This window comes from Sitophilus oryzae, unplaced genomic scaffold (genome assembly GCF_002938485.1).
Source record: "Sitophilus oryzae breed Bouriz unplaced genomic scaffold, Soryzae_2.0 scaffold_1500_pilon_pilon, whole genome shotgun sequence".
NCBI lineage: Eukaryota > Metazoa > Arthropoda > Insecta > Coleoptera > Curculionidae > Sitophilus > Sitophilus oryzae.
The window spans coordinates 2,552,259-2,696,437 of record NW_022146171.1 but is presented as its reverse complement, the minus strand read 5'-3'; the positions used below and the strand labels follow the sequence as shown (position 1 = coordinate 2,696,437).

Genomic DNA, 144,179 nt, shown 5'->3' with positions numbered 1-144,179 from the left:
ACCCATCTTTCCTGCCACTTGTCGAGTAGGTCCCCTCTCGCGATTTGCTTCTGTACACCATTGTAAATTTCCTTCCTTTCCTCTATTAATAGGTCTATGGGTGGGACGTCTGTTATTACGCCCACTGCCTCTGTAGATATTGTTCTGTAGGCACTTGCAATTCTGACGGAAGTCTTTGGATCCCCGCGAGTTTTTTTGTTCTGCTTTTATTACTCGTTACGGTGTGCCAGAATGGAGCCGCATAGAGTATTTGAGAGTGTATTACGCTACCTAATATTTTTCTTTTGTAAGATCTTGGTCACCCAATGTTTGGCATGATGTAAGACAAGGCTGTTAATGTTTTTCCAGATTTCTGTATAGTTCGATTTATGTGTTCCGTAAATTTTAATTTAGGGTCCAGCCATACTCCTAGGTATTTGATAGCTTTTGATGGAATAATATCCACGCTCTCTATAGAAAAGCATATTGGCTTCACCTTTCGTTTTCCTGTAAATATTATTGCTTCTGTTTTCTGTGGTGCAAGTTTAAGCAATTTACTTTCCATCCAGTTGGAAATTCTTTGAAGGTCGCCATTTGCTTTGTTCATGAGAATTTTTTCATCCTTCTCCACTACTGTCATGGCTATATCATCGGCAAAACCAATTAAAGATATTCCGACCGGCATTTCCATTCTGAGGAGGCTATCATATAAGATATTCCACAATGTGGGTCCAAGTATGGAACCTTGGGGTACACCACTACTCAAGGGTATTTCTTTGGTCTCACCTTCCGCTTCTATAATAAGTTTCCTATTCCTAAGGTATCATGCTAGAAAAGATATTAGGCCCTCGTCTATTTACAGAAAAATCCTGTGCCTCCTCCACTATTTTGTGTACTTCTACTAAGGCATCCGTTGGCTGTTTCCGTTCGCTAAAGCCAAATTGTCTTTCTGAGAAATCCCCGATGCGAGCCAATTCTTTCTTAAGCCGGTTTAACATCATATGTTCTAGAAGTTTTCGACATCCAGTAAACAGATCGGTCTGTATGAGGATGGATCTTCTATCGTTTTTTCATTTTTTCTTAACAGAACTAGTTTAGCACGTTTCCATTTTTTCGGAAATTCCTTATTAGTAGCGAAATGATTATAGACGGTTAAAAGAAATTCTGGTTTGATTTGAGCTATTTCTTTTATTATTTCTGCCGGAATATTTTCTGGGCCAGGAACTTTCTTATTTTTTATCTTGTTCGCTGCCATTTGAACTTCTTCTAGGGTAAAGAGGTCAAAGTTTACCACTTTATCAACATTAAAGTGTACCTACTGGTTAGTGAGTTGGAAATGGATAACTAACTATATTTTCTACTACAGTTATAGGTAGATTTGGTCTAGGGGGATAGCACCTCAACCTTTTTATAGCTATTCTATAACCATCTCCGAATATATTTGAATTTGAATATATTGAAACAACCTGTGTATTAAATAATAGATGTAGATTAAATTTGAAGGAACGAAAATACAGAAAAAATCCAGTAGTTCTCATAATTTAAGCAAAAAAATTATATAAATTTACAAAGAAAAACACCTCGGCTATTTTGCATTTCTTTGTTGTTTTGAAACTGGAACAGGTTGTACCTATAGTGACCATAGAGTTAAAAATTATGACTGTACTGTTGTACCTGTTATTAAAAAATCGCGTTCCGGCCATGACTAATTACCACTAATCAGTATATTAAAAATGTTGAGAATATTACCATTTATTTGTGCGGTTTTTCTTTGATCTAGGAATTCACAATTATCGTCTTTATTAAAACCGACCCGAAATTTTAAAGGTGTTCTTTAAACACGTTCGTTTACCACTCAATCGGATCCTTTTCGATTTTCTCAGAACAAACGGACACATAGAAGACACAAACAAATACAAAACGAGATTCTCGAAAATAAAAAAAAAGATTGAGAAAGAGAGACGGCGAGATAACGAAATGGGCAAAAGGAACAGTGGCGGACGCAAAAGGGGATGCCAGAATTTAAAAAGGTGGTATTAGGAATGAATGTTTAACTATAGTTGTACTTAAAATATTCCTTAACCCTCAACTGGCGTGGTGAATTTTTGTAACGCTTATGGCGTGCGCTAAATTTCTTTTCAGTTAAAAATACATGATGAAGAGATTTTATAAAAAGCTTGTTATTTTAACACTGTTTAAAATATAATCAAACTTGTGAACAAACAATTTCATTAATTTTCAACAAATTAATAAGAACGGACACAAAAATAAAGTAAAACGCATTTTTTAGGAATTTTTGACAACAGAAATATAACTTGGCTAAGAAACCCATAGAAATTAAAAATATATATATTTTATGATTTTACCGTATTATTAAAAGTACAAACAATTGAAATGTGAAGCTACAGTAATAAACATAAATTATTTTCAACAAAACTGCAAACCTTGAATGTACATAACTTTTTCAAAAATACAGTTCATGCTAATATAGGATCTGCATTTGCCGCACGGCGGATCGTGCACATTTGATTCATGAGATTTTTGTTTTTTTGTCATTTCTTCATTGACATATGGTTGCCATATACCACATCTCTCTTTTCTAGTATTGATTATTCAATTTTCTCTCTTCTATAAGTAAGAGATTCAGAATCGGAGTTATGGTTACTTTTCGGAAAAAAATCAATGTCTCGATGATTTTCATTTCACTTAAACCTCTTTAAGTTCAACAAACCACTCAGTTAATGCATCCTCAAAATTAGCCCCCGCTGGTAGGAACAATAATTGATAAAATCAAAAATCAAGTGCGCCTTTAACAGTTGCATATTGGTACGCTAACTTAAAGATAAATGGCGCGGCGAGGCCTAATTCTTAAACGTAAACATTTTACAGATGTTTAAATAGTACTCGGGGTCCCCTGGACTAGACCTGTTCGGTGTTGAGACTTGAACACCGGTGTTAGGTATTGATGACCACCGGTGTTTCAGTCGGTGTACACCGAGACCAGTGTTTATCTAAACATCGGTGTTCATTTCAGCACCGGTGTTTATCTCGACACCGATGTTCATCTACAACATCGCGGTGTTTATCTCGACACCGGTCTTTATCTCGACACCGGCGTTTATCTCGACACCGGTGTTTATCTCGACACCGGTGTTTATCTCAACATAGATGTTTATCTCAACACCGGTATCGCGATGAAGACCGGTGTCGAGATCAACACCGGTGTCGGTGTCGATGGTGCCGTTTGTTTTTTTTTAGTTTTTTTTAATGTAATATTTTTTAGTTTATTTTACAGCTACGAATTTTTGTTCTCTATGTTTTCTATTTGTTTTGATTAAACAATTTTTTAATTTATAGTTGTTTATCTGACGCTTCCACTTTATTTTAGTCATTAGTCTGGCAAAAAAATATATTTAAATTTGAAAGCTTTAAGTTGATGTCGGTGCGCTTTAATAAATGATAAAAATAAGCACCGATACGACATTATTATTATCAGGTTTATTTTGAACTTATTAATTAACATTATTTCTTTTTAACATCGGTGTCGTAGTCAAAACCGGTATCGAGATGAACACCGGTGTCCAGACCAACACCGGTGTCGAGCTGAACACTGGTGTTGTAGATGAATACCGGTATCGAAATGAACATCGGTGTCGGTATCAACATCAGTGTCGGTGTCAAGACATTTCCCCGCCAACTAGACGCCGTTTTTTTTCGATCATACGGTAGTATTTACATTGTTCTTTTGAGAACTTTCCAATCTATACTTCATTCATTTATCTACGAAATACATCAAAACACTTTACTTCTAATACTAGACGCCCTTTTCGCTAACGCTTCATGAGTAGATTATTAAAACTAAACTCACTTTTAACACAGAATCACGCGCCGCCGCCACTGGAATGGAAGAAGAAGAATATAAAATTGAGCGGTCTAGCAACTAATTTAGTAAAAATGCCGACCGTAATAACAAGGTAGGTTTCGCCGGGACTCCGAGTGTCATTTACGGCAAAACGAGGCGTTTTTGGGGCCCCGCTAACGACTTCCAGGGCGGGGTGCGACCAATTCCATTTCTTTCTGGTTTTCACGGCCGGACACGTCAACATCTCGTACGTCCCCGATGGAATGATGGATGCGACATCATGTCCCAACGACCAGCAAATGACAGGCAGGCCTTTTTAAATACCTACCATACGGTCAAATACCTATTTTGTAATTAGTATAAGCTTTTGAATAGGACTGAAACTAAAAAGGAGTCAAATATTAAAAAACATAGAATGTAAAAAAATGTCAAGTCTCGCGCCCAACGCAATTCTTCCACTACAAAAAGTTGCGAGATCTCATGTAAAATCAAATCAGGTGTTTTATTTAGTTTCAATGGAAACACTTACTCAACAATTTTGTTATAAATTGTTAGTATCAATATTAGACATCTTTATTTCTGTAATAATTATATCGACACCATAATTATAAAAGAACAATCTACCATTTCGATTACTCAGTAAATCTAAACACTGCACTAAAGAATAAAGTTTTTTAATTAGTAGATTATCATATCGTGCAATTGCCTAGTCATTATAATTATTACAGAAATAAAGATATCTAATATTGTAACTAACAATTTAAACAAAATGGTTGATTAGGTGCTTTCATGGAAACTAAATAAAACTTCTGATTTGGTTTTACATGAGATCTCATAACATTTTTTAGTGGAATAACAACACTTTGCGAGACTTGTTTTTTTACATTCTATGTTTTTTTTTTGTAGGTCATCCTCGTATTTTTTTCTCGGGTACTATATCTTTCAAAATAATAAATTTGAATAGCGATAATTCATAAACTTTGAATTGTTGTCGTCACATTAATAGGCAAATAAAATTAGACAATATCAAATCGATTAATTCTAGCTCTCTAACTTCGACCGGATAGTCAATTTTCGGTAGAGGCTAGACGTCTAATTTGTAATGCATAAGATATTTTGAGATTTTTCATTTTTTCCTTCCGTTGTAAGTTAATAGCTACCTAAAATTCAAAATTTGAGGTTTGTGGGTCTTCTAGAAGTACCTTAGAAATTTAAGGACGGTGAATGAGTTACTGTCGAAATTAAAGAAGTTTGACAATAATTCATAAACATTGAATTATGGTTGTTACACTGATATTGTTACACTCAAATTGATTAAATTTAGTTTTCTAACTTTTTATCGACTGGAAAGTCAGTTACCGGTAGCAACTAGACAACTAACTGTTAATCTATTAGGAGATTTTTCATCTTTACTTACCATTAAAAGCTTAAAGCTACCTAAAATTTAAAGTTTGTGGGACATCTAGAAATACCTTAGAATTTTGATGATCTAGTGAGTCGATGTCGAAATTCAAGAAATGCGATTGACAAGCGATTCATAAACTAGGTATGAACTATGAGGCATAGTTACTAGATATATTGGCAATCTACTTATTATTGACAAAGCACTTAAGACACCCCAAATCTCATTCAAATCAAAAAATCGGGTCTTAAAATATCTCAAAAAATTGTTTATTTAATTCAATTATTCAATTATTTTCTTTTAAATTATGTAATTCAATTATTTTCTTTCGGATATATTCGCTTTTGAAGAAGACATTAAATTTTTATCGCAATTTTTACATTAGAACCATGCCTTTGCTTTTGATGCTAGTCAATAGACTTATAAAATAGTGTTTATGGTTTATGTATTGTGTATATTATCCAGGGGCGGCTCGTAGCACTGGAAGATGGTGAGGCACATTAGAAGAGAATTTTTATTAGTATGTATATAGGGTGACCATTAGTACGAGGAAGTCCAATATCTTCGTAGTTGACAAATATATGAAAAAAACTTCTATATAAAAAAAGTGCATATCCTAAAAAAATATTTTCTGTAAAATTGCAATCGCATTACCATTTTTCTGTACAGAATTGGGTTCAGCATAAAATTCGGCATACTTCACACTATTGATTTATTTGAAGCACTATATATGCGGGATTTCCATGATAATTCATATTTGAAAAATTTCATTTTTTAAAAAGTGGTAAAAACCTGGAGTGAATTTAACTTATTGATATATTATTGCTTAAGTATGTATATAGCGAGGTATGTAGGACAAAAGAAGAAATCCGAGAAAAATTCACATTATTTTATACAGGGATTTTTTTATGGCACGGTCAACATTGCAATATTATAATGCTATATCTCAATTTTTTTAAATGCAATACACACTGTATATTATTTTTAGTATTTTAGATACCTCCAGATTTAAAAAGCGCAGATTTTTGTATTTAAATATTTTTAAATTTTTAGCAGTTGCCTTAAGCCTTATGTAATATAATTCGCAGTATTATACCGTATGATCGAATAAAACGGCGTCAGCGATGGCTATGAAATGAAGATCGCTGTCATTTTATATGTAAAATTATATGGGAAATATCATCGATCGTCATTTTCAAGCCAACTGGACGCCGTTTTTTTTTCGATCATGCGGTACCTATTACATAGGGCTATTGCAACAGTAAATTTTTATCAAAACGACCTCAGGATATTTTGTCTTATATATTTTACTCTGTATGGTAAAATTTTGTTTTTCTACCAATACTATAAAAATAAAACAAAATGAAATCTCTGTAACAGGTTGCTTTACTTTTTGACTATACGAGTACACAATTTATCTAGAAATGATTCGTATTCGAAAAACTTTACCTGGGGAAGTTCTCTGATGATGCATGGTCCCTCTAAATCATCATATCAATCAACAAGTCACTGCCCACTTTTTAGGTATTTACTTAATACGTTGTAATCAGTAAGATGAGTAATTAAACATGCAATTCGCATTAAAAAACGTATATATTAATCAATTAGAGACAAAACAGTGCAATAACCGGCAGAGTTAATTCAAACTAATACAAATTCCCAAATAATGCAATTCTGCATTTTCAGCCTGTCGCCAGCTGTCGCCTAAAATCTCTCGGGCTGATCGCCGGGAACTGATCGGGAAGTGATACATATATTTTAACGAAAGGCTTTTAAGGTTTAAATTTACATTTGAGGCTCGCCTCAATACGGTCTTTTTACGCGCTACTACTCCATACATTTTATCTCTCTTCAACTAAAGGTTTTGCCTATGCTTTTTCTTTTCATTCTATAGATTTAAGATTCCAGTGAACGCTGTCGCTCCGTCAATGCGATATACCACAATACGTTAGACAAGGAAAGGCGAGAGGCAAACCTCTGCACATATACTTCTTAAAGAACAAATGAGATGGATATATATATCGTCGAGTTTGTCGCATATAGGAAAGGAAGCGCGTTTAAAGGAATACCATCGACGTAATTTATTGTAGAATGACGGATAAAAAATACAATTATTATTGATGCAAATAGGGAAAAAATATAAAATTGTGATTAAAGATGTATCGATTAATACGTGTAATTCTTCAAATGTATTGGTGAGGCACTGCCTCATCTGCCTCATAGGACAAGCCGCCCCTGATATTATCTGCTGGACAATTACTCTAGCAGATATGGTTTTAAGTCCAAAAGTTAATCTCTCCCATGATCAATTAAAGCAGAAATAGCCGATACTTCAAAACTTAAAACCATCTCTACTAGAGTAAACGTCAATATAGTCTATCTAACGACAAGATCCTTGACAGTGATAGATGTGTCTGTCATTTTAATTTCAAAGTAGTTTATTTTATTTTACAAAGAAATAAGTTGGTACAACTGGAACGCATAGCAGAAAATATATTTAAAATTTGACTGATAAGTGATTACTTCCAGGGGCGGGAAAGTGAAATAGCAAAAGCGGTTCCACCGTTTCCACGGAAATTTCAAATAAAATAGTTCCAGCCTCAGGCGCTAGGTGGTAGTGCAATTATTTTTTAGGTTAAGAAGTTGCTACTAGTTATTGCCAGATGGCGTTAAATCAGAATTTTTTTGTAGTTTCCATAGTTTCCAAAGGCCATTGTCATACTATTGTCAAATTCTCAAAAAGTATTGTCGTTGTCATAGCGGCAATCATAATATTATCAAAACGTTTTTCAAACTATAATTTGTTATAGGTATGTGTTTTAATTAGACAATTCCTTTTGTTTGTGGCCCTAAAAATATAATGTAAGTCTTTTATTTTTGCCATCATTTAAGTACCTATTTATATTTACTCAATTTACAAAACTTTGGGCGTATTAAGTTGGTCTTGTTTTATTATAATGAACGATGTTTAAATATTTGACTTATAAATAAAAACTTTAAATCATAAATAATGTTTACACATGTTCGGCTTTATTTTTGTTTAATTGTATAAATTATACTGTTAAATCTTATTTTTTCACATCACAACGATACTTGTTATTAGTATTGTTGAATTTGTGTAAAAAATAAGATAATAATAATAATAATCAAATTTAATTATTTTAGAGTAAAATTCAATAAATACGCTCATTTAAAAAGCCCGCGCTTCGATCCATTTAAAACAAGCCCTACTCAATAAATGGCGCCACTTCTGTGGGACCATTTTTCAGTATGGCAGAGTCCATTCTTTTTCTAGCTAGGTATATTCTTTGATTACTTCAAAATATTGTGAGAAAAAACTGTATAAAACTAAAAAAATGTAATCGAGTTATTTTATGTAAAAAAAACGGTATGTTTTAATACAAAACACCACTTACCAAAAATGCGAGAAACTTCCCGCATTTATTATTATATTTATCAATATAAAATATAACTTACGTACAAATACAAATTTGTAATATTCCACAGGAATAAATAAAACAAACTATTTTATTAATAATAACACCAAATTCTATACCTTAAAGGTTGATTAATTAACTTTAATCTTAATTTTTTTAAACCGTACCTTTTGACATTTTTCTGCAGTACTAAAATCCATTATTTATCTATCGTGTGATGTCGATATTTTGCAGCTACTCCAGTAGTATAGGTAGGTATGTTTAGTACGATCCTTGTAGCATATACGAGATGCACTTATCTAGAACGAGATAGTATACAAACTTTATTGATGGTACCTAACTTTATTAGTGTATAAGACTTTCTGCCTGTAGAAGCGAGTATTAACTATAAACTGTACTCTGGATCTACAGTTAATTTTCCCTCGATTTTTCCTCCACTTGACTTCAAAAGACACAAAACACACGTAATAACACGAATCAAAATGCATCATCTTCCAAAACGCACATATTTGACATAAGTTGACACAAAATTATAACCTATAATTTGGCAAGACTTTGACAAGTCTCAAAAATTAAAGGCGAGTTCATACATCGGCGTCCGTTTGTCGTGCATCGTTCCGTCAAACTAATAAAATTGAAATATGTCTGTCATTTTTGGAATAAACCAATAAAACTGGTTAAAAACAGCAAGAGACGACGCATGACGGATTTATATTTAAACCCATCCATAGTTAACTTAAAAAATATTAGAAACTTTTTTTAGTAAAATAAATAGATTGGTATGGAACGTCATCTGCATTTTTTCTGTCATCGTCTGTCGAAATCTTACCTGAGAAAAAAAACAGAGTAATAAACAAAAATAATATAAATTTTCAATGACAGTGACATTACAAAAACAATAAACATAAAAATGTGTTGAGGACGCAAAATAAGTGCTAAAAAACTGTAAATCGTTACTGTATTATTCAAAAGCGAATAACTCCAATAAAAATAAAGGTATTGAGCTGAATCACAAAGCAAACTAACGCGAAAAGACGTACCTAGATGGTAAAATGAGTTTTAAGTTCCTTGCTTTGTTAACATATTCCACAGGGTGTTTCAAACTTACACCAAAATATCATCATTTTGTTTCATCATCACATGACATTTTGTTCTCACTCGTATAATTGACAGATGGTAACTTTCATTTTTAATTTAAATTATACTAAAAAAGTTCAATAATTTAGCTACAAATTGCTTAAAAAATCATCAAAATCGGACCACTAGAACAAAATATATTAAACTTTAAAACACACCAAAATTTTTAAGATGCCTTTTTTGGTGCGTGAGTGTGTTACATTGTATTTTTGGAATAAAAATATAATGACAAAGGCATTTAGTTTAAAAATATAATAGCACAGATAGAAGCATTCTAGTTTAAAACCTATAACTTTAGTGTAAAAATGTATATTTATTTTTCACGCATATCTTTCAAAATTGCACTACGTAAAATCTCAATAACGAACTTTGAAATGAGCTTTTTCGGGACACTGGTTCACCCTATAGAAGTTTAAAGCGAGGTAATTTGAAAATAATATTTGATGGTAAGAACATTTAATTTTTTCGGTTTAATAAATATTTCATAAGTGTTTCAAAATTCTGTCCAGTTATAATAATAATATTAGCTTCGCAGCATTTTCAGGCATATAACTGTACGAGCATAAAACTCACGCAGATTTAATATTGCACCCAGGGCATATAGGTGTATCTTTAGCCAAGCGAAGAGTGTGTAATTTCGAACACCGTCTTTTTTTAGTTAAAGAGTTAATATAGGTTTCGAACCATAAATCATTGTAGGTCTTCAGGAAAATTATACAATACGTTTAAAAGTATATGCTGAATATGTATAAGAATATTCTTAAAATTTTGCTGTATACAGAATTTCAACGAGCTACAGCTGTGGTGGTAAAATGCTTGCTTTTAAAGTAGAAAGGTATTAAGACATTAAAAATATTTTTGTACGTTTAATTATATTTATTATTTCTATTTATTTATTTTTATTATTTTTATACTTAGGTACCTTTGTGGCGAATATCACTTATGGTAAATGCCCAATTACCGTCACTGTCCTAATTCTCGTCATATTCCCATATTTTTTAAAAAATTAAGAAACTTAGAGAAAAAATTGCTAGAGTCCTTTCACAGTCCTTTACAAAGATGCAACCGGGAGGGCATTGAAAATGATGAATAAAAACGTAAAAATATGATTAGTGTTAATATGAGTGTATTACATACATATGTTTAAATAACGAACTTAACAAAAAACAACAGATTTAAAGATTCACTGAAAAAGTAGTAATGTTAAAACTAAATAAAACATTATCAATAATAATTATGCGATCGCACCTATCTGTAAAACAAGCAAGCAAAAAAAAAGAATTCTTACGGAAAGTTACACTTTACGATATAATTTTTTAACTGTTAAAGGCAAACCCCATTTAAACACAAAACTTTTTAATACCTACTACTGTATCTAAAAGACTTTTTTTTAAATTACTAAATTTCTTAGCCACGCTCTTGGCTGTTGTGCGTCACGTCACAGATTAACAGGCCCATATTTGCACCACAAGGCGATGCTGCAGACCACTAGGTAGACCGGTCGTAGAAATTTATGTTATACAACTTGTAGTCAATCTACACAAATATTATCAAAACCTTTTTTTCTTTTAAAATGTGTTCAGATTTTGTAAAAAGTATAAGTCAAAATCCCAAAACTTAAATTTGATATGAGTTTCTTAGTTTTTAACTAATATAGTGGCGAATTACAAAAATTCCTTTTCAATGAAAATTAATGAGTTAAATAAAATAATTTAATAAATTACTAACTTTTTCTCGCGACTACGTTCGCGTTACACCTCGAATCGTTCATGCATTGATTTAAATGATTTTTTACTTCTTTATAGAGAGCTAGTGAGCATAGATGTTTTTTATTTTTCATCTTTTTTTATTTATTAAGAGCACTAATACTCTCTTTATAAGTTATTTTTTATTCTTTGAAGGATAATTGAGGAAGATATATTTCGTTATGATGCCACTAAATAAACCCTTGTATAAAATTTTATACTGTCTGGTTTATAATGTTATAATATTGCATTTTCGTACAGCAAACTTTCATTTCCTATTCTACTCCCTAAGGGTATAAATTTCATAAATTCGCTTTACATTTGTGCCAATTTTTATGTGTATAATCCAGAGGTCACCAAGTTTTATATAAATTTTTACTAACTTTACCCATTTGGTTGATGAATTTCAAAAATTTCTTCTAATTCTTTTTGTAGGATTTCATTCTTCTAGACCAAATAGTAAGGAATTTTCATACAACAAACTGTTCCGAGATAATTTTACTCTCTAAGAGGATGAATTTCCTAAAATCGCTTTGTGTAGCTAATTCACTAATGTCGTTTAAACGAACCTTTGTGCTAATATTTATGTATCTAAAGCTGGCGGCATGAACTCACTCTAAAATATCTAAAAACGTAATATATAATCTAACTGACACACCACTGACAATGACAAATAATTTATTTCTGGAGGTATTGTGTGTAGGTGTTTTTCAGGTATGTTTTAGTATTTAGTCGTTTTACACAAAGAAATAGCCATTAAGCACTATAAAAATACTTCATAACAAATCTACACATATATACCTTTCATTTAAAAAAAGAATCATCAAGATTGGTAAAGCGGTTTCGGCGGGATGGATGCAACAAAAAAACCCTTTGAGCTTTTATATATGTATGGATTAATTATTTTTCCAACATATTTTACTTTGCAAATTTTTATAAATATTCAGACTCGCCAATATCGTACTCCACCGTGTCCAGCCTGTTTAGCCAAACGTAGGCCGATTCCTCTTCGGCGGCGTCGTGACCCTGGCCGAAGGAAGAGTCTTGAAGACGCTCATCCGCGCATAGGAATAAGTTGACTGCGTAGCGTATTGCGTATTAATCGATTCTGAAACTTTCTATCTCGTGTATAACATGTTACGCAAGTTTATTATTTTAATCTCGATTTTAATAGATAAATGTGTGAAATGCCACCTGAATATCTTCCGCCATGACATGTTTTTACTTTTTTGTTATGGTAAAGTGATTTGTATAAACTTTATTCAATAACGTATATTTTCCTCCATTTGTGATTTTTTAATTTTAAGCGAAAATTAAGTATAACATTTTAGGAAAAAGAAACACTGTAATATTTAAAAGAATAAGAAGAAATTAGTCTTATTTTGAAAGGAAAATATAGAAAAAACTCTTTCTATAGAAAAAGTCTTTATACTAACCAGAATCCGGTGACATATACGCGGTCTCACCGGAAACATTACTTATTACTTCGCATAACTTGAAGAATATCTACTTTTAATAATGAACACTTCAGAAATACACCAGTAAAAACATTTATTATTTGAGATTAAAACTCGAATTAAATTATAAATATTAGTTACCTATGTTGTTATAGCTTTTATAGGCCTGTTTAACGACTTAATAAGTTACCTAGCGAAAAAATCTGTGCGCGTACCTACCACTATTGTTACAGGTTAATTCGTTAAAGAAATATGTTACACAAGTTAAAAACGCTAAAATTTTAATGGTATTACTTGTGCATTATTGGCCTTATAATGTAATTTGTTGGAATTATATCTTCTTTAAATATAATTAGACTTTTTAACGACTTTTAAGTTACCTAGGAAAAAATCTGTGCACGTACCTACCAGTATTGTTACAGGTTAATTCGTGAAACAAATGTGTTACATATTATTCGTGGTATTAGTGGTATTATATTGGAATCAGCTTGGCATTAGTGGGGCATTATATGAGAAATTTTGGTATTTAATTTGTATTTTTGGCATTACTTTGGCATTAGTATACAGACATTTGTCAGCGGTTTACTCCTTGTAGATAATCAAAAAGTTTTTTGATAAAATTTGCTTTTTATGTCAGATCATTTCTATGAAAAATTACATTAGATTTTTATTAAAGACGCTGGGTAATTAAAACATTGACTAATAAAGCTTGTCCACTTTAAATAAGGGGTCACGAAATATCCTCCTTGGAGTGTTTGGGTTAAGGGGTGTATAATAAATTAATCGTTGTTTTATAATAAAAACCATAAAACATTTATTTGTGAGTAAAATAATGCAATGGTTGGATATCTCTCCTTTATAATTAGGTGACTAAAAATACACTAAAATAATTAGAAAAAAAATCTTGTACTTATTTAGTAATTACGTCAATATTAATTAATTGACTTTCTAGTCTATTTTATTTTATGTACAAATATATTATTAAATTTTAAGCATTAAGTAATAAAACACTTTGTGCCCTCTTATATCGTAAGAGGTTACGAAATATACTCCTGGTTACACCCCTTACAGAAAACAGTGTAAGGGGTGTAAATAAATTGTATAATCACTGTTTTTTATAATAAAAACTATAAAACATTTCTTATTTGTGAGATTAAAAAAACAAAACAATGCATTGGTTAAAATAAGTACATTCAGTACATATGTATGTGTTATAACATAATACAGCCATTACTATTATCACAGAATATCTAGCTACGCAACAGAAAAATACTCGAAATGAAAGAGCTAAAATTGCACAAATAGAATACTAGATGGCGCGACGATATCATAATCAGAATATAATTAGAAATTTTGAACTTTCGGTTTTGGATCGACGGCTCGTCGACGGCCTTATAGCTCGGCTAAATATGCACAGTTGCCAGATTCAAAAAGACTTGAATTGGCATCCCTTTCTTTTTACTGTGTATAATGCAGTATGTGTTTCTTTCTATTCTTCTTTTCTTGTCAGATACACTTATATTAATTATTCCTTTGGCTATTAAAATAGTTTTAAGTATATATATTATTACAAAACATATACATTTTTAATATACACTACCTTATAATGTTAACTAAGAAAATACCTTTAATTGCCTTTAAAACTAATAATATACAGGGCGATTGATAGTGATATTTATTAATGCTGGAACGTTAGTAATGAAATATAAGTTTAATAATAATGGAAATAATTTATTAAAATGCAGTACAAAAAATGTTAACTGACTAAAAATTACTATAATAACAAATTTCTTCCGTTTGTCACGTTATTTATATAGACCTAGGTAGATTTTAAAAAGTGACACAGGTACAATTAATAATATATTAGTTCGGCATAAAAGTTGCTGTCACGACATCGAACAATAAATTAAAATTCGTAAAATAAATTAAAATTATTAATTAAACAAATCTTTATAAAGAAACGCAAGTATACCAAATTTGGGCCCAATCCAACTCCAGGAAATGATATCATAATAGTGTACTATATTATGGTACCACTCGATATACTTTAAGGTACCATAATATTGCAATGTCACCGAAGATCCGTATTATACCAAATTTAAGAACAATCGAACGCCATGAAATGGTATCGTAATATGGTACTATATTAAGGTACCACTTTATATACATCATAGTTCAATCATATTACAATGTAACCGAAGATGCGTAGTATACCAAGTATGAGCCCAATCGAACGCCAGGAAATGGTATCGTAATATGGTACTATATTAAGGTACCACTTTATATGCATCATAGTACCATCATATTACAATGTCACCGAAAATGCGTAGTATCCCAAGTTTAAGCCCAATCGAACGCCATGTACGTAATATAGTACTATATTATGGTACCAGTTGATATGCTTCCATGGTACCATAATAATGCAATGTCATCAGAAATACGCAAGTATATATCAAATATGAGCTCAATCGAACGCCAGGAAATGGTATTGAAATATGGTACTATATTAAGGTACCACTTTATATGCATCATAGTACCATCATATTACAATGTAACCGAAGATACGTAGTATAACAAGTTTAAGTCCAATCGAACGCCAGGAAATGGTATCGTAATATTGTACTATATTATGGTACCTCTTATTATGCTCCATGGTACCATAATATTACAATATCACCGAAGATAAGTAGTATCCCAAATTTAAGCCCAATCGAACGCTATGTACATAATATGGTACTATATTATGGTACCAGATGATATGCATCATAGTACCATCATATTACAATGTCACCGAAAATACGTAGTAGGTATACCAAGTTTAAGCCCTATTGCCGCCATGTACCTAATATTGCTATGTCATCAAATATGGTACTATAGAAGGTACCACTTTATATGCTCCATGGTACCATGGTATTACAATGTCACTGAAGATATAGTATACCAAGTTTAAGCCCAATCGAACGCCATGTATCGTAATATAGTACTATATTATGGTATCACTTGATATGCTCCTGAAAAAACGGCGTCCAGTTGGCTGGAAAAAGAACGATCGCTGACATTTCCCATATAAATTTACATATAAAATGACAGTGATATTCATTTCATAGCTATCGCTAACGCCGTTTTTCCGATTATACAATATGAACTTGGTATGAACACAATCGAACGTCAGGAAGTGGTATCATAATAGTAGAACAATACTTATTATATTTTCGCCGAATTACAATGAAAATTCAGGATTCAATTATACAATCAAACGTCAGGAAGTGATTGTAATTTAGCTCATAAGATCTATTTTAATATGTTTAAATGATGTAGCAAATTTGAAGGTAGGCTTTATCAGGAAGTATTACGATATGAATTACACAATGGCAACACTGCACAAAATTCTTTTAAATTTTGTTTGTAGAAAACTGTTTTCTTTTAAATTTATTGCCCTCTATTATGTAGTAGCGAAACTACCACATCAAAATATCTGATTTGGAGACAGACTTTTAAAGCCTGTCTCCTTTTGCTACCTACAGTTTTATACATGTAACGAGACTTCTGTTGCGTAGCTTGATATTCTGTGCTATTATACTATTATTATTAAAATAATATGTGTGTAACATATTTCTTTAACGAATTAACCTGTAACAGACATTTATATGCCCAGTATATTTTTGTTTAACAAACCAATCAGAAAAAATCCAAAACCTACCGTTATAGGAGGTATAAGATGATTAAACTTATATAATGACAACTACTTATCGGATAACAAATTAATTAATTACTACTGTCAGCTAGTTCAGCTACTGTCTAGGTAGAATATACCTAGAGTACCTACACCTACCTATGATGTAGGTAGATTAAAGCTTATTTTGACGTTACCTCTCACTTTGGTGTCACAAGCTGAATTTTTCAGGGATGGAAGTACAGTACATGATATGGGGACCCTTATTCCGAAAGTAGTACAAAATTAGACCGGGTAAAAGGGCACTATCATCAAAAATCGATATATTAATACCACCGTATAGAGAAAACAAATACTTATTTTTGATCCAGTACACAATAAAGTCTTCGTAGGGAGTAATTTTTATAATAATTTACGAAAAAACATTTCCATTAGCGCTTATGACCAAAAAAACTTTTAAACATGAATAATCATTTCAATCATGCGAAAATTTGGTTTAAAAATAGATTTTTTTAATATAACTTTCATTTAACGAAAAACGAAAGCCTAAATGAAAAAAGAAACAATTTAAAAGTTTCGTTTATGCCTTGACAAGGTATCAAAGCAAACCCCATATTTTTTGCTTTTAAACTAATAAAGATATATCAATAAACAATTAGCGATGTAATGGTTTTTGCGCGCGCTGGCCGACTGCCGCCGCTGCGCCGAGATTTCCTATACCCTTGTATATATGACGTCATGGTGTGGCAAATGTAGCATTTTAATTCGATTTGGGCTCCCTTATATAGGATAACAGAAACATTTTCAATGTTAAAAATTGTTTTATATATCTGGAAACATTGCAACATATCTTTTTTTAAATAGCGCACTTCATTTACGTGGAATAACGACTATTTTAGTTGGAAGTTAGACGTTGACGAGAATCCACACATTTCTTATAAGCTAAGCAGAGCAACAGTTCCTGATTTTCTTTCACAATAACGTAATTTAGTATACTAAGGTTCAAATATAATTAATAACTAGTGTAAAAGGTTTTTTATCATATTATGTATTCATATAAAAAAATATGATTTTTCTATAATATTAATAAAAAAATGGGTGACGGTTTTTGGGACACGTCGCAACGGAACGTGCCGTATTATCGTCACCATTGACGAAGATTGGGTCATTATAGGCAGAGATATTTTATTCAGTATAAAATTCATTTTTCTGTAATTCAATAATTTTTTTCTATAAATGGCAGTATGAAGATGCTCTATTTGATGTGCCCAATTTTCGTCACCTACTTTTATCATTAATTCTACCTTAAATTATCAATTAAAAATGGATGACGAGAACTGGATGTCTGCGACGGAATTTAGGCCATTAGACATATAAGCCATATTAATATAGGCTCCCTGTAAAATACCTGTGATTTTAAAACTGCGAAATATTAAGGTGCGTATTCATTATCCGCACGAACGAACGAACGAACGAACGAACGAATGAAAGTGCGGTATATTTAGACGGGGACCGAACGCATGCGGCCGTTCGTTCGGTCGTGCGCTCGACCATCCGCTTCGAGTCCGTACATCAAAGGCGTTCGCCTGCGTGCGCTTTCAGATTTAAGGTGCGTATTCATTATCCGAACGAACGACCGAACGAACGAACGAACGAACGAACGAATGAAAGTGCGGTATATTTAGACGGGGACCGAACGCATGCGGCCGTTCGTTCGTTCGTGCGCTCGACCATCCGCTTCGAGTCGGTACATCAAAGGCGTTTAGACGTCATGGTACAAAGAATACAAGGTATGATCGATAGCGGCTCCAATTTCGTTCAGTTCGCGCCCACCACCTGTGACGTCACTAGGAAAATAATGAATAAATAAAAAATAAAGAAAGTTGACAGGAGATCTGCATTTTTGAGGTTATGGTTAAGAATTGTTTATTTTTAAGACTTTTTAGTTCGTTTAATTTAATAATTACTAAAACCAGCAGTTCCAAAAATATATTTAAAATAATAATTATCTATTAACATGGATTTGGACGATAATAGGTAAAAATACTAAATTTATTTCTATATTCGGTATAAAATTGTTAATTAGGTTTTAGTTTGCGATGTTTATGGTAAATAATTTTCATTTTTATTGCCTCTGAATTCACATGAGAACAGAGATGAGGATATCTATGGAAAAGTAACCACAAGAGGAATTGTTACATCATTTAAAAAATGTTGGGAAGTTTATTGTTTCCCATCGAAAAGTAGAAAATGCCAATGCAGATGAACGTATTGTAATTGTGATAGAAGTAATTCCAAGGGTGAAGTTTATTATAATTAGTGGAAGTAATACCAAGGGTGAAGTTTATTATAATTAGTGACCTGTGCTTCTTTTTATGTAGATGTTTCTGGTTTTGAGAATAAATCGGTTGAACCACACCCAAAATTTAAAGGAAGTATTTGCATACCCAGAATATGCCCATCAAAGGGTTATATAGCTCAAATTTCCTTTAATGGTAGGCAATTATTCAATGCAAATTAACTTTTTAAGCGACTGAAATATTAAATAGTTTACAATATGGTATATCACTAAAAATATAATATATAAATCACTATAAATATATTACTTTTAGGTACAATTAGGGCCCGATACATTTCAAAAAGTAGAATATTATTTTATATTAAATGAGGTATTGTACTAACAATCAATTTATATTAATAACGGAGATTAAAAAATAACAGAATAAATAGTTCTTTTTCTTATACTACAAAAATAAACTATAGAATACAACAGTATTTAAAAAAAAAAAAAAAAGTGATGTTCCGGCCGAGATTCGAACTCCGGTCTCTCGATTCCTAGCCCGACTCCTTATGCACTGCTCCATAGTAACTTGCTTAGCGATAATTCAATGACGGTATATAAACAAAAAAAAAACAGGTTTATAACAATATCTTGACGATTTGAACTGGCGCGCGAATGAAGAAATGCGTGCGGTCTTCTCGTGCGGTCCTATCGTGCGGTCCCCGTCCATACCACTAGCGTACGTTCGTTCGTTCGTTCGTTCGTTCGTGCGGATAATGAATACGCACCTTTAGAGTTCGGAAGATATTTTGGACTATATTAAAAGTGATACAACAACTAAAAAAAAATAAAAGAGGTGTTTATGATACACTAATTTCTCAAGTTAAAAGTTTATTTACTAATTAAAAAGCATTTATTTACTAATATGATGTTACCGTTTTTTTTTTCTTTTTTTTATAAAAATGTTTAATACATTGTATTCACTAACTATAATTATTAGTAATAGTTACTAGTATTACTAGTAATAATTATTACTGCACTGTTTTTTTTTGAGCTGATATCGGAGATATTCTTAATTAATATTTTATTTTGTATGGTTATTTTTTTAATTATTTAATTGTATATATTTTATTTTTTGCAATGTGTCGCAGTTCCTAAATAAACTTTTCTAAAAAACAATGTTTTTTGTGTGAAATAACACATATAAAGATATGACAAAATTTGGGACAAGTTGGTGACGATATACAGGGTGCTACAAATTCGAGGTACGAGCACTGGTATCTCGGAAACCGTAATAGATACGAAAATGGTTAAATTGGGGCAAAGTTGCGCCTAGGGCTGTTCATCAAGATGTCATCAAAAAAGTTTTTAAAAATTCAAGGATTGCTGAGTTTTTTTGGAAAAAACGGATTTTTTTGAAAACTAATTTTATTTTTTCCTGTCGTTACTTTTTAGAAAATCAAAAAACTAATTACACATTCTCATAGCCACTTTATTAGGGTTATCTGATAGTATTTTTAGATTTTCAGATTAGCTGATAATTTGTGAGAAACAGAGGCCAATTTAATTTTTTTAAATACGGACCTGCATTTTTTATTTCAGGTTTTGTAAGAACTCGGTCTCCTGAGTACAATGATATGCCACACTTTATACTTTTTTTTTGTTTTGGGTACCTTAACAGCAACAAAACTATTTAATTATAATTTAAAAAAATTTCAAGTCCGACTCTGTTTTTTAAATTATTTAATCTGATTATATTCATCGCAACAATATTGATCAATGCTAATTAACATTGAATAAGGAAAATTGAGCCAATTGAGAGATTCAAATAAATAATATCCAGATCAGCAATTTAAAGATATTATTTTTAACTTTTCTTATGGTGAATTTGAAATTCCCAGTGTACGATCTAATAATTTGCATAATATTAATCTCAGTTATTATGAATAAATTAACCTTCTACAAACTAGTTTCAAATGCTTTACATAGTCTACATGTTCGAAAGGGTTACCACCCTCCCTATTGCACAAATTTATTTTTCGTTCAATTTTATTTATAGCTTTTGAATAGATCTTCTTATACTTTCGAATGCATTTTGTACTCTTTATTGTAACTGCCGAGATGTGTTGATTTTACTTTTTTGTAAAATTTCGACCTGTCAAATTACTTGACGTCATCAGACGGTCCAGGTACCTCGCTGGCCATTATACTGCTCTACCATTTCCAATCCATATTCCGGTGAAATGATTTGATTGTTTATATTACATTTTATTTATATTATTTTTTATTATTTTATTGCATTTGATTTTCCGTATCCAACCTACGTCACTGTTATGTTTGAAAGCTTATCAATATTATAACGATGAATATATTAAATTTAAAAAAAAATAGAGCCGGGCTTGAAATTACTTTAAATATTGTATCCAAATATCCAAAACAAAAAAAAATATTAAGTGTGGCATATCATTGTACTCAGGAGACCGAGTTCTTTCAAAATCTGAAATAAAAAATGCAGGTCCGTATTTAAAAAAATTAAGTTGGGCTCTGTATCTCAGAAATTATCAGCTGATTTAAAAATCTAAAAATACTATCAGATAGCCCTAATAAAATGGCTATGAGAATGTGCAATTAGTTTTTTGATTTTCTAAAAAGTATCGACAGGAAAAAATAAAATTGATTTTCAAAAATATCTGTTTTTTCCAAAAAACTCAGCAATCGTTTGGTTGGTTTTTAAAACTTTTTGATGGCATCTTGGTAAACATCCCAAAGCGCAACTTTGCCCCAATTTAACCATGTTCGAATCTATTACGGTTACCGAGTTACTAATGTTCGTACCTCGAATTTGTAGCACCCTGTATAGGTAGAGAGGTGAGGATATTAAGGACAATTGTAGTTTTTTTAGTTTTTCTTGAAAATAAACGAAAATATCGGTCAAGTTATTAAAGTTTTATTTCAATTTTAAATAAAAACATCCCTTAGTATCATATTTAATTTGTAACTTGTAAGACCTATAGTAATAATTCAGGTTTTAAAGCTAACTGAACTGAGATATTCCCTTAATGTGACGCACAGTGGTGTGAAACTGATAATATAACGAAAAAACCCTATATTTCCTAAACTGTTAATCCAATCGCATTGGGACGGATTTTATTCGATTCAGCTTAATAAAATACACTAAATAACATGGTTTAATAAATTTATTTAAAAGTAAACTGAGCACCAACTGAAACGTAATGTGAAAATTTTTGCATCAAGTTGAACTTCTTGTATTTTCTGAACTATTGATGGCGTTTTGAATTGCTAGCCAGATTCTGAAACGCTTTTTTATCGAATTATTGGCCAATACCCATAATACAGACCAAAGAAAAATGCGTGCATTTTTTAGAAAATTTTAAGTGACCTCCATTTTGTGGAGAGATGGAGGATTTCCATTATTTGTGGGTATTTTAAAAGAGCTGTTTTATACCTCGGGACGTTTATGAGTTTTTTAAGAGAGCGATACCTCGCTCTCCATTGCGATGTTTTCCTTTTTTTATGATTTTCGATAAGGTTTTAATTCTAATAAATTTATCTCATTATGAAATTAATATATTGTATTTTTGAGTTGCGTATTTTTGAGTTGCGTATACGTTATGCGTATTAACTAATGATTATACTAAATGATTATACTGTATCGTTAATGAAAAAGTGTTAAATGCTTCTTTTGTTATGCCATGATACATAATAAAACCTGTTCATATAATTTAAATATACCAGCTAGATAAATGTTTAACGCCCTGTATAACTGTATATATATATATATATATATATATATATATATATATATATATATATATATATATATATATATATATATATATATATATATATATATATATATATATATATATATATATATATATATATATATATATATATATATATATATATATATATATATATATATATATATATATATATATATATATATATATATATGGTTTGCTTTTAATTATTATTTTAATTATTAATTATAATTAATATATATATTATATTATATATATAATAATAATATTAATTTATTAATTTAATTATACATACATTAAAATGCATAATGCTTAAAAATACGATATCTTCATTTCACAATGAGATAAAATTATTAGTATTGAAACTCTACCGACAATCATAAGAATATCGAAAACATCGCAATGGAGAGCGATAGCCAAAAAAACTCATAAACGTCCCGAGGTATAAAACACCTCCTTCAAACTACCCACAAAAAATGGATCTCCTCCATCCCTCCACAAAATGAGGCTCACTTAAAATTTTGTTAAAAATGCGCGCCTTATTGTTTTACCCTGTATTATGGGTCCTGACCAATAATTGAAAAAAACTGCAAACGGTTCGATAGTCGATAAAACAATGTTTTAGAATCTGGCTGGCAAATTCAAAATTCCTTCAAAAGTTTAAAAAATACAAGAAGTTAAACTTAATGCAAAAATTTGCACTTTACGCTTCAATTGATGCTCAGTTTAGTTACACTGTGGTTCAAATTATTATAATTTATAACATTTAAATCTTATACAATATAATGATATTTATATAATTTTAAGTGGCAAAAAAAGTAAATTATTTTAAATGAATTCATCGGCATCCGCAAAAATGAAGAATGTAGTTTTAATTTTTTTCCACACCGTTTATCTTTTTTTTTAAATTTTAAACAAACGTGGCCGAATGTGGCTATAAAATTTATAGAATCACTACTTTAATAGTTGCTTTTTTCAGTCAAGTTAATCCGAGACCAAAGCTCGGTAAAGCTTTTTTGTTCTAGTCTGATTAAAGTAAGAAGCAAAGTAATTTTATTAGAAATAGATTCAAACTAAACTGCATCAAAGGCACGGTATATTTTGGCAAAATGATTTTTACTTTTAATACCCATGGATAAACGAAACAGTTCCTGGGTAACACCGATTTTTAGGAATTAAAAGAAGGGCTGTAAAATATTACTTGTTTGTGCTTTATTTTTGCGCGTTTCGATTATTAAGAAAATTGTCAAAAAGGAGGTGTTGTAAATTTAAAACTAGTAATTAAATTAAAAAAGTAATATAATTATATTGTCTTTGAACTAACTCGATGTAAGATAGGATAATTTAAACCCGATTTAACACCCCCTTTTTTGTTTTTTTTTCCATTGCCGAAACCACTGTGTGACGGTAACTGGGACAGTTACCATAACTGCCATAAGTATGTTACATTTAGAAAATTTAAAAAGTTTTCTATATTCCTCTTCTCTCGGTTTTGCTTCTCTTAGGCATTTTTTGTTGGTTAGGCAAACTTGTTTGGGAGTAGAAAGTCACTGACAATCTGTGGGGCCAAATTCTGTAACTATAAAACGCTCAGCGCTTGTAGACAGTTCAGCGTATATGACGTTAATTTTCTAGCTTAGCGCGCACTTAACTACCGATTTGGGTATTTTCATCTGACGCGCTTAGCGTCTTAACGCATTGCGCTAAGCGATTTGAAAACGGCTACCTTAAAGAATCGTTTTGCTTGTCGAACTGTCAGTAAAAATAGATTTTTTGCGTTCTCTTGCTCTCTAGTTAAACTATTTCTTCTTCTATAAATTCCTCAATAAATAATTGATAATTTACGACTTGGCAGCTATAAATATTGCTCAAAACATCGAAAATGCTGAGAAGGGTCTTCAACATTTTCCTCGTATAATAAGAATAATGCCATAGAAAAATAGGTTGACACTCAACAATATTTGTGTTAAAAGAAATTTATGTAACATTGACATTTTCATCGTTTTATCCACATTTGACTATTAGTAAACTATTAGATACCTGAGTAAGTGCGATGCTACCAATAAGTGCTCAACGCGTATCCAGAAAACGATTCGCACGGCAACGAGAATACCAAAATACAAACTGACAGCTTTGAAAGTTAAGGCTTTACATAAATTAACATGACAACTGAATTACAAAGCCAACTAAAATTTCTACACTTTGCTGGTGTTTTGTCAGAGAAAAAAAATAGCCATTTTCAAAAAATATAATTTCATCGTTTTCAATTCGGTATAATTTTCAAGATATTCATGAGCTCGAAAAAATTGGAGAAATAATTTAACCACTTGTAGTATTCTTAGTGAAAACTCCTGATTTTGCCATAGGTAATTATTGGTTAGGTTCTTATTAATACGTAGTTTTAAGTAAGAATAATCTTCGGATTGTCACGGAAATTTTAACAGGACACTGTTTCCTCAACGAACACCTGAGTAGATTGAAGGTGACAAAAAACGGCGAATGGGAAAATGGGGAAACACCAGAACACCTCATCACTGAGTGCGCCGAGACGACTACCTTTCGTGTCAGTGAAGTACGACTGATATTGGAGATGGAGAACACTAACCTCTGTAAAACCGTCTCAGATACTGGCTTTTCTCGAAGCCTTGAGACTGTATTATTAGTTATAACTAGCCCAAGAAAGGGGGACACAATAGATCTGTAAGGTTGCAGTGATTATCCCATCTCCTAAAACTTCTACTCATTCACAGTCCAGTAAAATTGCAATAGATAATATTTGCATTTTACTACAATCCAATGTTGGATTGTTAAATATTGGGATGAGGATTTTTCCATATGAGGATAAACTGAAAAGGCTTGGTCTAACAACACTTTGTGAACGATCTCATCGAGACTTTCAAGATCACAAAGGGCTACTGAACATGAACATCTCCCATAACAGTGAAACGCACAGCCTTAGAGGATATAACAGAAAACTGGACATAGAAGGCTGTAATAAGCTCTTACAGAGGGACTTCATTACAAATAGAGTAGTTTTATAGATGGAACAGGCTCCAGTATGATGTAGTAAATGCTATAGATGTCAATATAATTAAGAATAGGCTTGAATTGTGAAAATGAAGATCTGGAACAATCTTTTTATTCACTACAGTGATTATGTGTATAATCACAGTGTTGTTCTTAATTTTAATTCAAATTTATAATTTTGCGAATTGAATGTAGGTCGTGCAACATTTTTTTTCAACTGTGAAAGATAAATATGTGATTATGAGACTATTAATAGTCTCATCGGGTTCTGCCCGCCTACTGTTGATGTTTGTTTAGACTTTAAATTATATACCCCAGTCAAATTAGTTAAAAAAGGCCCATCGGTGGAAAAAATTCCAACAGTTTTCAAAATGGTTTTAAACGATTCCTCTAGACTTGCGCTAATATGTGTCAAAAGTCCCCGAAGATAGACGATGAGCTCGAGGAGTGGGGAGGAGTTAAATGTCAATTTTTTCACTCTTTTTTGCTTATATCTCGGAAACTATGACATCTACCGAAAAACACTCTATATATAAAAATAAAGCTGACAAAATTCTCTATAAAAGTGATTCTATACATTTTTGTTTCCGGACTGTAATAGTTTCCGAACTATGCCCTTCATAAATTTGGATACTAAATCAAATGGCATATTCCAAATCCGTACAATCACATTTCTTTTTATTGCACGTTTTCCGTTCAAATAGTGTTGAATATGTACGATGTCACAATTTTTTAAGTATTAAGTATAACTTTTAGTATATGCTGTGATTTTATAAATTTTAGACGTGATGGGTTCACATAAATCACACCTTGACTGCGCAAGTTATTTGTTAACATGGATAATGTTTTCTGTTAATTTATTTTGTTTCAAATTTTTGTGTAATTAAAAGAATTAAAACCGACATTATGTACATAATATATTAAAGAAACAAAATAAATAATAATACAATTATAAAATAACAGTGAATTATTATGTTTCTGAATTAATTTTTGTGCCAGAAATAAGAAATACCTTCATAAAATTATTCAATTCAAAAGTTTTATAATGAAAATTAAAGTACCTTATCTTTAATAACATAGATTTTTTGTAATTTAAATTTCATAATATATTATACGATATTGTACAAAATTGCTACTAATGCCTCAAATGTTTCGTGCTACTTTAACATTAGAAAAATCTACTGTAGGCGGGGATAGAAATCTTCAACTCTGAGCAATCATGAAATAAACCATAATTCTTGATTTTTGTATACTTTCTACAATATTTGCAGCTGCGCTAAATGCTGTGGTATACTTTTTAACCATAAAGCAGGCATGCATTAATCTTTAACTTATTAAGTCGTGTGTCTACTAGTGCTCTCCAATGGAAGAAAAAAAGTCACGATGCAAAGAAGACTTGAAAGATAACATAAGGACCCCTTAATATTACCATTATTAATATGAAAGGTTAAATTTAGACTTTAATTGGATTTTAAATGCGAAAATACAATATGAGAACTAGTGTTAATTTTGTCAACCCTGTAACTCTTAAAAGGTTAAACCTATGAATAAAATGCATTCAACCAATTTTGTAGAGAATTTTGTCAGCTTTATTTGTACAGGTTGGCGCCTCTCATACGCCGCGGAAGCTCCAAGGAGAACGGTAGTTTATATCGAAATAAAATTTTGGCAGCATAATATGTAGGTTAACTGAAAGCATTTTATAAAAATATATAGAGTTATACAGGGTGTCCCAAAAAAAAGTTAAACATCAAAGTTGTGTTTTTTCTAATGGAACACCCTATATATTAATTGATTTTCTGATTCTAGAAAAAAAATAAAGGTGAGTTTTATTAAAGAAGCATATACCCAAAATCTAAGAATTTTGAGATATGTATTTCCATTTTGTGAAAACGAAAAGTAAATTTTAAATTTCGATAACAGCTACCTAAATTTTAGTTGACTGTGTATAGCCTGATATTTAATTACAGTAAACATTGTATGTTAAACCAAATTGAAATTTGACCCGAAAAGTTATACAGGGTGAGACAAAATTAATATGGAACATTAGTCACTTTTAAAAGCAAGTTACTCCTTTATTTTAAATGGAACACCCAGTATATTTTTCCGGCGTTCAATGGAGAATTTATATGTCTTCAAAATATTATTAAGGTTGCCTACCCCTCAGACAAAGATTGTCCTAGATATTTTAATTTTTATGATTTTGCGTCAGTGGATCTTTATTTTTTGAAAAAATCTAGGGGGCTGTGTGATATACCTTTTGTTAATTTAAGAAAAATTAACGATTGTAGTGTAAAATACTCAACGGTAATAAAAAGTACACGTTTAAAACATATTTTAATTATTACAGAATTAAAACTAGATATAAAACTATAATTATGTGACAAATATTAGCTAAAATGAAATCAAATACTCAAAGTGCTTCCTTTCCTGTTAACTGCATAAAATGATTGTCTTTTCAAGAGGATCTTTTCATTTTAAAAAGCGTTATGTGGAGTTCTACCTCGAAAAGCAGCTACAATAATTTCTCTCATGTTGTCGACAATAGTTGGTCGAGTTTTGTAAACACTGTCTTTAATCCCCATAAAAAACAGACTAGATAAAATCAGGAGCATTTAAGTATTCTATTAATTGGTGAATGCACACTGTATTCATCAACTAATGGAATCATATCATTTCTCTCTGATGTAGGATAAGTTTGCATTTTCGGCAAATTTCTGAGAATTTTTTTTGTTTTAACTGACACAAAATGATAACTAGTTGTTAAAGTTGGACTAATTAGACAGCTATGTTGAAGCAACGCCAGACATATCACAGCCACGTAGATTTTATCAAATAATAAGGATTTACTCAGATCAAATCATGTAAATGAAAATTTCTAGGAAAATATTTGTTTGAGGGGTAGGCAACCTTAATAGTATTTTGAAGAGACATGAATTCTCCATTGAATATCGGAATAATATACTGGGTGTTTCATTTAAAATAAAAGAGTAACATGCTTTTAAAGGTGACCAATGTTCAAGATTAATTTTGTCTCACCCTGTATAACTTTTTGGATTAAGTTTTAATTTGATTTAAAGTACAATGGTTAATTTAACTACATATTAGGCTATACCAGGTAAATTCCAATTTAGGTAGCTTTTATTGTAATTTTAAAATTGTTCTTTATTTCTAGAAAATGTTAAATATGTCAAAAACCTTACATTTTAGTTATATACTTCTCTTATAAAACTCACCTTTATTTTTCTCCCAGAATCCGAAAATCAATTAATATATAGGGTGCTCCATTACAAAAAACACAAGTTTGATATGTAACTTTTTTGGGGACACCCTGTAGAACTCTCTATATTCTTAAAAAGTGCTCTGAATTAACCTACATATGCTCACAAAATTTCATTTCAATACAAACTGTCGTTCTCCTTGGAGCCTCCGCGGCATATGAGAGGCGCTACCCTGTATATATAGAACATTTCTCGGTAGATGTCATAATTTCCGAGATATAAGCAAAAAAGTGAAAAAATTGACATTTAACTCCTCCCCACTCCTCGAGTTCATCGTCTATCTTTGGGGACTTTTGACACATATCAGCCCAAGTCTAGAGAAATAATTTAAAACCATTTTCAAAACTGTGGTATTTTTTCCACCGATTTTTCTAATTTGACTGGGCTAATAGTATTTGTGTGTTTTATAGAATTCTTCCTGATAAAATCAGAACCACATCATATATTTAAAAAATTAAAAAGACGAGCCCCTAAGATCTTCTGTAAAAAAGAATGATAAATAATTATGTGGACATATCAATGGATGCTGTGTGCTGTGCCAGAACGCCAACAACAAAAATTAGATAAAATCTAGTTAAATGTCGACAAGACAGTAAAAACAGCACAAAAGGAGTTAAAAAAGTCAACTCAGAAACAGAAGAGAAATGTGAGTTTCTCCACGCATCATCTACTTTCATTATTTTAAATCAATATTTTATGTGCTTCGTCCAACTTCAAAAGACCCAAAACACCGACGACCTCAACATCTTCTCTGCTTCTTTTATACTCCGATCTTCTTCTTCTGGGACCCGTTGTTCGGCCACCTCGTCGGCGCTCATTTGGCGCAATTTATAACGCGATGGGTCCATAAGGCTGGGATTCGCTTATAAAGCCGTCGAAGACGTGATAGATGTTACGGCCGGTGTACCCGGGGGCAATCCACGCTCTAATGTAAACATAGAGATGATGCCATTTATAGAGCGGTGATGGTGGGTGGGTCTGTAAGCGCTGAGGCAAAGTTTGCACGGTGTTTGATATATACGTGCCTTCGTATTGACATGTTAATGAAAATGGAAATATACATAACAACGGCGTAGCATGGCGTCAATACAAGGGGATGTAATATAACTGCATAAATGCTACCTCAAACTCAAATTTTTTATTTTTTTATTTTTATTTTTTGTTGGTACATTCATATACAAACAAAATAAGAAGAGACCGCTTCGATTAATTCCACTTGTCTACCTTTTTCTCGACTGGAAAGTCAATTACCGGTAGCGGCTAGACAGCTAACTTTTAATCCGTAAGGATATTTCGAGATTTTTCATTTTTTTCTTTGTTTATAAGCTTAAACAACGGCCCACTTGATCTACAGAAGGCATACATTGATCTACAGAAGGCATACGATACAGTCCCACTAAGTAAGTTGTGGGTGTCAATGCAAAATTTTGGTATCAGTAGTTGGTATGTAAAAGCAACAAGAAAGTTATACGAGGGTTGCAGTAGCACAGTTAAACTTGGAAACAATATTTCCCAAGAATTTCTTGTGAATAAGGGCTTAAGACAAGGGTGTTCATTAGCACCAACTTTATTTAAAGTATATTTGGAGGAAGTACTAAAGTGTTGGAAGATGAAATGCCGTGGAATGAGAATCCCAGTAGGAAAAAAAACACTTTATATACCTTACTCTTTGCCGACGACCAGGTCTTAATAGCGAGAGACAGAGACGACTCCTGTTATATGTTTAGAAAACTGCATGAGGAATATTCGAAATGGGGCCTAACAATAAACACAAAGAAGACGGTACATGGTAGTGGGTGACAGTGGCGGATACAGAGGGGGGGCATGAGGCCCGCTCCCCCCTAAAATCTGTAAATTGGATAAATCTTAGGCTTTTGGGTTAAAAATGGCGCCCTAAAAAGCATATTCTACATTTCTTTTTATTTTGGGCCCCCTCTAAAATAAACTCCTGTATCCGCCCCTGGTGGATGATGATGAACGTGAGGATTTGGATGTAGGAATCGGCTTAATTAAAAATGTCTGTACATTTAAATACTTGGGCGTAACTTTTAAGACAAATGGACAGGGCACTCAAGATATTGCAAATAAAGTTGGTCAAAGTGGAAAAAGAGTTATCGGTCAACTTAACTCGTTGTCGTGGAGCGACAAAATTTCCCAAAAAACAAAAATTCTACTTTATAAAGCCAAAATAAAAACACTAAATCACCACAATACACCAAAACACTTTTATTTTACACTGGACGCGCGTTTCGCTAACCATGTTAGCATCATCAGCAGATGATTATAAACTAAAGTACAATCTACAAGTTGAGCGTTTATATACTCGCTCAGTGGGCCCCGGGTGGGCGTGGCAAAATCTAGCCAACCGAGTCAGAGCCAACTGAGCGTAACAGTTAAATTTCCGCCACTAGAGTAGTAGGAACAAAGAACTTGAAGGAATTGGACCGTTGACTCTGTTCATACTATCTTTACATTTATTAATTCTGATGCTTTCATATGCATCTAATTGCTTGTAATTTGAGACTTGTTTAATTAATTTTAAATTATTAAGATCTATACAATGTTCTTTATCAACAATATGTTCGGCAACGCAAGATTTATCCGGTCTACCATATCTTATCTGAGCTAAATGTTCTTTAAATCTAGTTAATATTGATCTTCTAGTTTGCCCAACATATTTCTGATTACAATCTTTACACGAAATTTCATAAATACCTGACCTTTCCAGTGGAGGTGTTTTATCTTTGGATTACCTAATAATTGTTGTAATTTATTCTTAGCACTAAACACAAGTTTAAATTGACATTCTTAAAAATTCCTTTTAGACCACGGGATAACTCTCTATCAAACGGTATCGAAAAATATTTAGACGTATCTTTCTCCACTTGAAAAGTCGAATTTTCAGAAATCATTAACCTATACCTACGTTTTCTAATTAATTTATCAACTAGTAAAGGAGAATATCCATTACACTCAGCTACATTCCTAATGTAATCTCTTTCTATTTCATATCTTTCGTTGGAAAGTGGGAAACTAAGTAACCTATGAACTAAGAAATTTAAACTAGCCATTTTATGTTCAACACTATGATGTGATTCATTAGGAATATATCTGCGTGTGGTCGTATTTTTCCTATAGATATCAAATGCCAGGCAATTATTAGTATTTCTAATAACTAATACATCTAGAAATGGTAATCTGTCGTTGTTCTCAATTTCATGCGTAAATTTAATGGAAGGAAAACGATTATTTAACTTAGAAATAAAATTATCTATAGTGTCTGAATGTGTGTCAAAAACAGCAAAAATATCATCCACATACCTAAACCATACTCTTGGAAAATACCCAAACTGATTCTTAGCCTCCACTTCAAACCTGCTCATGAATAAATTAGCCAAAAATGGAGACAATGGATTACCCATTTCTGTACCTTCCCGCTGTTCAAAAAAGTTGTTATTAAATTGAAAACAATTTTGTTTCATACATAACGATGTAAGCTCAATATATTCACTCACAGTTTTGTTGTCGAGACCATTTGCGTTCAGTAATTCCTTTAAGTAGCCTAAAATATGTGGAATTGGAACACTTGGGAACAACGAAGATACATCAAAGTAGACCAAAATTTCACCTTCATGCAATGTTATATCTTTAATTTTGTTAATGAATTCAATATTATTTTTAACTGAGAAAGAAGGTTCATGATCAGGTAAATTTTCGAACTCCCTTGATAACCATTTTGCCAAATTATAAGTCGGAGAACCTACAGCCGAAACAATTGGGCGCATAGACTTGTCCGGCTTATGAATTTTTGGCAAAGCATACAATTTTGGTAATGAGGGATTGGATACTTGCAATTTCCTCTTTAAAGAAAGATCAATAAGGGTGTTACATTCTTTTAGAGTTTTTTTAACGTCTGCTACCATCTTAGACAAGGGATTCTTTTTCAAATTTATGTAGGGGCCATTATCGATTAAGTTGTTAACCTTATCATAATAGTCTTTTTTATCTAATATAACAACCTTATTTCCCTTATCAGCTTTTAGATAGAAACAATCTTTGTTACGCAAACTCTTGACAATATTGTGCTCTTTGTTAGATTTTAATGAATTACTTGAAACAATATTTTTTGATAACTGATTTCTACAAGCCTCTCTTGCAAATACTTTAGAAGCCTCGGGCAAGTGCTGAATAGCAGTTTCAACACCAACGACGATTTCCTCCAAAGCGCTACCAGAGTTGGGCAATGCATACTTTAAACCTTTGTTTAATAAACTGAGCTCTTGTTTATCAAAAGTCTGCGAAGAAAGATTTTCTACTATGTTTATGTCTCTTTGGAAAACATGTTTGTTTTTAGAGCTTTTTAATTATTTAAACTTATTATTCAAAATGGACATTTTCTTAACAAATTTTGAATTGATAACCACAAACATATTTCTCTGAATTGTAGAGAGCACTACCACTTATGGCGCTGAAACGGGGGAGCTAAACAAAGTAGAGAAAAATAAGTTGCTGTCTCTTGAAATGGATTTTTGGCGAAGTTGTCGCATTTCAAGACTGGAACACATCTCAAATCAAAGAATACGAGAAACTATAGGAGAAAAAGAAACTATTCTCGACGCCATATTGACAGTAAAATACTAAGTTGGTACGGACACCTCCAACGAATGGATGATAACCGATGGCTAAAAAGAATTCATTCATGGACACCAAGCGAAAGACGGAAACGTGGAAGACCACCTCGAAGATGGAAGCAGGGCGTAGTTGATGCTATAAATTCTAGGGGCCTTCAGGAAGAAGACTGGACAGACAGAAATCTGTGGAAGTTGAGAAGCGGGAGACGACGAATGTCGTAAAAATCCGCAATATATATATTATAGGCTTAAACCTACCTAAAATTCAAAATTTGAAGTTTGTAACTCTTCTAGAAGTACCTTAGAATTTTGATGTGTCAGTGAGTCAATATCGAAATTAAAGAAATTTGACAAACGATAATTATTCAAAAACTATAAGGTATAATTACTAGATATTTTGGTAATTTAGCCAGCTGTAGTATGTCCTCATGTGTAGTAAAAATTAATATTCTTTCTTTATCCACAACGAAGTTACAGGGTGGTGAAAGGTGCTGCTAATACCGTCGAGAAAAGGATGGTACGGTTGTGCAGATTTAGGTAAGAAAACATAGCTGTGAACGTATCTGTTAGATAAAATGGTAGACAAGGCCAACAAAAAAATTATTGAGTGCCTTGCAACGACATAACCAGTGCTCACTTTTATAAACATTTTCACTAAAATGACGAATACAGGATTTTAATTTAGTATTAATATTTAAAATATGCTTTGGAGGTCCTTCTTCAATAGTTTTTAATTTTTCTGAATGCAACATCGGTCATCGCGACGCGCGGCGATATTTTTGATTTTAGCCATTTATAGGTTGATGGTCGCTAAATCGATCACTTTAATTTAACTTAGTTCTATTTTACAGCCGCGATATTTTTTATTTTAACCCTTTATAGGTTGATGGTCGATAAATCGACCATTTCAATTTAACCAACTAATCAGTCGCGTGGAAGAGTATTATCCGCCCAGTTTGCTAGCTATTATTATTTCTATGCGGGCTTTGGCCATTTAATAAACCATATCATATCTATCCGTTGGCCGAATTGGCGCAAAAAGTTAACGTAAGTGGTTGAATATTCGACCAGTGAACATTGGTGACGCTGAGTTCGCTGTGTGTCATATAGGTAATAAAATTGTCGTCTAAGCATTTTCGATGCAAAATTCGTGTGATAAAAATTTTAAAATATAGAAACAAATGTATTTATGACGTTTATTTCTTTTTATTTAGTGCACCAAATTCACGGCTCGCATGATATTTTCTAAAATCGTTAATATACCTATCCTGTATATTTTCGATAATTTCTCATAGGATGCGAGTTCCTGGAAAAACAAAATTTGATTTTACTTGATATGGGCATATTTTTGAGTAGAGAGCTAACATAGATAATCAAAATGAACTTACTCTTTTTTCTTACATTGGATGATACATGATACATACAATCTATACATTATATACATTAGATCATTACATAATATTATCTATTTGCTTAACAGTCTCTGGTTAAAAAATCGACCATTTCTTTATTTGTTAACTTTTTGAAAAATATTATTAAGAAGAGTGTGCTAAGTAATTATATTTTTGAAGTCAATTTGATCAAACTAGAAAATAATTAGTACTGCCCCATAAAGGGTTAAACTGCGAACGAGATGTCGCCAACGATATGTGTTTAAAAACCTGCATCACCCACACCGACTAAAACAGCGATCGGGAGACAGAATCGCGGCCGGAAAGTTCGCTGACCCCGGCTCGCGTTCGGCGGCGTTCAAGATGTAACAGGACAGTCACATCATGGCGCTGTCGAGATATTTTTATTTATAGCGTTTAGCGTAGGTCTTAGCATTATCTATGAAGCTCGACCACTACAGACATTAAATAACTGAAATTGAATTTAATTACATAAATAAATTTACGGAGATCTTTAATTTATTATTGGAGATCTCAGTGACTTTAAATAAAAACGTACCTATTAACAATATTTTGTAGAGATGCGACGCATCATCCGCATCACTGGGAGCTTCACCGCTGGATGAAACTTAATATTAGGTACAATAGATCATTTACGATTTGTGTTAATGAACTTCTGTAACAAATAAGTGGCAACTACGCATTTATCTTTTGTATACAGAGTATATCTTGAGTACCTACGTTCACACCTTTTTGTACAGTTAAGCTTTGTCTGTTTATATTATTTGTTTGAGAAAACTACCTACACTATATCCATAGTAGAAGAAAAAGGGTAGTTGCACTCTCCCAAATATTCTCTGCCAGTTTTTACAATCTGTCGAATATCGGCAGATTGCAGAGCATTTCAGTTGAGTTCCGTCCGTCGACTTGCGAGGTTCGAGCGTTGCGTCTCGGACGTTGCGTCAGAGACGGATTGACAAAAAACGAGTGCCTTACCAAAGCCTTACTGTGTGCTGCTATTGGTTGTAGTAGTGTAAAATATTATGTATTGGTTGTAGTAGTGTATTATGTATTGGTTTTAGTAGTGTAAAACCCAAACATCCACACTGTAAAAAGCAAACCTACATGACCAGATTGAACGTACGGGGTCTAGAGAACAACGATACCGCCGACGCCCTCCGGGAAGCCATCAAAGAATCACTTCCACCGATAACTTCAATCTGCTACATGGCTGGACACAACTAAGAGATGCGATTCACAAAACCAGCGAAACAGTACTGGGAAAATCCAACAAAAAGAAACAACCAGACTGGTTTAACGAAAATCAACCGCATATACAGGCTTTGTTGGAACAAAAGCATAGAGCACATCAAGCCGTCACTGCAAATCCACACAATCCAAGACTAGCAGACAACTTTAAGGCAGCCAACAACACGCTCCGAAGAAACCTGCGCCAACTAAAGGATAACTGGTGGTCGCAAAAAGCTAGTCAGATTCAAGAGTATGCCACGCATCACGACTATCGGAAATTCTTCGAGGCTGTAAAAGAAGTATAAGGTTCAACTAAGAAGGCAAGATGCCCAATCATGGCACAAAATGGCGAACTTCTAAAAGAGGAAGAGCAAATCAGAAACCGCTGGAAAGAGCATTACAGCCATATCCTTAACCAAGAAAACAACCCCAATATGGAAGCACTCAACATAATACCTCAGTATAACAGCCTCGATGTATTAGACATTCCAATAATAGAACAGGAAATAAAGGACTCCATAAAACAGCTTAAAAACAACAAATCAGCTGGCTGTGACGCGATTCCGGCGGAAATATATAAGTGTGCAAGTAAAGAACTTATTGGTCATCTTAAGGCTCTCTTTGATGTCATATGGGAAAGCGGAGAGGTACCTCAGGACTTTTGCAACGGGAATATAGTGAATATATTTAAGAACAAAGGAAGTGCATCAGACTGCGGAAACTACCGAGGAATTTCACTACTGGCTATCGGAGGAAAAATTCTTGCAAAAATTATGTCAAACCGCCTGCACCCACATATAGAAAAAATCCTCCCAGAATCGCAAACGGGTTTTCGCACCAACCGCGGTACCGTCGATTCCATATTCTCCATCCGGCAATTACAGGAAAAAGTAAAAGAGCAGCAGTCTAAACTTTACGTTGCATTCATCGATCTAACAAAAGCCTTCGACTCTGTGAACAGAGATGAACTTTGGGCAATTATGAAAAAGTTCGGAGTACCCATCAAATTTCTTACAGTGTGTAAAAGCCTCCATAACAGCAACAAATCAAGAGTGTCATATCATGGATCACTGAGCGATCCCTTCCTAACAAACACAGGCGTTAGACAGGGATGTGTCTTAGCGCCTCTCCTATTCAACATATTCATGGCAGCGTTCTCCATTATAGTGGACAGCAAACTGCAGGAGAGAGGTTTGGGCATTAGATACAGATACGATGGCGGTCTATTCAACATAAAAAGACTCAGGGCAAAAACACGTACAAAATTCATCACAGAACTTCAATACGCTGATGACTGTGCTCTAGTTGCTAATACGTTACAGCAATTGCAAGAAATGTTGAACACATATACATGGGCGTACGAGGCCTTGGGATTTAAGCTGAATATCGATAAAACTAAAATCATGTGCACTCTCCCGGAAGATCACAACAATGCTATAAAAATAGGAGATGAACTGTTGGAATATGTAGCGGAATTCAATTACCTCGGCAGTTTGATTTCGGAAAGGGCCAATATCGACTCTGAAATTCAGCACAGGATTAGCAGCGCCTCAAGAGCATTCTGGAAATTAAAAGACAGGGTTTTCTACAATCATGACTTGAGCACAAAAACGAAACTTGCGGTGTACCGAGCGATAATAATTCCCACCATGTTATATGGAAGCGAAACTTGGGTGCCGTACCGCCGACACATGAACGCATTAAATAAGTTGCAACAGAGACATCTAAGACAACTCTTAAGAATAAAATGGTTCCATCACGTCTCAAACGTATCGATCCTTGAAAAAGCTAACTGCGAGAGTATTGAAGTCATGATTACAAAGTCCCGCTTAAGATGGGCTGGTCACGTATGCAGAATGCAAGAAAACCGCATACCAAAATCTCTGCTTTACGGTGAGCTTGTAGACGGTAAGAGGAGGCCGGGTGGACAACTCAAAAGGTTCAAGGATATTTTCCACGAAAACTTAAAGGGAATTAACAAGCAGAACGAGTGGGAAGAGGCAGCTCACAATAAAACGGAATGGAGAAAAATTATAAAGTCAGTTAAAAGCGACAACCAAAAAGTAAAGAGGCAACAAAGCGATGAGATTTTTGAATGTCTGGAGTGCGGTAGACAGATAACATCACGTATCGGGCTTTTCAGTCACAGAAAAGCTCATGAAAGAAAACGCCTTGCGTGACCATCTTCTGATGCGTGTCAAATACTCGTCAGCGAGTAATGGCGGTATGTATGTATGTATGTATTGGTAGTAGTAATAATTCAAAAAATTGTACTTTGAGTTTTTTTGAGAGTCATTTGTGATAATGTTTGTGTTCAGGTTAATTTTCTCATTACTGATTACTACTTAATAATTTGATATTATTTTCATTTAAACCTCGATAAAAAACATTATCGATTTTACTGTTGACAACCATCCCTTGCTTGCTGTACGAACTGGACCATCATTGACAAAAATTTGCTAGTACCGAAAGTACTGAAAGAAAAAACTGAAAATCCCGGTTCCTTAGAGGCGAGGGGTGTCTCACTCGGGTAAAAAATGTACACGTACTGCCAAAATATCCTTCCACTGCTAATAAATAATAATAACTGCTAATAAATAATAATAAATGCCAATGACTATGAAGAAGACTGCCTATGACTGCCATGTAATTATTATAGGCGACTGCCATAAGACTGCCAGTGACTGCCAAGAAAATGTACATGTAATTCCAATAGTGAGACACCCCTCGCTTAGAGGCATAGTACCGAAATTATCGGTTCCGAAAAACAGCTCTGGTTCCGGAAACGCTATAACGTACCATAACCGTGAATCGCCCTATACAGGGTAAGTCTTAAAAAAGTGCAAATATTTTTAGGGGTAGTATATTTTGGCCCCAGAAATATGAGGATTTTTCTGCGCAATTTTTTTTTTGAAAAAAAAATCTGGAAATTTTTTTAGTTTTTAGTTAAAAAAAAACATAATTTCTTGATAATATGGTAACTAGGGTTCAGAAGCGGAAATACCCGGTTCTTTTGAGATATCGAAGCACCGGGACTTGAAATTATTAATTCCCGGGTCTTTCGGTACCTTCGGGACTCTGTAACAATAACTAAAAAAAATATTCTTTTATTACGTGAGAAAGTATTGATGCTATTTCTCATTGTTTTTGCTTCTTTTCTCTTTTGAAATTTCTGTAATGTTTATTAGCAATTATTGATGTTTAAATATGTTATTTTATTATTTAGTACAATGTGTTGTTCAATGTATTAGTTATCCAATGAAAATCACCTAACCAATATTAATGTTAAAATTAAACTTGTTCTAAATTACAAAAAAGTTTTTTGTAATAGATAATATAAAAATATGTCATTTTATATTTTTTCCGCGTTTCTTCCCATCAAAAGATTTTCAGATACAGAAAAATTGTTACTTACACGAAATGTGAAAATATTCTGTTTTCAAACAAATTTTTACTCGATGATCAATTTATTTTATTTTATTGTGACCTCATATTTTCCTAAATACATCTCTGTGAAACTATGGCGAGTGCCACGACTATACTTTGTCTAGTTATAGACCACGATATATACAGCTACGTCAGTGGTCACGGGACGCGCGAACAAGGTCATATATAAGTGACAGAAAAAGAACAAAGGATTTGACCAGGAGTAAAGCTACTAATTTCCTTATACTATCTGTGATACTATGCTATATCTGTACTTCAGAAGCAGTTGGGCTAAAGTCACTTTTTTACTAAATGTTGTTTATGGAACTTTTGAACATACTATTTATCATGGCTTTCTGCTGGAGTCGAACATATGATAAGAAAAAAAGCAAATAGTGGACTGAGGTCCCTATATCTTTAGTGTATAGGCATTTCACATTTCTCGCTCTCTTGTAAAATTATAAAAACTGGACTTCAGCCCAAATGCTTCTGAGGTACAGATATTTTTTTTAAATATCGAAAACAAAGCGCTCTAGATTTGATCATAAATGACTTTTTAATATCATACTAAAGGACTTTAATATAGTTATAAATTTAACAAGCCAAACAATGTTTTTTTAACGTTTAATTCGTCTTCTTCCCAAGTTATCAACATAACATTTTTATCACTCTGAATTACATTCCATACCGGCGCAATTGACACGTAATCTTATCCCTATCTCAGGTAAACTAACGGGCGTGTTCTCTGTTCTCATTGGCCGCACGGTCACACAGGTGCTTGCCGACTCCGCCCACCCGTTAAAAACACAACCTGACTTGACTATGTTACTTCTTTATCTGCGGCATGAGTCTGACTTGATGGTATAATTATTTCAACGTCCACAAGAAACAAGAAGAGAGAGAAAATATCTTTATCAAGCCGGAGAGGAAAGTTAAACAGTGTATATAATTAATTTTGTTTTGAGTTGATTTATTCAAATGAGATCTCATGAGTGATTTAATAATGATTCCATGAGTATTTTTATTTTATTAGAAAATGATCTTTTATTTTGAATAATATCTCTCCTGATGATAATTATCAACTAAAGGCTTAAGCCATTAAGCGTTTAAAATAAAATAATAAAAAATAACATCAGAGGAAATATAATAATAAAGCAGTCGCGTGGTAGAGGTTTGATCAAGATACTAGGTAATTTATAATTCTTATTTGTTTTGTTTCAAAAAGCATGACTCGGAAAATGGACTTTAAGCGAGTTTAACTCGCCCCCCTCCCAACAGGCTTTGTATTAAAATAAAAAAATAGTGTAATTTTTTCATCTGTCATCATAATATATAATATAATAAAATATGTTAATCCTACAAAATGAGCGTGAGAGATGGCATGTGCTGTCTATTTCCAGAGCTATTTCTCTGTAAAATTATATGAAATATCATAGATTGTAATTTCCTAGCCAACTTGACGTTTTTTCCGATCGTACGGTTCAGTTGCTTTTTTAATCCTAAAAAAATAAATGAAAATAATGTTTTAAACTTCTTATTTTTATTATCACTCTATAATTAACTTAAATTTTATTTAATTTTTTTTAACAAAATACAAAATATTGGTCAGTAATAATCAAATAACTGAGATTTTTTTATTTTCTTTGAAGTTATAATGATGTTTTAAATACATTTTTACAATTTTAAAATAATTTTTCCAAAGTGAACTCTTAAAACATGTGGCGCCATCTATGACGCATGTGTGTAAGTTTAAAAACATCCTTGAATATAGGTATTTTGTCTGTGATTTTATTTGGGATTATTAGAATCTAATCATAGAAATCAAAATAATCCAAGACATATTTTAATTGATTAATGTTAATAAACTAATCGGTGATGGTTTTATTATAAAATTTAGCTTATAATTTTGATTATCCTATTTTTTTTTTCAAAATTAAATTGTGTATTTTTGGTTGCATAAAAATATGATATTAGTTCAAATGTAAATTCATGAGAAACCTTTGACTATGGAGGGCTTAAAAAAGGAGATTTATCGGCAATGGGCAAATTTGAAATTTCTGTCCCCACTTTTAAGCAGCTTCCTCGGTTTGACAGCAGAGGCACTGCGATCGACTGGGATACTACATTTTCATTGTTAGTATACGATTTAATTGTGTTTTTAATAAAATTTATAGTTAATCCAGAAACACGATTGTTTTGATGATGAGTTTTTTTTGCAAAAAAATTAGAAAATTTAGAATTTTAAAAAAAAATCGAATTTTTTTAGTTTTTAGTTAAAAAATATAATTTCTTTATAATATAGCAACATAAGTAGTAGATTAAATTTACAAGAAAGAAAACCCAGAAAAATGCGGTGGTTCTCAAAATGTACGCAAAAAATTTGTTTGGGGAATTTTCAAAGTAAAATAACTCCGTTATTTTGGACGTATTTCAAAAACGGTTAAGAGAAAATATGTTTCTTTTATCGAGATCTACCAGCCCGGAAAAGATTGACACTTATTTAAGACTCACCCTGTATACAGGGTGAGAATACAGGGTGAGAAATGAATAAGTGAGAAACAATTCGCGAGGCGATAACTTTTTGAATATAAGGTTTTTGTATGTAATTTTTATATTATAAATTTATATTTTTATTATGGCCTATTACAAAAATGGTTACAGTAAAAAATGTATATTGGTTATTAGGATGTGGGATATACTGGGTGTTCCTCCAGTTACTTCTCTTGCAATATATCTGCATCTATTAATATCAGTTAATATTAATATAAAAAATTGGTACAACTACTTTAACATTTTTTTGACCCATTTTCCCCCTAAAATCCTAATAGATGTGTTACCGAGATCAAAATATACCACCCCTAAAAAATACCATCCCTAAAAACATGTATGTACCTATTTGAGACCCTCCCTGCATAGAACACTTCAATCAGGGAAGAAATAAAATGCAATGTTTTTTTTCTCATTTTTTATTGTTCAAAACAAAAAAGGACATTTAAAAAATATCTTAATAATTCAGTACATTTCAAACACTATCAAATAGCATTTTAAATAATCCTAAAATCTATATAACCTACATACTAGTCTGCGAGACAAAAAAATAAAATTGAAGCATATCACAAAAGTTATAATCCAGATGTTATAACAAAGAAATACGTTTGTTGAGATTAAAAAAAAATGAAGTTGTTATCACTTCTTTCCGATTTTGTTGTTGACATGTCGTCTCGGTGTCCATCTGAGTGCACTGCTGTCAACACAAAGACGAGGTCGCTTGTACTGACTGGATCGAATGTGTTCGTCTACTAGTTTTGGCGTCACGCATATCACGTGTTGTCCTTTCCAATATTTTACCATATTCATGCTTTGTAACGTAGATATGATGTCTGTTTGTGTTATGCTTGTCATTTGACTAAAAAGTGAAAAAAACTTTGTGTAATATTAATAGTAAATTTAAATAAAAAAAATCTTAGATCAAACAATTACAACAGCATTATGCCATGAGAAAATATTTCTTAAAAAAACTGCCTTAAAAATTTTTTTTTCACCATTTTGTCAAGAAATTCTATATTTTTTTTAGATTTCTACTTCTAAACAAGCAACACAGGCGACTTTTTTGTCAACCAATTCTTAAGAGAATTTATTTGTTAAATATATTTTTAAAATATAATTTAATGACGCTGGTTATCAAATTTTGATTAGCCAATGATGAATATCAGTAATGATATCATTGTAATAGCTGTGAAAAATGAAATGTGAATGAAAAAAGAAAAAAAAATTGTATGCAGTACGTGGGCGTATTTGAAGTGAAACTTCTTACTTCCGTCCGTCTGTCTGTTTGTCCGTCTGAGGACTCCATTCGGGTACCTTCATCCATGTGCCGAGTTTGGTTCCAATCAATCGACCCATAATTATTAAGAAAAATCCTGATGATTTCGCCCATTTAGAGGCATCGATTCAAAACGTCGAGGGCGTCATCCTATAGCCCGTCCCCTATTATGCCGAAATCGACCCACATTTTTCTTCAATATCAAATATTTAGGACAGTCTGATGAAGATGTAAACGAAACGTCGTATCCAACTTCGCAGGGACCGTGTGCACCGTCGCTCACATAGCCTACTCACCAAATGTGGTCGCGATCGGACATCAACTTTTAATGTTTCTTACGTCAAAACTAACTGCCACAGTGACACGTGTCGTGCACGGTTAAGTTGGCCTTGGTCCAATTTATCAACATACCAAATTTCATTTAAATCGGACGATTTTTAGATTTGATTCATTGATGATGTAGTTTTGTAGTGCACAAACCGTCATTTCAGTCCCCTAGCTCACATAGGACCCGAGTTAGGACCCTTCAAAGAGCCATCTAAATTTCCTCAATTTTCTCACTAGCTCAGGTGTCAAGGCTGTGTCGTGCCACGGCCTTGAATTTTTACTCTCATCGCGCGTAAAGAAGTTTCACTTCAATGACATCTTTAAGAAAATAAACATGAAAGAGCAAGCCTTTTATTTTATTTGTTGACACTTTAAAAATAAAAAAAAATAACCAATTTAAGTGCAGACAAAATTATCTCATGTAGGGAATCACAATTTTCGACAGAATTCACCATTCTGTCAAGTAAATATTGAGTTTTAAAATCTCAATAATATTTACCAGACTCTTTATTTCTTATTTTATTTGTTAGCATTTTAAATACAAAAATAAACTACATTAAATTATCCAATATAAATGTAGACATATATCTCACATGTAGAGAACAGAGAACACCATCCACCATTCTGTCAAGTAGCAAGTGGTTCAAACTTTTCAATTTTACAAACTAAATAAATCTATAGAGTAATATAAAATCTTACCTTAGATCTTTAATACTCAAAGTGCCTCTAAAATCCCTCAATATCTCTAACAAAACCCAGCTCCAGTAACTCCTATAGCTGAGTTTTCCTAAATCACTTAAAGGTTGTTCAGGACTACCGACTGTGCCTTCCAGCCTGGATAGCTCATAACTGAAGGCTATAAGCAATTTTCCATAGCCTTGCCTTTGGTAAGGTGGTAATGTTAGAATACAGGCCACATTGTTTCCATCTGGAGATTCTTTTTCCTACAAGAAACATGAAATTTTGAATTCTTATATGAAAACACTACAAAAGTATGTACTTTTGAAAAATAACCAACAATATGTGCTCCTTGTTTGTCAACTTCACATAAAATATAAAATAAGAATGGTTCCACATCAAAATATAGAGTTTTGTGGTCTAGAAATAACTTGGCTAATAAACACAAATTTTGACAATATACCTAGAAATAAAAATTTTATAAGAAATCAATTAAAAATTGATAGTAATAATTTTTACTTTGTGATCTTTTCCATCAACTTCATACACAGAAAGTGTACCTTTCCTGTAAATTTCCTTTCCTACAGGTTGTCTCCATGTACATTCACTCTAAAATATTCAATAACTGAAAAATGCACACACAATTTTTATTTTGGCACTTACCATGTGATACCTATAACTTTTCTCAAGCCTCATATATTTCAAACAATATTCACAAATCCAAAGTTTCGACTGTCTTCTATATTCTTCTGGATACGGACTAAAATACCATGTGTCTATTTCAAACCTACCAATCTGTATTTTGTCAATATATTTCACTTTTGTAATTTGTTCATGTTCTTTTTCTAATGCTGCTGTGGTTGGATCCATCTCAGCATAGGTTTTCTGAATGTGGTTAATTTCGTCATGCCTTCTTTTCTGATTTCTGGTAATTTTTCGGTCAGTATTGTCAGCGAGTAAATCTGTAATAACAGGTCTTTCTTTCCATGCTTTAATATCAGGGATTTTCTGCCCATCTGTCAGGTTAAATCTTGAGGACATAATTCTTCCTCTTGGTACCTAAAAAAAACGTTTAAAATAAGAAAAGGAAAAAACAATAACTTTTAAAACACATACCCATTCGTCAAGTCGTCGATTATATCCCTCATAATGAACATAATACTCATACTGTCTTTCGACCTCATTAAAACGAGACTGGATAATTTCTCCTGGATCTAAAAATAATTACAAAATATTACATAACGTATTGAGCGATCTGCGAAAACAATAATACGAAACTATGCCGACATTTTTCTAGGTTAGGATAAACAAACTTCCACTTACACCAAGAATTATCGGTTCGGCGGACTAGATAATGTATGCCAACGTCCAGAGGCTGTTCCTCGGTACTTTCGCTGTCCTCATCTTGATTATTCGGTTTGGTATTTTCACTTTCCGATTTCTTACGCATTATTTCGTTTGCCACTTCCGTACTTCCTCCACTTTTATCGGAGTCGGCCATCTTAAAAAAATTGATTTTCTTTTGACGTTTCTAGAATAACGCGTATTAGAAAGAATTTTTGGTTGCATACACACAAAATCTTTGTTTATGGATAGAAAGGGATAGATGGATAGTTTATGGTCAAAATAATGTCAAAATTATAAATACCTAATAATGCTAATAATTTGAAATTAAATATAATGATCATGATTATCAATCAATGGAGCAAAAAAACAAAACATAAATCTTAGGTAAGTTTTATTAAAATATTATACTTTTTTAAATCAAAGTATGCTATACAGGATGTCCAAAAATAAAATAAAACGTTTGAACGTCTAATCAACACGTGTAATTCGGTTTCTTGCTTTTGGATATAAAGAAATATGAGAAATATTGACGTTCTCCATATCTTTTTTCATTTTTTCCTTTAGATTAACAGGTTTAAACGTAGTTCCGATAGTTATCGTTTTTGAAATGTTGAATTTATCCAATTCTGGTGGATAATCGCCTTTAGGAAATTTAAACGGTTGAATTTTAGATGGAAAATTTTTGGTAAATTCTGTTTGGGATGCCTCTTTTTCTTTTTTGCCCTTTCTTTTGTAGTAGATCACTTCGCCAGCTAAGGTAATCATAGCTAGTGCTAGTCCAAACAGTGTTGCAATAAATACACCACCTAAAAGATAAATTGAAACACTTCAAGGTAGTTAATATTTAAAGAAGTTTGTACCTAAACTTTCGAGGGTTATTCCCTCATTATCGTCAGTACTGGGACAGTCTCCTTTTGCTGAATGATTCCAATATTTTGCCTGAAGTTGTTCGAAAAATCGATCTTTTTGGAGATCCAATATTCTGAAAAAATCATTCGTTATTTTGTATACAGAGTGGATTTTATTCGAAAAACTTTAGTGACCGCCAGAAAAACTTATTTTGATACAAATCTTTGTATTTGTTCTTTGGTTTATATATTCTTACACTTTGCTTAGGTCATCCTGTAGATGACTACCTTGCTGGACAGCAACAGCAAATGGCTTTTCAGCAAACACGTCACCAACTTCAGTAAAATTACAATTTCTGCTTATTTCGTATTTAATTTCACTTGAGTCGTGGATGAAAGCAAAGTCGGCATCTAAAATTAAAATAACAAGAAACTTATTAAAAAATATATACAGTATGATCGAAAAAAAACGGCGACCAGTTGGCTTGGAAATGACCATCGATGACATTCGCCATATAATTTTAAATATAAAATGACAGCGACCTTCATTTCATAACCCTCACTGACGACGTTTTTTTTCGATTATATTGTATTATATCTACACATAAAAATATTCTACAGGGTAATCTTAGCTGAGTTCGAAATAGAAGTTTTTAGACAAAAATATATAAGCTCAGCGAGAGAATATGGACTGATTTCCGACAGATGATACTACTCAATATATACTACTCAGATGATACTATACTCATATGATGGGCACTCCAAAATGGATAGACAAAAACAATAATTCTTCAAATAATCTTTGAATCAAAATAACAGAACAAAATTGTAACTGCCACAATAATTATATTTTAGGGTAGACTATTGCTTAAGGCGTTTTGCAAATCATTGTTGTATGTTGAAGAAAAAACACTTTTGATAAAAATATTAGCAATATAGAGGCATTTCCCAAAATACTTGAAGTTGACAGTAACTTTCTTATTTTAAATGTATACAGGACGATTCACAGTGATGATAGATTAGACGTTTATAGAGAACCAGTGAGTGAACCGCTTAACAGTGTTGGATATTTAAAAAAATATATAATAAAAATAATATTTCCAAATTCATATAACTCGGCTATTTAGGATTTATTTGAAAACCAGTAAAGAGAAAATATATTTCTTTTACCAAAATCTACCAGCCCTGAAAATATTTGCACTTATTTTAAATTCAGTTTCAACTCACACTTTCAACCTCCTGAAAAATTGACAAATTCTGATATCAAACTGTATTAAACTTAAACATGAATACATAACTGAATTACTTTTACAAAAGAAAGTTTCCATTATTTAGTTTCGATGATCAAAAATTTTTGCAACTCGCTATCTTTTGGTATTACCCTTGTATACTGGGTGCGCCGTGCGTCTCAAAAGTGGTTCACGCCTATCACTTTTTTATTTTTTTAGTAAAAAAAACGAGATTTGGTATGTTAGTATATGACATAAATTAGGATTGATTGACGTATTCAATTGTTTTCGGTCACTTTCGGTTTCACCGGAAATGACTACAACTTTTGATTTTTAACACCCCCGGGACTTTTTTACTTTATTGGATAGATAATGTCACTCTGAATATAATAACATCTTATGTGAACTTTTGACATTTTCGCATATGGTTTATTTGAAATTATAACTTATAATTTGACATGAAATACCAAGTGTGTGGTATCAAATTATTCGTAAAAAAATACTTTTTTCAAATATGCTAATGAGCCACCCTCGTTCCTTTTGAAAAAATTGGGATATGATTAAATACAAGACAACAAAATAAAAACACTAAATCACCACAATACACCAAAACACTTTTACTTTTACACTGGACGCGCGTTTCGCTAACCATGTTAGCATCATCAGCAGATTATAAACTAAAGTACAATCTACAAGTTGAGCGTTTATATACTCGCTCAGTGGGCACCGAGTGGGCGTGGCAAAATCTAGCCAACCGAGTCAGAGCCAACTGAGCGTAACAGTTAGATTTCCGCTACTAAAGTAGTAGGAACAAAGAACTTGAAGGAATTGGACCGTTGACTCTGTTCATACTATCTTTACATTTATTAATTTTGATGCTTCAGAATTAATAAATTAATTTAACATACCAAATTAATTAATCTAACATACCAAATCTCGTTTTTTTATCTGAAAAAGTAAAAAAGTTATAGGGGTGAGCCACTTTTGAGAGGCACCCGGTATAAACAAGAGTATTAAAAAAAACAACGCTTTATTGTACAAAAAGCCAAAACAACTTCATCGACAAAGCATTCACAAAAGAAAAATGCACAAAAACAAATATACAAATAATAAAAAAATGTCATGCAGTACAAATCAATTAAAAAAAATGTAAGTCATTAAAATTATAAATAAAAGATACATCATGGACATTGCAGAACACAGGCGTATCTAGAAAATTTTACAAAAGGAAAACTGTAAATGGATAAAATCATGTTATATATCATAAAATCCGGGCGTGAAGAAGAAACTGTGTTAATTCTCATTTGCTTTAAGGAGATATGAAAGTGAGTCATGGGAAGGAGTTAGTTCACTAAATTTTTAGCCACATTAACAAAGTAAGTGTTTAAATCTTCAGGTGAATTAAAGACTGTCCCAGACGAAGAAGTCTTATTCCTTAAGTCATTTACAATAGCCCAAGTCTCTTTAGCAACATTACCGGATTTGGCTAGCCTCCCATTATAATAAATGTCCTGGTCGTTTTATATTCTTACGATAAACCCTTCTATAAAGTTAAGTAATTATGAAAGAAAACGCTGTCTGTGAATTGTTTAAGGTGAGATAATGAGCGCATGTTCTTTGCAGATATACGCAAGCCTGTCGTAGACCAGGGTATACCTTGCTTACTTTTGATAGGCCTAAGAAGAAACGCCTTGCACGCCAGATTAGACAAGGTATTTATAAATCTAGAAAATTCGGAATCGACGTCAGCCGAGAAGACAACCCACTCAGTTGTTAGACATAGGTGGTGAAAATTTAGAAAAATTTTATCCGAAAAAATACGGCCCAATTTGCGCGAGGTATTTTTGCATTTGGATTGTGGCAAAAACGTTGTCAAATATTTAAACTCCACTGCTTTTAATTTAAAATTCATTATTTGAATGAATAAAAATATATTTAGATTAAGTGGGAATTTAGTTTGGTTGTGAATCTTAATAAAAAATCTAACCTAAATGTTCGTCAACCAATCGAAAGCCTTCCGAAGCATTTTCTACAGGATTCGAGTCGTTGATTGCAAGCAAAATGTGTCCGTATTGCTCTCTAATCGGGTAGTCCCACACCCTGTATCTAGTGTCGTCTGTAGAAGCATTTAAGGTAAGTTCTTTCCACATCCTAAAATATAAATTATGTTCTATATTTATACGATAATTCACAAGTTTGTTTTTCTAAGAACAAAAATTAAACATTTGTCGTTATGTTCAGTCTGCCTCATTGGAGCTCAAAGCAGGTATTTTTTCTCTGCATGAGTAGTAAAAAGACCTGTTAATATACCGTATGATCGAATAAAAACGGCGTCAGCGATGGCTATGAAATGAAGGTCGCTGTCATTTTATATGTAAAATTATATTGGAAATGTCATCGATCGTCATTTCCAAGCCAGCTGGACGCCATTTTTTTTCGATCATACGGTACAATACAGCGCATTTCCTACTTAAATCAAGTTTTACTTTATGTGATAAATCTAACAATGACACCTTATAATAGTTATTTTTGATTCTATAATAATAATTTGGGATCATACCTGTATAATGTATCTTCTGCAAACTTCATATTAATGAAGTAACTGTGAATTTCTGAATCTTTAACCACTGTGTAATTTATTCTCGACTGTCTAGCCAACTGTTCCAAAGACTGAACAGGGGCCTGCGCAAAAATATTAAATTACATTTTCTTTCTTTCCATATTTTTATTTCATTATTGTGACTCACTTGCATCCGTTCCACTGTTAAAAACGCAGCTAAATTTGCTGTGAAAGTAGCCAACATCAAAACAACAAACAACCAGTAAGCTGCGACAAGAGTTCTACCAGATAGTGCTTTCGGGGCTTCACCACCACCTTGGGGTGTGAAAGATGTTAGAGCAAACCAGAAGCTTTCTTTTAAAGTGAATTGTCTAAAAATGGGATAGAAGATAATGACAAAATTTAAGTGAATTTTGTGCAGCTGTAGTTTTGATTTGTAACAATTATAGCAAAATGTGTATAATTTGGCAATACCTATGGGCAGGTTTACATTGGTACTTAAGGCAGGTTTACATAAATAGTAGTAAACAGTAGTCGCAGCTTACAGTGGTACAGTGGTAGAGTACGTACTATCCTACTTTGTGCTAGAAACAGTATAGTACTATAAGTCAATGCTCGTCAGTAGTCACATCGGTACTGACAATATGGACTTAATTTGGGCTGACGCCCTCAGCATACAAGGAACACGGATAAGAGTCGCATCGTTATATAGGCTGAGTGCTCTGAGAGTAGCTAGTGCTTTCCGTACGGTATCTGAAAATGCGGTGTGCGTTATTGCTGGAATATTTGCTATTCGAATTCTAGCCGAAGAACGGCAAGCCCTTTATTGACAAAGGGGATCGTCAACACTGAGTGTCAACACACTCACTCTTCTGCCCTGATGCACTCCGAAGAGAAGGCCGGCAAAATAGCGTAGGGCGATGGCAGGTAAAATGGGATGCCGCAACGAAGTATAGTCTATATAATGTACCGTCTTCTACCTCAGATGAATGTTTGGCTAAATCTAAACCATGGTGAAGTCAACTACTACCTGACACAGATGATCTCAGGACATTGCTGCATCCGAGCATATCTTTATCGCTTTAAACATAACGATTTCCCAGAGTGCCCGTTCGGTCTAGGAGTTACTGAAGACGCGGAGCACGTGTTCTTTGTGTGCCCTTGTCTCATATCGCTGCGTAATGATCTGGATATTGACTTCGAACATGCAATTGAACCAGATACATTAATTGAACAGATCTATTGTGGTCCTCTTTTGATCCTTAGGTTACATTCTCCACTCCAATATTTTTATCAAAGTCTAGCAAATTGGAGAATGAACTCTCCATGCTGCCTTACCGAGAACCGCACAGAACCCACCCTTACCGAGAACCGCACATTTGCGAGGCTGTCGCATCGACATAAAATATGTTCGATCGTTTCTTCATCAAATTGGCAGAACCTGCACATGGCTTCGTCCGTCGATCCCATTAGCTTTAGATATCTCATGTAGATATCTATTCAGTTTACAATGCCCTGTTAGTAAACTCACTACAGCTTTGACTGTCTGTGTTTGCTTATCAGGTCTGCCGTGAATTTTGGTAAATATTCTACAATGATGAACTTTTTCGCCTGTCTTTGTCCGGGTGAGTTTCTCCACCATTCTAGAGATTTCTTGACCATCCATTGTTCCGTGGCCATTCTTGTGACTGCCTTTGTAATGCCGAAAAAAGGGTTCTGGGCCTCTGAATGGCATTCATGAGTCTTGTTAGGGCATTTCAACTCCTTTTTCGTTGACTCTCGTGGTACCTGGTTTCTGGTACCCAGGCCAAAGCTTACAGAATTCTCCCAGGCTAACGTAACATTGCTACGCCCACCTAAAGTATTTAAGAGCACGCATACAATCCCACACTAGTCTAGAACTGCCCTCCGTGGAACCGAGTGCTATTAGCGCTTGGCTGTCTGTGAAGATGGCCATCAAACGATGTGTTCTTTGCTACCTTGATATTTCTTCGACACAATAGTGGATTGCCGTTATTTCCGTCTGGAAAATTGTGACATCTTTAGATAGGCTTATGTGGAAAGATATTCCTTGTGTCGGGCCTACTATTCCAGCTCCTATGTCTCCTACGTTCTTGAGCCGTCTGTATACTAGGTTGCCTTAGCTTGAACAATTACACCTTTTCTCCAGTCTTCCCTTCCTGGTATGTTTATGTTAAATTTGTTGTTATACCTCGCATAGCTATTGCATCTATAGCGGTAATCCCAATACCTTGTCTGCGTTTAGCTCTTCGATTAGCTTCAGGTTTTCAGCACTATGCGTTTAGCTTATGTGCTGCTGATCGTGAATTAACCTGTCCATAACAGATTGGGTTGGATTTGCATGAAAAAGTGTAGTGGTGGCAAGCTCGACAAAACTTCCATCGCATTTGTGGGAGTTCATCCTTGCGAAGTCTTTGTCCACCACACCACCGATCCCTAGGTTCTCATGGATCTTACAATCCTTGTGTAACCATAGAGTCATTTTAGGGTTAGGTCCCCAGTTTTTTCTACATATTCTTCTGCACCTATATACCCAAAGGGATAGTAGCCTTCTGTGTTACTTTTGCTATGTGATCATTCTATGTCGATTAATATTACCGAAGAACATGCCTGTTCTATTTGATAATTATTTCTTCAGAAAAAAAAAGGAAATGAAATACAAGGGGATGTTCAAAAATACTATATCTGAGAAATCATGGCACATCATGTGACATAATTAATTTTTCTGACCTGCAAGGATATGGATATGCTTTGTGATTATTTCTAGCGCTATAAGGCGAGTACTTGTCCAAAAACCAAACCATGAATCCTGTAACTACAAGAGCAGCCACAATGCTTAACCAGACTTCTAGCTTTAGAACAGTCATAAACTTGAAAAGTGATGTTTTTCGTACTGGTTTTCTCATAACTATAATTAAAACAGAGCAGATTTTTGATATTCCTTTCAATAATTTGATACTAGTACCTATACTAATACCGGTTTGCTCATAATAAGGAGCCACAAAATCTATAACTTCTTCTCTATCGGCTGTCATAATGATAGCTGTTATCGCCAAGTCAGTATCCTGAAATATTTTTATACATAATTTGAGAAAATACGCCATACCATTGAAAACAAAACAGCGTTAGAGATGTCTTGGAAAAAAAAATTGTTGTTTTTTTAAATGTAAAATTATGTCGTGAATGTATTGTCATTTCCAAGTTCCAAGTCATCTTGATGCCGTTTTGTTTTCGATCATACGGTTTATTTTCTTTGATTACTCCTCTAGCTAAATCTCCAACTACTCCGTTCCAGGTACCATTAACTTTTTCACCAAATGTACCGGTTTGTGGTTCAACAAATTCGAAATCGAAACCCAGGACTTCGGATATTTTTTGAGCAAAATCTGCGCAGTATCCAGTCCAGTAGTACTCTCCTGTTACTGGATCTTTTTCTTTGTAAGACCAAGGCAAAGCCTGAGAAAAATATTAATTATATCAGAAGGAATATCAGTTTACAGTTTAGCACTAGTATCATCTAAATCATCTATCAAATATATAAGACATTATTCTACTTTTGCATTGTTTAGGAGAGATTCAGATCTACACTTTTACACAAGTTTAAAGTTTAATATACAGGGTGTTCCTTAATGACATGCTTTAAGGAGGTGATTCTTAGACCTATTCTAAGAAAAAAACTTATATGAATATAATATGTCCTGAACGTCTTAACTTTTCAGATATAGGGTGCTAAAATTTAATTTTCTAATTTCTTTTCAAAATATCTCTGATGTTATATTTGATACACGTCTTCCATGCATCAAAATCCTTATTTTGATATACAAAAAAATTGTTTTGTTTCTTAATATCCTTCCAGCCGATGCAGAAATTATTTCACAAAACAGTCACTGCATTAAATTTTCAGCGACTTGGCCCTGAAGTAATCTGACTAATTTTTTAAGCAAAAACTATGCCTCGGGCGAAAAAAATCAACAGATAAAAAATGTTTAGAAATGATTGGAGATTTTAAAAATAGTTTTTATTTTAAGAGAGGTCAGTCATTTTTTTCTCCAAAAATATTCAATGTAAAACCCGTATGGACAGCACTGGTTGAAAAATAAAATTCTTTGTACATCAAAAAAGGTATTTTGATGCATAGAAGACGAATTTTATGAAGTTTCATAAAGATATCTGTAATTAAATCAGAGTTATTATTTCGAGTTAATTTTTTTTCTTAGAATAGGTCCTAACCCCCTTAAATATTAGCATGCCATTAAGGAACACCCAGTAAATTGTTCTAGTGAACCGATTTTGATGAGTTTTTAAACAATATGTATAGCTACCTAAATTATTTGACTATTTAGATTCTTTCTAAATTTCAAATAAAAGTTCTCAAGTATCTAATATTTGACATTGATATTTTGCCGAAACATTGAAACATTCCGTAGGATCTTTTAACAAAATAAGGAATTTAAAATTAATTTTATCGTTTAGGCGGATTTCTTCTCGATAATTTGTTTTTTGGGTTTTGGAGTTTTTCGCTTTTGAAGAAGCGAACATTGGAAAGCATTTCTTTCATTCAAATAGTGCTTACTGTGTTTGTAATTATTTTTTTCGAGGGGTGTCTCACTCGGGTAAAAAATGTACACGTACTGCCAAAATATCATTCTACTACCAAGCGACTGCCAATGACTACGAAGAAGACTGCCTATGACTGCCATGTAATTATTATAAGCGACTGCCATAAGACTGCCAATGACTGCCAGCGACTGCCAAGAAAATGTACATGTAATTCCAATAGTGAGACACCCCTCGATTTTTTTATTACTGTTTGTTGGCTGCAATGATTCTAGCAGAGTCGGTTGTAAGTCCAGGAGTTGATCTCTACCAGGTTCAATTTTTTTGGTGAGGGACAAATCTGCAAACCAGAGACCGTGGGTGGTACTCTCGGGGTGGTTGAGGTACCTTAGCGACTAAAAAAACCTCCACAAACCGCTTTGAGTATCTCCCCGAGGAACTACCTTTCGGGATTACTTCTGGGGTAGGCAGTTTTAGTGTGATGTTTCAGTTAATTGAGCAGTTCAGTGAAAGTTGGACATTTGAGCAATATGGTAAGTACATTAAAATTATTTTTACTTTTCAAATATTTTGGCTTCGTTTTCTTTTGCAGATATCAGCACTTCCATATATTCCCGGGCAGCTTTCCAGTTCTCATTTGACTGAGAGCTCGAACGCACTGACAGCCAGGTCTCAGCGGCCAGCCTACGACCACCAATCAAATGATACAACGCGCATTAACGTCCACGCCCAGTTTGGTCGCTGCGGCACGTAATACCATTAAATCCAATGATACGGGCTAGCGTCCTGGCCGTTGGCTGGTCGCTGCGACCTGGCCGTCGAGTTAGTGCGTTTGAGCTCTTAACCATCGTTGGAACCAAGTTAGTGTAAGTTAGCTCCTCTGTATTAAGACTCTCCATTAATTTATTTCGTTCATAGGCCCACCTTTTGCACTCTGGATTGTGTGCTCTGCTGTGTCGTTATCGTGGTCACCGTAAGGTTGATTTATACTAATATATAAAATCCTTAAGTGACTAACATACTGATTAATCACGATCCTGCTCAAACCACTCAACGTAAGAAGTTCAATTTTGGCATACAGGTTGATTCTAGGGTGTAGAGGTTCGATAAGAAGGGATTTTTCGAAATTCCAGTTCCAAGAGGGTAAAACCACCCCTCAAATATTACAATATTTTTTATTTAAAAAACGGTCAAGTTTCCGAAAAAACGCTGAAACACGTGTATTTTATTTTGTTGTTTTACATATTTTAAGACTTTTTATAAATGTATACAGGGTGTTTCATAAAATATGACCATTGAGTAATCACGATTCTGCTTAAACTGCTTGACGTTTAAAGCTGATTTTTGGCAAACGGATTGACTGTGGGGTTCGATAAGGAGGGGTTTCTCGAATCTTAAATTCCAAGAGGGTGAAAACGCCTCTCAAATATTACAATATTTTTTGTTTAATAACGGTTAGTCTTTCGGGAAAAGGCTTGGACAAACATAATTTTTTTATTTTTTTTACATATTTTGAAATTTTTTAAAAAATCATACAGGGTGTTCCAAAAAGTTGGGTAAATTCTTAACCACGATTCTGCTTAAACTGATTGACGTAAAAAGCTTATTTTTGGCAAACGAATTTTTCCAAAGTCAAATTCCAACGAGATGAAACTACCCCTCAAATATTACCAAGTTATATAATAATATCGCTATATTGTTTTTTCTCATGCTGACATAAATGTGAGAAAATTTTATCCAGTTTGTATGTTAATGGAAATTCTTGCTTTGCTTTATCATCACCATTACAAATGATTAATTCGACGTGAACAAAGTCGCTGGTACACGCTAGTTTTATATAAATTCCAGATTCAATTAAAGCAACAATAGTCGATATTGAACATAAAATCATTTTTGCTAGATTGACTGCCAACAAGCAATCATGATATGACTTTTCACTCAGTGACATTACAAAAAAAAATAATATTACTTTATTAATATAGTGATCATTATAGGACCAAAAACAAAGGCTTACTTTTAATGCTAAATATGTTACTAAACGTTACTTTCTTAACTCTTCTATATCTATCTGCTAATGAGATGAATTAAAAAAACTATCGGGAAAAGATGAATCTTGATGGTAACGTGATTTATAAACTCCTTGCTTTGTTAAATCATTCCACAGGGTGTTTTAAACCATCGCCAAAATAAGAACATTTTGATTTCTCTCGTATAATAGAAAGATGGCGAATTTAATTTCCAATTTAAAAAGAGGCTAAAAATCAAATAATTTAGCTACAAATTGCTTAAAAAATTGTCAAAATTGGTCCACTAGAACAAAATATTATTGAAATTAAAAATACATGAAAATTTTAAGGTGCACGTTTTTCGTGAGAAGTAGGTATATTCTCTAACATTTTAATCATATGATAAGGTATGGTTCCGAAGTCACTTGGACTGGTTTGGGACTCTTGGGGACTGGGATTGCCGAGACGATGCTGACAATGGCGCCAACAAAGGTAGTGCAGAAATTAAGAACCCCTAACCACTACAACTGATTTTGGAAGTACCGTATGATCGAGAAAAAACGGCGTCAAAGGCGGCTGGGGAATGACTATCAATGCTATTTTTGACGAGGTCGAACTCTGCTCAAAGTTAGTTAACTTTATTTTGATTTTTTTAGTTAATTAAAATTCTTCTTCTTTTCACTTTAAAGATCTTCAAAAAAGTTAAATTTTAATTAAAATTAATACTAAATGTAGAAAATCTAGAAGATAATAGTAAGTTTCCGGATACAGAAATTTATATCCAAAAAATATTTTTTTCTGATAATTTGAACTATACCAGTTCTAATTAATAAAAAAATCTATATTAGGTAAATCCAGTAAATCCTAATTAATACAGAATGCGTCTTTAAAAGTAAAGAAGAGAAAAATCAAAAAGGCTCTAACCTAACTATCGCCCGTCCCAGTCCCAGGCATTTCGATAACGTCTAGAGTTAACAAAAATTGGATTATTCTACTGTTAAAATGTATGGATTATCCTTTTGTAATTGTCTAATACAGACTAGACCCTTCAGATTTGCTAATACTGTAGCTGTAAACCAATATGTGTGTTCAATTACTAGTAATAACCTGTTAGTTCATGGAAGAAGTATCGTGTTTATCAACAAAGTTAATTGTAGGCCTTTAAATTTTGCTTAATATGGTCATATTTTGTAATATTCAACTCATAATTGTTGATACTTCTGGTGGATGATGTTCAATTTTATACATGTATAAAATATAAACACTAAATTGAAGTACTAGAAACGGTAAGGTGAGATATTTTTAAGAATCTGTATTATTACTTATACATTACTTTTTTACTTATAGAATATCTACGCCTGTGTATAACCTCTAAGAAACAAATTAAATGAACAAAACTATGTCAAAGAAATAGTCTATTGTATAGAGGATTTAAAGAAAACCAAATAGGTGATGCTGTAATCAAAGCTTTGTCGATATTGACTTACCGAAATGTATAGTCATACGTTATGTTTGTACAATTTGTTTTTGAATTTCTTCTAGGTTTCTGCATCTTCAGTCAGTGAAAGTAGAAATATCATCAGCAGTTTTTTCAGTCCATAAGATTCAACATTTAAAAATACAGTGATACTTAATCATTAATTAATCTAATTAATTTTTTTTGAGATATAGGCACTATAAGCAGCAAAATATTAGCCTTATAATCCCGGAAGATGTGAGCAATAAATTAAATGATAAAGAATTGTAAATTGTTTATACATATATAAATCACTTGTTTTAAAATAAAAAAATTGGCATTTTAAATTTTATATTGTATTTATTTATTAAATGATAAAATTAAAATACTTATATACTACATGATCTAACACTGTAAGTCTTAGTTTCTTTGGTTTGGTTTACTGTTTGCCGAGTACTATGGGTATAGTTCATTAAATTAATAGATTCTATTCTTATGATTGACATATGCATATTAATTGTTTTCTTAAGTTATGTTACAATAAAACTTACTTTATAAACAGTATAATATAGGTCTGTATTTTCTTTCGAATGGTATTACAAAATATTTTTTACTGTGGACCCTACTAATCAATATACCATGCCTGGTTCAAGAGTCTAAATCTGTACTTATTACATTTAATTTAATAACAAACCTAAATTATTTGTCTAAGTTCTGCGACTTACTAAAAAAAAAAACAATTATGATTTTCGAAAGTGATTAATACAGCTTTTTCCAAAATTATACATTACTTCTTGATGTTTGTATTATATTAATTCATTTATTTACTTCAATTGTTCCAAAGTGTATAATGTTTCCTGCAATCTACCAGTAGTTACGTTAAAAGTTAGGTATGTAAATATATGACTTACCAGCCTAAAATTATTGAGATTAAATAACGTAATATATAAGTAAATAAAATTGACAATACACTAATAACATATTTTAGCAATAACCATTGATTCCTGCATAGAACTTTATGATTACAGCATCACCAATTTTGTTTTCATTAAATCCTCTATGCAATAGATTATTTCTTGGACACAGTTTTGTTCATTTAATTAATATGCTTCTTAGAAAACAGAAACTTGGGCATACACAGGAACAGATACTCTATAAGTAAAGAAGTAATAATACAGGGATTTCGTAAAAATTACTATCTCACCTTATTGTTTCTAGTACTTCAATTTGGTTTGTTTATAATTTATATATGTATAAATTGAACATCATCATCCACCAGAAGTATCAACAATTATGAGTTGAATATTGTAAAATATGACCATATTAAGCAAAATTTAAAAGCCTACAATTAATTTTGTCGATAAACACGATACTTCTTTCATCAACTAACGGATTATTTACTGGTATTAAACACACATTTTTATTTACAGCTACAATCAATGCAATATTAGTAAATCTGAACGGTCTAGTGTGTATGAAACAATAATAAAAGGCTAATCCGTACATTTTAGCAGCACAATAATCAAAAATTTTGTCGAAATGTTTCGGTCGGAGGGGTCGGAGGCTTGTCGAACGACGAGATTTAGTTAGGTTAGAGTCTTACTGGCCTTACTCTTCTTTATTTTGAAAAAGGCGTTTACTGCATTTAAGGATGATTTAATATCGATTTTTTACTGAGTAGAACTGGTGCAGATCCAAACATTTGAAAAAACAATTTTTTGGAAATAGATATGTGTATCTGGAAACTTTCTATTCTTTTCTGGTTTTTCTATAAAAGGTATTAATTTTTGACAAATTTTATGTCAATTCTCAGTAACTGACGTCTAGAGTTCTATCTCGTCAAAAATAGCATCGATAGTCATTCCTAAGCCGCCTTTGACGCCGTTTTTTCTCGATCATACGGTACTATACTTACGTGAGTTATCCCAATCCTATAAAACGGTTTAATCGATTCAATTTCTTTATCTGATTCCACAGTCAGTTTACCATTCCGATAGTTTGCAACAACCTACACAGACAAAAATAGTATGGTCAATAGCTATACTAATTCAATAAACCATGATAATATACAGGGTGATCCGAATAACTGTCGTGAAACTTCGGCAGCGTATTCTGCATATTAAAATAAGAAAAAATGTTCGTATAAATTTTTTTTCATTTTCGAATTTTTCCAAATAATTTCTGAACTAAACTCGATATTTAGATGAAAATTGATCTTTGGGAGTTTTTTAACATGAGAAATTTGGTTTCGATGACAGCCACCTACATAATTTTTAACTGGTTTAAAAAATAATAACTTTTTGTCCGTACATCGTATAAAAAATACTGAGTAAAAAATATGCTTAAAACATATACTCAAAATATAATTTCCGCTATTTTATGCGTAAAAAAGATGTCTGCGTAAGAACCGCAACGAGTAATGGTTCTCGAGATATAGTCGAGATATTTGGAATCAAAATAATCAATGGTGTCATCGTTGACCAGGGCCGGCGGAAGGGCCTGGCGACCCGGGCGGCCGCCCGGGGCGCCGCGTGCGAGGGGCGCCACGACGGCAATTAAAATATTTAAAAACAGTAATATAAACAAATAGTAATGAAAAACCAGATCAATAATTAATCGATACTATCAATTTCCACATTAAAATATTATCAATTACCATACCCACATAGGGAAGAAATATCTGACTAAACATTATAAACACTACTATATCCTAGACGTATCCTATTATAGTTTACTGAAATTATGCTCAAAAAAATCCTTAGCACGAAAGCTTTGGGATAGTTTTGATTTCTTCTTTTCTATATGTTTTTTGGATGCTCTATTCGAAACTGGGATTTGCGAATTCATTTTTGTGGAAGAATCTTAAACAAAATAATATAAAAAAAATATAAATTTGATTTGTTTGTGGTATTTTACTTATAACTCAAAAACTAACAACTTTTTGTAAATAATCCTTCTTTCTACGTATAATTCTCGTTTTTATAAATTTCTAACTCTTTTTGGGTCAAGGGCCAGCAAAATTGACAGTTTTAGACTGACCGCTCAAAATCGCACTTTTTCTACTACCCACAACCTTTATTTATTATTAATGGCTGATGCCCTAAAATTATATGAATGATATTCATTCGCAAGAAGCTGAAGAGTATCCCGATATCCTTATTATCAAAAAAGGCTTATAAGTTTGCCTCGTTAATTAAATATATTTATTAATAGTACTGGGAAAGATATCAATCTTTTGGTGGTTTTGATTGTTCCGGATTGAATATGTAGTAATACACGGAAAATGTACCAGGATCGTAGAATTTCTCATTAGAGAAATTACAGAAAGAAAAATTTCTCACAAAGAAAAATTTCTCACAAAGAAATGCATCTCAAACACTGGCTGATCCTCATTTTCCTCAGCCGACAAAACTGTCTGATCATATACTGATTCTGCACGAAATAATTGATTGTGAAAAAGAAAGGAAAATTTTCTTAAATTCATATAGAAAGATAATGCAACTGCTTGTAACTAAATACTAATGTTTTCAGAGATCACTTATACCAGAACGGAGACTGCCGAAGTTGGAATTCTATTTCTTATAGCTCTATATACCGGGTGCTTCTCAAAAGTGGCTCACCCTATAACTTTTTTCAGATGAAAAAACGAGATTTGGTATGTTAGTATACGACATAAATTAAGATTAATTGACGTATTCAATTGTTTTTGGTCGCTTCCTGTTTCACCGGAAATTACTACAACTTTTTATTTTTAAATAGCACCCTTGATATATTTCTGCTTTATGCGATAGAAAATGACACTTTGAATAAAATAACATATCATATGTCAACTTTTGACACTTTCGCATATAATTAATTTGAAATTGTAACATGCGGTTTATAACGGATAACAATTTGTAACAATTTGACTCGAAATACCAGGTGTGTGGTTTCAAATTATTCGTAAAAAATGCTTTTTCCAAATTTACAAATGAGCCACCCTTGTTCCATTTGAAAAAATTAAGATATGATTAAAAATACGATTTGGGCATGTTTTAACCGGCCTGGACAAGACACGAAAAACATACCAAATCTCGATTTTTTATCTAAAAAAATAAAAAAGTTATAGGGGGTGAGTCATTTTTGAGACGCACCCGGTGTAGGAAAAATAACAACCGTAGACTAAGATTGACCCAAGAGAAGAATAATTTTGAAGTATCTTTAAGTAAAAATTAATTGTTAAAGTAGCATAAATATGCTTAGTTGTAGTTAAAGTATAGTATTGAAAGAAAGAGATAACTAAAGGGGGGCGCCAGATATGGTTCTTGCCCGGGCTCAATATTTTCCTTCCACCGCCGCCGGCTCTGTCGTTGACACAAATTGAACATGTTGAGTAGATAGTTATCAGACTGAAATAAATTTTAAATGTTTTTATGCCAAAGTTTCAACAGAAACTGTTTGATCATAATTCTTTGTAGTAAAAATAACGGTTAATTTTAAAAAAAAATCCCAGATTTATATCATTTCAGTGAAATAAGTGTCTAGTCAACATATATATTTTTTGTCAATGATGACATACAGGGTGAATCTTAAGTGCAAATATTTTAGGGGTAGTATTTATAAAAAAAAACTGAAAATTTGGATTTTTTTCTAGTTTTTGGTTAAAAACCATAATTTGTTGATAATATGGCAGGTCGGCAGGTAGATTGGAAGATTAAATTTACAAGAAAAAAATCAGAAAAAATCCAGAGTGGTTCTCAAAATTTACGTAAAAAGTCACTTTTTTGGAAATTTTCAATATATCTTGGTTATTTTGGATTTGAAAAACAGTATAGAGAAAATATGTTTCTTTTATCGAGATCTACCCGCCCTGAAAATATATGCAGTTATACAGGGTTGTTCACCACATACGACACGGAGTATTGTAACTAAACGATTAGATTTTTAAAAATTGTAAGTATTGTGTTCGTTGAAGGACTGTTAGAGCTACAATATAAAAATATTTTTACAAGATACAGAGTGTCTCAAATAAAGTTTCTACGATTAAAATAAAGGTAAATTTGATTAAGGTTTATCACCCTTAAACCCTACCGTTTTTGAAATATTTTCAATTTTGTGAAATTTCAGTATAAATTTTAAGGCTTCATTTCTCCAAGGGTATCAAAGTTTTTAATACTAAATATTTACTGAAGTTTAGTTATTGATCAGTTATTGTGTTGCAATAATAAAAATAATACTACCTCATACAGAGTGTCTATAAATTTATTTTAAATAATTTCTAGCTTTAAACGGCAATAACTGGTTTAATTTAAATGGAACACCCTGTATATTTTAGGAGAATCAGATCCACAATTTAATTGTACATCAAATTGTCTTATGCCATTTTTACCTATCCCTCCAAGTTTTCATAGAAAATGCATTTTCTTATAATTTAGACCTCATTTATCAATATACCCATGGATTATTGACATTTTAGATTGTTTTTAAAGCAACAAATGTACAAAATGTACAGGTGCTAAAAACGATAATATTACCAGCCTATTTGTATAAAAAAATAAAATTATTTATATTTTTAGAAAAGAGTATACCATTAATTAAATACACCACCATTATTTCCGCCCAAATAGGTATTAATTAATTACATATTTAATTGTGTTAGTTAATAAATTATTCTAAATAAACGTGGATTTGGAATCGGAAATTCTCTATTGTTATAAATAAACATTAGTCAAAAAATGAAATAAAATTTTTAAGGTGTTACTTTTTGCTACACTGTTTAATACACATACAAAATTCAGTTTTTTAGTATTTGGATCAATTATTATTAATCAACGCAAACAGTCAATTAATGTAGTTTGAATACTGGAATCATATTCATTGGTCCTCTTTCATAAATATTTAAACATTTTTTTTATTTTTTACTGACATAAACGAACTATATTGACAGTATTAGTATCTGCACTCTTTAAAAATTTGTTACATCTTTAAAAATAATCAAAAATGTCAATATCCCATGGGTATATTGATAATCGAGGTCTAAATTATAAGAAAATGCATTTTCTACGAAAACCTGAACACATAGGTAAAAAATGACATAATACAATTTGATACACAATTAAATTGTGCCTCTGATTACCATAAAATATACAGGGTGTTCCATTTAAATTAAAGAAGTTATTGTCGTTTAAAGCGAATTATCATTTTTAATAAATTTTAGGCACTCTTTATAAGGTAGTATAATTTTGATTATTGCAACACAAAATATAGTAAATAGAAATATTTCAGTACAATATTTGGTTTTAAAAACTTAAATACGTCTAGAGAAATAAAGCATTAAAATTATTACTGTATTTTGACACAAACCTAAATATTTCAAAAACGGTAAGATTAAAATGCGGTAAACCTTAATTAAATTTATGTTTATTTTAATCGTAGAAACTAAAAATGTAATAATATACAGGGTGTTGTATTTATTTGGGATACTCTGTATCTTGACTATTTAGATTCTTTCTAAATTTCAAATAAAAGTTCTCAAGTATCTTATATTTGACATTGATATTTTGGCGAAACTTTGAAACATTCCGTAGGATCTTTTAACAAAATAAGGAATTTAAAATTAATTTTATCGTTTAGGCGGATTTCTTTCTTGGAATATTTTTGAATTGTAGCTCTAATAGTCCTTCAACGAACCCAAAACTTACAATTTGCAAAAATCTAATAGTTTAGCTACAAAACTTCGTGTCGTATGTGGTGACAACCCTGTATAACACTCCTGTATTGACATAATTTATATTCCAAATATTTTAAGAACTCGTAGCGATTTTTTAACAAATGGCAATTTTTACGTAAAAGAATCTTTCACTCTGTTAGTTTTATACAGGTACGCACGAAAGTTATTACCCTTTCAACCAGTTTAAAAGTATTTAGTTGGCGCTTCTTTCAAGTAGAAGTTATATTGACATCGAAATCAAATTTCTTATGCCATCACATTATCGACATTAGTTCAGAAATTATTTGAAAATAATTCAAATAAAAATAAAACTTCTACACTCTGTATTTCCCTCGGTATTTCCGACACGAAGCCGTTTAGACATAAATTTATACCAACTTTTTTACTTATTTTTATCTACTGAATATGCTGCCGAAGTTCCTGAATACACTTCGGACCAACGTATATCTTATTATTAATACCTGTGTTTGTCCGTTGTATGACTTTTCTACTTCTCCTTGTATATTTAGTCTGACTGTATATCCATCTTTTCTCATAACCTTCTCGTTGTCGTCGACAATTCTCTCAAGTACTTCTCTAAATCTTTCTACAGTTTCATCAGGATACCTTGAAGCGTTACATTGTGGAGTTCCCTTAAAATCCCATTCCTCTTGAGAAGCAGTGTAGAGTATCTTATCGAACACCAGAGCTGTCCAGTAAATGAAATAATCTTCTATGGCCAGTTTATCAGGACACTGGCAAAAATCGTGTTGCATCAATTGACAGCAGAGGTCGTCTTTCATTGATAAAAGCGATACTGGATCTACGGCCAGAATGGTTTTGTTGAAAGGTTGGGTTTGAAAGTTTGTTAGGACTAAATTCCAACGGTCTGGAAGGTTTACTATTCCTTGTTGTTGAGCCTGGAAGAAAGAAATTCATTGGAAGAAGTAATATTAATCATAAGATCACCAAAAAGTTTTTAACTAATTGGAATATTTTCTAAAAAAGTTTTAGTTTTTGTTACCAGTAATGTGTTTTTACCTGAAGATATAATTTGGTAACATTTTCCATAGTTCCGATGATGGCAAAAGAATTGGGTATTGGTCTGATTTGTTCAATTCTTTTTGCAGTTCTTTCGGTAAAAGACTCTGATAGAACCATCCTCATTCTCGTTGAATCAATCCAAAAATACAACGCCTGATCTACATCTACAATTTAAATCAAAATTATCTTTGCTGAGGAGCAAATGCAAGACCGAGGGGTGTCTCACGGTTGGAATTACATGTACAATTTCTTGGCAGTCGCTTGCAATCGTTGGCATCAGTCTTGCGGCAGTCCATTATAATATGGCAGACATAGGCAGTTTTCTTCGTAGGTATTGGCAGTCGTTTGGCAGGAAAATTATATTTTTGCAGTACATGTACATTTTTTTACCCAAGTGAGACACCCCTTGTGCAAAACCAAGATTCCCTCCTTCTTGGTCTTGCAGAAAGCAGCCTTGATATTAATTTAGAACCTGGCATATCTAGTACTTTTTGAATATATTTTTTAAGTAATTTGGTGCAAATAAATCTTTAAAGAAAAAAACAATATTTGTTTGACGAACATTTTTATTTTTCATTATATATATGTCGCACCCACTTACTGTAATTGTCCGTTTCATGAAATGGATATCCACTTCGCGAACTGATTAGGTTAGGTTAGGTTAGGTTCGCGAACTGGTTGGTTGCAGTTCGCGAAGTGGATATTTCATGAAACGGACAATTACACTAAGCTAAGTGGGTGCGACATATATATATATATATATATATATATATATATATATATATATATATATATATATATATATATATATATATATATATATATATATATATATATATATATATATATATATTCATATATATACAACATACAACTGATTACCGCAAGCTGTTGCTAGTATATTCGATTAATTTTAAATGTATTTCTAGACATTGTGAATGATAGTAAGTGTTAAGTATAAAGTATAATTGAAACCTCTAATTTATTCCAATAATTTCGAAGTTCTTAATGAGTCTTAAGTAAATAAAAATTTTATTTTTATAACTATTATCTATAGAAATTAAGATCTAAATAAAAACATGAAAAAGATGCAAAAAACAGCAAGAGTCTTGGACGTTGGGTCTTGGTGTTGATCTTGCGCAAATCCTGCATTAGTGGTCTTGGTCTTGCATATCTAACGCTAGTCTTGGTCTCGTTCTTTCTTTTTGAGTGAGACCAACACCAAGCCCCAAGAGAGTCTCACTCATCAGTAATTATCGTAAATAACTGTTATTTTTTGGAAAAATTAATTTAGCATGTTTAATACTTTACAGTTGGGGGTTGGAACCTTTGGTGTTACACAGCAAAATATCGCTATGATGATAACCATGTTAGAATCATCTGCTGATGATGCTAACATGGTTAGCGAAACGCGCGTCCAGTGTAAAAGTAAAAGTGTTTTGGTGTATTGTGGTGATTTAGTGTATTATTTTGCTGCTTAATACTTACAATCATCTCTGTCAAACACAACCAGAACATCTGTAGAGTTTCTACTGTCAAGATATGCATCCAGAAATATCAAAAATGGGGCTATGGATATGTCAACATGGATGTAAGGTATATTTATATCATTGGCTATTTCTAAAGCTGTTTCCGTTCCAGACCATGTAAAGTCAAGAAGAAAATTGATGCCATTTGATAATCCAGTACAAACTGAAACAGTAAAATAGTATAATTAATTATAACTGTACTGCATATTATGAAAAAAGTGTTTATTTTTTATTTAACAGCCCAGGTCTCATATCCACACAGATTATAATAATGACTTTATTGACTATATTATGACTATATTGATTATTATTATACACGATTTCTTTTCAGGTGGTTGCTTGCAAACTTTGTCGTTCTATTTTCTGAAGGTAAGAGTGTAAAATCTAATGATGTACACTACACATTATCCAAAATTATTACATGTCGATAAATAGAGTATATCATTGTATTTTTAGAATTAAATATTCAGTATGTAGGTATTGGTTCACATGTATTGCACAAACTTTACCAAAAAATAAAGTAAGATAACAAATATTTGTTTATATTATTATAATTTATAAATTGTGCTGGCTTAGTAGTATTTTAGCTTTTCTGCATTCTGAATTCTGATCACAGTATTACCGTATAAAAATGCCAAGAAATGTTATTTCCTACTTTAACAGAAGTAAGTGATAACTTTATTACTACAAGGTCTATCACAAACTGGAGTAGCAGAAATTGTAGGCGTTAATCAAAGTGATATTTCAAGAATTAATAATGTCTGTCCAGACCGACCAGGAACAAGTCGAAAAAACACTACAAAAATACAATCGTCAGTTGTCAATAATTGCTAGAAGGAATCCATTTAGTTCAACGAGCGCTTTATATAGAGAACTTTAACGGTTTGAGGGAGTTATTGTATCAAGACAAACAATGTATCATGCCGATTATGGTCTGTTAATCAACATCGTTGTAGTAGAGACCTTTACGAATTCCAAAATTAACAGAACAGCAAAAAGGTACATGGTTACAATGGACACAGGAAATGGTTGAACAAAATCACAACTGGGAAAATGTTATGTTTTCAGCGAGGTTTTCAGATAAAACAGGAGTAGGCCTAGTAGTGGATTCTGAATTGTCGACGAATCCATGTCTGGAGAGCCCCAGGACGACAAGCCAGATTAGTTACAGCTCAACCCCTGCGACCCATTTCAAGGGGTTAGAGCTTTGGTTAGTGTAAGGTTTTGGGTTGCGATAATGAGAAGTGATCAAGCACCATTAGTTGTTATTGACGGAACAATGACAGGACGAGGTTACATTCAGGAGGTGCCAAACCCAATTGTGCCTTTATTGCGAGGAGCAGTTGGAGCAAATTTTGTCTTCGTTGATGACAATGCACCGCCATACAGATATGAACGTCATAGAACATGCTTGGAATTTTGCCAAACATTCATATGCAATACCTACTTTTGGACATATGTGTAGTGTTACGATTGATATAATACATAGGTTTGTAAGTTATATTTTCGAGATATATTTTGTTTTTTACCTTGTTCTAATTCATCTTCATCTTCAGTTAGTATGATCCTAGAGAACTTTAAGGTATGTTCTTTGGACATTGTCGATAGTGCATCTTCAAAATATTGAACTTTGTCGTCTTGTCCACGTTGCAGTAATGAACCTGCATGAAAATAAAATACATATAAATACCTATAATAATACTACAGCTTATTCAGCACCAGCTGGTCATCGTGTCTGTGCCGGTAGTCAATAATGCCTAATGGAGCCCAGAAAATGACTTGTTACATAACATAATATATAATCTAGATATATATTCACGGCAAACTAAAAGAAGTGTGGGACGTCCACAGAAACGTTTGTCAACAGATCACATTAGGGAAGTGGCAGGCAAACGGTGATTAAATACAGCACAGAACAGGGAGACATGGAAAAGGATAGGAGAGACCAATATTTAGGAATGGATGAACCCGGGTTGAGGAAGAGAAGAGGAGATATTAATGATGTCTACAATATCGACGAATACCGAGGAAGATACGCAGATGACCGTGAAAATGATCGTAAGACGGCAGGCTGGTAATGAATTGGTTGTGAGTAAAAGTTCCTAAATATAAACAGTTTGACTAAAACTTAAAATTATAAAAAAAATTGTAGGAAAAAATTTAAAACAAGTAATACATAAGAATCGTTAGTGAAAAAGGGTGAACAATACTGCCTTTCGATCTCTAGGAACTGTATACCAAGTTGTTTTAGAATTTAATACCTTAATAAGTATAATTACCTTAATCTATGGAAAGCTAGTCATTAGAAAAAGCTATTTCTGATTTTTAACTTTTGATTCGCTGTCAGCTTATTAATAATGAAGATATTTTTTGACAATGTATTTTACTTTTTACTCTATGGAACTCTTATCTTACTATCTGCTTCTATTGATGTTCATTTACAAATTTCTTATTATCAGAATATTAGTACATTATAAATATTTTTTTATAATATTCACTATTACTAAAATCCGCTAAACACTCTAATTCTAAAAAATACCTCATTAAAACAAATGATTCAGGTCAAAAGATACATTCCCATTATTAGAAGTAAAATTACACATTCGTATACAGTTTCTTATCACCAACATGCAAATTGTTATACCTTATAATTAAAATAAAAAAATTCCGAATTTTTTATAATTATTTATGCAAAAATATCAGCAATTTGAATATTTTAAATGTTAGCACATTATCTTATGTCATATTTCAGGTATATTACTTGATATGTAATATAGTATGCAAAGTATAGTTTATCCGTTTCAAATACTATAAATTTGAAATAAAACAACGGAATTGCATATCATGGTTTGTAATATTGCCGTAGCCTTAGATATCTAAGTTTAATAATGTAACAAATATATTGTTAAATAATATAACAAATCTATTGTTAAAAAATTTAATAAAGAAGCTAGATTATATCCAGAAAAGCTTTTTCAAAATTTTTCATTATTAAAAAGCAGAAATGTTTTAATCAATCAAACTTCTAGACGGAGAGCTGGCTACATAAAAAAACATTATCATCGCTCCATGGCTAATGTTTCTTGTGAAGTATCCCTTTGTGTAGCGATTATGAAATATATAGTCATGTCTGCCAGCGCGATCCCGGGGCTTAAAGCGAGGGCGGCCAATCGAAAGGGTGAAATGTGACACTAAAAATATTATAAGGTACACGAGTTATAATTGCGAAAATAACTATTATTTATTATTAAGAAACGTGGAAAATTGTTGGCAGACATTTTCTCGTTGCTAAAATGTCAGCAGACAACGCGAAAGATGCATGAAATTTTGAAAAAAAATGGCATACCTACACATACATGCCAATTGGTGGAATGTCATATTTATTTCTTCTAAAAGCCATATGTAAAAGGGCAGACAAAAAGACCGTGGCTAAATCAGCGGCAGACAGTTATCAAAAGCGCGATATTACTCTAGAGCAGGGTTTATTTTGGACTCCCTTAGGGGTCCATAGCATATGTATCAGGGGTCCGCGGTCCGTATTACGACAGTTAACTGTAAACATATTTATTAAGAAAAGAAATAGTGTAGGGCTGCGAATTTAGTAGGTCTTTAATCCCTAAACACTACGCGATGCACGTAAGGATCAAAAAACAAAGTCGAAGCTGTTCCCTTATCAAACGATGTTATTCATTCTAGAATTGTTGAAATGTCGTCGAATGTTTTACAAGTTGTTGAAAAATTAAAATTTTCCGATGTTTGAAGAGTTAATAGCACAAGGTGACGGCAACACGATATCAAAAATGCTACAGATATACCTCTTGTATCTAAGCATTTGGATACATTGCAAACTTCTTTTGAAGGCTACTTTAACTTAGAATCGCTTGTAAATGAAACGTGGGTGCGGGGTCCATTTATAATCGATACGGATAATATCAGCGATGAAGATCTCATTAAAGGTGACTTAATTGACATGAGATTAAAAGAAGTTTTGAAAGCTGAATTTTATACAAAAGATCTTGCCGAGTTTTGGTGTTCTTTAAGTCAAGCTTACCCTCTTCTTGTCAAGCGAGCTATTTCCGTTCTGGTACCATTTGCTACTACGTACCTCTGCGGGGCAGGGTTGTCGGTTCTGGTCTCAATAAAAACAAAAAGTCACAACGTCGCAACCGATTGAACGTAGCAGATGTTTAACGTTCTCATTGAGGCTAAACACCAGCATCCTTCTCACTAATTTACTAGTATACGTAATAAATCTACTAATAATCGTTTTCTTTTTATGTAAATAAGATTTTTTTATTTTCCTCTATTATTTCTGGTTGGGGTCCATGGAATTGTACAAATTGCGAAAGTGGTCCGTGACTGCAAAAAGTTTAAGAAACCCTGCTCTAGAGCTTTCAGGAAACACTCCTCGCATCATCCATTGTCGTCATCCAACATCGTAAAATTTTCGTAGATTTACATGCGTACATACATGTTTTATATGTTTCAATTGATAACGCGGCAAGCGTTTCCCTGAACTTATACAGGATGAGTCTTAAATAAGTGCGAATAATTTTAAGGGTGATATATTTCGACCCCAGGAAGACGTCTACAAGGTTTTTTCGCAAAAAGATGTTCAAAATCGTGCATTTTTTAAAATTTTTCTGTATGTATATTTCAGAAAACTTTTTAGAACTGCCTATTTACACTGCAAATTTACACACGGTATAATTCCTTAACCTACCATGCTTATGGCTTTATTCTATGATTATGAAACTAAAAGAATGGATGCAAATAGAGGTGACTCACAAAATTTGAAAATCAAAAGATGACATTCCACCAATTGGCATGCATGTGTGCCATAATTTTTTTTTAAAATTTAATGCCTCTTTCGCGTTGTCTGTCGGCATTTTAGTGACGAGAAAAATGTCTGCCAACAATTTTCCACGTTTCTTAACGAATGAACGCATTAAACAAGTTGCAACAGAGACATCTTAGACAACTCTTAAGAATAAAATGGTTCCATCATGTCTCAAACGTATCGGTCTTTGAAAAAGCTAACTGCGAGAGTATTGAAGTCATGATTACAAAGTCCCGCTTAAGATGGGCCGGTCACGTATGCAGAATGCAAGAAAACCGCATACCAAAATCTCTGCTTTACGGTGAACTTGTAGACGGTAAGAGGAGGCCGGGTGGACAACTCAAAAGGTACAAGGATATTTTCCACGAAAACTTAAAGGGAATTGACAACGAAGAATGACTGGGAAGAGGCAGCTCACAATAGAACGGAATGGAGAAGAATTGTCACAGAAAGTCAGTTAACAGCGACAACCAAAAAGTAAAGAGGCAACAAAGCAATGAGATTTTTGAATGTCTGGAGTGCGGTAGACAGATAACATCACCTATCGGACTTTTCAGTCACAGAAAAGCTTATGAAAGAAAATGCCTTGCGTGACCATCTTCTGATGCGTGTCAAATACTCGTCAGCGAGTAATGACAGTATGTATGTATGTATGTATGTACGTTTCTTAATAATAAATACAAGCTATCTTTGCAATTATGACTCGTGTACCTTTTAATATTTTTAGAGTCAAAATTTCACCCTCGATTGGAAGCCCCCGCTTTAAGCCCCGGGATCGCGCTGGCAGACATGCCTATTTCAGAATGGCTACATATAAGGATACTTCACAAAAAAAATTAGCCATGTAACGATGATAAGGTTTTTTATGTAGCCAGCTCTTAGACTATTCTTCATATAATTACGGGTAAACTTTTGTTTAGCCGAATCACTACTGTGGAAATGCGTCATTTTTATTTCCTCGACTTTAGAATAGCCGAAATCAGTTACATGAAAACTTGTTTTTTCTTTACATTCTACAGGGTCCGGCAATAATGCGTCGGGCATCTGAAGCTCCTAGAATAAAAAACTTGGGAATTTTCTATAAGAGTCCATTTTACTAGTTCGAACAAGTAGCAAAATAAGCGTTCGGCATTTAACGTTTTATGTAAAACTGGCTAAGTATTTTTACACAAATCAAGAAGGAAATTAAAGATAAAGGATAATATATATATATCCGTATTGTAGCATATTTTTATACAAGTTCTTTATTTTTAAGATTTTCATGGTCAAACATCAACAAAATATTCATTATGTTTGGACTAAATTTTCTCGAAAATAAAGATATAATTTAAAATTCCGTTACAATACAGAAATAGATTGAAGTTTAGTGATTACAGTGATATATAATTGATATGGTTTTGTAACAAATTGCTCACCATTTTATGGCAAATTCTGAAGCTCTGCAAACCTTAATCAAAGCACGTGTGTTTCGAATTTTGGGTGTGGCTTAACACAACAGGATTGGGCTAAGCCTTCTTAGGCAGATTTCTGAAATATTATATATATTTTCTTCGGTCACACACCCGCTTTACCCGACCACTGATGGCGACCCAAAAGTACAGCGTAATAGACTCTTAAGTGCAAATCTACAGTATGTACGAGGATGTATTTCAGGGAAATATTTTAACTTCTATCGTTGACTGAAGAAATAAGAAGATGCGCAACCTTATTGGCGATTTCGTGGCTTAAAACCTGTCCGAGATGTAGCTGCCGTTACCGTCAATTTGTCCGAGAATTCTGAGATTTAGTTTAGCTCTGCGCCGCGCCGCTGCGTACTGATCTATTAAAGTACATTATGTTAAAACATTACAAGTGCAAAAAGGGCTAAAAATGGCAAAGGAAGGTGCTACTTTTGTCCCAGACATCATAAATCATGAAATCATGCGCAAGAGTATTGAATGGCAAAGTCCATCGACAATGGCTTAGCAAATAAGGCCAAAGGAGTTTCTGAATCAGAAAATTAAAAAGCAATTAATATTTAATTACAATTTACAAGTTTTTTAATGTCCACAATAATTATTAAAATTGAAATCATTTTGAAATTATTTTTTTATATTTCTCATGAAAAATTAATTGGGGTATTAAAATACCCCATGCGAGTTTTGATGTAGAAAAAGAAGGCGCGAGTAAGGGAATATTTGAAAATTTTAATGAGATTTTTGATACGGTGGATTTTCTCTGAGATACTCTTTATGTAAAGAGTCTTTAGAAAGAATGCATCTTTATTGACATTTATAAAACACAATAAAGTTTTTTTTTATTAAACTCTTTAATTTTGAAGTTACAAAAATAAAATATACAAAAAATAACAGGTTAATAAAACAGGTTAAAAAAATAATCCAACCAATTTAAAAAAAGAACTAAATTTAGGTAAAAAACAAAGCTGTGAACGTATCTGTTAGATAAAATAGTAGACAAGGCCAACAAGAGTTTATTGAGTGCCTTACAACCACATAACCTGTGTTCACTTTTATAAACATTTTGACTAAAATATAGAATACACGACTTTAATTTAGTATCTCTTAATATTCAAAACATGCTTTGGAGGTCCTTCTTTAATAGTTTTTAATATTTCTGAATACACCATAGAACTGAAAAAAAGATGATTAATATTATTTTACAGACGCACTCAGCATCGGTCATCGCGATGCATGACCATATTTTTTATTTTATACCGCGAACGAGTGTTTAAAAAACCGCATCACCCACCTACTAAAACAGCGAACGGAAGACGTAATCGCGGCCGGAAAGTTCGCTGACCTCGGCACGCGTTCGGCTGTGTTCAAGATGTAACGACGACAGTCGCATCATCGAGATGTAAGTCTAGCCCTTGTCTAGCGTTATCTATAAAGCTCGACCCATACACATATTATAGTTATTAATGATACAAGTTCGATACAAACATCATAATGAAACGCGTGTAACGTTAAGCCACGTGGCGTTAGCCGAGTGGCTTAGTTGCACCAAGTTTCATTAAAAAGTTCGTATCGAACGTGTATCATTCAAAATTTAATCTACGACGTGACACGAGGGACGATCCAAAGAGATTTGATTTAATTTAAAACATCAGAGATATCCTCATAAAAATTAAAATTCAAAATTATCAGGTGCCCATATATTAGTCGACGCCGTGGTAACCGTGCTTGTTGATTGTTTCCATTTTGACTTTGACAACTCAATTATTGATGTTCAATTTTATGTTAAACGTTCAGTTTTGCCAAAAAAAAAAAATAATGTTAATATGGGTGATTCTGATTCTGAAAGTGTCCCTTCGGATATCAAAGGCATTGCGCAAAACGTTGTCGATTCCCTACTTCCCGAAAAATCAAGACAAACTTACGAGCAAGCCTATGTAAAACCAAAGTAAAACTTGAAAATTGGTGTAAAGGGAAAGGAATCAAGAATAGTAGTAGTGAAGAGGTTCTCCTGGCATAATATTTTGAACATCTTTCAAAACATAGGAAGGCTTCATCACTTTGGGTATATTATTCAATGCTATCAGTGACGAAAAATACAGATATTAGTAAGTACGTCCATTTAATTGCATTTCTAAAAAGAAAATCGGAAGGATTTCGGTCAAAAAACTCGAGAAGAATTAATAAAAGAAGACATAACTCGTTTTTTGTTGGAAGCCGATGATAAAACTTATTTCCTGACAAAAGTTTCATTGATAGTGGGACTTGCGGGAGCCTGTCGGCGCGGCGCGCGGCGTATCGAGTTGACAAATCTGCAGCTGCAAAATGTTAAAGATGAAGGACAATGCATTCATGTCATTATTCCATTTACGAAAACAAAGATATCACGAGATTTTTTTTATAACGAAAGGGAATGTTGAAGGAATAAATACGGTGGAAATGGTTCGAAGATATACCGGGTGCGTCTCAAAAGTGGCTCACCCCCTATAACTTTTTTATTTTTTCAGATAAAATAACGATATTTGGTATGTTAGTATATGACATGAATTGGGATTGATTGACGTATTCAATTGTTTTCGGTCACTTCCGGTTTCACAGGAAATGACTACAACTTTTGATTTTTAAATGGCACCCTCGGTATTTTTTGACTTTCTTCGATAGAAAATAACACTCTGAATCGAATGACATATCATATGTCAACTTTTGACATTTTGGCATATGGTTTATTTCAAATTGTAACATGCAGTTCATAACGACAATTTGACTCAAAATACCAAGTGTGTGGTATCAAATTATTCGTAAAAAAATGCTTTTTCCAAATATGCTAATGAACTGAATGAATAATGAATATGATTAAAAATACGATTTGCGCATCTTTTAACCGGCCAGGACAAGACACTGAAAATATTAGACGATCAAATCTATTTTTCCAAGGCTCCTTGATTAAAGATTAGTGTTTTTAACACAACCATGGCACTCTAGATTGAAATTTAAAATATAATTTGTTTTTGAGTGGCTATGTCAAAAATTGACATATGATATGTCATTCGATTCAAAATATCATTTTCTATCGAATAAAGTAAAAAGATACCGAGGGTGCCATTTGAAAATCAAAAGTTGTAGTCATTTCCGGTGAAACCGGAAGTGACAGAAAACAATTGGATACGTCAATCAATCCCAATTTATGTCATATACTGACATACCAAATCTCGTTGTTTTATCTGAAAAAATAAAATAGTTACAGGGGGTGAGCCACTTTTGAGACGCACCCGGTATAGCTATGCAGCCAAGCAACACAGAGCATACTCGATTTTTTGTGGGGTACAGAAATGGAAAATGTATTAAGCAACCCGTTGGCATTAATACTTTAGGGAAAATGCCGTATAAAATAGCATTGTTCCTAAGTCTTCCAAATCCACAACAATACACTGGACATTGTTTCCGTAGATCGTCTGCGTCGCGTCCACAGGTCGCGTCGTTGCTTGCAGATTCAGGAGTGGATTTATTAACTATTAAAAGACATGGTGGTTGGCGCTATAACACAGTGGCAGAGAGCTATATAGAAAATTCCAAAGAAAATAAGAAAAAAGTGTCATGTAATATTTTGGGTAACATTTCTGGCAGTGATGGGTCTTCAACAAGTTCAAGCATTCAGGAAATAAATTTACTTTCTAAAAATTCAACTCACCTGTCATCGTCTGGAATTAATTTAACCAATTGTAGTGATATTATAATTAATGTTTACAATAAATAAACGTATTCAGGTACCTTTTTTTGCTGGTTTCTTATTTTAAAATTTGCGTGATATTATGAATTCATAATAGCACTAGTGCTACTGAGTGCTATTATGAAAGTCATAATGACATCCAAATGACAATGTTAAATGTGTCATAATGACATTGTCGTAGATTAAATAATTATTGAAATTGAATTTAATTATTATTTGAATAAGTTTACTGAGGATTTTAATTTATTAGAGGAGATCTCAGTGACTTTTTTTTAATAAAAACGTATTACAATATTTTGAAGGGATGCGACGCATCACCCGCATCAATGGAAGCTTCGCCGCTGGTTCATTGACATCTTGTAATCATTTATTAATTAATATGTGACAACTAGAGTAAAATAATTACTGTTCCAAGATATAACAATAAAATGGAAATATGTCTTTGCCAATTGTCAATTTTGAAATATATCAAGACCTAGTTCCTTATTAAAGTTTTTTTATGTTGCATTAATCAATATTTATTGTATTTTTACTTTTGTTAGAAGGAGCGTAAAAACCTTTTTATGTGGCATAACACTGCACAACGCGTTCACGCTTCATTGGTCCGTATGGATAAAAAGAAAATTTTATAAAAAAGGCGCATTTCAGTTTCTCAATGAGAAAAAAAGTCTTTTAACCGAAAACATTCGTTCCTTTCTCTTCTTCGTCATCGTAATAGGATACTTGTAGGTATTTAAAACAGAATTATAGTCCAGTTAGTTTGTATTATGTATTTTTCTTTTCTTAGTAGAATAAGTAAACATATTCTTCTTCCTCTAGGAGATGCTACCATCTTGTCGTTGGTGGGGAAGCTTAATCAGATACTAGGGAGAATCCCCTCTGGAACTTTGGCTGGGTCTAAGGAGCATCTCATTGTCTTGTCCTGTGAGCTGTAATGTCATGGTCAGGGAATTGCACCAAGACGTATAACGATGCCGGATGCATATACAGCAAGAGCCGTTTCACATACCTATACACGGTTAACCGTCCAAACGGTTCCGTTTACACGGTGCCGTTCCAAGTGTTTACTTTTCACACATTGCCGGTTTATTTTCTAGTGAGCACCTTGAACGATTTTTTCTTTCTGTGTTGTTGTCTGTTTGTTGACCTTATTATAGATCGTAGGCGTGTTATAGCCATGATGATTTTATATAGACGAAGCTGTTTTTTCTGTGGCTTCCAACTCCTCAAAATCTGGTCTTATTTCTACAAAAATTTCCTTCCAAGTATTTCTTGTTTCATTTCTGTCTTTATACGCATCTCTTGTTTTATCCCAGATAACTGGCCTTTGTTTCACTAAAGATATAAGATTATCCAAGTCTACATCCACATTTTCCATGTTTAATGCTAGTCTGGTGTTTTCAAATAATATGTACCAACGCAAGAAGAAATAAATAAACATTCCATGAACACGGCAAGTGTGAAAGCTTTCCTTGTATGCAGTACGCGACTGAACCACTTCGCGCCGTTCGAACGACGACGGTGGCCGTGAAATCCAGTGGGCAGACACGGCAACATCACGGACGACCGCGACCGTTTACACGGTACCGGCTCGTGTGTATTGCTACATATGTTCTTTAATTCCTTGACCGTGTAGACGGTGTCGTTTACACGGTTGCCGTGTATGTATGAAACGGGCCTAACAGTACCCGGGCTAGATAATTCGTTCAAATTCGTATTCCCGATCTTCATGGCAGTAACGACATCTGCGCTACATGGAATGCGACGTACGTACACAATAACAGCACCCGCGCTAAAAATTTAAAAATTTATTCATTTCAGTGTGACATCCCTTTTTTTGTCTGAATTGCCCGTTAACGTACAAAAAACGATATCCAAGCTTGGACTATAATAAAACCAATAGAATCGACAGGAAAAAAGCAAGATAGAAATATTTTTAAGAGGGTATACTCATATAAATGCCTACTGTTTCTAACTTCGGCTCGCTACCTTCGCCTAGTAAGGGTGCTGTTACTGTATATGCATGCCGGATGGGACTACCCTGCCTGTCATACCAGGTACCCTCTACTCTCTGTGGTCATGTATCACGGGGAGAAGGTGTGGAGGGTCTTTGCTTAACTGCCCAAAACAAGAAAACAACCAAACCAAAAACTTAAATTTTATATGATGGCGGGACCAGGTCAAAGGGATGCGTAGCTATATAGAAGACTAGCCTCTACTAGCTAATTTAGCCACTGTTGTCTGAGCCTTTACTACTATTGCATGTATATGTTCTTTGAAATTCAGCCCTTTGTCAATTTGCACTCCTAGATACCTGAGGCTTTTGGACCATTTGATTTCCATCCCATCCAATAGAATCTTTGGATACGTAAAAGATCGCTTATCCGTTATCAGTACAGCCTCTGTTTTATGGACAACAGCCAGTTGCAATTTTTAAATTTTTTTCGGCTTCATCCAAAAATTCTACGACAGAAAGAGCTGGATCAACGAAGGGCTGAAGAATGACCAAAGACCAAAGTTCAACGTAAAGAGGGGCATCTGCGACAAAGTAATGTGTATGAGTAGTTCCAGCGCAGTTTGCAACCAAATAGGATGGAATTTTTTTAGTCGGTAGGAATCCGGTACACCTCGGTCGCTAGAACAACAGACCAGGCGTCTAAGAAGATTTTTTACCATCCCCAAAAAAGCCTCTATTAGCTTCTACTAGCCTCTACCTTGGAGCACCAGGGTTCAACACAATGTATTCCTGTCTCTTTTACTTCTACATGCGGGGCTCTATATAAGTGGACCGATTAACTCTTGCTGTGTAATAGACCTCAAATCCAATGAGACAATAGAGAAAGAGGGATATATGTATCTCCTACAACACGATGATTTTCATTTCCATGCATGATGAGTTAAAGACTTGGGTATGACGAGCTATAACTCAAGAAAGGGAAATACAATTTATCTTTTAAGGTCGCGGTCATTAACCCCCCCCCCTCTATTACTCATTCTACATTCTAGAAACGTATTTTTCTTCTTCTTCTTATGGTACCATCATTAATGAAGGTTGGCAACAATATCGGCGCATGATTTTCGGTCGTGTGCAGCTCGAGACAGTCCGTTTGAGTTTAAATCCCGTTTAGTCCAATCCCTTATGTTGTTCAATCATGAGTGTTTGCGTCTTTCAAGACCTCTTCTGCCTTTCTACCTTCCCTTCGATAATTAATATCAGGAGCATTGATCTATCTTTCCGCAAGACATGGATCAGGTATGCAGTTTTATTTTTTATATGTGTAAGTAATTCCCTTTTTTGTTATTCTTTTCAAGAATTTCTTCATTGCGTACATAATGTGTCCATAATGCTTCCATCCGTCTCAAAGTATTCATTTTAAGCATTCAGGTTTCACAGCCGAGCCGTAGCAGAGAATTGAGTAAACAAAGCAGTGGGCAAACTGTAGAGGTAAGTTGATGTTAAGTGAGCAGTTACATATATACCAGAATTCTCATTTTATTAAACAATGATCTAGCTTGCTTTGTACGTGATCTAATTTCCAAGTCGAGGTCTAGGTCCGATGTTTACCAAGATTCCGTGTATTTAAATTTATTGATCGTTTCTACCAATTATTTAGAGGTCATTGGTTTCTACGTATTGTCTGTATATTCGTACGTCCCATGGTGGAATATTTCTCCCGCTAACAACCTCTCTCTGTGTTTCAACTGTATTTATTTTAAGTTCCAATGGATCTTGTAAGTAAACGTAAATACGGTATAAACAAAAAAAAAACAGTATATACTTCAAGTACTTAAAAAAGAAAATAATTTTATGAATATATGCTCAAGAAGCTTCCTAAGGAAGTTATGGCCCTGCTCTTATAGCCCTCACTTGAAGCATATCTTTTAATTTGTTAGATCATTATTTGGTATGTAACTACATTGCTAACTGATTTAATAGTTACTTATCAAATATTCTCTTACATCTCATGATGTAAGATGTAAGAAATATCGTAATCTTAAATTATACCCTCGTATGATTTAATATTACGATATTTATAGGAAAGTAAGAACGGACTATCTAAAATAAATACCTAATATAGAATATAGTTTTGATATCAGGACTGTTCTTATATTTTAAATTTTTTTAAAAAAGTTTGAAAAGTATATATTTTTTATTTATTCATTAATATCGAAACTTATTTACCCATATCTTAGGATTATGTAAAGTGATCTGAAAGGAAGGCAAAAATGCAATAATATACGGGGTGTATTACTACTGTTTACTATTTAAAAAAAATCAGCTCCATCCAGTCGCACTTTTTTGAGCCACCCTGTAGAAGTTTAGAAATACTTTTCTAAAATACATTCTAGTACAAACTTTTGGTTTGCATTTAAACAAAATTCCCAAGCTTTTTATTCTACACAGGAGCTACAGATGCCCGACGCACTACTGCCAGACCTTGTTATAATAGTGACTGTTTTATCCAAGTTCACTTGGGAGGCTTTTTAGCATCAAAGTAAGTAGGTTAGCGGCCAACTTATATATGATGCGGCCATATATATTTATATGGCAGCATCCGGTTAACTTGTTACAAGTACACTTTGATCGTGTCAACCAGGCTTTAACAATACAAATTGACGCGCGAAAATAACATTTTCCAGGGTGCTCACAATTTAGTGTCAAAATTGTTAAAATATAATCTAATTTTTTCTTTTATTTTTAATAGAATACGCTATATAGTATTCTTCTTTTAGATGCATACTTAAAAAGCAAACATTCACATTTCAATCACTAACTACGACCACTAACTATATTACGAATTACGAACTGACATTCAGGGGCGTAGATAGGTGTATGTTATGGGGGTGGTACTATGATTAAGTCGCAAAAAAAATCACCGTCGGAATTTTTTTGTCGAATTAAAACGACGGCGATTTTTTTGTCTTCAAAAAGATATAAAAACATAACACAAAAATTAAAATATAGATTTGTAAATAACATAAACAAAAATGAAACAACGACGTTTATTAGTTAATTTTCTATAAACTATAAAAAAACTCTAAACTATCAAAAAACTATAAAAACTATAAACTATAAATAAAACTATAAAACAAAATCAAGTTTTCTAGTACGCTGTTTGGAAAACCTATCAATAACAGCATCAACATTTATTTCAATATCTTTATGGATATTGATTAGAGTTAACCCCACTAATCTGTCCTGGCCAATAAGAACACTTTGTGTGCTTTTAATTAGGTCGAACATATTATAAACGATAAATCAACATAATTAAAAGCATACAAAGTGTTCTTATATGTCGGATTTTAATTTAAAAAAATCCTTTCATAGTCAATGACTATTTCAATTCTCGTATCTCGTCAAGCGTCAGGGGGGGGTACTGTCCTCCAGTACCCCCCCCCTTATCTACGCCCTTGCTGACATTTAGATATTATAAAAGAAAATGTATCCATATGCTAATTTTACCGAACTACTATAGCATACTACGAGTAGTACAGTTACTATTAAAAAGTGATTTTTTCTTGTAGCGAATTTCTTTTACAACCATGAATAACGAAAGTGAATTTTTAATGATTTTTGCGTTTACTTTACACTACCGGGGACATTCGATATTATCCTTGTTTATATATTTATATTCAAGGATATTAAAGTAAAATAATTACCTCTATACTAAACACTCTGTATTGTTGATTAACAAAAATGTTATAATATGTTTTTAAATATCATAAATTATAATAAAAACTAATTAGTTTTATAAGTTTTGTTGTTGTTTGGTTTATTTGAGAATAAAACATCGTATCAAACTACACTTATATAGCTACTGTTTTTGCGTTTAATGGTAAAATGAGAACGAATGCAGTTCAGTAGCTTGAGATAAAGAGAGAACGAACATGCTCTAGATTAGTCAGTTCGGATAGATAATAAAATCAATAGGAATCAAGTCCGGCGAGTCTGGTGCATTGCCCAGTCTAAACACTAGAGATGAGCAATTATATCGATACTTTTACTTAATATCGACATTATTCTGTAAATTTTTTAGGGCAAATTGAAAAAATTAAACTGGCAATCTAAGAATAACAATTGATGTTTGATTTAAATGTGTAAAAATAATGTATATGAAAAAAAAGTAGAGAAGTATAAAAAGTATAGAAGTTAGGCTAAAATATGTAATCACATTCACAGGTATATATCTCTATTACACAGGGTGAATTTTAAATAAGTGCAAATATTTTCAGGGATGGTATGTTTTGACCCCAGGAACACGTGTATGAGTTTTTTTTCCCAAAAAATGTTGTAAATGTGCATTTTCTTTTAAAATTTCCTGTATATTTTAGAATTGCCTGTTTACCGCAAATTTTCCCAAGGTATAATTTGTTAATCGCTGATATTACCATGGTTACGGCACTAAAAAGGATGCAAATACAGAAACAAATCCAGCGGCTCTCAAAATTTAAAAAAAAATATAGTATGTTGTTTTATTAGGAGTAAAAATTATACTTTTTGCGGCGAGGCTATAGGTTTGACGGTTGGCATTACAGACGATACAGACGAGCCACAAAAAGTCATTTTTACTCCGAATAGAACATGCTATTTTTTTCAAACGTCACAAATAATTTTTTTAAACAATTATTTCAAGCGTTGCAAATAATATAAAAAGATTTAAAAGTAATACTTTGTATGTAATTATATTATATATCGAGAAACGGCTTCCTGAATTTGATTTGAGTTAGTTTAAGGAAGCTCAGGTTAAATAATAACACACTGCAACATTTGAATAGCAAAATATTCGATAATAAACCTCGCTTAGTGTTTGTAGATTTATCTCATAATTATTTGAACGAGATTACTGTATTTAATGTTTCCAACCTTCAGTATTTGTATATAGAACATAATAATTTAGTCATTGCTTAGGCGTAAAAGTGCTCTACTTTTACGTGGTAAAAATTAATACTTTTGTTACATTTGAAAAAAAAATATTTTATTATTTTATTTAAATTATCAAACTTGAATAACTCGGTTATTTTAGACTTATTTGAAAAACGATAAAGAGAAAATATGTTTCTTTTATCGAGATCTACCAGCCCTGAAAATATTTGCACTTATTTAAGACTCACCCTCTATATCTAATTTATTATTATTATAACCATTATTTAGAAATAATAAATAACTTTTACATTGACATTTGCTATCATTATCAATAACTTTGACATTTGTTGGTAGCATATATTTTATCTATGGTATTTCAAAAAGTCAGAATAAAATATATGCTAATAACTGCACAAACTAATTTTACATATCGATATGTATATTTTTTAAAATAAGCCCATCCCTACCGATTCGCTTTTCTGTTAAACCCAGATATATACTGTCCAGTAAACAGCGGTTGGTGGAGATTTTCGCATTTATTTCAAATACAACTCCATATTAATAACAAACAGTTGCAATGGTGCGCTTTTTAATCTTCGCTAATATCTTTTTAGTCCAATGGAAGTGTTAATTATGTGTTGATAAAATATCGTGCAAGTGCATTCCTTATTGTGTAAACCCAGTCGTGAATTATTTAAAATAGTTTATTCGGTTAGTTTTCTGTTATGGGGAAAGTGATTTAGTTATATAAAGTTATATTTTTAGGATTTAACCGCCAACTTGGAAATGGATGAAAACAGTTAACAAAAATGAGTTTCTTGAGAGATTTTATACAAGTACGATGAAAATCTTTGTTAGAATGCGTTTCCTGTTTGGTAAGAAATTTGTTTAATTTTTTAGTGGCATTATTGTAAGGTAAATAGTGAATGTGCATTTAAATGCGTAATAGTACAGTTTTTATTGGTGGAAAATTGTCTAGGAAGAAAATTAGTAGTTTCGTTGTTTTTTATAATTATTAGGATTACGAAATGTTATACTTATAACACACACAGAGATTATAATTGGTGTTTTTTTAAATTTTAATTACTTAATTTTTCTTTTATTTTATATAGGAGAAAGTATTAAATTTTAAATTATATCAGGGATTGCTTTACAACAATAATATACAGTATGTACCCCTATCGCATTTAAAAAGGAAATTCTTTTTTTTATTAACTTTTCACTCTCTATAAATTTTTTTGCCTGTTCTAAATGATATCTTTTTTCAGATTTCCCAACCATTTCAGAAAAAAAGGTTGAATTTTTTTATACGGTCAAAAAGTCAAATCAATAATTCGTTTTCATTGTTACTTTTACTAAGTATACGGGGTGCGCCTCAAAGGTGGCTCACTCCTATAACTTTCTTATTTTTTTCAGATAAAAAAAACGAGATTTGGTATGTTAGTGTATGACATAAATTAGGATTGATTGACGTATTCAATTGTTTTTGGTTACTTTCTGTTTCACCGGAAATGACTAAAACTTTTGATTTTTAAATGTCATCCTTGGTATATTTCTAGTTTATTCGATAGAAGATGATATTCTGAAAAGAATGACATATCATATGTTAACTTTTGACAATTTTGAATATGGTTTATTTGAAATTGTAACATATGATTCATAACGACAATTATCAGGAGTGTGGTGCCAAATTATTGGCAAAAAATGCTTTTTCCAAATATGCTAATGAGCCACCCTCGTTTCATTTGAAAAAATTGAGATATGATTAAAAATACGATTTGGGCACCTTTTAACCGACTTGGACACTAAAAACATTAGATGATCAAATTTATTTTTCCAAAGCTCATTGATTATAAATGAGTGTTTTTAACGCAGCCATGGCACTCTAGATTGAAATATAAAATACAATTTTTCTTAAGTGAAAATGTCATAATCAATTTTCTATCGCACACAGTAAAAAAATACCGAGGGTACCATTTAAAAATCAAAAGATGTCGCCATGTCCGATGAAATAGGAAGTGACAGAAAACAATTGAATATGTCAATCAATCTTAATTTATGTCATATACTAACATACCTAATCTCGTTTTTTTATCTGAAAAAATTAAAAAGCTATAGGGGTGAGCCACTTTTGAGACGCAGCCGGTCTATACCTATACTAACCCAAGTAGCACGAAATATTGGCTGCTCATTGTTTCTATATTGGCTCAATATTGATTCATTTTCGTTCGCACATCAATGTTGTGCCAATGTTGGGTCAATATTGTATTTTATTCAGTACATCTAATCTTGGTAAACAATATTGTACCCATATTAGTTTCTTAGTTTTCGCCAATATTGAAAATAATCAATGTCGGCCCATGATTGGCATTAACAATATTTTATTGTGACATTGGCCCAATATGCCTTTTATATTGATGTTTTGGATATTGGCATTTACATAATTAACTAAATTGGAACAATATTGAAATGCATTCTGTTTAGAATAAAATCGCTACCTATAGTAGATATCGATACCTGGGTTGATACTTTGACATGTGGCTTGCATCCCTACTATCTCATGATTTTCATAAAAGTTTGCTTTTAAAATTCTTGCTCGATTCCTAAAGCATCTAGCGCCAAGGATCGATCGGGTATTTCGCGTGTAATCTATAAATAAAAAAAAACTTACACCAAAGACTAACCAAGGCGATTTGGCGTATTTTAATTTATTTTAAATAAATAAAGAAATAAAAACAGCTGAAAAAACAATAAAAAAAGTTCTGCCTCTGCCGGTTCTGTCGCTCCCGAATCGGCAGCCTCAACCACGGAGCTACACGCTGCTTTAGAAACCAGGCTCTATTGAAGCATTACTTTCTTCTGCCGTTCCAATACGCATGCGCCGGCGCCGGGTGATGCTTTGGAATCGCCGCGCGCCGGGCCGCGTTCCGGTACCTAGATCAGTGTTGCCAGATGTACATAATTATCCAATTATTATAACAAAATTTTCCCAAAAAAATCTGTACCATAATCGATAGTTGAAACATAATTTGGTAACCTGTTACAATTAATGTTTTATCAACCATGAAATATATTTTTATGAGAAATAATTTAACTTTAAGGTAGTTAATGCAAAATAACTCAAGTGGTTTTAAAGTTTAAAAAAATGTTAAGGTATAAAGCAGTAAATATCCGCGGCAAATCAAGTAATTCCGATTTTAAAATGCGGGAAGAGAAACCAGACCCCAAAATATAAAACTGACTGAGAAAATACGTTTAATAGCTGGTTGAAACCTATTAAAATTAAGTTAAACCGACAAAAAATAGAATCCAAATTTATTGCTATCATTATATTTTTTAGAGAATTCCCTCAGCCAAATATATCGCTTGTAACATAATTTTATAATAAATTCGATACTTTGATCTACATTGATCCATAATTTCATATCCGACACCTGGCAACGCTGACCTAGACGCTTTTACTGACGAGTAGAGGTGGGCCAGTCTGCGATTTTTGTGGATCTGCTACGCTCTGCGACTGCTCCAATAAAAGCACTGTGACAAGTAGCAGCGATTTTTTGGAGCAATTAACCTATAAATTAAAAATGTAGTTTTATAGGTTAATTGCTCCGAAAAATCGCACTCGGTGTTCGGCACCGTTCGTTGCATTTACTAAAAAAGTACAGGACTATAGGTGTGATTATGATAGGCAACGGCGTCAGCGATAGCTATAAAATGAAGATTGCTGGCATTTTATATGTAAAATTTATGGGGAATGTTATCGATTGTCATTTCCAAGCCAACTGGACGCCGTTTTTTATTTCGATCAGTAGTGGCGATTTTAACGTCTGTGCAATCGGGGTAAGTCACCGACGGGCCCCAAGCCTCCCGGGCCCTTGCGAACAAGATTCGAACTTTTCCGAACTACGGGCCCCTAGAGCTCTTAAAATCGCGGCTGTACGGTACTATACTGATGTCTTAGTTTGATAGATGTTGCTATATTTTTTTAGTCTATTCAGAAGAATTTGAGTGTTTCTAAGTACCAAGCACTTTGCTATAAATATCTTAAAGAGTCTGTTCATTTTCACAGAGTGGTGGCCCATGGTAAAAACTTAATGTTATATTCAATTCAAAGTCGAAACTGTCAAAAAAATCTTTATTAGTGACCGGTTTCGGCTATTTAGCCATCATCAGACCTTAAAAATAGATATAAATAATAAAACTTATATGAATGTATAAGATCAAATAAAAGATTTAGGATATACAACAAAACACAGATACAAAATTAACTAACAAATAAACATACTAACAAGTTAAAAATTACCTTTGTCAAAAACATCTGTTTGTGATTAATATATAATACATAAATATCTTATTTAGATTCATGAAAGAAAAAGCGAACGCTGCTACGTTTCCCGTTCCCAAACTCCCAACAGCTCCAGTACACAGAATATACTCAATATACTATGCTCCAGTCGACTGCGACCTGCGACGACTGTGACTGGAACAGTCTGACCGGGCGACGGGGCTAGGAGCATTTTCAGAATTTACACTATTGCCTGCTATTGCTCCTATTGCTACTCACGAGCGCAGATGTCCTAAACTTGTAAACTGCTCCGAAATGTCACTGCGATTTTCTTGGAACTGGAGCAGTCACATACTGCGACGTTGGTGGAGCTGTGACAAAGTAGCGGACTGCGATTTCACAACCCACCTCTACTGACGAGTTGACATGACATAAAAAGCTGTTGCTGTGACAGTGAAATATTTCTTTTGTAAGCAAATTGTGTTTTTATCGTGATCAAATCAAAGTAAGTACTGTTGATGTTAGTTGAGTAAGTATGTCGAATAAACCTATTCCAATGCTTAACAATTAACACGTATAATACAAGAAATATGTGCTATAGCTATAAGCTGTATTGTTTGTAGGTTCACGGGTACCTAGGTTTACAACTTACAACCACAGAAAATTTTACTGAATCCAGCTTTAAGAATATTTCTTTAGTAAAAGTAAGTACCTAATATATTTTTTTTCCTGTAACACACAATAGTAGTTTTGAAGCAATGTGTAATCGAGAGTATAATTTATTAGATTGTTAGGGCGCTTTGTTAATAAATATTTTTAGATTCGGTATTGCTACTTAGGTAAATAAACAGACATTTTTTTAGGTAAATGTCGGGAAAGGCAAAAAAATACAGGTTTGTTAAAAGTTTTCTTGCAAATAAAGATGAGTCTGACGGTGACAGTCCTCTGAAACGCCTGGAAAGCCAGGAGAACATTATACTTCTATCAGGCGATAATACAAGTTCTATTAATGAAGTTAACACACAACTTACTAATATTGTTAATAATAGTGATAGCTGTCTTAGTTTTGTTTTTGAAGAGTCGGGGACTTGGGGGCAAGCAATACACAGACTGTAGAGTTAAATTACGATTCCATATCAAATGTGTTAGAAAATCATAATCAGAATTCACTTGCAGATAATTTAAAATGTTGGGCTCTTACACACAATGTAAACCATAAACAACTAGTTGCACCACTGAATAAAAACGCTCCTACTTCTAAGTTTCTGCCACTTTGCATAAACCATATTATGAGCATATCATCTCATCATATTAGAAAATAAGGCAAAACACAAAAAGGATAACCCAAAAAACTTTATATTATTTTATAGATGCAGTGAAAGTACATTTTCCAGACGCAACTGATCTGGACATTACGCGATGTATTGGTATTTCACTAGCGACAGCCGGAGACGGGATGGGGAAGAATATTTAGAGGTTTGTGTCCTTATAAATTTAATTTTATGTGTTAACTGAAGTATTTTTAGCTAAAAATAATACCAGCCATGAAGATAATATGTAGAGCTTATTTTATTACTTAGTTAATATTTTTGTAAGATAAATTGTTTTCTTCAATACATTAAAGTTTCCATACACACATGGGTATTTTGTTTTATGTTTTCCCTAAATTTGAAATAAAATTAAGGACAAAAACTAGTGGTATTATGATTACCAATGTTGGCGTAATATTACATTTTTAATGGAGGCAATATTTTAGTAACTTGTTGGACCAATATTTAAAAACAATGTTGGGCCAATATATCAAAAAGTGACGAATTATTATTGGCCCGATATTAAAAACTAGCTTGGCCCAATATATATTCTACATTGGATCAATCTTGGAACAATATTGTTGTGCTACTTGGGAATCTAATACTACCTCTATTTTAAATCGAAAGTAAAATATTTTTAAACTAACTTAAAATATAAATGGGGTTTCATTAAAAAAAGTGGAGTTATAATTTTTCTTTAAAACTTTTAAGAAATTGTTCTTATAGTATTTTTTGTTATAGGATTATAATTATTTTATAGATTTTTATTTTTGTTTAATTCATATGGCAATTTCATTTATATTTTGTTTATGTTTTTGTTATTTTATCTAAATCACAAAACTATTAAAACTGAGACTATAATAAACTTTAATTATAATAAACAATAACCCTGTTAATATAAAACTATTTTAATATCTTAGAGTTCTTCGATTAGACTTCTTAGAGTTCTTCGACTTAGAGTGAATCGATGACATTTCTACTTTAAGTTGGTTTTTTAACCTTTAAAAAGGATGACTATAATAATACTTTCCTTAAAAACATGAAAATATATTAACTATTTTAGTGGCATTAAAATTTATAAACGATATCTATAATCTGTAGTCTGTACCTGACCACAATATATTTTTTAATTAAACTCATAAAAATAAAATCAACCTTAACTTGTTTCAATTCATTAATTATTTATTTCACTTTTACGAGTTGTTTATTGTTTATTTTCACTGTGTCACTACATAGTAAAAGTACGTAAAACGGATATAAAAAACAGGTTTATTATTACAGCCAATAGTTTTTTTTCTAGAATATAATTAATTGAACTTTATCATTTTTTGTCATTCAATTTGAGAAAGTCATAATTTTGACGTAGACATAAGGTTTACAAAAGGTAGTTCATTAATTTATATTAATTGTAAAAATAATATTGCAATTTGGCGTTTAAAACAATTTCCTTTAAACTATACAGGGCATGTCTGAATAATATTAAGCATTTTAGGGGTTGGTTCTTAGTTAGATATTTCATTAACACATGAATTAAATTATTTTTATTTTTTTGCATATCAGCTTTTCGTGTAAATAGATATATTTATTCCTATTTAACACTAAACACAACCAAACTAATAAGGACACACACACTCTTCTATTATTTTTCATAATTTTTAAGACGTATGAACATTTAGTGTTTGTTGAATAAAACTCAGTCCTTATCAACGACTTTTAATGAAAAACAATCTATACCGGGTGCGTCTCAAAAGTGGCTCACCCCTATAACTTGTTTATTTTTTCAGATAAAAAAACGAGGTTTGGTATATTAGTATATGATATAAATTAGGATTGATTGACGTATTCAATTGTTTTTGGTCACTTTCTGTTTCACCGGAAATGACTACAACTTTTGATTTTTAAATGACACCCTCGGTATTTTTTCACTTTATTTGATAGAAAATTACATTCTGAATACAATGACATATCATATGTCAACTTTTGACATTTTCGGATATTGTTTATTTGAAATTGTGACATGCGATTCATAACGACAATTTGACTCGAAATACCAAGTGTGTGGTACCAAATTATTCGTAAAAAATGCTTTCTCCAAATATGCTAATGATCCACCCTTGTTACATTTAACAAGTGTGTGTGCATTCAAAAATTTGAGATATGATTAAAAATACGATGTGCGGGCGTCTTTTAACCGGCTAGGTTCCGACAGTAGAAACATTAGACGATCAAATCTGTTTTTCCAAGACTCTAGATTGAAATTTAAAATACAATATTTTTTTAAGCGAAAATGTTAAAAGTTGACATATAATATGTCATTCAATTCAGAGTGTCATTTTTTATCAAATGAAGTAAAAAATACCGAGGGTGCCATTTAAAAATCAAAAGTTGTAATCATTTCCGGTGAAGCAGGCAGCGACGAAAAACAATTAATTACGTCAATCAATTAGGGTTCCCAACTTGAGCATCGGCGATTCCGGGACAATTATTTTTAAGTTTTTAAATAATTGAAACAAAACATTAAATATTAGAAATTCAAATATATTATATGTAAATGTGATTTTTTTGGTTCCGGCCAAGGCAAAATTTTCGCCGGAACAAACTTCTGATTCCTGGTTAATCCCGGTTAAACCGGGACGGTTGGGAACCCTACAATCAATCCTAATTTATGTCATATACTAACATACCAAGTCTCGTTTTTTTATACAAAAAAAGGTATAGGGGTGAGCCACTTTTAAGACACATCCGGTATAGCAATTAAAAAAATAACCAGTTCCCAAAAACACAATGATGGTATTTTTTTAGTTTCTGAAACGAAATGAGATTTAAATTTTTAATGGTCAAAAAGCAGTAACAAAAAGAAAATTAATAATTTTAATAATCCGTGTTGCCACCTCTAGCCTTTGCAAGCTTCTATCCGCACTGGCATGCTTCTTATTAAATGTTAAATGTTCCGGTCCAAAACTATAACACCCTTCACTTCAAGACATTCTTTAGCCACTCTGCTGGTATGGGGAGGTGCATTATCGTGCATTAAGTTAAAATTATCCCCAAATACAGCTCTCCAAAGCTTAACGATTGATTCTAACACTAAATTAACATACCTCTGACACGTTAAAGTGGTAACAATGGAGTTTTTGCTCCCAGCATAATACCTCCCCAGAACAATACAGTTCCTCCTTTATATTTTAGCCAGATTTGGCAGCCTGGAGTTTCGCTCGTCTTTCTGGAGCTCTGAGAACCCGAATTCGATGGTCATCTTATCTTAGTCCAATTTTGGTCTCATCCGAAAACATGTACATTTTGCCAATTCTCAATTGTCCTGTTTTGATGTTGGAGGCACCAATTTAGCCGGTCAATTTTATTTTGCTCTAACAATTTGGCACACAAACCGATCTTGTCGTTTAGTTGTGACTCTTTGACGACTTTGTCTGGGCCTGTTCTTTCTGAGTTCCTAGTTCCAAGTATCTCACAAATGTTTTCGATACAATACCCTGGGTAACGCATAGTACCGATGATCGAATGAAAATTACCGGACAATACAAGAAAATAAATCGCAGCAGTCGTTTATTCTTTATTATCATGTTTATTTACAACGAAAAGTTTTATCTTAAAGTTGTATACCAATTTTTTTCCTTGCAAAAAGTTTCTTCAGAAATAAATAGTGATGGATTAGTTTGGTTGTGTATATTTTTCTATTTTTTTTTTCTTTCTATTAAGATCTTGAAATTACGCCAGCGGTGTCAAATCTTGAAAAGAGGGTTAGATTAATTCTGTTGTCAATCAAACTGTAAATAAGTAAACGGTTTGTTTATACTATGCTTGATGTTGGGTAAAAACAAAGCGTCATTATATTTCTCTATAAGTTTATCCCCAATTTATATATTATTATTTATTTTTTTTTTTGGGAATCAGATTTTCAGTACTTATCGCGTTCACTGCATCAGCTTTTTTAAAATAAGTGGCTTTTAAGTGACTCTACTTTTGACGTAAATAAAATTGGAACAGAATTGATGAATTGCGTTGCATGGTTATCCCAAAGCATTTAGCACCAAATTAAAATTTTATGTCAGTACTGGCAATTTTTTCACCAGTGAATACAATAGTATCCAAATGATAGGCAAGCGAATTAAAAATATCGAATTATTTAAAAAAATAAGATAAACACCTCACTGATACTGGAAAAGTTGATTTACTGGATTTATAACGTAAAAAAATTGTTTAGAATAAGGGACCCTTCTTTTTCTCTGGGAAAAACTAAATATTTTTCTGTTCGACTTAAATCTTATGATCATAAAATTAATGAATTGCCTTGTAGAATGGCTGGGAACTAAGAACTCTTTAAAATAATAATTGTAAGTAAAATAGGAAAGTCGTAAAAACTAAGCTCTAGTCAGACTAAATAAATAGACCCTTATAGATTGTAACATCTATGTAACGCGAGACCAGTTATTTTTAATATCCCACCGCTGCCACCAAATTTATGTGATGGACTATTTTTTCTCTAACGCTTTTTTCTCTAGCGTGTCCTTGACTCTAATTATGGTAGCTTAATATTTATATAAATATTAATGAACGTGGCACTTGGATATTGAGAGCAACGAATCTTCGTGGCGTTCTTGTAAATTATTCAGTTAAATTACCAAGATAAAAATTAAATCAATTATGTGTAATAAGCCTCTCATCGTAGATTCCTCTGTATATAAAGGTAGTAATCAATTTCTACTAGGACTTACCAACAATGTCTTAATCAAGTCCACAAGTTCCTGCTGGCCAGATTAAGACATTGTTGGTAAGTCCTAGTAGAAGTTGATTAATAACTTTATATACAGGATCCACGAAAGGCTTATTACGCATAATTGATTTAATGGTAATTTGGAAATTTGGTTGAATAATTTACTATAATTTAATTAAATAATTTACAAGAACGCCACGAAGATTCGTTGCTCTCAATGTCCAAGTGCCCCGCTCATTAGTATTTAAATAAATATTAAGCTACCATAATTATTAGAGTCAAGGACACGTTACCATTAGAGAAACATTCATCACAATCTATTATATTGGAGCACCTGTTCTTTTACATATATATATATATATATAGGTTGTAGCACACACACTGTATGCAGTTTTAATAAAATTTTAATACTATTTATAAAATATTTTCCTAAAATGAATTAACTTCTTAAATTCTCCTTTATTTACTAGATCAAGAAATTTGTATTCTTCACATTTGGGTGATTCTGTACCTGTCCATCCCCACCATATCACTATATTGTGACAAATACTTCACCTACTACGAAGAATATGGAGAGAACTTCTTCAATGTCACCTGCAGCGACATCAGCAAAAACACCCAACACGTTTTGGAGAACATCACGATCAACAACGAAATTTCATTGACTATCATCGATTCATCACTTGAAAACGTCACCCCAGATCTGTTCAGAAACGTGCGTAACATCAAGATACTAAGCATTTTAAATTCTCACTTTAGTTTTGATCGAAAACAGTCAATTTTTTACGATCTAGATTCTTTAGAAACTTTAGAAATCATAAACACAAGCTTTAGCATAGAAAATTCTACGCTAAACGGCTTGAAAAGTCTTAAAAATATCAAATTCACTAACAACAGTTTAACTGTTATACCCTCATCAAGTTTAGATCAGTTAGATAACCTAGAAAGGCTAGAAATATCAGAAAACTTGTTAACAGATGTTAAAAATATTCCTCTGTGTGGATTAAGAAAACTTAAACTTTTAAATTTATCAAGTAACTTACTAACTAATTTAGATCATTTTTATTTTGACTGTCATACCTATAAGAAGAGGGTTGATGTAAATATGGCTGATGTTCCTTCTTTACAGTCTGACATCTTTGATTCAACTTTCTATAACATCACTACTGGATCTCACGATGTCACGGACTTAGATTTAAGTAAAAACCAAATAAAATCTTTAGGTATATCTCTGAGTAATCTCGATAAATTAAGGTTTTTAAATTTAGGTTATAATAGTTTAGTTAAGGTAACTAATGTACAGTTTCAAACACTAGTTAGTTTAGGGAAGCTCAGGTTAAATAACAACAAACTTCAACATTTGAATAGCAAAATATTCGATAATAAACCTCGCTTAGTGTTTGTAGATTTATCTCATAATTATTTGAACGAGATTACTGTATTTAATGTTTCCAACCTTCAGTATTTATATATAGAACATAATAATTTAGTCAGTGTTTCTTTTAAGAGTTTACCTAGTTTGAAATATGTCAGCTTAGAACAGAACGATTTGGCTGAACTGACACCAGACGAATTCCAGGATTTGCCTAAGTTATCCAGAATGAATTTGTCCGGAAACAAAATAACTCTAACCAAAGGACTTTTTAAAAATATCCCATCATTAACATTTTTGGATTTAAGTAACAACTCTATAACTAACATCACAGAAAACGTGTTCATGGGACTCAAAAATCTGGAAAGTTTGGATCTATCCAACAACCAACTATCTCATTTAAGTGGAAACCCATTCGTGGACATAGAAAACCTGGAATATTTAAACGTGTCTTTTAATTTAATTGAATCATTATCTTATTTATCTTTAGAGCCATTGAGCAACCTTAAAACATTAGACATAGCCAATAACAAACTTAAATTCATCGAGTATGATGTTATTTTGTCAAATTTGCCAGGGCTGACTAACATTAACATCAAATATAACATTTTAACTTGTGATAACTTGAAAAAATTGATAGTGTTTTTAAAGAAAAGGAATATAAGCTACACACATAACGAGTACATAAATTTGGAAAATATAAATCAAAATATTGCTGGAATTCCGTGTCAGTCAGCGAACAGAAGTTTGTTAGTAGCTGTCAGTAGTAAAAATAACGGTAGGATAGCTCTGTTCGTGATAGGAGTTTGTCTAGTTATAGTTTTAGTGTCTGTTATAGCTGGTATTATGTCGTACAAGTTTTATATTTATTTGAAAAGGAGAAAATACAGAGCTGACGAGTTCGAATTGGTGGATGAATGAATTTTTGTTAGAAATAAATTATTATTGCATACTTTGATTGTTTTATTTCTTTTTATATTGTGTAGTATAGTTTTGAAAACTTTTTTGGAAAATATCTGGTTAAAGAGTAAACTGCTATATTTTAGCAGAAAAATAATTCATAACTAACTTTGCTTAAATAATATTCTTAATATTTTTATTCGAATAAAAAAACCGTATAGTAAATAATTATCCGATTCAGAAAGTGACAATTGTTGTTAGAAAGAGTTTAAATAAGTTGATTTATCCAACAAGATTATGTTTTGGGTTAATTTAGTTTTATAAATTAAATGTATAAATGGAAATTAAATTTACCATATACAATCATATATATAATAAAACCTACCAACCTAAAAACTCTACATTAATAAGAACCAAAGTATATTTTGTAAAGTACCTGGTAAGCATCTAAAAACTAGCAGCTATTTCAGTAAACTGACATAAAATATTAATTTTAACCAGATTCTGTAACTAATTTGCATACTAACCAGTTAACTTGTAAATTAGCTGCTGAACCGATTCTTTCAAAACAATAGCGCTTTTAGTTAGTTTAGAAAATAGCTGATTTGTTTTGAAACTAGTTCAGTATCCATTTTAGGAAAAGGTAAATTATATGAGCATTTCATACTTGGGAGATTAAATAACGAGTTGTAAAAGATAGGTAGTCTCTCAACCACAATACGGCTTTCAAAAAGGAAAGCAAACCACGGACGCCATTACAAAAGTTATTCAAGATAATACTTGTAAGCTGATGGAAAAAGCAAACAAGTCGACATTTATGGTGGTGTGTGCCTTATGGAATGTTATATGACGGTTTGTTAGAGGTTGACTGGTTTTGAAGATAATATTGATATGGTTTATTGTAGGTGAAAATCAAAAGTTCTTAATAAATTTAGGAAATGCTGGTATAGCGAGTGTAGTACGATGGATGAAAGAACACGATCTTCATTTAGCATCACATACGACAGAAGCTGTTCTACTCACAACAACAAGAAAAATTGCTCCAATTACCTTCAACGACTCAGGAATAGATGTTTCACCCTCTAAACCAATAAAATATATGGGGGTGTGGCTAGACACAAAAGTGTATTTTGGGGAACACATAACTTACTTACGTGTCCCCCAAAAGTAACGGAGAAAGCTGTAGCTGCATTGTCAAATTTAATACCGAAGATAAGAGGTTTCAGAGCTTTTAATAAAGCGCCCAGTAATATGTAACAACTGTATGTGGAAGGCGAAAGGCTGGAAAGAGTAGAGAAATATGGCTACCTGGGTACAAGTGTTGACTGCTCCGTAGATTATTATTTAGAAATAAGGTTTCGAATCGAGAACGCCCGTGCATCGTTATGAAGATCAAGCCGCGACCTGAGCTTGGAGCTGAGAACACGGATGCTCAAGTGCTATTGTATGGTCTGTTGAAGCTTGGAATCTATGAGCTCCTGAAGCTTGGACCCTCAACGCATACTGCGAGCGAAGACTAGAAGCCTAGTGAAATTTAAATATTCTCTTAGAATATCATGGACATATCTGGGAAGAATGGAAGGACGCAGAGATTTTCTTCTTTTCACTTCATGAAGATGAGAAAATTTCAATATGTTGGCCACATCATGAGAGGTCCAAAATATGAGATCATACAGCTCAGAATTCAGGGAAAAATTGTAGAAAAAAGATCTTTTGGAAGGAGAATAATATCTTAGCTTAGCAAAAATAGCTTAACGTAAAAATAATCTGACTTATTTAGGGTCGCAGCTTCCAAAGTTGGAATAGTTATGATGATAGCCCTCCTCCGAAATGGAGATGGGACATGAAGATGAAGAAAACTTCTAAAAGACGCGTTTTAGCAAGCGTTGTACACTGCCAAACATTGTATGCAGCGCCGGCATGGCATACAGCTATTACAAGTCAGAATAGATTGGCGAAACTAAGGAGAATACAGAGGGCTTTGTGCATTAGAGTTTGCAGCGCCTACCGAACTATATCAGGGGAGGGTGCTGGTGTTATTGCCGGAATTCCTCCGATTGTTCTCCTGATGCAAAAGAGGTATGAAGTCTACAACGGATCGACAAAAAACGAAACCAGAGCACAACTTATGGAAATATTGCAGGAAAAATGGACAGGCGGAAGGCATGGAAGGTGGACATTTACACTCATTCCGAAACTGCTAAAATGGATAACGCGATCTTATGATGAGGTCGATTACTATATCACCCAAATATTATCGGGGCACGTTGCTGGTGAAAGTTTTTTTAGTTGGTAGGACACTATCTGGTAAAATACTTTCCTTTTCTGGATGTCTTGTGAAAGATTTTTCCCCAACACCCCACAAAAAAAAGTATTCATTTGAGCCATAATATATACATACGATTGAAAAAAAAACGGCGTCAAAGACCGCTGGCGAATGACAATCGATGATAATTTTGGCGAGGTCCAGTTCTAGATGTCGTTTACTTTGCCTATACTGTTCTTTTTTTTTAATGGCGCTTACTGCCAGTTGAACTTCAGAAGGTTGAATTTTATTTTTATTTAGTAAAAATTATTTTCGGAATTAGATTTGTGTGTCTAAAACCGGTTCTGTCCTTTTTAATACTTTCTCTAGTTAGTGTTCACTTTTGATAAGTTGTATGTCAATAGTAAATTACGAGGCAAAATAATCATCGTTTGTCATCCCCCAGCCGTTTTTGTTCTCGTTTTTTTTATCATACGATATAGTACTTTATACCAGCAGATACTCGGATTAGTTTATAAATTTGCCAAATTTTCTTGTAGTTTATAATGGTAAACTAGCTGGATAGTTAACAAACCAAAAAAAAAATAGTATCTGTATCTATTTTAGTAGAAATATATTCCATCAAAATAATTTAGACGTTGAGATGGTTTATATACTTTCCAGCTAAGTCTATAATCAAGCCAAGTAAACATTTTAATGGTAAGATATCCGTATATGAAAAGCACAATATATTATTTATTGTTTCTAAGGTATTCTGAAACATTTAATTAGAGAAAATAAAAAAACAATTGAAAAATAAAGATGGCAATTTAGATTTTGTTATTGTGCATTTTAATAACTGTTTCATACACTCTATTAAAAATCACGTAATATTAATTAGACACGATTGTAAATTTCCAGGGTCTATAAAATAATCGTTAAATATAGAATAAAAGTATGTTCAGTACTTAATATTTATCATAAATAGTGTTTTAACAGGTTACTTGAAAATAAATTGCATTTATTATTTTTCTATTTAAGATGCTTAAGTTGATTCCTAAATAAAATTAAATTGTTCTTTTTTAAATGTTGTTACGTCATATACAGTGGAAATAAACTAGCCTACACTAATTGACCCAACGGTTGGAACAATTAAATTGGATATTGCCTTCACACTACCCGATTTTACAATAAATCTATTTGTAATCATCAGTTGAATTTCGCTTCCTTCAGTTACACCTGGTTTCTATTTTATCTATACCATTATTAAAACTTTAAATGTCCAATAATGCAATTAAAAAAATATTTACGTGTTTCTAAAAGTTTATGCAAATTCATAAAATATTTTTTAATAAAGTTTACAAAAAATCATCAAAAAAGCATTTTTATGTCTTTTTTTACATGTCAAATTTGACAGGTACCCCAAAGGTACATGATCTAATAGACGCCGATTTTAAATTTTATCAAAATCATTTAATAGAGAAAAGTTCCATAGGATGTGTGTATATTGGGTGATAATTTGAAAACGAACAGTATTTAATATTGCCTCTACCGATGATAGTATGAAAATTTGGCGATTTGGCATTTGTTGTCGTGTTACTTTCAACCCCTTGACCCCCAGGGCACCTACCCCTAAAATTTTAAATAGCAACCCCTATTTCTTTTACCATTTTTGTGTTTCTTATAGAATTCTAGATAAACTGCATAATTTTTTTGAGAATTTTATAAGGAACACAAAATGGGTAAAAGAAAGGGGTTGCTATTTAAAATTTTAGGGGTAAGTGCCCTGGGGGTCAAAGGGTTGAAAGTAACACGACAACAAATGCCTCAAAAATTGTCCCCCTTGATATGTAAATTGACGTATTTCGCCAAATTTTCATACTATCATCGGTAGAGGTAATATTAAATACTGTTCGTTTTCAAATTGTCACCCTGTATAGTAAAAACATATAACTTGTTATATTAACTTACCAATTTTAAAATCTCGACAGTAGCAAACTAGAATAAAACCATTCAAAAGCCCAAATATATTCTGAAAGTAGGCCATGCTATCTAGGCTGTAATGTCAAGGGGTTAGACCATATAGCTCGAATGTCAAAAGCAAGTTTAAAGCTTATAAGTAAATTATCCCTATAAAAAAATGAAAGAAAGCTACGAGGGGTATATTCTGTGGCATCACGAAGTTATGAATAATTAAACAGTGATAGGTGTCAGTAGCGTCACCATAATTCTTAAGGGGTGAATATTTTATTTCACATTAGTGTAGTTTTTATTGCTATAAATTAGTATTATTATGGTCAACATTTTCTCTTCAATAGAAAATAGTAATGAAATCTTTAGAAGTTTTATAAGTAATATTATGGTTATAACATTAATATATTGTGTGACAATGCTCTCGTATTGTTTTTATTCACGGTCTAAACGAATGTATTACTTGTTACTCTACTGAGTGACAAAAAAAGGAGAAGACCTACAGTATGTCCCGGATTGTCTTTACAAGAGGAAAAACTTTTCTATTGTTGACATTTTGAGTAAAATGCATTCTCCATAATAAGTTTTGCGTGTTCTGTTTTATACTTTTCCAAATTTCCATAGCGTTTTAGAGAAAATTAAAAAAACACGAAAATATAGTTGAATTTTTTTAAATCCTAAAAATCAAAACTCGTTTCTATGGTAATACAATTTTGTTTTCATTCTTTGATATATTGTTATATTGGTAAAATTTTATTTAACGTCATATTTTTTGCTGTTTGTTAAATATGTTAAAGGAGCACAAAATTTATTTAGTTCAATGCTAGAGAAAAAGTGATAATAGTTATAGGAAAATGTGATACTTTAACAAGAGCAAAAAATATGACATTAATCAAAATTAATAACAATCGCTTATCAAAGAATGAAATCTAAATGATATGTGAAATGATGATTACCAGCGTTTTGATCTTTAGGACTTAGAAACAAAAAATTCAACTATATTTTTATGTTTTTATTTTAATTTTCTCTAAAACGGTATGGAAATGTATGAACGGAATTAACTATTTTAAAACAAGCAAATTTTTTATGAAGAATGAATTTTTCTCAAAATGTCAATAATAAAGAAGGTTTTTCTCTTGTAAAGACAATCCGATGACATACTGTATATTATATTCATACGATTTTAACAATTCTTGGTTTATATGATGGCAGCCTTTGACATAGGAATCGTTTAGGTTTTCAGCTCCAACAGACAACTTAATGGAAAACCTGTGTCAATGTGTCTTGCTGACTTGCGATTTTTGACACACTCATTGAGACGCCTATTCGCAGTTCTGATAGGATGGTCAATGCTCTTTTGGAGTATACCATTTTAGGCTGCTTCAAATTTATGCATAAGAGCTGCTAAAGTATGCCGAAGGTGTTCTATATTTGACAGCCTTCGACCTATTAAGTCCCAGACATGTTCAATGGGAGACAGATCAGGTGATCTTAGGCTGAAATGGCTGCACCACTTAATGCATGTAGCGTTGGGCTGTCATTTTGCTTCTAATGAAAACCAGTGGTGATTTGCTACCATATGCAATGGCAATCTATACTATAAATTTACTTCTTGAAAATTAATTGCATTTATAACTTTTCTATTTAATATGGTTTAGTTGATTCCTAAATAAAATTAAATTGCGCTTTATTAATTATTGTTACATCATGCATAAGGGCTGCTAGAATCTGTTAAGGGCGTTCTAAATTCGACAACCATCGACTCATTATGTTCCAGATATGTTCAATGAGAGACAGATCGGGTGATTTTGGCGCCCATAATAAACGGTTAATGGGGTGATGATTCATAAAGGCTATTGATGCTTGAGCAACATGTGGTCTGGCATTGACTTGCTAGAAGATGGGGTTTTGGATGGTGTGAATGTATAAAATCAAATGGCTGCACCACTTCATGGTGCGTTGGTTTCTCATGTTGCCTTTACCTACCTGCGGTGATCTGCTACCATACGTAACGGGACAACAAACCATAACACCGACAGTGTGATGGACATAACATCCTCACTGTCAAACTCACTCCACGTTAAACTGTGGATAGCGTCTTTCCATCGTCATACCCTGCGTCCGGCCATCTCTAATCAGAAGCGGGATTCGTAACTAAAGGTCACATGATTCCATTACTGATCCCATTGAATATATCCCTACACCTCTGCAGGCGGTTACGCCGATGTTCAGGAGTAAGTTGCAGATCCAATGCGGACGATAATAAGAATAAAGGCTTTGGATTCGGCGATAAGCCGTATGCATACCAATTGACTTTTCTTGTTCTTCAAACCACTGATCTGCAGTTGCTCGGATGTTCGCTATTCGATCTCTGTGAGCCAAAATTCTTAATCACCGATATTGAAGCGCTGTTGTTTCTCTGCGGTGTCATGAGTCCAGACCCTCTCACTTTATGCCCTTCCCCTTCTTAAATGCACGTCCGACAACACCGTAGTTTGGCGCTTAAAGATCGGATTTTTGAAAATCTCCCTTAACAATTCGACCCATTTGAAAGTCACTAAACTGGTCTGTCCGAGCAATTCTACGCACTCTAGGCATTAGGGCTGTTCCAGAAAAAAAGCTTTGCAAAAAACCTTGCTAGCTCTACGGTTAAAATGTAATTGTAAATTCGCAAAAACTGAATCGTACTGTGTCAGTTAACGACCAATACAGGTACTGAAATTATCAAGGCATGAACATTTAATAACTTTTCATTCAAGGCAAGATAAGGCAGCCATAAAAAAAATGATAAACATAATATATAGATGTTATCCTTCTTTTGCCATATATTATATTAAGTTAATATGTAATAACTTGAAAACATTTTAGCCAAGTAGCCATTGTTTTTTTATTATTACAAATGTTCAGCTAGTTGGATACATGATGGTGCATTGACGTTGGAAAGAGGAAATCCTATGCAAATTTTGAACTGTCCAATTGACCTATTGATTTTAGGCTCCCCTATTGATTTTACGGGAAAGTCGTAATTAAATTTTTTAAAGATCTGGGAGTGGGGCTGAAAACATATGCTACATTTGAACAATTTTGGACAAGCCGTTTCAACTTATTTATAAAAAAATGCATTTATTTTTAAATTAAAATTGAACAATAATTATATTGAACAGATGCCAACACACCTTAAGTTATAAACTTATAGTTTTCTAATGTTAAAATATATTTGCTAAACCTTAAGTCTTTTGTCTAACAAATTTAATTTGTAAAATAACCATGCGCGACACTGATGTGTGACCGTTCCATATATTCCCTCATTAAATTTGATTTATCCATTAGAAGTGTGTATTTACAGAGCAGTGGTTTCGACGATTTTAACTACTGATTTACGATGTAGAAACAACGGTAAATTAGAGCTTACCTCTATGTCATATTATTAGATTAGCTCTATATGTCATAAATCTTTCTAGAAAATGAGCGGTATTCAATTAAATGACGAACACAAATATCGAACTTTGAACAGATAAATAATTGATAGAGATTTTCCTGATAACTTACTATATTTGTGAGCATATACAGTTTGTATCAGCCAAATAGTCTTTTAATATTACATTAACAGAAAGTCAACGGTTTATAAATAGACGTGTTAAAAACTAAAGTCTTGTGTGAATAGTTATATTAAGATATTCTAAATATTTTTTGGTGGTATCCTTTTGGGTTCTACGCGGTGGTTTTTATAAGAAACACCTCTGTTGTTTTTGTGATTTTTCTTTTAGTCACGAAAAACTCAGATATTTTTCAAGAAATCAACCCGCCGCGGGCCGCAAAGGATGTAGTGCTCGAAATACTAATTTTTTAAGGGTTCCGTACCCAAAGGGTAAAAACGAGAACCCTATTACTAAGACTTCGCTGTCCGTCCGTCTGTCACAAAGGTCTATCTTATGAACTGTTATAGCTAGACAGTTGAAATTTTTACAGATAATGTATCTATGTTGCCGCTAAGAATTTTACATAGAATCTTTCAAGTCCTCGGTGGCCGCGTGGTTAAAGCATTAGGATTGCAACGCTGCTATGACGTTGGAGCCGTAGTAAGGCAGGTTCGAATCCTAGTCAAGGCTACTTTTTTTTAATCGTTTTTTTTTTAATTTTTACATATTTATTTTTACTTTTTACATATTTACTATTGATTAATACAATTTTTAGTAATGTGTTTCTTCATTTTTTTTTAAATTACTTATACGCGCATTCAAAATTTCAGCTAAATCGAAAAAAAAGTTTATAATAATATAGTGTCAAATATTGTATAGATAATGAATGGTACGGAACCCTTCGTGCGCGAGTCTGACACTTGACCAATTTTTTTAGTATACTCATGGTAGTGATGTAAACTTTAGTTACCCTTATGGACTCGTAACTACTAGTTACTTTTGGTAATAGGACTCGTTACTTTGGACTCGTTACTTTAGTTACTCGTTACTTTGGTAGTTAGTATCGTTACTTTATAATCGTTGTTTTGTGTACAGGTTGGAAGACTTGGGCTTGACGTGGAACTTCGTTACTTATTGTGCGCGGCGATCTTCGTTGCATGCTTGGTTTATCCTATAAGGGGTTTCTACTTTCTTCTAGTGTAAGGGCTTAATAGGATAATTTCAATACTCGGTATTCAAGTACTGAATAATATGTTTTTAATAATATGTATAATATTTTTATAATGATATGTTAAGTAAAACTATGTACCTACTATTAATAAAATTAAAAATAAGAGAAAACAAATCAAACAAAGAAAATATGTGTATAATAAATATATAAAGTATTTTTTTATATTCTCTCTCTCTCTCTCTCTGTATTACATTAATAAATAGGCAAACATTAAAGAGTAAAAATTAAAAAAATGTATATATTTTTGTTAAAATGTAGAAATATTAAAAAAATGTATATTCCTCTGTGGCGGATTCATCTCTTCAAAAAAGTCCTTTGGATTAACGCCCAGCAGTGTTTACTAAAAATTACTATTTTTATTTTGTAGATTTTCTTACAGTGTAATTGGCGAAATATCTATTCTCTTTTGAAGAAGAGAAATATTTGCTGTGCTTTTTCAGATGTTAACATTTTTTGTGACTAACCTGAATCCATTTTTGATTAATATCTAAGGCATGTTAATCTAAATAAACAATTCTATTCTATAAATAAAAAGCGACAACAAACGGCAAAGGGACAGACCGCCTCCGGGTCGGCATGAGCCAATCATAATAATTGTAATAAAAATATCACACATTTGCCATCCAAAACACCGGCCGGCGTCAAGTCAACACTTTAAACATAAACATATTGATAACAACTAGACCTCTACGTCGAAGTAAGGAATATTTCAGTATCGAGTTTCGAGTCCTCGGTTCGTGCATTTCCAGGGATTATGATAACTGCCGGCACAAAAGTAACGAATTAGCTTAGTAACGAGTAACGAGTCCTAAATTCAAATATTAAGCGTTACTTCGAGTCCTCGTAAAGTAACTGTTACTTTGTAACGATTACTTAGAATTTTTACATCAGTAACTCATGGCGCACAGACGTCTCGTGTCCTTGGTAAGTATACCCCCATTTAAAAATAGATGCAGTATACCAAGTTCGTACGTAGCCATGGCAAGCTTGGCGTTCACACGACGTGGCCATTTCAACAATAACGTCAGCACGAACATTATTTAATCTCAATGGCAAGTAAACAGTACTTTCTTCTTTTTTAGTTCTTGTACAGGGTGTCCCATTTTGGTTGAAATCATACGGTATCTTCGTTATTCGTGAAGATAGAAGGGTGCGGTTTGCACAAACTTGTGCCACTTTTTTGTCTAATAAACGGAAGATGCCGTAAACAAAATTTTCATAGCCCTCTTCGCCCAGGGTCTTTTTGAAAATTTTGCAATTTGGGACACCCCTTGTATCTCTGTTATTGTTAAAGGTATCGAGAAGGTAAAAACTGTTTATTGTAGAACTTTTTACGTAAAATACAGTGGTGTAGTCTCTTACTCTACGAAAAGAATATTTTTGAAGATATGAACTAAAGTTATGTTTTTTCAAACGGAACACCCTGTATATTTATAAATCACATGATCTGGCTTGCCATAAGCTTCTCAAAAATATCTATCTCTCTATATTTATTTTCTTTTATACTGCAATATTTAAAAAAATATTAAAATATCATATTTATTAGAAGGCCATGATTGATAATAAAAGAAACTTAAGAATTTTATTAAAAATATACTGTTATCTGTCTCTTCTTTTATTTTGAGAGCCGCTAATAAATTCTTTATATCTTAGAGAAACTTTAACTCTCTACCGCTATTTGTAAATCTCGAAAGCTATCGTATCGGAATTTTTAAATATTCCTTTAGCTAATTTACGTGGAATATACTTTCAGCAAACATGGGGTTCCCCCTCACAACTTAACTCACAACGAAAATATTAGAATTTTGTTATTATTTCTCAAATCAATGAATTGGAACCCATAGACCCATATGATGGCCTCCCTGATTCACGAATTTGTCCGTTCTCGATTTCTGATTTTAGGGATTTTTTAAATATGAAATATATCCCGGCAACTAACACAATGTCGAACACTTGGAAAATGCTTTAATAATGCAAGCTTTTAAATATTTGCAAACCCATCCCGTTATAATAAATTTCGTTATAAAAAAGGAAAATATATTCAGAGACAAAAGAAAAATATATCAATTCCAAATAAAATTTATTATTATATGTGTATGACTATTTTGGTAAATACCATTTTCATTTTTTGTTATTTATCTCGGCGTACTAATAAGAAAATGATATATTTTAAATATTGCAGTAAATAATGAAAATAAATATAGGGTGGTATATATTTTTGAGAAGCTCATAGCAAGGCGGATCATATGATAAATATACAGGGTGTTCCATTTGAAAAAAAAAACATAACTTTAGTTCATATTACGCCACTGTATTCTAGGTAAAAAGTTCTACAAGAATCAAATTTCACCTTCTCGATATGATCTATCATCCATAATAACGGAGATACGGGGGCTGTCCCAAATTGCAAAATTTTCGAAAAGACCCTGTAGTTCAGAAACGAAGAGTGCTATGAAAATTTTGTTGACAGCACCTTCCGTTTGACAAAAAAGTGGCATAGGTTTGTGCAAACCCCATCGTCCTATGTTTACTAATAACGAGGATACCGTATGATTTCAACTAAAATGGGACACCCTGTACAGGGTGGTCGAAATTAGTCTGTTTTAACAGAGAAAACCTATTTCCTGACTAGATAGAGCAAAACCGACATAGATGTCATGGGCTCGATTTCTGATACGTTTTTCGATTTCTGACGTTTAATGGCGTAAACCGCCTGTTGATATTTTCACTGCCAACAGAGATACAGGGTCTTTTTGAATTTTTTACCATTTTGAAAATTGCCCATAATTTCTGTATTTCGCGGAATAATAAAATTCCGTAAAAACGTTCTTAATGCACTTCTTTAAGGACAGTCCAGTGGCGTAGTCAGTTTTTTTCTATGCTTGCTCTTTTTGTCATAAGTAATAAAAATATAATTTTTTAAATGGAAATCATAGTTGGCTATGAACTTTAAAAAATGCTGGCGTTTAACCCTTTCCAACGATATAAAGTTATGTGTATTTATTTCTAAAAATGAGAGAAATATTAGGTTTTTTATCTTTGTATCGAAGCAGGCCTTGATTTCGTGTTGACCTAGTTGCTTAATTATTTTTTTTAACAATTTAAAATTCTGTATTATTATTTATCTGCATAATTAAAGACTTTTGAAAAGGTAAACCAACATTCTCTATTAGTACTACCAATTCCAATTAAAATGCCAGGGTTGCAACTGAATTATTAAATGGAGAATTTAGGGAGATTTGGATTGGAACAAGGGGCCCCATATCTTAGCCTGCTAGATTCTGCGAGACCTTTTATATAAGGGCAAGACCTTTTATTTAAGGGCTATTTTTTTTTATTAAGAACCATTGGGACGAGAGAAGAATTGCAGAAGGCTTCTAGGCAAGCTTTTGGACTTATTACACCAGTTCGTCTAATAAATCGCTGTAACTCTGTGCGCAAAAGATGTTTATTTTTATTCAACAAGGAGGTGCTGTTTAAACATCTTTGATGGTTTTTTTAGAAAACTATATATATTCATCACTCAAAAAATACGTTCTTTTAGTTTTGTTTATTGTTTATTGTATCGATTTCAATTGTAATTACAGTTCGTTTGTTGGATCTGTGTCTATGAAAGGAATGCGGACAAAAAACATTTAATTAAACAGCAATATATTTTATACGTCGACTTGACGAGTACGTCACCGCAAATCGCTCCGCCCACTAATTTTATTGGCTACTTGTAAATTTGTCGAATTTTTATTGATGGGACGCGTCGTCTAATTTTTTACGAAAAACATCGAGAGAATATCGTTTTCCCTCTCACGGATACCCCGTAGCCACAGAACGGACAGACGTACTGTAGTAATGCTAATATAGAATGTTAATTTACCTTTTCAAAAGTCTTTAATTATGCATATAAATAATATAGAATATAAATTGTGATAAAAATAACTAGGCAAATAGGTCAACACAAAATCAAGGCCCGCTTCGATATAAAGATAAAAAACCTAATATTTCTCTTATTCTTAGAAATAGATACCTATAACTTTATGTCGTTGGAAAGGGTTAAACGCTACCATTTTTTTGAGTTCATAGCCAACTATGATTTCCATTTAAAAAAATATATTTTTTATTATATCTGACAAAAAGGGCAAACATAGAAAAAAAACTAACTACGCCACTGGATTGTGCTTAAAAAAGTGCCTTAAGAACGTTTTTACAGAATTTTATTATTCCGCGAAATAAAACAGTTATGGACAATTTTCAAAATGGTAAAAAATTAAAAAAGACCCCGTATCTCAGTTGGCAGTGAAAATATCAACAGGCGGTTTAAGCCATTAAACATGTCTCAGAAATCGAGCCCATGACATCTATGTCGGTTTTGCTCTATCTAGTCAGGAAATAGGGTTTCTCTGTTAAAACAGACCAATTTCGACCACCCTGTACAGTACATTGGATAGAATATTATAATCTTGTACTGTATGAATAGTAAACACGCAATAACTGTAATATTATTTGTGCTTTCCTTTGAGCGCCTAGACAATCTACGTTGACACGGGTAGTGAAGCACGATCGTGGCCCACACTTTCGTGGACCACGCCTCATGTCAACAGTAGATTCGTGAAAGAAGAATAGAAATGAATCAATACGAAAAACGCCACGATCGTGAATAAGCAAATTAAACGTGTTAGATATTTTACGAAGCAAATCGATGATGAATAAGAAGTCGCAGAGGAAGTTGAGGTAAAAAGGCATATTTTGCACTTTTCTGGCATTAGAAAATATTGATTGACTTCCGATTATAATCTTTGTTGCAAAAAAAAAGTTCGAATGTTTAATTGTTATTTAAATAGGGTTTATAGGGAAATAGGGTTTCTCTGTTAAAACAGACCAATTTCGACCACCCTGTACAGTACACTGGATAGAATATTATAATCTTGTACTGTATGAATAGTAAACACGCAATAACTGTAATATTATTTGTGCTCTCGTTTGAGCGCCTAGACAATCTACATTGACACGGGTAGTGAAGCAAGTAGCGGGTAGATTAGTGAAAGAAGAATAGAAACGAATCAATACGAAAGACGCCACGATCGTGAATAAGCAATTCAAACGTGTTAGATATTTCACGAAGCAAATCGATGATGAATAAGAAGTCGCAGAGGAAGTTGAGGTAAAAAAGGCATATTTTGCACTTTTCTCGCATTAGAAAATATTGATTGACTTCCGATTATAATCTTTGTTTGGTTTGGTTTGGATATAAAGTATATTTAAAAATTCCGATACGATAGCTTTCGAGATTTACAAATAACGGTAGAGAGTTAAGTTTCTCTAAGATATAAAGAATTTATTAGTGGCTCTCAAAATAAAATAAGAGACAGATAACAGTATATTTTTAATAATTCTTAAGTTTCTTTTATTATCAATCATGGCCTTCTAATAAATATGATATTTTAATATTTTTTTAAATATTGCAGTATAAAAGAAAATAAATATAGAGAGATAGATATTTTTGAGAAGCTTATGGCAAGCCAGATCATGTGATTTATAAATATACAGGGTGTTCCGTTTGAAAAAACATAACTTTAGTTCATATCTTAAAAATATTCTTTTCGTAGAGTAAGAGACTACACCACTGTATTTTACGTAAAAAGTTCTACAATAAACAGTTTTTACCTTCTCGATACCTTTAACAATAACAGAGATACAAGGGGTGTCCCAAATTGCAAAATTTTCAAAAAGACCCTGGGCGAAGAGGGCTATGAAAATTTTGTTTACGGCATCTTCCGTTTATTAGACAAAAAAGTGGCACAAGTTTGTGCAAACCGCACCCTTCTATCTTCACGAATAACGAAGATACCGTATGATTTCAACCAAAATGGGACACCCTGTACAAGAACTAAAAAAGAAGAAAGTACTGTTTACTTGCCATTGAGATTAAATAATGTTCGTGCTGACGTTATTGTTGAAATGGCCACGTCGTGTGAACGCCAAGCTTGCCATGGCTACGTACGAACTTGGTATACTGCATCTATTTTTAAATGGGGGTATACTTACCAAGGACACGAGACGTCTGTGCGCCATGAGTTACTGATGTAAAAATTCACAAGTAATCGTTACAAAGTAACAGTTACTTTACGAGGACTCGAAGTAACGCTTAATATTTGAATTTAGGACTCGTTACTCGTTACTAAGCTAATGCGTTACTTTTGTGCCGGCAGTTATCATAATCCCTGGAAATGCACGAACCGAGGACTCGAAACTCGATACTGAAATATTCCTTACTTCGACGTAGAGGTCTAGTTGATATCAATATGTTTATGTTTAAAGTGTTGACTTGACGCCGGCCGGTGTCTTGGATGGCAAATGTGTGATATTTTTATTACAATTATTATGGTTTGGCTCATGCCGACCCGGAGGCGGTCTGTCCCTTTGCCGTTTGTTGTCGCTTTTTATTTATAGAATGGAATGTGTTTACTTGTTACATTTATTTTTAATATATTTTAGTATATGATTATAAAAATTAACTTCATGTGCATAACAAAACCATAATTAAAATAAATATAAATTGAATTTTTATATACAGTAATGAGAGAATGATGAGATGAGGACGTAAAATAGTAAATATTATCAAACTCTGTGAGGAGATATTGACATGAATGCCACAATTAATTACTTTCACTCGTCTTTTAATGTCGCAATATTTGGCACATTAGCACAAATTACCTATAACAGATGCGAAAGAAAGCGACTGCATCGGAAACCGCTCGGCAAACCCCACACGCCTATTGAGTGGTGTAAATACACCAGTCGTTTAGTTCGGAAACCTATGCTATGTCGTATTCGCTTGCTGGAATGACATAGTGCGTGGTTATATGTTTCTTTTTAAAAACGGGTGTAGGATTTTTGTTGAACTTTTGAACTGTTATTTCTAAGTTTTGGTAATTTGTATATCTTATTTAAAATGGGATACAAATGTGTTATAAGGAAAAAAAAGATATCTATAGTATAAAAAATTAATTTATTTAACAAAATTTAATTAAAAATGTGACAAAATAGTACCTTTCTATTGGTTCTATCGGACTTTTTTCGACTATATAAATCTATATTTGTAAACTTTAATACATCAAATATTTTCAATCTAATAAATCATTTAATGATGTGAATAAGAGGAAATTTCTCACATGGGTGGTCAAATTCTATAGTTTTCATTATATCAAACAGCCTCTGCGAAATGTTTTCAACTCAAAATTATGTTTGACTACATCAATTAAAAGGGTCTTCAAATACATCAATGTGATATTTGTCTAAAATTTGCAAAAGAATCCAAATCTCTGGATAACTCGAAATTATTTACCCATTTAAAAGCCTTTGATCATGAAAGTGGAAAAATTTGTTCATTTTATTTACTGGAAATGGAAAAAATATTTATATTAAATTTTGATGAGTTTTGAAAACATTCAGAGGCTGTTTGATATAATGAAAACTATAGAATTTGACCACCCATGTGAGAAATTTCCTCTTATTTACATCATTAAATTATTTATTAAATTGAAAATATTTTATGCATTAAAGTTTACAAAAAATAAAGGTTTATATAGTCGAAAAAAGTCCGATAGAACCAATAGAAAAGTAACTATTTTGTCACATCTTTAATTAAATTTTGTTAAATAAATTAATTTTTTATATTATAAATATCTTTTTTTTCCTAATCTCCTACGAACTGATATAATATGACGAGCAATCTATTAAATTACTGTGAGATTATATGCCTCGATAACATATTGGTGCAGATTATTTTCACCCAAACAAATAATAACCCAAACTATACATTGATGCGGATTGTCTATGAACTCTTTCTGAAGGTCACAGAAACCTGAACGCGTAATTCGGCGTTCTCTTTCGCATCTGTTGTAGTTAATTTGTGACATTAGTGTACAACCTTCCACCAAAGGAACTTTATAGAAGACTGGCACGTTTGCCGTGCAAACAGCCTACGATCGCTGGACGATTTTCGTTTTTCACGAATGGCTTTTTGGTACTTTCGTAGCTCACGAAATCTCCCCCCCTGGATCACTGAAACAATAAAAATAAAAGCTATCTTCTTATATCCATCTGTAAAATAAATAATCATTATTATGAAATTGTTAGGTGTTACCTGTAAAATAATAAAAAATGTGGTAATTATTGGGAAAACTGGAAATCGTCCGATTTTCACCAAAATTGGTATACACACTATTTTGAGGTCGTAGATTACGAATCTATTTTTTTTTGGCGGTCTCTTACCGTTATTCAGAAAAACGGAAAATTATTTCTATGAAGTAATAATTTCACTATATCTTCATTATATTATAGTTTATCTAAAAAGCCACACTTGATTGGGGATAGAAAAGTGTCCAACATTTTACTGAAAACACTTTTTCTTAACAAAATGCAAAGAAAATTGAGACCAGATGGAAGTTTGACATTTGATATATCCTTCTTTCTCTCTCCTATGTAATAAGAGAGACAAATTTATTCTAGACCTAATCTAGAAATTTGAAAATTTACAACGTTGCCATATCTTCTATTTTTTCGGGTGATTACGGAATTTAAATAAATTACCTATTATGAGATCAACAATAATTAAATATACACCAATATCCACAAAATTACGCGGAAAAGTTTTGATTGCATTGGTTTTAACTTCTTTGCGGAGGAGGTTAATCTTTTCTTAGTTAATCTAATAATATAACAACAAAAGATTAACACCCTCTGCATGGAAGTTGTAACCAATGCAATCAAAACTTTTTCGTGCAACTTCGTGGGTATAAATAGTCAGATCTCGTTGGTAAAATAGCAGTTATGGGAAGGAGCCGTTCTTCTGGCGACCGCCTTTCGTAATTCCAGAATGAGCGAAAAAAACACGCTAAATTTAGGTTTAACATTGGCAACGTTGCTTTAAATGCCAGAAAGACATAAACTTACTTCGGGTTTCTCTTATTACCGATTCTGAACCGTCCTAGAACTGTGATGTGTATGCGCAGAAGGAAATATGAAGACATTACTTCATTTGCGCATGCGCTGCAGAGTTCTTGGACGGTTCAGAATCGGTAATAACAAGAACCCGAACAAAGCCATAATCTAACATTTTCAGATTGTTTACAAATTTATTTTAACAAATTTTCCTCTATTATGCATAGAATTGGTTAAAAAAGTAACAGAAAATAGCAAAAACATTATTGATTATTGAATACCTAACAAAATATGTGCTAGAAAACCTTAAAAATATGAGAAATTAATAAAAATTCGATATTGAAATTATTTTCCGTTTTTCTGAAAAACGGTAAGAGACCGCCAAGAAAAAAGATTCGTAACGTTCAGATTCGTAATATACGACTTCAAAATAGGATGTATACCAATTTTGGTGAAAATCGGACGATTTCCAGTTTTCCCAATAATTACCAAAAATGTCAATTTTTTATTCATTTTTACCTTGCCCCCCCTAAATTTCATTCTTCCGGCGCCCATGTGAGATACGATCGTGCTCCACTACCCGTGTCAACCTAGCTTTTACTAGTCTACACTTAACAAGTGTACAAATAATTATGATCCCTTTCATTCGGACCATTTTAACCAACAGAAAATGGGAGCGCAACGAGTGACAAATAATTGCACAAATAAAGAACGCACACAAGTATATGTCAATAACAAATGTTAGTCAAGTAGACAAGTCCTCTGACCCCGGCTTTATAGCAAGGCGTACTTTCTCTAAAATGACCATCTTCTAACAGTCAAGGTCCTTATCGAGAAATGCATTGAGTATAATAGACCACTAATGCTTGTCTTCGTGGATTTCGAGAAGGCCTTCGATTCGACTAAGAGAGTCGCATCGATCATCGATACTCCTCAATCATAAGACATATATATGATAATGCCACGGCAAACGTCAGAATATCGACAAATCAATGCACAGATAAATTCAATATCGATCGAGGGGTAAGACAAGGCGACACACTGTCCCCTAAACTATTCGTTGCTGTGCTAGAAAGTATGCTAAAAATGATAAACTGGGATTCAACAGGAATTAACATCGATGGCAAATTGATAAATCATCTCTGTTTTGCAGATGAAATTATATTCATAACAGACAACATACAGGAGGCACAGAATATGCTGGATATGCTGAATGATGCTTCGGAAAAAGTCGGTTTGAAAATTAACTTGTCAAAGACACAATACATGACAAACCTAGTACTAAGTGGAAATTTAAACATTAATAACATACCTTTGGAACAAGTGCATATATATAAATACTTAGGGCATGAGATCGGTATTAGAAGGGATAATCAGACGAAATTCTACGAAGAATAGGTTTGTCGTGGGCGGCATTTGGCAAACTAAGGCATATACTGAGATCTGATATTCCCATATGTTTAAGAAGAAAGATCTTTAACCAGTGTGTCTTGCCTGTCTTCACGTATGGAGCTGAAACGCTTACTTTGACAAAAAAGAACATACATAGAATACAGGTCATGCAACGGAAAATGGAAAGGTCTATGTTGGGAGTTACACTCAGAGATAAAATACCCAATCATACAATACGAAATCGAACAGGAGTAAGAGATGCGGTGATATCTTAATTGCGGTCTTACATCTTAAATGGAATTGGGCAGGACATGTGGCTAGGATGACAGATGGACGGTGGACAAAGAGACTTGTGGAATGGAGACCGAGACACGAGGCCTATAGAAGCAGAGGACGACCTCCTAGTCGATGGGCAGATGACATTAAGAGGGTGGCTGGAAACTGGATTCAAGTGGCACAAAATAGAAGGAAATGGCTAGAGTTAAGGGAGGCTTTTGTTCAGCAGTGGACGGTATAAGCTAAATGATGATGATGATGATGATGTACTTTCTTACTTTCACGTAGGGATGCAAAAAGAAACATCAATGTATTGATGTTTATTTTTATTATAAATATATAGTAAAACCACTAGGAATCAGTGAATGTTAATTAACAATTATTACTAGTGAAAATCACCATTCATTGATTTTCAAACACTACGTTAGTAAAAGTTCAACAACTAATTTTGAAACAAGCTTTTACTTGTCAACTATTAAAATCAAATTTGCTTTGCTTTTTGACTATCTACTAGCAGCTGCTCCTAACTTTTATTATCCGAAAATTACGATCAAAGCCGATCGATACAGCAGCTGACTAAATATTTGACGTGAGACATTTAATTTTCAATTCAAATCATTCAAAGGAATCAAATTCGTATTAAAATTAAAAACAAACTGGAGAATCGTGAAAAAAGGCTGGAACCAAAGCAATCAAAACTTATTCGTGCAACTTCTTTGTCTCTCCCAAAACATCGATGTTAACATCATTAGAAAAATATCGATACATCGCTAGTCAAACATCGATGTTTTGCTATTTGAAGCATCCCTACGTTCAGGTAGTGTAAACGCTGTTATTGTAAATCTTCTTTCGATAAGTTATAGAATAATATGAAAAATGAGAATCCATAAAGTGTGTTTTTCAATATTTATTTAAAAATATTTATTTTTAAGATATAAAATTTCAACATTTTCTATCTTTTTTTCTCTTATTTCTCTCTTTCTATATAAAAAATTCTTAAAACTAAATTTTAAAAGTGTAAAAAATAAATTGTATATATCTATCTATAAATGCCGTGGGTCTATAAAATTAACTATATCTTTTACAACGAAATTCTAGAATCAATTTCGTTCTTTGAACTGTACGTTTTAACAAACAATTTTTTTCATTTTGCTTCTATTTTCTTTTTATTTTTTATTTCGTTTTGTGACCATGGGAGTATTTGTACTGTTTTCCTCCTTTTTTGCCGCCTTTTTTCGCATGCTTGTCCTTGTGGGCATAATGGCTTTTGTTACCGCCTTGCGTTTTGTAGGCTTTCTTTCCTGATTTGTGATGTCCGCCAACTTTTTTGCCGGTCTTGCCATGTTTTGCTTCGGATTTTAAGTTCTAAAAATACATAAAATATATTAACATATATGAACACCCGGTATTTTATTTCATTTTTGGATTCTTGGGTCCAAAAAAGGCATTTATTATCAGGGTTAAATATGTTTAAAATCTTTAGTTTTTGAGATATTTAAAGATATTTAAATTTGCATGCTACCATAGAATAGACTATTAACACCCTGTACATTACTTTTCTCAGAATTAATTTTTATGCTGAGTTTAAAGGTAGAGAAATAAACTTTACTGAAAAATGGTATTGGTTCCTTAAATTTATACAGGGCTATCAAAAGTTGCTGATCTATTTTAAGGATATATTTTATATAAAAACTTTGTTATTTCAAATGCAACAACCTGTATTTTTTTAAATAAATCGGAGCAAATTCAAAAGCTCTTTCAAACAATATTAGAGTTTCCTATACCTATCTAGCTCAGATTTTGAATAAAAAGCGATTTTTAAATAAAATTGTAATCAAGATGGTTGGTGTCGCCATGGCAATTTTCTAGTGACAGTTAGTAACTATTTTCAAAGTCGACATTAGTTTATGAACATTATTATTTATAATTTATAACAGTTTACTTATATTTACCTACAATAGTGTAATAAGTAAGTATTCATTATTTTATCAAGAAAAAATAAAGCAGTCTCTGCTGGCGAAACGAATAGATATGTTACTAGTGATATTATTTGGTGAGGAAAATTGGTTCTTGGCCTCAAGGGCTTATGCTCAAAGATATCCAAATAGGAATCTTCCTGATAAGAGTTTGTTTGAAAAACTTCTTGTCCTATTTCGCAGAGCTGGTAGTGTGGTTTATAAAAAACCTATTAGGCAGAAACCTGTCGTTGGAAGTGAAGAAAATTAATTTGCCCTAATTGGCTCTTTTATAGAAAATCCATGCATTTACAAGTCATCGTAAAATAATTCAAAGGCTACTTCTTCGTTTTTCTTGATAGAATAATAAACACATATTTTATAAATATTCTTTATTAAACTATTGTAGGTAAATTAAATAAAAATAAACTGGTATAAATTTAAATAAGTCCATAAACTAATTTCGATTTTGAAAATAGCTACTAACTGTCACTAGAAACTTGCCATGGCGACACTAGCCATCTTGATTACAATTTTATTGAAAAATCGCTTTTTACTCAAAATCTGAGCCAGATAGGTATAGGAAACCCTAATATAGTTTGAAAGAGCATCTAAATCTGCTTCAATTTATTTAAAAAAATACATAGTGTTGCATTTGAAATAACGAAGTTTTTATGTAAAAAAATATTTAAAATAGACTAGCAATTTTTGATACCCCTCTATACATTTAAGGAAGGAATAACATTTTTCTGTAAAGTTTATTTCTCTACCTTTAAACTTAGCATAAGAACTAATTCTGAAAAGTAATGTACAGGGTGTTAATAATCTATTCTATTGTAGCATGCAAATTTAAATACCTTTCAATATCTCAAAAACCAAAGATTTTAAACATATTTAACCGTTATAATAAATATATTTTTTTGGACCCAAGAATCCAAAAATGAAATAAAATACCGAGTGTTCCATAAGTAAAAATATAACTTTGGTATGAATCTTAGTTCTGAAACACCCAGTACATTTCAAATTAATTTTAAATTTTGCACATTACCTCCCTACATATATCCATAAAATATTTTGTTTCTACATCATCGAATGAGGTGCGCTACCCTGTATGTGGTAGTTGTGGTTCAGTAGCATAGTATCATTGCTTTATTTATGGATTAAAAATAGTACATATAATTATTTGTGGGGGCTGTAAATTTGATATTATAGGCGAGGCACAAAAAGTAATTTTTAATTGGACTGGAACATGCTATTTTTTTTTTCAAACATCACAAATAATTTTTTAAACAATTTCTCAAACGTTGCAAATAATAATATAAAAACATTTAAAAGTAATACTTTGTAAGTAATTATATATCGAGAAACTATGGTTACGGCTTATTGAATTTGACACTTTATGTCAGTCTAATAATATATTTTCGTACTTTTAGCTTAGGCCTAAAAGTGCTTTACATTATTGCCTAGGCGTTAAAATGAGTTTTTCATATTGTCAATCACGTCGCAAAAACTAATACTTTTGTGACGTTTGAAAAAAAAGTTAAATAGAGTGACTTGGATTCTAAGCTGTAGTATTTTACAAAAAACTAACTCACTAAAATTTTATTTTTAGATTTCTCTTTCAGTGACTAAAAGGGAAAACCGGAATACATTAGGATAATTAATTAGTTAGGATTAATAGTAGGATATATTCGACCACAAAACAAAAAAGTATGAACAAGGACTAATCTACTAGTTTTTTGAGTGTAGTTTTAACTTACATTTATTTAAAAAATGTGATATAACTATTCTAAAAAAGATTCTAAATTTTAACATTTATAAACTTGATATTTAGTCATTGTAATTTTGTCATAATTGTATGGTATATGACGAACATTTTACTTTTACTTTGCTGTTTTATGTTTGTGGGATTGTATTCTCATTATGTGTATTGCATGTATACCTATATTTTAGTATATGCGTCTAGATCTTTGTATTTTGTTAACGTCATCCAATATGGTTTAATCACTTTGGAACATAATTCTGTATACATTTTCGGCTTAGTGTTTCAATTAATGTTTGTTATTTATTTTTTTGATATGCCTTTTTGTTCTATGATGAAGCATTTTGGTTGCTTTAAAGATATATTTTTTTACGTTTTTGTTATACAAGGTGTCCCAATCTTTCTGGACATTTTTTGCAAGAATTTATGTAGTCTGAGATCAGTTTTTACCCCGTTCTAATCATTTTGTTCCTGAATATCAGTTTTTAGAATATCTTAAAGAATGTCTATATTTTTTTTTAATTCGCTGCCCTCTAACGGATAAACGAAGCAGCACTTTAACGGTAAATTTTCGTCAATTAACTTAATAGTGACAAAAATATTTGTACAATTGTACCAAATCGGATTGACTTGACGAGTCAATTTCATTTGGAGAGTGAGATACTTATTTTTCATAGAGTTTTTTTTATTTAGTTTTATTTATTTAATTTAATTTCGTAAGATTTTTTTGAAAAAAATACGTAAGAAAACAGATACGAACGGGTCTAAAATTAGAGAAAAACAAAAAAATATTTTGCCACACGTACAATTAATTATTCTTTATAAATTTGTATTGATAATAGAAATATTTAGATTTTTGTGATATGAATTATTGCGAAATATTTTGAGATGTTTTATAAAATACTTAAGTGCAAGTATTATTTTAATCAATAAACGTTTATAATAAATAGTTCAAGGTTTAAAAGATAACAGAAAAATGCATTCCAGATCATTCTATGATATATATACACAACCAAACTTATATGGAATCACTCTTTATTTCTGACTAAATTTCTTGCAAGGATAAAAATTGGTATACAACTTTAAGATAAGGCTTTTTGTTGTAAATAAACATGATAATAAAGAGTAAACGACTACTGCGATTTATTTTCTTTTGAATTTTGTGTTCAGTAGTAAAAATCATGATTGTCCGGTAATTTTCATTCAATCCAAAAAATTAAAAAAATGCATTATGTTGGATTAATAAATGTACAGAGGGTAAGAATTATTGCTCTCACCGAACAAGGAATGCTCCAGAGAGACGTAGCAGAGATAGTAGGCGTTACCCAGGGTGTTGTATCGAAAACATATGCAAGATACTTGGAATTAGGAACACACAAGGATAGGCCCATACAAATTCGCCAAAGAGTCACAACTGAACAACAAGATACTAGAATAAATCCCAATGTTTCTCATCCAGAGCTACAAAGAGAACTTCTGGCAGCTACGAGTGTGAACATTTCAGTTGAAACCATAAGAAACAGTCTTCGTGCACGAGGGTTTTACAGTAAGAAAGAGTTACGGATCATACAGTTATCTCGGCAAAATAAAATTGACCGCCTAAATTGATGCCTTCAACATCAAAACTGGACAACTGAGAATTGGCAAAATGTTCTTTTTTCGGATGAGAGCAGAATTGACCTAAGATCAGATAACCATCGAATTCGGGTTCTTAGAGCTCCAGGAAGACGAGCGAGACTTCAGGCTGCCAAATCTGTACCAAGATATAAAGGAGGAACTGTAATTTTCTGGGGAGGTATTATACTAGGAGCAAAAACTCCATTGTTACCGTTTCAACAAATTTTAACGGGTCGGAGATATGTTGATTTGGTGCTAGAACCAATCGTTAGTCTGTGGAGAGCTGCAATTGGGGATAATTTTAATTTCATGCGCGATAGTGCACCTCCCCATACCAGCAGAGTGACTAGAGAACGTATTGAAACGGAAGGTGTCATTGTTTTGGACTGGCCTGCCTATTTACCAGATCTAAACCCTATCGAACACTTGTAGGACTAGCTCAAAAGAAGGGTTAGAGCTCGTCGAAACAATCCAGGAAATCTCGCACAGCTTATTGATGCAGCATTAGCATGATAAGAAAACATACCCCAAGACAACGTGGATAATTTAACAAGAAGCATGCCAGCGCGGATAGAAGCTTGCATAAGGGCTAGAGGAGGCAACAAAGAATATTAAAATTACCAATTTTCTTTTTGTTTAAGCTTTTTGGCCATTAAATATTTAAATCTTAATTTCGTTTCAGAAACCAAAAAAATACCATTTTGTTTATTTTGGGAACTGATTATTTTTTTTTATTGCTCTATGGATTATTTTTCATTAAAGGTCATTGGTAAGGACTGAGTTTTATTCATAAACAGAAAATTCTCATACATCTCAAAAATTATGGGAAATAATAGGTGATTCCATATAAGTTTGGTTTACTTTTGGAAAGTAACAGGACATTTTACAACTGAAACAAATTTTAAAAATTATATAGTTAGTGTCCTCGTAATAATAAGTAGATTTAGTTATTTTAAAGAGATTTTTCATTACTTTTTTTGTTTTTAGTTTCTTATTAAGGGGGAAGATATTTATAATCATAGAAACATTAAGTGTTTTTAGTTGATTGGGCAAATTTGTTTACCAGTAAAAGTTACTGAGATGATGGTTTAAGTTTAGTTTATAATCCATGACATTTTACAATAAATAACTTTTTATTTATTAGATTTTTGTTTCAGTGGCAAAATGAGCAGCCTTTTTCCAGAAATAGGATCACCATACAGGTATAGATATTATTAATACTAGTCAATTTAAAAGTTCCAAGGTAATTATAATGTTACAAACTTTAAGCTCTAATCGAATATGTACCTTAAAAGCTCCTGCAGATTGCTTGTGAACGGTTCCTGAACCATATTTGGCAGATTTTTTGCCAAAAACATTGTAAGTTCCTGTTTTCTCTCCATTGCTGAAGAAGCTGTCATGAGCACTAAGTTCATCCTTGTGATATTTTTCCGCAAAACCCTATAATACATATTTAATTTATTTGCTATACACCGATAATTTTTAATTATAATTCGTTCCCATATATTTAGAAAAAAATCATATAAAAATATTTCGACCTTAATGCTTTCTTTTATAAAATAGAATACTTTCTTGCGACGTTCTTTTATGACTTTCTAAAAAAGATAATTTAACAAACCAAACACCTGGTTTTAATGCAAAAATCACGAATTAGGTAGCCATTTCTTTGGTCTTATCTATGTCCGTTGGTCATATCTTTGTGTATGTTTTCTTTATGCTCGTTATCTCTAAGTCGAGCATAAAAAACACATACAAAGAGGGGAAACAAGTAAGTCAGAATTCGCAGCACATGTGATACAAGCATCACAATATAAAGTGGTCGGTTTTAGGATTTTGATTAGTTGCCATTTTAGCAGTCAAATACATCAGACCAAAATGTGTAAAATTTCAAAATCAAAGATATCAATTAAAATAAGTGAAATCACTCTATAGTAGTTAAATTGTGAATTTTTGATAGCCACAATATTAAATACTATTAGAATCTAGGATTATACATCTTACCTTCTCGAATCTCTCCTTCTTCTTTTTCTCTGCTTCTAAGAACTTCGCTCCATGTTCACCGCCACCTTGCTCTTGATGCGATTTAGCGTGATGATCCGCTTCATGATGCTTGTGCTTCTTACCGCCACCTTCTACGTCTTGAACCTTGTGATTCTCCGAACTTTTGCTGCCATGGTTACTTGATTCTGAGTCGTGTTTCGAGCTTTTGCCTGAGCCTTTTGAGGCTTTGTGGTTTGAGTGTTTGATTACTACAAAAGAAATCAAAGTTTATTTTGGTGTTTTTTATTTTTAAGTAGTAGTATAGTGTTTTAAATCAAACTTTTATACTATTATGACAAAATGTTTTATATCTAAATTGAAGGGACAGGGGAAAAAGCAGGTAAGTCAATTTTTCTCCAAACTGAGAAAAGCACGATTTAATATTCAAAACGGAAATTGGGCAGGAGGCCTGGAAATAGTAATAGAGATTTGTTAGAACTAGGTAAGGTATTTTTATTAGTTAAAATACCATTGTAACATACAAAACGTACGAACGGTGATGTAATTATTACATTCAGGAATGTAATTATTACATTCCTGGTTCTTTCCTCTCTTTGACTTGTTTGTGTCTTTTACTTTATAGTATAACTTTGACGCTATATATCTTCTAATTAGGCTGTTTTTCCCCAGATTAGCGGTTTCTAAAGATGCTTACATTCACTCTGGACCGAATGCACCGAATATTTAAATACGAATAATTTTCTTATATACATACTGCCATTACTCGCTGACGAGTATTTGACACGCATTAGAAGATAGTTACGCAAGACGTTTCCTTTCATGAGCTTTTCTGTGACTAAAAAGCCCGATACGTGATGCTCGATAGTATAAAAGTATATATAATATAAATATAAAAATAATATATATAGTGTAAAAGTATATAATATATAAAAGCGTGACACGTGATAGTAACATACGCTCTCTTCCGCACTCCGGACATTCAAAAATCTCATTGAATGGTCAGGAGAAAAGCCTAAGAGGAGTTGCCTCTTTACTTTTTTGTTGTCGCGGTTTACTGAGTTTACAATTCTTTCCATTGCGTTCTATTGTCATCCTTGGAATATATATTGTCATTCTTGGAATTGTATCTTTTGTGTTGTCTACCCGGTTTCCTCTTACCGTGTACAAGCTCACCGGAAAGCAGAGATTTTTGTAGACGGTTTTCTTCCACTCTGCATACGTGACCAGTCCATCTTAAGCGGCATTATGTAATCATGACTTCAACGCTCTCGCAGTCAGCTTGTTCAAGGACCGATACGTTTGAGACATGGTGGAACCATTTGATTCTTAAGAGTTGTCTAAGGTGTCTCTGTTACAACTTGTATGCGTTCATGTGACGGCGGTACGGCACCCAGGTTATAACAAGTCAAGAGTATCACCATCATGGATCACCTGAGCGATCTCTTCCTAACAAACACAGGAGTTAGGCAGGGATGTATTTTAGCATTCAGCATATTATTCAAGTTATTCATGGCAGCGGTCTTCATTATAGTGGACTAAACTGTAGGAAAGAGGATTGGGTATAGATGCGGATATGTGGGCGGTCTGTTGAAAATAAAAAAGCTCATGGCAAAATAGGTACAAAATTCGTCACAAAACTTCAATAGGCTGATGACTGCGCTCTAGTTGCAAAAACATTACAGCAATTACAAGAAATAATAATGTTGAACACATATACCTGGGTATACGAGGCTTTGGGCCTTAATAATTTTTTAGCATAAATACCAATCACTAATCCTAAAATCCTCTAAAACAGTATTGCCAACTATTTCAGTCATTGTGGATCGCTCCATATAACAGAAGAAGAGCATATCATTATAAAACATTTTTTTAAAATGGACAAAAAGTTTGGGTTTGAGAGATTATTCAATATTGTTTAACTCATTTTCAGTAATTCTAAACAAACGATATAATAAAAAAGGCGTCAAAATTGCAATAATCTATGACATTTCCTATGTAATTTCACATATAAAACAATAGTGATCTTTATTTCCCAGCTAGATTTGATGCCGTTTTTTTTTTCGACCGTATTATAGTACATTATTTATACCTTTTCCTTGTTTTCCTTCATCCTTGGAAGCTGATTCACTGCTTTTTGTGGCTGACGATACTGCAATTATCGCCAGACATAGCACTAACAGCTGGAAATAGTAAAAAAAAATGTTAAAAACATGTGACGGGGTATTATGATATCTTATAATATATATAAAAGCACAGCCAAATCATTGGACAGCCAGTCGACTTTATAAGATAACTCGACATTTTTAAGATATTTTTAAAGATAAAAACTAAATTCCGTAGAATTTTTTACGTTGAATCCAGTGACTAACTGGTTTTTCGCTGAGAGCTGTCATTTTCGTAATATGAATCAAAATGTTTTTTTTTAAATGGGACACCTTGTATATTATTTTTATTATTTTATTTATCTTGTTATGATCTTCCTAAAAATATACTATACTGTATAAAGTACAGAGGGAGGGGGGAGGGGGGTTTAGTAAGAACAATCTTCGGATTGTTACGGGGTTTTTAACAGGACACTGTCTCCTCAATGAACACCTCAGTAGGCTGACACTCAGAAGAAACGGCGAATGCAGATTCTGTGGGGAAAATGGGGAAACACGAGTGTGCCGAAACGACAACCATTCGTGCCATGAACTTTGGTACGACTGATATTGAAGATGGAGAACTACACTCTCTAAAACCGTCCCAGATACTGGCTTTTGTCAAAGCCCTGGGACTGTATGATGAGTTATAACTCAAGAAAGGGGGGCACAACAGATCTATAATGTCGCAGTGATTAACCCCCTCCCACTCATTCTAAATACTAAATTCTAAAGGGATATTTAACAATTTGCTAAAGCCACTTAATATTTCCGGAAGAGCTGAAGATAGGTAACTATTTGTGTAAGAACATTTTACATGGTGTAGGCAAAATTACAGTTTTGTTGTAAAACTGAATGGTCCCCTCAACTCTCTAGACTAATTATTTTGCTTAACTGGTTTTCTGTCTTAATTCTGTTCAAGCAAAGCAGGCAGTTTTTTTTATTTACACACAAGGATTTACTTGATGACAGGTAAAACGTTATGTGTAGACGGCGCTTTATAATTTCGTAAAACCGAAATTGAACATTTCATATGGTAAAATCATATTTGGTTATTGATTAAGTTTATACATATAGACATACCTACATATTTTTATTGTAGTTCCTCTGAACGTCGTCGTCTGATTTCATTAATATTATTAGTATTGAAAGAATATAAGAGTTTTTCAATATCACTGTTTCGTTCTAGTAATTTTGTAGTTTTAATCGATTAATTCGCAAAATAGGTGTTTGCAAAAATTAACTGTTTCTATTCTTATCGCAATTGAAACCAGAAGTTACACGATTTTTAATAACTTTCATTTCAAAATTCGTTGGTCTCTGAGAATTAGAAAAATTACAACAAATTATTGTTACTTCATTAAACCCATAAAAAAGTCAGTGATTTAAAAATGAAACTAACGAAATAGAATTAAAAAAATGTATTAATACTCGTATAGTAATGTCTATATCTTTTTATGTAAAATAGCATGGTACACATGATTAGTTTATTGTTACTTGTGTGAACTGTGACGCATGGAGTATATTAAAATAAATAAATAATTATTATAATAATACTCTTAACATTCAGTCGGAGAATTGGTCTATAAGTCAAAAATTAAAACTTCAGAAAAATTGGTAAAAAGTACGTATAAGTGTATATACCTAACGGGTGCGTCTCGAAAGTGGCCCACCCTTATAACTTTTTTATTTTCTCAGATAAAAAAACGAGATATGGTATGTTAGTATATGACATAAATTACGATTAATTGACATATTCAATTGTTTTTGGTCACTACTTCCTGTTTCACCGGAAATGACAATAACTTTTGATTTTTAAGACATGAAAGAGAAAATGACACTCTGAGTAGAATGATATATCCTAAACCTACTTTTCACTTTTCGCTAAATTTCAATCTAGACTACCATGGCTGTGTTCAAAACACTAATTTTTAATCAAGGAGCCTTAGAAAAATAGATTTAATAGTCTAATGTTTTTCGTGTCTTGTCCTGGTCGTTTAAAAGATGCTCAAATCGTATTTTTAATCATATCTCAATTTTATCAAATGTAACAAGGGTGGCTAATGAGCCAAATATGCTAATGACATATTAGGAAAAAGTATTTTTTTTACGAATAATTTGATACCACACGCTATTTCGAGTCCAATTGTCGTTATGAACCGCACGTTACAATTTTAAATAAACCATATGCGAAAATGTCAAAAATTGACATATCATAATGTAATTCTATTCAGAGTGTCATTTTCTATCGAATAAAGTAGAAATATACCGAGGAAATTCCGGTGAAAGAGGAAGTGACCAAAAACAATTATTGAATAAGTCAATTAATCCTAATTTATGTCATATACTAATATACTAAATCTCGTTTTTTATCTAAATATAATAAAAAAGTTATAGGGGTGAGCCACTTTTGAGACGCACCCAGTATATACTAAAATGTTTTATTTTTAGAAGTTTAATTTTTATTTCGATTTTTTCCAAATTATTTCTGAAGTAACGTCAATATTTGGATTAAAATTAGTGTCTGGGAGTTTTTTGACATGAGGAACTTAATTTTGATGTCAATATTACTCCTACTTGTACAGGGCACCACCTACATATTTTTAACTGGTTTGAAGAGTAATAACTTTTCGTCCGCATTTGTATAAAACTACTGAGTAGAAAATATACATTTACGACGTTTTTTACGTAAAAAAAATCTCTTGGTAAAAATTGCTACGAGTAATGGTTCTCGAGATGGACTCGAAATTATTAATACCTGTCATCGTTGACATAAATTAAATTAATGTTGAGAAAATAGTTATTAGACTGAAATTATAATAATAATTTTATCATCATTTTTTTCGAAGAAAAATTTATGATTAATTTAAAAAATGAAAATTTACCAAATTTATTATTTCAGTTAAATAAATATCTACTCAACCTGGTTATTTTTTGTCAATATGATATTTATTGGCTATTTCCATTCTAAATATCTTGAGGACGGTTGCTCGTAGCGATTTTTACGTCTCGTGGATAATGTTTGCGTAAAAAGTCACGGAAATGTATATTTTTACTCTCTCTCTCTCTCTCTCTTTCTCTCTCAAAGAGAATCGAAAAAATCGAAATTAAAATTAAATTTCTACACCCTGTATCTCCGAAACTAAGCATTTTAGGACATACATTTATATACGAACTTTTTTACTTATGCTTATCTGCAGACTATTCTGCCAAAATTTCCGAGATACAGTTCGGACCACCCTGTATATAGGTATTAGAACATACGTTTTGCTAATAAAACAAACCAACCAAACCAAACCAAACCAAACTGATTTATTCCTGCAGAAGGACAGGGACACAGTTCTTCATCCAAGGACCTAATTCTTAAACTACAAAGGAACTGCTGATGCTCAGCAGGAAAAAGTGCGAATTACAGCAGGTTTCTTGACAGGATATATGACTGTCAAGTACCATCTGAACAAGCTCAACCTGAATCAAGGAAGTCTTGCGATAAAGATTCTGAAACAGAGGAGCACATAATATGTCACAGCAAGGTTCTGGATCACAAGAGTTATTTTCTATTTGGGAAAGCAAGGCTAGAACCGGAGGAAATATGGTACTATCCTATCAAGGACCTGCATAAGCAAATAGGACAAAGACCTGTTTAAGGCAATAGAGAAAGAGAGACATATCTTCTGTTATAGTTTTGGGACAACACCGGTAACAGGTCTAAGCAGAGATCAATTTAAAGAGGTCGAGAAAAAGGAGACAGACCCTCCAGCCTCCACCTCACGGGTACATCAGCCGGAAACAAACGCCTCGACTGTGAAGGGTACGGAGGGTTAAACCCCAACCGTGGAAGGGTTGACCCTCGTAGGAGGTAGACGTTCTCTCTTCGGAGGAAGAACTTCTGTTGTCAGAGGAGGATGGGATGCCCTGTCCCCCCTACAACAGAAAAATCCCATGCATGATGACTTATAGACTGTATGATGAGTTATAACTCAAGAAAGGGGGACAGAATAGATCTTGAAGGTCGCGGTGATTAACCCCCTCACACTCATTCTACATTCTACATCCCATGAGTGTAGTAAATACATAATTAAAAATAAACATTTTTAATTATGTTCGTGCTTATTAATTTTCAACACACATAATGGCATTTAACTCAGATATTTTATGTTTAAGTTTAACGTATTCATTGTTTACTTTAATGAACCAGCCAGCAAAGAACAAAGGTACATAACATACTAATCTTCTGTCTGTAATCTGCTAGTCAGTAAACTAAAATATTTATTTAAAATACTTAAATTTACTATCCGATCCTATCTCAGTGGTGTAGTACTAAAGAAAACTGGTTTTTATACGAATTCTTTTGTGCAGGTCATTCATATGTGTACGTGGGTACATATTTGGAATTTTTAAAAACATACTTTATTTACAAAATTCATTTGTGTTGAATATAAATTATGTGAAATATATGTACTCACTCGTATTCTGTATAATAAATGTGAAAATTATGTATTCTGTCCGAAAAAATATGTACCCACTTGTTACCTTTTCTATTTATATAATATTACATATATTTGTTGATGAAAATATGTTTCTATCCTTCTTAAATCTCGGTTTATATTATAGATTCTTTTATTTTAGAGACTGTTGACTATATGCGATAAAATATTTTATCTTGACCTTTTTGGTTTTGACATTTGATAAATGCAATTACAGTGAAAGTTAAGAAAATGTGTATGATTAATTAATTAAATTAGATTGACGTAAATAATTAGATAGTAGTAGTGCAGGATTTCAACTCTAGAAAAGAAGCAATAGATACGCAAAAAAGATGGACCCTCTTTTTTGCGTATACTTTTCCTTTAAAGCTGTCAAAACTGACAATTTTTCTAAAAAATACAGTGGATATTCTGCCTTTTTAGACTAAAATAAAGAGCTTGAGGTGAGGAAAAAAACGATTTTTTTTAAAATAAGAGAGACAAATTTTCTAATCTCAAAAATATTTTTGCGCTATTTCGTAGCTTTTCGTGAAAGTTTTTATAGCTTAGGGTAAAAAGAAAAAATTTTAAGAGATATTGACATTAAACCAAAGTAATCAAATTCGTATTAAAAAAGAGAAATAGAAAAAAAAACAACCGATAAGTGTAATCAACGCAATCAAATTCGGTGTCCCTAACGCGCAATTTTGGTAGTATTAATTTAGTTTGCCGTTGTTATGTATTTTCATTTTCCTATTGAAACAAAACTCTACATTTACTATACAGGGTGCTACAAATTCGAGGTACGAGCACTGGTATCTTGGAAACCGTAAATAGATACGAAGATGGTTAAATTGGAGCTCAAGTTGCTCCTTGGGATGTTTACCAAGATTTTTTAAGGATTCTCGATTTCACAAGAATTTCAAGGATTGCTGAGTTTTAAAAAAAAATGATTATCAAAAAGATGCGTTTTTTTCCCAAAAACTCAGCAATCCTCGAAATTTTTAAAAAATGTTTGATGGCATCTTGGTGAGCATCCCAAAGCGCAACTTTGTTTCAATTTAACCATGTTCGTATCTATTACGGTTATTGAGATACCAATGCTCGTATACTCTGTTTTTTTTCTCAGGTAAGATTTCGACAGACGATGACAGAAGAAAAGCAGATGACGTCCCATACCAATCTATTTATTTTACTAAAAAAAGTTTCTAATAATTTTTAAGTTATCTATGGATGGGTTTAAATATAAATCCGTCATGCGTCGTGTCTTGTTTTTAACCAGTTTTATTGGTTTATTTAAAAATGACAGATCGTATTTCAATTTTATTGGTTTGACGGAACGATGAACGACAAACGGACGCCGATGCGTATGAATTCGCCTTAAGATTTTTGTCATTTTGACGCTTGTCAAAGTCTTGCCAAATTATAAATTATAGGTTATAATTTTGTGTCAACTTTTGTTAAATACCCTGCGTTTTGGAAGATGATGCATTTTGATTCGTATTATTACGTGTGTTTTGTGTCTTTTGAAGTCAAGTGGAGGAAAAATCGAGTGAAAATTAACTGTAGACCCAGAGCACAGTTTATGGTTAATACTCGCTGCCCAGGCAGAAAGTTTTATACACCAATGAAGTTGCCATCGATGTTTGTATACCATTTCGTCGTAGATATGTAAGTGCATCTCGTATATGGTAGAAGGATCAAACTAAACACATACTAAAAACTGGAGTAGCTGTAAAATATCGACATCACACGATAGGTAAATAATGGATTTTAGTACTGCAGAAAAATAATGTCAAAAGGTACTGGTTTAAAATAATTAAGATTAAAGTTAATTAATCAACCTTTAAGGTATAAAATTTGGTAGGTGTTATTATTAATAAAATAGTTTGTTTTATTTACCTATGTTGTTTTATTTATTCCTGTGGAATATTACAAAATGCGGGTAGTTTCATAAAGCTTGAAAGTAAATAATAGTTCTTTTTATATTTTTTTGGTATATAGTGTCTTGTTCTTGTTTGTTTTGTATTAACACATACCGTTTTTATTAAATAAAATAACTCGATTACATTTTTTCAGTTTTATACAGTTTTTTTCACAATATTTTGAAGTAATCACTTGTCATCTTGTCAATCAAATTTTAAATATTTCCTGCTATGCGTTCCAGTTGTACCAACTTATTTCTTTGTAAAATAAAATAAACTACTTTGAAATTAAAATGACAGACACATCTATCACTGTCAAGGATCTTCTCGTTGGATAGACTATATCTTGAGTTTGTAGCACCCTGTACACATTTATTACAAAGAAAATCAATCAATATGAAAAAAAAACAAACAAATATAAATTAGTAAAAACCAAACCAACCCCAGCAAAAGCTAACCTAACCAACTCAATCAGCCCCACCAAATAATGAACTTCACCAATGCAACTAACCCCACCAAATAACCAATTCCATTCAACCAAAAAGAGTAAAAGCAACGCAATGAAATCACGCTATTACCGTGTTTTGATTGTGTATTATCCGATTTTGTATTTTGAATGCGTTGATTGCTAAACAGAATTTATAAGATTTAACATGAAACAAAAAACAAATCACTTAAATATAACTGTAAAAGAGCAAAAAATAAAAGAAATATCTGAAGTAATTTATCTAGGAAATAAAATTCATTCAACAATTTAAAATGGGACACGCATATAAATAGTTAAAAAAAAGAAAACGCCAGAAGAATTGCCAAACTCCTCAAACTTAAAAACATAATATCATCAAATGTGAAGAAACCAATATATCGTGCATTATTTTCAAGGGGAATATATATTTAACTAATACGTTTTCAAGGAATATATATTTAACTAATACGTGGAGTAATACAACAAAAAAAACCTAAAGGTACTACAAAGCACTAAATATAAGACTTATAGAGATAAGAATTACTAAAATATCATAATATATTTAAGTTAATAAAAATAAATATTTCTTTAAAAACTAACAAATAAATAGAAATCAAAATTAGATATCAGAACATCCAAGAGAACCACGAAAAAAACTTTTACAAAAACTAACATCAAAAACTATCACAAAATACATGTTACCAAAAGAAATAACCCAATTAAATTATAAAAAATTTAAGAAAATTAAAAACATGATATTTACGAAGATGATAACCATAGACGATATAGACCCATTTATAAAAGAAGAGCAATGCCTTCAGTACCATCTGCCCAGGGAGAGTCTTAAAAGTCTTCAAACTGTTGCAGATAAAGAAGAACGTAACCAACAACTGCCACGAAGATAAAACCTATTAAATAGAATTATTCAATTGTATAATATTTTACACAGTTTTTTTACAAATTCAAACTCGATAAATTCATCTTCCCTGTAAACCTAAGCAAGACAATGGCGGCCATCCTGCCACAAAAACATTATTGGATGGGTACACGTTGAAGCTCAAACAACATATCTCTTTATCTCTGGATTAAACGGGTTTCGACTTGATAGTTAAACTCAATTCTATTGTGCAATTCTCATAAGAATTGTTTTCTCTCCTCATAAACAGTATGGTTGATCAATAAACGTTTTAATGATATTGAACCTTTGATATACCATAAGTTATTGGAATTATTTTTCAAATTATTTTCCCATATGATATTGCCACATTAACTATATAAATGAAAGTTTAATGATCACATAGTGTAAAGTTCAATAATAATAATTTAAATAAAAAATTCTGGGTTAATAAGTATAACTAATAGGAATAGATCGATGTTGTACAAGTCCTAGGTTTATAGTGGGTATTATAATTTTCTCACCTGACCTCAATATACAATTATGTGTGAAAAATATATAGAATTACGATACAGAAAATGAATTATTAAAATAAGTGTATTTCGTTCGTTAATAATATTATAGAAAAGAAATACATAAGTACATTAAATATTTGAATATAGTTTTACAGCGAAAATAGAGACGTATACTAATAAATATTAAAAAAGAAAGAATTATAATTGAAGGGTCCAAGGGAAAAACATAATAAACGCGTGTTTTAAAAATTCTAATTTTACAGGAGAGCCCTGGACGGCTGGTGATTATCAGGTACTTTCCCTGTATGTATATTTTTACTAGGCAATAAAATATATCATAAGATTTAACAGTTTATTGCCTTGCAGAGTTTATATATTTTGTAGGGACCAGCTAGACCTACTAGAGCAGGGTTTCTTAAACTTTATGCAGTCACGCACCACTTTCGCAATTTCTACAGTTCCACGGACCCCTATCAGAAATAATAGAGGAAAATAAAAAAAGCCTTATTTACATAAAAAGAAAACGTTAATAAATATGTTTACACTTAACTGGCGTAATGGCCCGCCGTAGCTCCAGCGTTAGTGTGTCGATCTGCGGAGCGGAAGGTACTGGGTTCGATCCCCAGCCAGTACGGCTTTATTTATTTAAATAAAAATATTTACTTATCTAAATAGAGCGACCAACGAGCCGCTACCTCAAGGAAGGCAATGGCAAACCACCTTGAGTATATTTGCCTTGTACAGCCTCTCAAATAGTGCCGTTCGGATTCGACGATAAACTGTAGGTCCCGTGTACTTGTGAAACACTGATGACACACATCACTAGTACATGTGACAGGTAACCGACGCTCTATATAGAGTATGGCACTGTAAGAAGAAGCGTAATGCGGACTCCTGATACACATGCTATGGACCCCTAAGGGGTCCGTGGACCCCACTTTAAGAAAACCTGTACTAGAGTATTGTAGAACTCTAAAATTAAGAAATTGGTGCTTATCATTTTTCCCCTGGACCCTTCAGTTGGTTTTGAGTTGTTAAAAGTAATAATAATTTTATGTTTATTTAATTAATATGTAATAATTACTGTAAAAGAAATATTTTGTTTCATAATATACATTTTTTTATTAAACAATCAAAATATTACAATAATGGATTGTGATAATATAAAAATTACCAATTACACTTGAATACCAAAACAATAACAATTCTAACGTTACCAAATGATTAAAAATTAAGTGCTTGCTTTTAATGCATCTTATATGCATCAAATATACCAAAATCTGCATCAAAAATCGGTATGGTTCCAACTGAAACCATATTAATATATTAATTCATAATAATATGTACCACTTTGAACAGAATTTTGATAAAAAATTATATTACAACTGGTGGTTGGAGCCTTTGATGTTACAGCAGCAAATTTAAACACTATTTACTAAAATACATTAAAACACTTGGACACGCGTTTCGTTAGACAAGCTATGGTAATCAGCAGCTCTGATTAAAGCTAAACTAATATCTAAAATTCAGCGTAATATAGGCGCTCAGTTGGCACTTACTAAGCATGACAAAATTAAGTAAAGCGGTTCAAAACCAACCGAGCGTAACGATTAGACAATTAATTACCGAGACTAGAGCAATAGGAACATAGAACTGGAAGGAAATGGATAATTAATTATCTCTGTTTATATTATCTTTACATGTTTTTAATTTTGATGCTCTCATATGAGAGAGTCTAATAGAGAAGTAATATATGAGATTTTGACGTTCTTATATTTTTGCCATGCTTGGTCAGTGCCAACTGAACTCTTATATTACGCTCAATTTTAAATATTAGTTTAGTTTTAATCTTGATCTTAATCTTCTGTTGTAGATGCTAACATGGTTAGCGAAACGCACGTCCAGTGCAAAAGTAAAGAGTTGATGTATTGTGGTGAATTAGTGTTTTATTCTGCAAAAAATTATATGTCAAGACAATGTATGAGCCAATTGTGCAGTAAAACTCTGGATCAGGGAAAAGACCATTCACTGGAGAAACAGACAGGGGATTAGGCATGGCAAGGACCAAGATCCAAGGACCTAATTCTGAAACTACAAAGGAACTGCTAATATTCAGAGAAATAAAGTGCGGATTACAACAGGTCTCTTAACAGGACATAGCTCAACCTGGATCAAAGAAGTCTTTGCTGCAGACCGTACGATACAGATCCTGAAGCAGTAGAGCGCATAATATGTCACTACGAGGGTCTAGGTACGGTAACGTAGCGGTGGAGTCACGTATATCACGTAGGGTACAATTTTTTTTGCAAAAAATATGCTTTTTTCTTAATTTCGAACTTATTTTTTAGTTTCAAACTTATTTTTGCTTATTTTAAACATTGCTAGCAAAAAATATTGGCTAAAAATCAAAATCTATTCAAGTTATCAATTGTTTTTGAATTTTTTAATGTGTTTATTTTTTTTCTTAAAAAATCAGTTTTTAATTGAATCCATCCAATTTAGCTACCAAAAAATCTGTTAATATAGCTATCTAAAATCTGTTAATATAGCAATTTAGCTACCAAAAAATCTATTAATAAATCTGTTAATTTAGCTACCAAAAAATCTGTTAATATTTAAGAAAAAACTGGTTTTTAATTAACTCAGTTTTTAATTGAATCCATCCAATTTAGCTACCAAAAAATCTGTTAATATTTAAGAAAAAACTGTATAAATTGATAAAAATCCTAAAAAAACAATTAAATAAAACAATCTGATTTTTCCAACCCTAAAAATAGCTGCTTTTTTAAAAGGTATTTTCATTTTTCCCCTTAAGCTTAATGTCTCTGCTATTTTTTTTTTATTATAAGAACAAAATGTATCACTTTTCAATACTTTTTGAACCAACTTTACAAACCATCATTATTTAACCTACTTTAATACTTTCTTTTTTTTCAATAACTTTTAACAAATTATTATTATTTTGATTAAAATAGCCCATAAATGAAGGTTAATCCGATACCTTTAGTAGTAAAAGGGAAAAGTCTATCTAACAAATTCCATTCTTAGTAATAATAAAAATGATATTACGCCCATTGTATTTTGGAAAATGACTTAGAATTAAAACTTAATATAATAATTTAATTAAAACTTTTTAAATAAGTTATTACTGGATAGTCTTTGTCATTTAGGATTTTTAAGGGGATGGGGTACATGGCTTGATGTTGCTATATATTATGCAGAAAATTTCCAGACTTTTAAATATCTCATTTTTGAATTTTCAGAAAGCACTATTAAATCAATATAAGAGTGCCAAATCGTTCTTAATAATAAAGAGCTCCAAACCAATTTGATTTTTATCAAAGCCAATTTAGCTTTTATTAGCAAAACAATAAAGTTGCTAGAAAAGCAACAAGTTTCTTTAGTGGATTCAGTTGCTTTGCTAGAGAATTTTAAAAACACTATTAATGCTGTTCCGGGACATATTGGCGGTTTAATTCAAAATAAAATGAATGTGGTTTTTGAAAAAAATAAGGGATTTCAAAAATTGATTAAAAGTCAGTTTTATGTGGAAAAAATGACAAAGACTTATATTGATCCAGATATAATTTCAAACGTTACAAATACGCCCATGTTACTATAGTGTGGACGTCGAAAGAAGCTTTTCCAAATATAAATATCTGTTGGACGATAAAAGACATAATTTTACCATGGAACATTTAAAACAATATTTAGTTATAAGTTGTTTTCAAAATGAATAGATAATCGTTAAGTTATTATAAAGTGTTGTTATTCTGTTATTATTAATGTTATTATGATTATGTTATGTGTTTTATTTCTGCAGTTTTCAGTAATGTTTTATTTTATTATTGTGATTATTAATCTAATTAATGGATATTATACCCGTACTTGACTGATTAGATTATTAGTAACAAAGTTTCGTAACAAAAACTATTTTTTGTTTTATTTTAACTCCAACTTATGTTTGCTTTTTTTGCCGAAAATGATGCTTTTTTTGAGAAAAAATGTAACTTTTTCAAGCACTTTTTTTAAAATTGTGTGCTTAAAAATCCGGTTCTACTGATGCATGATGACGCCAGGACCCCTGCAGGATCCAAGTTGCGCGGGATAACGAGTTAGAAGTACGAGTAGGTTAACAAGTACCTGGAATGGCCTCCTTGTAATCCCGATCTCAATCCAATCAATCACTTGTGCGATAGAACTTAGTAGAACTAAGAGCTGTTCGTCGTCATCCTATTCCACCACAAACGTTACATAAGCTATGGCTAGCATTAACATAGATTTCTCCGCTAATGCTAGCCTTAACTCTTTTAAAGGGCTATGCAAATAGCTTAATGTCCGGCATATTTTTTCCACAGGGTATTTTGAATTTATTGCAAAAAATAACATTTTGATTTACCCCGGTATAAACCCACCTAACAGAAAAATATAAGCCATTAAAATAATAAAAAAAATAATTATAATAAATTTATCTTCACAGTGATACCATAATCAGAAAAATCAGATTACAAAATAAATAGTATAATATCAATATTTACTTATAAAAATAATTTAAAAATATGGTTTTCAATATTGCTACATGTAGGCTGTATTAATACCAATGAAAAATAATAAAAACCACTTTGTTCTCGGTGCCTTTGTGTATGGTTTGTGCAAAAACTTACCAGAATTGGCGCTACTTTCATAACGGAAATGAAGAGTTTTACTGCACAGATCGTATGAGAGGCTAAAACCTTTTTGAAGAATATTTGTTTTAGAAATTACTTATTCTAACTCAAATTTCTGGTGAACTAACAGGTAGCGTTTTTATCATAATATTTAAATCTATTAACGTATAATCAGAAGATAAGCTTTATCATTACTGATTGAACCTTATAGGTATTATTATACTCGTGTTTTGCATATCTCAAATCTCAAGTGCTGGCTAAAATAAATTTTGCCTATTTTCTGCCAGATCAATAATTTATTCTAAATAAAATGATATCAAACGATAGCAAATGGCAACAAAATAAATCTAGAAAATTTTGAAAACATTTTATGGTCTACCTACAGGGTAGTTGTCAAGGTAGTTTCAAGAAACATGCCATTTCTCGTGGAGAGAGATTCTTCACGTAAAAATAGGATTTATTTTTTATATGAATATAGGTCCGATTCTGCTTTGTTTCGTAGCTAGGGGGTTAAACTCTTTATTTTTTTTTATTTATTATATTTTTTTCCAAGCGCTTCTATCGATTCGAATGAAATTTTGAGGGTAAAAGTTACTCTAAGTGCAACATATTTTAATGCTAAAGAAGTGTCCACAGATTCACCATTATTTCACAGATTCACCATTATTTTTCTAAAAAAAAACGTGTGCGCTACTGACTTTTTTCTCTTGTTAGCAAAATTGTGTAGGCTGTTTAATGCCGAATTATGAAGTTTTGATTTTGAAATGTTAAACGAAAATTTTGTACTTTCCAGACTTGATATAATCTCATTTTATACATGTATAAATGATAAATTGAAAACAAATGTCAAATATTATTAAGTATCACAATTTCCGCAGAATGGCATCGTTAAATGAAACCGAACACATCAAAATTAATTAAATCGAATTCTTTAAGTGATATTTTCAAAAGTCAATGACTTGGAAACGGTTGGTTTAAAGTGCATTGTGTATATCTCGATTTTTGCTTAAAATTGGAGGAATAACCGAAATATGCAATAATATACGGGGGGTTCCATTTAAAAAAATGAAACTTTGATGTGCCACGACTTTATGACCGACCCTGTATACTTAAATTTATTACCCGCTAATAGATATTTAAAAAACCCATAACTTTTATATTGCGGTACCTCTTATATTTTACCTAATAATCGACTGTTTCCGTGCATTATCAGCGACTCTGTATATCTGATTTTAATATTTATAAAGGCCCGTTTGTAAAGGACAGTAAAGGGAAATTCTTACATATTTCATTTAAAATTTGGCATAGTAGTTATTTCAAAATAATCTTTATATCTCCTTTGTCAGTGGCAAAAACCGTTTTTACTATACTATCGTATCCAAAGAATACTTTTGGATATGATAGTTTAATATAGATGTGTATTATAAAAAAATATATTTTAAATGAGCGGTTCAGAAGTAAACAATATTCTATAATAATTCTATAAACGTATAAAGACGATTATATTAAAATAGTAGAAAACTGGACTTGATCCATTTTAATTCTGACCATCCAAATTTATGCAGGAAAATTCATAAAAATTCTTATTAAAAATTCTTATTGAAAATCTATTATAAATTCAGCAAAATGGCAAGAAAATTAGAGAAAAATGAAAGAAATTATAAAATTACACTTTATAATCAATTTCCCAGATTTTAATTAGGAGTGGCAAATATAATAATAATACAGTTAATTTCAGAAGATATATCGAAAAATATATCGTTTTAATAATGATTGTTCATAGTGAAGTGGACAGGAATGACCTAGCAAATTATCATCATAAAGAAGTTTAAAATTAATTTAAAACTGAAACCCTATATTCATTTATTCACCTAGAGGTTAATCCATGTCGAGAATACCCAAGAATTCCATACCCTTTTTTATGTCCACCAAACAAACGTAAACAAAAACAAGTTATTTACGTACAGCATTCGAAAACAACCTCGAAACCCTTACAAAACCATACAATTTTCAATGTAAAAAATATTAATTTATAACAATTTAAAAAGCCTAATTTTCTACGAGAATATAGGAGATATTAGTACGAATATTCCACCAGAAAAACTGTCAAAAACTTACCAGAAATGCCGCTATTTTCATGTCGAAAACCGTAGAGTTTCGCGGTACAGATCTTGACTGAAGCTAGGCTGGCTGGTGGGGACCAGGTAAAAAGAAATCCCTGGTACTGTTAAGGTTACGGACGTGTCGAAGAGGGAGGGGTAGAAGAAGAACTAGAACTGTGTGCGTGCGTGTGCGTATGTGTGCGTTTCTCTTCGACTACATCCTGCTACGAAGATTCACCTTAACCGGCTGAATTCGATCAGAGGAATTGATTTTTTACTGTATTAAAATTTTTTGGTACCATCCTTATTTTTTAACTAATTTTATAGTGAAAAGTTTTTTTTATTTGAATATTATTTTCCTTGTAATCTCATACTATGTACAGGGTGGGCCAAATTTAACCCTTTTCTATCGAATGTAGACGAAAACAACTAATATCGGTATTTGGCTGCCTAGAGCTCAATTTTTATCACAAATATGATGGTTAGGTTAGGTTATAGGTTAAAACCGCACAACGATATCCGATACCGTTTCGGACTTGCGGGGTGTTTTTCAAAAATGTGCATTTTTAACAAATCACTGTAACTTTGTTGCTATGGAAAAGTTTATATTTTTATGAAAACATTTCCAAAGCACCTTTTTAAAAGTAAAGTAAAGATTTCAGTTAACGTCTCCTTTTTGCTGCCAGGGCTAATCTGGACGGGGCCTACTTTGTTTACGCGGAATCCGAACGGCGGTCCTCGGCCATATCATGGTCAGTGGCCTACCGACTTAGGAAGTGTCTAAATTAACTCTTACTCATGAGATATCCGATCTCATCCGGCCTCGAACCGGCGCGCGGCGGCGTGAATGAACAGTGTGTATCCTTGTTTTCCCTTGGACAACAGCACGATACAGACTTTCGAACCGGTCACCCGTCCATCCACCAGCATCGTCTTACGTCGCTTAACTTCGGTGTTCTAATGAGAACCGATGTTTCAACGTAGCTAGGCCGTTGCCGCAACTTTTTACGTAGAATTCAATGGTTTAAGTATATATTTTTTAAAATTAACAATTTAAGAGTTATCAACAAAAAAAATATTTTTTATTTAACACACACTGTATATTTTTAATCCACTGAAAAGAACTTAAAATTACCTTTCCAAAAATATAGCACTTCTGATATTTTGTACGAGTCTCGTTCGAAATACAGAATTTTTAAAAGTTGGCCACTTTTAACTAGTAGCGGTGCTAGTAGGCATTGGATCCCTTATTAATGAAATCATCAATAAGGGATCCAAAGCCTACTAGCCTTGTTTATCTACTAGTTAAAAGTGGCCCTAATGGAATTCGAAAACATATTTTTCGATCAGGACGAGGCACCTCACAACGCTGAAATTTTTTGCAGCAATGTTTTGCAGTCAATTTCGAGAATAATTGAATAGCTAAAGCAGAGTTTACACTGTGTCACTTTGGATGTACAACCAAAATGAATCACTCAAATTGAATTCATCCAAATTGAACATTCTTGTACATATTTTCATCCAGTTTCCATCAGTTCACTGTTTTATCTTCCGCAGGCTGCCACCTCTCCCAGTGTTTTCTATATCGAGGTTGGCCCACGGGTCGGCGTCGGCTGTTTACATTTTTCACTTTCGTTTAATCTGGATGAATCAACGGTTCGTTAAACGCTCTTTCAACAAAAGTAGGAAGACCGTCAACTTGTTTTATCGTTCAATTTTAGTGTACACTTTGGATGAAACAGTGTTGAAAGGCGATTTATACTTATCACTTTGGATGATTTATCAACCATCATTAACCAAGGTCGCAGTCGTTGGTCATCGAGGCCGCCAGAATTTGGGCATATGGATTTTTATGTTTGAGGAAGACTAATATAAAGATTCTTATTTTTAAATTGCTCGTATACCCTAGACAAGAATTAGAAGTACCTAGTAATGCAGCAATGTTCAGAAACAGTCCCGTCTGTGCATAAGAGGGCAACATTTCAAACACCTCGTGTAGGAAAATCTCATGTCTATTTATTATTATTGTTATTAGATATATAGTTTAAATGTGTTCTTGTTGTTAAATATAGTTTAAAATGTTATACAATTCTGCATGTTTTATAGCAAATATTATGTTCATTTTAATTACTGCTCTCACAGCAACCGGTAAACATTTTTCTGCATTACGGCCGGGTTATATCTCCAAGAAGAATTGAGCAAAATGTCAAGTATGCTCTATTTTTTGAAAAGTAATTTTAAGTTGTATTCGATGGATTAAAAAAAGACAAGATGCCCCATATAAAAAATCGAATTTTCTGTTAATAACTTATTAATTAAAAAAAAAATAACTTAAAATATTGAATTTTATGTAAAAAGGTGCTTCGGGAATGTCTTCATAAAAATGCAAAATTTTCCAGAGCAGAAAAGTTACAGCGATTTTTTAAAATGCATATTTTTGAAAAACACCCCGTAACTACGAAACAGATATCGATGTGCGGTTTTTACCATCATGTTTTTGATAAAAAAATTAGCTCTCTTATAGAAATTGATATCTCTTATAGGAAAGTGTTTCCCTTTAAAAGTGTCCAATTTGGTTAGTTTGTAACTCACTCTGTATAGAGCGATATGTACTTATAATGAGTGTCATCAGTGTTTCACAAGTACCCAGGATGTAAATTTTATTGCCAAATTCAAACGGCACTATTTAAGAGCCTGTACTAGTCATATATACTAATATATAGGCAAGATGGTTGAACATTGCCTTCTTTGAGGTGATGGCTCATTGATTGCTCTATTTAAATAATTATTTTTATCCACAATCATACAATAATGGTTGAGTTTTGTCCATTCA

The 144,179-nt window shown here is 32.4% G+C and overlaps 5 protein-coding genes and 1 long non-coding RNA gene across 9 annotated transcripts; 2 read left to right on the top strand and 4 right to left on the bottom strand.

Annotated features, from left to right (window-relative positions):
* Window positions 1–42,725: 42,725 nt before the first annotated feature.
* LOC115878140 (histone acetyltransferase KAT8) lies at window positions 42,726–46,098 on the bottom strand. The gene is made up of 7 exons (XM_030894514.1): window positions 45,917–46,098; window positions 45,710–45,807; window positions 45,257–45,652; window positions 45,113–45,202; window positions 44,916–45,056; window positions 44,615–44,859; window positions 42,726–43,171 (listed from the first exon to the last, which is right to left on the bottom strand). The coding sequence occupies exons 1-7, from the start codon at window positions 46,092–46,094 to the stop codon at window positions 42,952–42,954; spliced, it is 1,368 nt and encodes a 455-aa protein (XP_030750374.1). The 5' UTR covers window positions 46,095–46,098; the 3' UTR covers window positions 42,726–42,951.
* A 275-nt stretch (window positions 46,099–46,373) lies between these two features.
* Window positions 46,374–101,622, bottom strand: LOC115878137 (ionotropic receptor 25a). The gene is made up of 13 exons (XM_030894511.1): window positions 101,580–101,622; window positions 69,408–69,539; window positions 67,838–68,041; window positions 66,347–66,513; window positions 65,788–66,225; window positions 60,533–60,625; window positions 53,860–54,054; window positions 53,564–53,663; window positions 53,329–53,506; window positions 50,005–50,168; window positions 47,046–47,199; window positions 46,801–46,922; window positions 46,374–46,746 (listed from the first exon to the last, which is right to left on the bottom strand). Exons 2-13 carry the CDS (start codon window positions 69,475–69,477, stop codon window positions 46,409–46,411), a joined length of 2,223 nt encoding a protein of 740 aa, XP_030750371.1. The 5' UTR covers window positions 69,478–69,539; window positions 101,580–101,622; the 3' UTR covers window positions 46,374–46,408.
* Window positions 59,122–59,905, bottom strand: LOC115878139. The gene is made up of 3 exons (XR_004049473.1): window positions 59,822–59,905; window positions 59,588–59,769; window positions 59,122–59,532 (listed from the first exon to the last, which is right to left on the bottom strand). It is a non-coding gene; the product is annotated as an uncharacterized LOC115878139 (long non-coding RNA).
* LOC115878138 (leucine-rich repeats and immunoglobulin-like domains protein 3) lies at window positions 85,270–97,414 on the top strand. 3 transcript variants are annotated; one of them, XR_004049472.1, is made up of 5 exons: window positions 88,981–89,554; window positions 89,673–89,753; window positions 89,913–89,942; window positions 90,420–90,525; window positions 95,562–95,693. XR_004049472.1 is itself a non-coding variant. In XM_030894512.1 (3 exons), the coding sequence occupies exons 2-3, from the start codon at window positions 85,555–85,557 to the stop codon at window positions 97,382–97,384; spliced, it is 1,908 nt and encodes a 635-aa protein (XP_030750372.1). In that variant the 5' UTR covers window positions 85,270–85,475; window positions 85,530–85,554; the 3' UTR covers window positions 97,385–97,414. The 3 variants fall into 3 exon arrangements, 1 of the variants encoding a protein (XP_030750372.1); XR_004049471.1 differs by lacking the exon at window positions 89,913–89,942 and having other exon boundaries at window positions 88,986–89,554; window positions 95,562–95,812; XM_030894512.1 differs by lacking the exons at window positions 88,981–89,554; window positions 89,673–89,753; window positions 89,913–89,942; window positions 90,420–90,525 and adding exons at window positions 85,270–85,475; window positions 85,530–85,639 and having other exon boundaries at window positions 95,562–97,414.
* LOC115878063 lies at window positions 99,213–99,659 on the top strand. Its single transcript, XM_030894416.1, has one exon. It carries the CDS (start codon window positions 99,213–99,215, stop codon window positions 99,657–99,659), a length of 447 nt encoding a protein of 148 aa, XP_030750276.1.
* A 16,370-nt stretch (window positions 101,623–117,992) lies between the features above and the next one.
* LOC115878136 (oleosin-B4-like) lies at window positions 117,993–141,558 on the bottom strand. 2 transcript variants are annotated; one of them, XM_030894509.1, is made up of 5 exons: window positions 141,363–141,558; window positions 126,259–126,349; window positions 124,170–124,417; window positions 123,456–123,608; window positions 117,993–118,199 (listed from the first exon to the last, which is right to left on the bottom strand). In XM_030894509.1, the coding sequence occupies exons 1-5, from the start codon at window positions 141,381–141,383 to the stop codon at window positions 118,008–118,010; spliced, it is 705 nt and encodes a 234-aa protein (XP_030750369.1). In that variant the 5' UTR covers window positions 141,384–141,558; the 3' UTR covers window positions 117,993–118,007. The 2 variants fall into 2 exon arrangements, with proteins under 2 accessions (XP_030750369.1, XP_030750370.1); XM_030894510.1 differs by lacking the exon at window positions 141,363–141,558 and adding an exon at window positions 139,242–139,443.
* Between the last annotated feature and the right edge of the window lie 2,621 nt (window positions 141,559–144,179).

What these genes read in the sequence shown, in the direction of transcription:
- LOC115878140 (XM_030894514.1), bottom strand. Translation starts at nt 46,094, where the DNA reads ATGGCCGACTCCGATAAAAGTGGAGGAAGTACGGAAGTGGCAAACGAA. An exon ending in TTGATGGAAAAGATCACAAA is followed by an intron (nt 45,057 to 45,112) that starts GTAAAAATTATT and finishes TTTTATTTCTAG; the next exon opens with GTATATTGTCAAAATTTGTG. An exon ending in TTGAGTATTAAAGATCTAAG is followed by an intron (nt 43,172 to 44,614) that starts GTAAGATTTTAT and finishes TTCACTTTTTAG; the next exon opens with TCAAATGACAAGCATAACAC.
- LOC115878136 (XM_030894509.1), bottom strand. Translation starts at nt 141,383, where the DNA reads ATGAAAATAGCGGCATTTCTG. An exon ending in TGAAGGAAAACAAGGAAAAG is followed by an intron (nt 124,418 to 126,258) that starts GTATAAATAATG and finishes TTTCTTTTGTAG; the next exon opens with TAATCAAACACTCAAACCAC. An exon ending in AGAAGGAGAGATTCGAGAAG is followed by an intron (nt 123,609 to 124,169) that starts GTAAGATGTATA and finishes TATGTATTATAG; the next exon opens with GGTTTTGCGGAAAAATATCA.
- LOC115878138 (XM_030894512.1), top strand. Translation starts at nt 85,555, where the DNA reads ATGAAAACAGTTAACAAAAATGAGTTTCTTGAGAGATTTTATACAAGT. An exon ending in TAGAATGCGTTTCCTGTTTG is followed by an intron (nt 85,640 to 95,561) that starts GTAAGAAATTTG and finishes TTTATTTACTAG; the next exon opens with ATCAAGAAATTTGTATTCTT.
- LOC115878063 (XM_030894416.1), top strand. Translation starts at nt 99,213, where the DNA reads ATGAAGAAAACTTCTAAAAGACGCGTTTTAGCAAGCGTTGTACACTGC.
- LOC115878137 (XM_030894511.1), bottom strand. Translation starts at nt 69,477, where the DNA reads ATGTCCAAAGAACATACCTTAAAGTTCTCTAGGATCATACTAACTGAA. An exon ending in TGTGTTTGACAGAGATGATT is followed by an intron (nt 66,514 to 67,837) that starts GTAAGTATTAAG and finishes TTTAAATTGTAG; the next exon opens with ATGTAGATCAGGCGTTGTAT. An exon ending in AATAACCCTCGAAAGTTTAG is followed by an intron (nt 46,747 to 46,800) that starts GTACAAACTTCT and finishes TTTATCTTTTAG; the next exon opens with GTGGTGTATTTATTGCAACA.